The sequence below is a fragment of the Tinamus guttatus genome, unplaced genomic scaffold (genome assembly GCF_059628265.1).
Source record: "Tinamus guttatus ecotype Peru unplaced genomic scaffold, ASM5962826v1 Tinamus_guttatus_pri_ptg000397l, whole genome shotgun sequence".
In the NCBI taxonomy this organism is placed as follows: Eukaryota; Metazoa; Chordata; class Aves; order Tinamiformes; family Tinamidae; genus Tinamus; species Tinamus guttatus.
This window is the reverse complement of record NW_028288931.1, coordinates 3,034,969-3,173,540: the sequence shown is the minus strand read 5'-3', so window position 1 is coordinate 3,173,540 and position 138,572 is coordinate 3,034,969. Positions and strand designations below refer to the sequence as shown.

The 138,572-nt window shown below is 51.8% G+C and overlaps 8 protein-coding genes across 9 annotated transcripts; 2 read left to right on the top strand and 6 right to left on the bottom strand.

The window, feature by feature from the left end:
• Positions 1-29,900: 29,900 nt before the first annotated feature.
• Positions 29,901-31,728, bottom strand: AIRIM (AFG2 interacting ribosome maturation factor). The gene is made up of 4 exons (XM_088531026.1): positions 31,469-31,728; positions 31,207-31,386; positions 30,389-30,507; positions 29,901-30,236 (listed from the first exon to the last, which is right to left on the bottom strand). The coding sequence occupies exons 1-4, from the start codon at positions 31,726-31,728 to the stop codon at positions 30,196-30,198; spliced, it is 600 nt and encodes a 199-aa protein (XP_088387152.1). The 3' UTR covers positions 29,901-30,195.
• A 296-nt stretch (positions 31,729-32,024) lies between these two features.
• On the top strand, positions 32,025-36,039 carry CDCA8 (cell division cycle associated 8). 2 transcript variants are annotated; one of them, XM_088531025.1, is made up of 10 exons: positions 32,025-32,103; positions 32,253-32,381; positions 32,556-32,596; positions 32,969-33,044; positions 33,375-33,514; positions 34,083-34,162; positions 34,486-34,584; positions 35,234-35,360; positions 35,589-35,675; positions 35,963-36,039. In XM_088531025.1, the coding sequence occupies exons 1-10, from the start codon at positions 32,025-32,027 to the stop codon at positions 36,005-36,007; spliced, it is 903 nt and encodes a 300-aa protein (XP_088387151.1). In that variant the 3' UTR covers positions 36,008-36,039. The 2 variants fall into 2 exon arrangements, with proteins under 2 accessions (XP_088387151.1, XP_088387150.1); XM_088531024.1 differs by having other exon boundaries at positions 34,483-34,584.
• A 9,615-nt stretch (positions 36,040-45,654) lies between these two features.
• On the bottom strand, positions 45,655-82,001 carry EPHA10 (EPH receptor A10). The gene is made up of 17 exons (XM_088531164.1): positions 81,911-82,001; positions 81,537-81,601; positions 79,966-80,635; positions 67,836-67,991; positions 66,430-66,771; positions 59,432-59,556; positions 56,220-56,382; positions 54,547-54,655; positions 53,705-53,760; positions 52,028-52,153; positions 50,330-50,515; positions 49,765-49,826; positions 49,432-49,635; positions 47,053-47,202; positions 46,587-46,780; positions 46,302-46,466; positions 45,655-45,769 (listed from the first exon to the last, which is right to left on the bottom strand). The coding sequence occupies exons 1-17, from the start codon at positions 81,999-82,001 to the stop codon at positions 45,655-45,657; spliced, it is 2,979 nt and encodes a 992-aa protein (XP_088387290.1).
• An 8,680-nt stretch (positions 82,002-90,681) lies between these two features.
• MANEAL (mannosidase endo-alpha like) lies at positions 90,682-98,081 on the top strand. The gene is given in 6 exon segments (XM_088530984.1): positions 90,682-90,719; positions 94,751-94,948; positions 96,962-97,357; positions 97,359-97,499; positions 97,501-97,708; positions 98,055-98,081. Coding segments are annotated over 6 exon segments (1,008 nt in total).
• Positions 98,082-99,033: 952 nt separating this feature from the next.
• YRDC (yrdC N6-threonylcarbamoyltransferase domain containing) lies at positions 99,034-101,547 on the bottom strand. The gene is made up of 6 exons (XM_088530983.1): positions 101,454-101,547; positions 101,051-101,246; positions 100,732-100,846; positions 100,294-100,413; positions 99,564-99,706; positions 99,034-99,216 (listed from the first exon to the last, which is right to left on the bottom strand). The coding sequence occupies exons 1-6, from the start codon at positions 101,545-101,547 to the stop codon at positions 99,153-99,155; spliced, it is 732 nt and encodes a 243-aa protein (XP_088387109.1). The 3' UTR covers positions 99,034-99,152.
• Positions 101,548-106,197: 4,650 nt separating this feature from the next.
• Positions 106,198-117,782, bottom strand: MTF1 (metal regulatory transcription factor 1). The gene is made up of 11 exons (XM_088531163.1): positions 117,734-117,782; positions 117,060-117,528; positions 114,287-114,525; positions 113,734-113,865; positions 113,384-113,457; positions 112,463-112,596; positions 111,921-111,998; positions 110,283-110,385; positions 109,194-109,750; positions 108,161-108,227; positions 106,198-107,423 (listed from the first exon to the last, which is right to left on the bottom strand). The coding sequence occupies exons 2-11, from the start codon at positions 117,474-117,476 to the stop codon at positions 107,050-107,052; spliced, it is 2,175 nt and encodes a 724-aa protein (XP_088387289.1). The 5' UTR covers positions 117,477-117,528; positions 117,734-117,782; the 3' UTR covers positions 106,198-107,049.
• A 338-nt stretch (positions 117,783-118,120) lies between these two features.
• Positions 118,121-127,086, bottom strand: INPP5B (inositol polyphosphate-5-phosphatase B). The gene is made up of 16 exons (XM_088531162.1): positions 126,901-127,086; positions 126,072-126,173; positions 125,534-125,648; positions 124,979-125,095; positions 123,758-123,945; positions 123,181-123,292; positions 122,915-123,024; positions 122,398-122,533; positions 121,679-121,789; positions 120,887-121,049; positions 120,492-120,727; positions 119,806-119,916; positions 119,360-119,444; positions 118,808-118,935; positions 118,453-118,564; positions 118,121-118,245 (listed from the first exon to the last, which is right to left on the bottom strand). Exons 1-16 carry the CDS (start codon positions 127,035-127,037, stop codon positions 118,121-118,123), a joined length of 2,088 nt encoding a protein of 695 aa, XP_088387288.1. The 5' UTR covers positions 127,038-127,086.
• A 6,797-nt stretch (positions 127,087-133,883) lies between these two features.
• On the bottom strand, positions 133,884-136,918 carry LOC148593420 (uncharacterized). The gene is made up of 8 exons (XM_088530982.1): positions 136,882-136,918; positions 136,500-136,559; positions 135,916-136,037; positions 135,616-135,714; positions 135,017-135,170; positions 134,659-134,735; positions 134,262-134,357; positions 133,884-134,144 (listed from the first exon to the last, which is right to left on the bottom strand). The coding sequence occupies exons 1-8, from the start codon at positions 136,916-136,918 to the stop codon at positions 133,884-133,886; spliced, it is 906 nt and encodes a 301-aa protein (XP_088387108.1).
• Positions 136,919-138,572: the final 1,654 nt, after the last annotated feature.

The following is a 138,572-nucleotide window of genomic DNA, read 5'->3' as shown; positions in this document are numbered from 1 at the left end:
CTTCCTGCGGGCGCAGGACCCTGGGGTTTCTGCAGGCAGCAGGAGCCATTTCCCAGGAATGGGCTGTCGGGAGCAGCCGTTGGTCCTGGCCAACCCACTGCTGCTTGGGAGCCCTGACACCAAACTCACGAAGGCGGCTGGAGGGCCAGGGCTGCAGAGAACTGGCGCAGCTCGCCACAGCTTCTAGACCGCCAGGCTCACCGAGCTCCTCCGCCTCCAGCTGCCTCCGGAGCGGGAGCATTTCGGCAGAGCGCTCTCCAGCAACATGCGAGCGCCTCGCCGCTCTCTCCCGCTTTTTTCAAGAGCATCCAAATGAGAACAATGTGGCCTTTAAAGCCCATCCCAGCGTCGCAGCCTCTGGGGAAGGGATGCTCCTCAGGAGCCCAGCGACTGCTCCCGAAATGCCAGTGCCCTCCCGGGGGCCGGCGGGCACCCAATTTGGGGTGCACGGTGTGCGGTGCACGGTGTGTGGTGCACGGTGCATGGCCCCCGGTGCCGGAGGAAGCGCGCGGCCCCGCGCAGCGGCTCTTCCAGCTTGCACGTCGGGAGGAAGCGCTTCCAGCCGCAGCGCCTGGCTCAGCGGGGCAGACAAAGGCCGGATTATCCCGGCGCTCCCGCCCGGCACACGCTCATGCGCCCGCGCCGGGGAGCGACCACGGCGGGCCCGAGCAGACGGCCCCGGCACTGCGGACACCGGGGCCGCTCCTCTCCTCACGCCGCCGCGGATGCAGTTAAAGCCTTTCCGAGCTCCCCTCCGGCTTGCAGCGTGCCGGCCGGGACGTGTCGCTCGTGTTGGCTGCCCGGGGCTCCCTGCGCAGCGACACAGCTCGGGGGCCGTAAAACGCCGCCGGCGCATAAAACCCTGCGGAGTTTGTGTTATTTCATTTTGCTGGCGGGACAGGGCGCACGTGTGGGAGCTCCGGAGCGGGAGCATCGGGATGGGCGCGCTGGCACGGGTGGGAAAGCCAGGGCAGGAGCGGGACAGGGCTCGGCGGGCAGCGCACACGGAAGGGCCATGGAGCGCAGGGCCCGGTGTGGGAGCTGCCCACGCGTTCGCGCTCGGCTGCTGGGGCCAGGCCGGCACTTTCTGCTGCTCCTCGGGTCAGCCTCATGGTGATCCAACTAGAGGAATTCTCGTTAAAACGCCCGCATCCTTCAGAGGCAGCTTGTTGTTTTCCTCAGCGCATCCCTTCCCCCTTTGGAGTCTCCGCTGCCTTTCCCTAACGCTTTCCAGCCCTTCCGTCCTTTTCCAACCTCTGCAGGGAAGTCCCGGCTGCGCCGGCTCCCGCATCGCGCCGGCGGCCGCAGCGAAGCCTGCGGGAGGACTGGGGTGGGATGGGGTTTTCCTGCGGAAATCCTGCATCTTTGTGGGCATTTCCCACTCTGGAGCTCCAGCGCCGGGGCAGCTTCGCGTCCCTCGGCATATGGCACGTCGCGCCGCGAGAGTTTAATATTCTTTTCATTACTGATATCTAATACAGACAAGTCTTGAGGGTTACACAAAACATATGCAAACCTAATTTGTTTTTACTGTGCCACATGGTTTTACTCCCCGCATCGTTCAATTAGCTTTTTTCTTTTTTTAACCATGTGATCAGCAAAAAACGTAATGCTATTTTTAAGGCCGGTAAGAAAGTGGAAAACACATTTGTCATGAGGGCAGCGCAGGAGGAGCCCCCCGGGACAGGGCTCCAGCGGCTCCTCCGCCTCATCCCCTTCTCCCACCTCGCGGCAGTGCCGGGCGCTGGTTCCTGAACGTGGCTTGTCCGTGTGTCCCATGGGATGCCTTGGCACTGCAGGGCCTCCAGCAGAGCCACATGGAGCTGGACTGCTGTGCCAAGGACAAGGGGCTGAGGGCAAAGGCATAAAGCTTTATTATTTATGTATTTATTAACCCAGGCTCCGGGGATGCGCCATGCCGCACCGTGCCGCTCTTCCGCGCCCGCAGCATGGGCAGCCTGCGCCGCAGCAGCACCGTGCCGCGGAGCGCGGCCCCTCCGGCTCCCTTCGAACACTTAGGGATAATTTGAGCAATTCCTGTCGTTTAGCCTCATTTCAGGTCGTGATTTCTGCTATTGCTGCTCCAAATCACTTGCAGGCGCGTGGCGGGGCGCGAGGCGGCGCCCGGAGCAGCCAGAAGCCTCTGGGAAGCAAGTGCTGCGGTGGCGGGTGCCCAATCCTCGTGCTGGGAGAGGGACACGCACGGCCCAAACCGGGATCGCGCCCGCCCGTTGCCTTTGCCAGCACGACTGGTTACGCAGGGGCAGCTCTGGGCAGCGCTGCCCAAAGCGGACGGCTCGGATGTGGATGAGGGATGGATCGCATCCCGTCGGAAAGCAGCGGGAGCTGCAGGTGCTTCAGCTCTGGTGGCTCCGCCGGGCTCTTCCCGTCATGGCAACGCGTGCGCCCGGCCAAGAATTTGCCTGCTCGGCTCCGGCGGCTCTGGCGGCTCCAGCTCGGGCATTTCCAGCGGCATCGGCAGCTCCGGCGGCTCCGTCGCGGCGCTCGGCGGCCGTCCCCGACGGGGATTAGGCTGCGCTGCCTGCGGTGCCGCGCGGGGACGGCGGCTTTGAAGCGCGCGGCGCAATTAACTCTTCTCACCCTCCCTGGGGGCAACGCGGCCAAAGCCGAGGACCCCCTGGCAGCAGCAGCGCAGGATTAATTAAGGAGCTGCCATTCCCGGGCTGCTCCGACGAGAAAGTGACAGGGGCCTTGTCCTGCACCCGGCTCCTCCATCCCCATCCCGCACCGGCTCCGTGCAGCCCTCGGCGCAGCCAGGCTGGACCTCGCTGCCGCAGCGCGGCCCGTCCAACCCGGAGGCTTTGGAGGAGAGCTGGAAGCAGAGCGCTGCCACTATCAAAACATCCTGTTTTGACATTTTCTGAATGAATCATTTCGATTTTTTTTTTATTTGAAGTGACCTCACTTCCCTCTTCTGGTGGAGTGAAATCGGAGATATTTGAGGCTATACTGAGAGAGTACAACCAAAACAAAATGATTGGCTTTTGCCTCAATTAAAAATTTAGTTTAGGTCCCCTTTCTCCTAAAAAAATATTTTAAAGTTCTATTTTCCGTAATGGAAAACTTCTTAATATTTTAGATTTCTTCCAGCTCAGAGCAAAGCCAAAAGGTGAAGCCTGGAGCCACTTGTGGATCGGCCGAGGGTGCCAGCAGTGCCGTGGCTGCGGCCAGGGGCTGTGCCAGGACCCGGACCCCTCGGAGGAAAGCCCTGCCGGAGCGCGCGGCGTTGCGTGTGCGAGCCGGGCCCTTCTGCCCCAACCAGGAACAGATGTCGGAGCTGGCCCACGAATTGGAAACATCTGAAACAACTTTCCCAGCCGAAGCACAATAAATACACCTTTCATCGCGCCTGCGAAGGGTTTGGGGCGAAGACGCTGAGGTGTCCGACACGGACACGGTGCGGAGTCGCTGCAGCCTGGGACGAGGCGCAAGTGGCAGCGCCGGCAGCCGGGGTCTGCAGAGGGGGTCACCCCTATGCGCCTCCACAGAGGCTGCCGATGGGGCAGCCGGGGACTGGGTGCATGTGCAGGGTGCAGGGTGAGGGTTCAGTTCACAGGGTGCAGGTTGCAGGGTGCAGGGTGCAGGGTGCAGGGTGAGGGTTCAGTTCACTGGGTGCAGGGCGAGGGGTCAGTTCACAGGGTGCCGGGTGCAGGGTGCAGGGTGAGGGTTCAGGTCACAGGGTGCAGGATGCAGGGTGCAGGGTGCAGGGTGAGGGTTCAGTTCACAGGGTGCAGGTTGCAGGGTGCCGGGTGCAGGGTGCAGGGTGAGGGTTCAGTTCACAGGGTACAGGATGCAGGGCGAGGGTTCCGTTCACAGGGTGCAGGGTGCATGTGCAGGGCGCAGCTGCCCCAGCAGCACTGCAGACCCCAAAATTGGGACACTGAGGACACGAGGGATGTGCAGGTGCAGAAGGCGCCTCCCGGCACTGCTGCAGCTGCCGGGCGCCCTGCGTGGCTGATTTCCCCATCATCTTCAGCCCTAGCACTCCCGACGCCGACTCATGCTCCCGATGCGCTCCCAAGCTCCCGCAGCGCCTCCGGGCACACAGTGCCGGGGCTGCACCGGGCCTCTGCAGTGCGTGAAGGGCTCGACGTGCAGCGCGGGGTTTGCTGCGCTCGAGCATCGCGGTGCATCGCGGCGTGGGTGGAGCGCGGGCCCGGCCCCGCGCGCCGGCATGGGAACTGGCTGCTCTGCAGCAACTTTCTCAGTGAAGAAAAAATATTTTGGAAGCCGCCATCTCCCTCCCCGTGCCAGCGGGTTTAGGGTTTCACAAAGCTGGCGTGGTAATAGATTACAAATGCACCTATCATTTTTGCATTTGTTTTCATTCAGGCTTCGTGAATTCCCAACCAAATCCCCGCTGCGCAGGGCAGGCCCCTGCGCCCCCTCCTCGCCCCTCCTGCCGCTGCGCCGCTCCCGGCCGCAAAGCCGCTCCGCAAGCGAATTGTTCTTCCCTAATGGAAACCACCCCTGCTCCCGGCACGGCGCGCTGCAACGCTGCCCTGCGCCTGGTGTGCAAACCCTCCCAGCGGGCGCCTTGCGCAAAGCGGCCCCGTGCGCCCGCGGCGGCCGACACATGGAGGGAGAGCATCCTCAGCCGGAGCCGAGCGGCTCGGCCCCGGCGCCGAGGGCGGCAGGGCCCCGGCGTCCCCGCCGCGTTGACTGCATTGCGCACGGCGGGGCCCGCGACGGCTGCGCTCACTGGTCCTGGTGCGGCGGCCGTGGGTCCTGCGCGTGACACGCGCGGTCCTGAGCTTTGCACCCCATGGGTATTGCAGCCATGGTCCTGGGCATTGCAGCCATGGGTTTTGGGCATTGCATCCGTGGATTCTGGGCATTGCACCCATGGGTTTTGGGCATTGCACCCATGGGTTATGGGCATTGCAGCCATGGTTCTGGGCACTGCATCCATGGGTTTTGGGCATTGCAGCCGTGGATTTTGGGCATTGCAGCCATGGGTTTTGGGCATTGCATCCATGGATTTTGGGCGTTGCACCCATGGGTTTTGGGCATTGCACCCATGGGTTTTGGGCATTGCAGCCGTGGTTCTGGGCATTGCACCCATGGGTTTTGGGCATTGCATCCATGGGTTTTGGGCATTGCAGCCGTGGTCCTGGGCATTGCAGCCATGGTTCTGGGCACTGCATCCATGGGTTTTGGGCGTTGCATCCATGGGTTTTGGGCATTGCACCCATGGTTTTTGGGCATTGCACCCATGGGTTTTGGGCATTGCATCCATGGATTTTGGGCATTGCACCCATGGGTTTTGGGCGTTGCACCCATGGGTTTTGGGCATTGCACAGGTCCCCAGAATGGCCATCGTGGTTTATTAATACCCCGCAGTGCCAGAACAACCGCAGCTGGAGGAAGGGGGGAACCTTTTGGCTGGCACATGGTTAAACAAAAAGAGGTTTCTTGTGTGTGGGCCAGCTCGGGTATCATGCACTGCCATTTGGATGCTCACACGTCACCTTGCAGCAGCGCAGAGCTGCAGAGGTCCTTGCTCCACCAGGCCCTTCCCGGCAGCAGCCTCTTGGCTCAAATGTCCCCCAGGGCACCAGCCCCTGCACCAGCCCAGCCAGAGGCTTCTGCACTGGGTGCTCGAGACAAAAAGCCACTTGGCAAAAGCCACTTGGGCCAAACGTCCCGGCTGCAATTTTACCTACTCTCACGGCATCGTGTCCACTGCATGCAATAACTATTATCATTTATTACACTTAAATTATGAGCACAGACACTGATGTTGGCTCCACCAACTCCACAGTGACATTAAGCAAATCTGTTTTTTATTATTATTTTTGTGCTTAATGAAGCAGCAGGGACAGCTCCATAATTAAGGTCAAGCTGAGTTTTGCACTCCCAGTGAAACTCGCTTTGCAAACTCTCCCTGAATTTCCACAATTTAACAAAAAGAATGCTTCTGCTGAGATTTTACAAGCAAACCTCTTAGGTAAATAATTTTGCTGGAAATATCCCTGAAGGAGAAGATTTTTGTGCACCAGGATCAAATGAAAGAAAAACCCTCAAGTTCTGAAAAACAGTGGCTAAATGTCTGTTAATCCCCAGCAAGAGCAGCTGGATTTTTAGCAGAGAGCTCAGCTGGGAGCGGTGGGGGAAGCGCCTGCGTGGGCAGCAGCGCAGGAGCAGAGTGATGCTCCGTGGGCGCTCCGTGGCCTGGGCACCAGTGTCTCCATGCCCGCCAAACGAGGATGCTCGAGGAACATCCCAACCAGTCGCTCTAGCACTGATTCCTACATCCATAAACATGCAGGAAGAAAAGCACGTTTCCTCGCCAACCTGAATAAGCAGCATCTTTCTGCTGGAGGCTACAGGATCCCAGGAGAGCAGGTGCCCAGGGCTGCTCCACCCCTGCGATGCTTAGCGGCACCGCCATCAATAAAGCAGGGGCCACACGGGCCCTCTTGGAATTAGAAGTGAATATAGAATAATAGAAGTGAAGTGATAGCTTTTTACCTCTTCCTTATGCTTTATTTGCAACACAGGTCTGCACGGGGACCAAACGGAGCATCCGTTTGCAGTCCGAGGCACAGTCAGGACCCTCCTTCGCCCAGGGGGGACCGGTTGCAGCCTCCTCACATCGACCCTGAGCTCTCCTGAGGGTCCCCTAACTGCAAAGGGGATGGGCTCTGTGTCAGCACCCCATCAGGTGGTCCTTGGTGGGAGATATAAGGTAGGGCATCTCTTAAACTTCTTTAACATGTAGCTAAAAGCTCATTTGCTTCTCCTGAATCTGAGTAAACTTTCTGCTTCTTTCTTTTTTGCCTGCTTGCCAGGGTGTGCTCTGGTTTATCTGATGTGAAAAGCTCTTGGATTGTCATATGGGGATAAAGAGGCTGATTTGTTCCTTGTGCTGCTTGTGCCCCTGTGGCTCTTCTGCCCCTGCCAGAGGGATTTTCCTGTCTCCCTGCTGCTGTGAGCTGCTTCCTTTGTCAGGCTCAAGTCCCCACTTTTCTCTCTGCTCTGGAGTTGGTGCAGTTGTGTCCAACATCTGGAAACAAGTAAAATCAGTTTGTAGAAAACCCTTGGCAAGACAAATATTGCTGCATTACCTGGCACTGTGCAGCCATTCCCAGGCTCTGCAGGCTGCTCCTGGGTTCACTAAACTGCTGCTTTTGTCTGCTGAAGATAAGGGTCTGCTGCATCGCTCTGAAAAGCTCCTTAAGCTTATTAAAGTGTATTCCTGCCAGCTCCTCTAGCAATCCCCTGTCTGCTGCAGGTGTTCTTGCACCTGCTTGGTGTGCTAAAAGACTGAAGTTGCCAAAACAGTGCTCCTTATAATAGCTTCTTCTAAATGCAGGTCTGCTCAGATCAGCCTGATCTTTAGCCGATTAATAGATGCTGTTTGCGAAATGCTGAAAGCTGGTGCTGCCCTGCATGGGCAGGTAACGGCTCAAAACTTCATGTCCCTAAATATCCGGTAGGACTGGCTGGTCCCTGAGCAGGGAAGCCGGGGTGCTGGGTGAACCTGGGTCTAACGCGCTTTCCTGGTGCTCTTCATGCGCCTCGGAGCCCTCAAACCTGGCCATGCAGCTGCACGAGCCTCCTCCAGGTCAAATTCCACATGACTCGGAGTAATTCCACATTACTCGGTGGAAACAGCTTGATTTGCCAGATGAGGAAGGAAAATGTTTTCCATTAGCACATTTAACACCCGCGTTGGTGCGTTCTCGCAGTACTCGAGTGGTAATGAGGCCTCTCTCGCGCCCTCGCAGGGGAGACGGTAATTGGGGCAGGCTCTGTTCTCCCGGCTGGGGTGCTTGAGCTAATTATTAGCTGTGATTAACCCTGGCTCCAGCACGGGCAGGAGCAGCTGGAGGTGCCCGTGGGATCCTGAGAGGCTCCAGCTCCTCGTGCTTCCTTGTGGAGCTGATGGTCGGGCTGGGAGCTGGCGCGTGCGGAGCCCCGAACCGGCTGCTCTGGGGCTCCCGCAGGCGCCGCGTGTCTTTCCCATTCCTTATCTCCACAAGTGAGAAAAGGGGAAAAATAAGGTGAGCAAATGCTGTATTCAATGGACAGTTTTAATTACTGACATCTGCGATAAAAGTTTTATCTTTTCTTTTTTACCGAAGAGGATTTTTTTCTGTCTTAGGATGAGGAAGGGATGTGGGGGCAAATTCTTTGGAAGTCCCTTTGAGTCCCATCCAAGGAGGATAGTGAATAAAATGTGGCACATGTTAAACATGTAAATGAGGTACTGATTTATCTGTTTCTTGCATGAGATCTTCTTTGGCTGCATCAAAATTACTGTATTATTTATAAGCCTTAAACATTTAAAATTAGATGTGTGGTTTTAAAGCAAAACATCAAAACCTTCATGCAAACCACATTGTTTCAATAAGAAATTAGATTTTAAAAAAGCAAATTGAGAATGTCTCTGCAGTGGATCAAACCTGAGCCTCATGTGGTTCACATCCACATGGGACCCATCCTGCAGGACCAGGGTCTCTGTGCAATGACTCGCAACAGTGAACTCCAAATAAACAGGTCTGGTTTCATTCAGGGCTATTTCCTTGTTATTGAAAAGCATCATTTCTCCACCGTTTCTTGGGGGAATGCTGGAGACTGAGCTCATCCGAGGCACCAGGGCGGCCAGTTAAATCCGCGGCCTCAGTGCTGGGCTCCCTGAGCAGGGAAGCTCCGTGGGCAGCGAGGTGCCTCTGATCCATCTCCTTTCTTGAGCAATCCTCAGTTGAAGCAGCTTTTCCTGGCAGAGGTAACTCTACGTCCCTGCACTGTGACTTCCTCCGACGGCTTCCCAGGACCTTGGTCATGACTGTCGTTCCTGCGGGATGGTGGTTATCTGCTCTCAGCTGGGCAGGGGCACAAGGTTTGGCCACCGGTTCAGGTGCTGTTGCCCTGGGAGAGCTCCTGGGCCTGGAGGTGGCCCATGGGGTTTGAGAGAGCTAAATCTGCCCGGGAAGGATGAAGCTCTGAGCTGGGACGTGGAGCTGGGCAACCTCCTACTCTGCAAGCACTGAGGTCCAGAGCAGATGCATGGACACTTGCAGCCCAGTGTAACCCTTGTCAGACCCCACCACTGCCCTCTGCAATGCAAGGTGAGGACAACTGCTCTGCCTTGCTCGCGTGCAAGGTGCTGACTGTTGCTGGCTTTTCCCAAAGCCAGATGGGAGCTACACCTTGATGTTGGAAAGGTCTGAGCTGCTACAGCCGCTGCTCTTGAAGCTGTGGGAATCATGCCTCAGAGCATAGCAGAGTCCTGGATTCAGTCATCCCACAACATCCAGCTTCTGGCTATTCATGCAACTTGTGCGTTCTTCAAACAGGAAAAAATGCTGATGTCTCTCAATTACCCACATGGGCCATTGCCCCAGCATCATCACCCCATAAACATGTCAACAGTCAAATGCAAACCAAATTTCAGTAGAGGAGCGCAACCGTAGTCAGAATCGCATTAGCCAGCGCTCCTGCCTCACAGTATATAATTACACTTGCAATGGAAAGATGGTTGGAAAAGGGAGTGGGTGAGGGACTCCAGGGCTCTGTGTTGAGAGGCAAGACAGGATTCCAGGAGAAAGTGGTCCATGAGCTGTTCTGCGTGTCCTCAGGCCTGGACAGGCCTCATCACCATGGTTAATGCTGTCAAAATTGGGTGCTTCATCCCCATGGGATTGGGAAGGACCAATGTTTCCATCAGCCAGGGCTGGTGCCTTGCCCCGGGCTGCGTGGGTGGCCAGCAGTGTGTGTTGCTTGCTGTGCACCCATAGGAGAATTGAGAGCCAGGCACAGCATCAGCCCTTAGCTGTCCCTTTGTTGCAGTGCAATGAGCAAAGCAGCAAGATCATAAAACAAGCAGCAAGTCCTGCACAGCTCTGGGCTGCTGCATGTGCCTCCTGCTTTGGTGCATGCTCTCATGCTTGCAGGCTGCATGTGTTGCTGCCAGCACACGGTCTCCTGCCACCCTCTTCTACATCCTGATCTCTTTTCTACTCCGCATTGTCCTTCAGTTTGTGAATGAGTTAGTGTCATCCTCTATGGTTCCCCTCCATCCTTCCCAGCACCCACTTTGTACTCAGAAAACCAGAAATCTTCCTGGAGGACAGGAAGCATTTGCTAACATCCCATTTGATGTACATTTTCCTAAGAGCACTGGAGGAGCTGAGGGGAAAAGCGGGAATTGCAGGAATGGCTCATTTGGTTTCCTGTGGTTTCATAATTCTGTTGCTTACCAACTCTGAATTTCACGAAGCTTGTGGTTTCCCAACAGCCTTCGTCTGTGGGGAGGATACATTTCAGTAGCAAACTGAACTGACATGAAATTCCAAACAAAACTAATATGCGAGCAATTGGCATTCCAGGCTGTGTGGAAGAAACACAAATACCCCGCTGGCTGAACTTGGCCCCGGCAAGGGAGTGAAGCAAAACATCCTGGTGTCAACGGGTCACTCCGGGTTGTCAAACCAAGATTGTCCGGACTCCATGCGGATGCAGAACCGAGTGTGGCCCACGGAGCTGTGGGGCAGCATGGCTGCGAGGAGCACGGCACCAGCTTTTCATGTGAAAACTACTCCAGTTGCATGGCTGAAAACCACCACATTTCCACTGACTCTGGGTCCTGGCAAGAGCAGGTTGCTGTGGGTGGCAGGAAGGAAGAGGAGGTGGTTTTGGTGGTGTTTTTATTTACCCAAACAGGCCGGTTTTGCAGTTGGAGGCTCTCACTGAGCTGCTGCCGGGGCTCAGCCCGGGGCAGCCCCGTGGCACCTTGCCAGGGCTCTGAGCTGGCAGGAAAGAGGGAGAAATGCTCTGCACTTATCGACTAATGCAGCGGTTGGGGGTGTCCGGCTTGCCCTGCACCTGGAGCAAGCACTCACGTCCCAGGTTTTCAGAGTATGATGAGCAAGTGCTGCACTCCGGCTCCAGCTGCGGTCCGGGTCCTCCGGGGCTGTGAGACGGCGCGTGGCTCCCTTCCACATGAAAGTGAGAGTTTTGGGCTCCCCAGAGCGTCTCCCTGGGCTCGTTTGCTCCCTTCCAGAAGCTGGAGCTTTAAGGAAAATTCACTGGTTATTGCAAAAGATTTGCATCCTTGTAACATCAAAGCTTGCTGAGTGTCTTGGGCGGAACAAAGCGTGTGGTGAGGGCCAAGTCCTGCTCCTGGGGTGCCGGATCGTGGCCCCGGGTCTGTAACCTGGCCCTAACGAAAGCGCTGCTAAATCCAGTGGTTAAATCTATTCTGTGCAGTTTCCCTCTGCTGTTTGGTTCAAAATATGAAGCCTAAATGTAGGTCTTGGATTGTCCAGATTTCGGATCTTGCCCTTGGGAAAGTTTCGGTCTCGTCTCTTGTTTTCGTTTGGGTTTCTTGCAGATCTGCAAATGTGTTTGTTTTAATAATGCAGCTGCAGGACAGATTAAAAGGAAAAGCAAGTATTGCTGGCATTTAATATCCCTAATCCGGCAGCAAGACAAGCCTGTCGAGTGCTCGTTTAGCAGCCAACATCCTTTTCTGATTAAGCGAAAGGTTTGAAGTGATTATAGTTTATTTACAACAAAAGTGGCCTTAAACGAGAGTTAATTCCTGCGTGTCCTCCTGTGCGGCCGTGTGCCGTTCGCTGGAACGCGCAGAGCTGGGGGAAGGAGGGTTGTTCCGGGCCGAGCCGGGTGCCCCGGGCACCGGTTCCTGGGTGGCTGCCTGGGGTTTTCCTGGCACAAGGTCTCCCGCTTCTTCCCTCGCGTGCGGGAGCCTGGGCTGTGTCTGCAGCCTCGTTTCCCCTCTGAGCGGGAGTCGTTCTTTAAAAACGTAGAGTTGTTTTTTCCAAGCCAGAGGCCTCGGCGAAGCGGAGCCCGCGTGAATCCGGGCGGATCGTGGGGCTGGATATGACTCTGTCCCAGGCAGCTCTAAGGGGATCCCCGGAGGTGCCAGCTCCCGATGCTGGGAGTGTGGGAGAAAGGCACGGAGGTGCTGGGGTGTCCATGACCCCCATCCGATCACTGTAATCGCACAAGCCCCGGGAAGGGCCGTGCTGTGGAGCTGTAATTAAGCGCGATGCGGGGCCCCGCGCGGGGGCTGCATCCCCACTCGGCGTTCCCAGCGGCCGGGGAGCATCCCCGCACGTCGGAGCCGGGCTTTGAAGTGCCGCGGGGAGCCTGTCGTGCTGCGTGCGCTCCCGCCGCCCTTCCCAGTCCCCGGCGCTTTATTAATTTTCTCCCGCAGTTTTTCTTATCCGCCCTTTCTCCCGGGCCGGTTGGTGATGCCGCTTTTGTGCCGCGCGGCGGGGCTCGGCGCAGAGGATTTACACTGCTCTGAAATGCCCACAAAGGAGGGATAAAGGGGAGCGGCAGGAACCTGCGGAGCTGTTGCCTGGAGCTGGGTCCTTCCTTCGGCTCCAGCGCTGCAATGGGGGCTGCTCCATGGTCCGGGCCCCAAGGAAGGGGGAAGGCTCCAGGCTGTTGGCACTGGGTTGTGTGATGCTGAGCCCGGCAAAAGCACTGCGCACTTGTGGGATGGGGCATGGGAACGGCAGCGTTTGGAGCCTCTGGAGCAGGGCAGGGTGTTGCAACAGAGTGAATAAGTGAGGGGTTGCAGCTCTGCAAAGGGGATTCCTCTCTCAGAGGCTCGGGACAAATGGGGATTTCATTGGGAAAGTGGGAGGTCATCCTGCTGCAGGAGGAGCGGCACTCCGGGGCGCCGGGAGCCTGCGGTGCCGCCTGTCAGCGCAGCCGTCCCTCTGCGCGTCCCCCGCGCGCTCGGCCCGTCCCGGGAGAGGTTAGGGCAGCGAAATGGGGCTTCCCAAAGGGGCAGGGTTTGGGTGGCCGCCCTGGGCTGGGGTGAACGGCTCTGGCAGCAAAACAAAAGCAGCTTCCCCCGGGGCCGCGGGAAAGCGGGGCCGGTTGCGACACGAGGCCCTGGCGCCGGCGGGGGGGTCTCTGTGTGAGAGCCGGGGCTGGGGGCGATGCCGCGTGGAGCTCGTCCAGCTCATAAACGTTGAGCAGGGAACGGGCTGGGCGGCAGCGGGGAGATGAGCGGGGTCTCCGCAGGGCTGGAAAAACGGCCTCCTGGATCCCGGCACCGCGCCGGGAGGCTGCGGATGGGGCAGGAGCTGCGGGTGCCCCATGGCAGGGTGCCCTCCTGCGCCGTGCTGGGGTGCGACGGGGCAGCGATGCGGCCCCGGTCATCACTCGTGCTGCCCTTGTGCCGTTTCCCTGTCTGACAACATCTACTCAGTTGACAAGTCAAATTCTGTTCTAATTTATGTGTCTGCGACCACCCTGACGTCAGCCCTTGGGTCAAGGAGCAGGACTTGGCTGGCCCCAGGCCTTTAATCAGTGTCGTAATGGAGACTGCCTCCTAAACCGGGAAAATTGGGCTAGAGAAATCCAAGCCAGCCACCTACTGCTCTTCCTCGGAAATTCATGGGAGCATCTTTGGTCTGACCTTCGTTTCTGACAAAGAACACATGAAAAATACTAGTGGTAAAATACAGTGGATACTTTGCTGGAGAAAAAGCCATAAATCCTTATGAGATGCACACGCAAAGCATTATTGTAGAAGAATGTCAGATACATTGGCCAACCATTAAATTTCACAGGTTCATTTTAAGCACTTCAGGAGATTGCTGGCATTGCCTGAAAGAGAGAGGAAAATCACAACCACATGTTGGGGCTCCGGCTGAGCTGCTGCAATCTGGAAGATAATCCTGACTGCTCTCCAGGACGGAGCGCGAGAGCCATGATCAGGAATTCCACCCACCTGCCTGGAGCGCGGCCCTCTAGTCTTTAATGTCCATGAGATTAAAAATGCCTCTTTGGCGTGAGCAGACTGGGGGTTTATGGGCACCGAGGGCTGGCTCAGCCCTTGCTTGGTTGCCCTGGCCAATGTCCCGTGCTGCTGCTCCGTGGGGCTGCGGCGGGTCCTGCACCCCTTTGGGGAGCATCTCCTGTCTCCATCCCTGCTCTCCATGCCACCATCAGCACCTCCCTATTCCCGGGAGGCCCGGAGGGGACAGTGCTCCCATCCCAAGGACCGCTTGGAGCAGGGAGAAGAGGGGGACGCGACCAAGAGGCAAAATCGGGGGCCAGAGCCAAATCTCCCACCGAAAGGCGGTGCGCGGGAGCGGGGAGCCGGGAACGCCAAGCCGGGGAGCGCGTCCGCCCTGGCTGCGAGCAGGGAGCCTCTCGTGGCCCTGCACATCATATAAATAACTTGCTGAACAAAACCACATGTGACCACGCTCTGCTCTGCGTCCCTCGTGCTCCGCCGACAGCGCGCGGGCTTTTGCAACACTTGTTTACTGGGGAGGCGGTATATAAAGTGAGAATAATTTGCTAGGTCTTATGTTTCCACTTTAATTCTTGGTGCATAAAAAAAAACCTGTGAATTTGCTAATGGGCTTTGAAAGTGTTTTTTTAAAGCTATGGCAGCATGAGTCGGTGAGCTGTTACAGAGGATTACAGCAGGAACAAGGTTTGCTGGAGAAACTAATCCCTTGAGGAAATCTGTAACAGCTGAAACACTAGTTTCTTTCCAAGAAAATAAACACTTTTGTGCATCCAAAATCAAGCCTCACTTCAGGTATGAAGCAAGCTTGCTTGTTCTTTAGTGTTTATGTGCTTCCTGTAGCTGCGGGGCTTAGTTTAGCATGTCTGAAGGCCAAATGCGCCCTTGTGGATGCTCTCTGTGGAAGAAGATTCCTACTGCATCTTTAAAGCACACTTTTGGACAGAGATAAATGGCTGTGAGCTTTGGGAGCGTTGGAGCCAGATGGCAAATTGAGATTTCTTTGTACATTTCTGTATTTCACTTCAGAGTTGATCTTGCGTAAAAAGAACTTTTTTTTTTTTTTTTTTTTTTTTTTTTTTTTTTACCATTTGCTCTGAATTGTAGACGTGGGGAAACCTTCCACAGCAGAAGGATTTGCAATCATTCTATTTTGAGGGGACACAAACCTTCTGCTCACTTTTTCCTGATTACTTAAGTCTCTGAGCTTTGGGTTTTTTCCTTTTTTCCCTCTTCAGGGGTAGTTCAGAGACTTTGACTTTCTGTTTTTTTGTTAAACCATGTCCACATCTGAGCAGCCTGTGCTGTGCTCGCAGGACAGGCAGGGTCAGTGCAAGGTACATGTTCAGTGCAACGTACATGTTCTCAGGTAGTTACTGCTATTTCATACTTGTGGGCTTCAGCTTTTGCAAGTCACTGGACGTGCTCAGAAGTTCTCTGCAAACTTTTGCTAATTCTTCATCCAACAGCCAGGAATATGGGGTGGGAAGGCAATAACTGATCAAAGTTATGTACTTGCAAGTTGATTTTTATGAGGTCTGCTGGGGAAATGCTATTTTCACCTCTACCCCACGTGGCTAATTTGGATCATTACTAAAGTATTCCCAGCAGAGCTTCCCTCTCCTGCTGTTTGGACACTCTTGCTGTTGGATACCCCTCGTTGGAGCCTGGGTCCTTCCCTCAGCATCGCTGTGTGTCCCGGCCCAGTGTTGGGTTGTTGAGACGGCCGTGTCCTGGTGCCATGTGATCCGCTGCCGTCTCCCATGGGAAGCGGGGTGACTTGATCTGCTGCCTGCATCTCAGGACACCAGGAGTTAACGGATCCCTGGGGAGGAGGAGGAGGAGAATTGGTGCTAAGTGTCTGAGATAAATGAGCTTTTAAGTGCTGCCAGCTTCTTCAGGAGGCAGGCAGGACCAACAGCCCCAACAGCCACCATGTCTGCATTTCCAGTGGGAGCCAAGCCTGGCTGTGCAGGGCAGAGGGACTGGGACTCTGCTGGTGCCATGGAGATGGGAACCACGGAACTGTGTGTGTTGGAGAAGAAACAGAGCAGCCAGTCTGGATTTGCGTGCAAACCCAGCTCCCATTCCAGCCCAGGGACCCTAAAACGCTCATGGTCGACTCCTTGAGGCTACCCAGTTAGGAAAAGGCCGTTGGTATCCTGCAAGGCTCCCAGGATGGATGCCCGGGGCAGGAGCTGGATGCCCAACCCAGCCAAGGAGCCAGGACCGGGGCAAGGATGGGGCCAAGCGCGGGAGGTTCTGGCCCTTTCCCTGCATGTCCAGCAGCTCCCACGTGGAGGAATGGGGCTTCTCCGCTGCTCCCGCCCTGGCTCAGGGCAGCTCTTGGTGTCCCAAGCTGCAGCAGACACGTTTCAACCATTTGACATGATCTCGCAAACCGCTCCTCCGAGCACAGGCAGTGCTGTTCCTATGGAGGAGCAGGGCTAAGTGTAACCAGCTGCCTCTGCGAATTCCTATGGTGTAATAAAATAAGTCTTCCCACAGATTCCGCGTCATCTTTGTCTGGGCATCACTGAACTGTGAAGGAAGAAGCTTTTTTTGTGGTTTTTGAAGGAACAAAGAGGCAATCTGCATCTGGAGAGGTGTCCTGGCAGCCTGCTGTGCTGAGCCTGCTGGCCACACGGCCTTGGACCATGGGACAGGGATGGGACCCGTGGTAGCCCCCGCTGGGCACTTGGAGCCAGGCAGCTTTTCCCATGGGAGCTGGAGCAACCACCGGGTGACACCAGAGAGGTGTCGGGTGTGGATCCCCTTTTTTGGGTCCTGCTCCCAGGAAGGGCAGCAAGGAACCTATGGAATGTTGGAGACCACAGCCACAAGCAGGTCTGGAAAGGGACAGATCCTCTGGCACGTTGCAGCCTCTGGTCCTGGTACAGGGGAGCCGCTGCCCGCTGCCCTTGGCCAGGGCACGGAAACCTGATGGGAAAGCGGCAGTACAAGCTCGAACAAACTGGATTCCATCACAGACTGTGTTAGGAAGACAACTGCCTCCTCCTCAGCTCCTCCAGCCTGACGGCTGATGGGTGACTCCAACATCTGTGAAAATACAAGCGCAGTCTTCTTGTCCAGCCATCCTGCTCCTGGTGTGCGGCCTGTGACCCATCCTGCTGCCAAGGCTACACTGGGGCAGGAGGGTTTTGAGGGCCTGGAGTCCAGCCCTTGTGCAGAAAGGAAAGGCCCCAGGTCTGCGGGAAGCCACAAGGGCGTTTGGTGGCTGCAGGCCCGAGCGCATGGGGGATGCCCTATGGGGAATGTGGCCAGAACCGTGTCGGCCTCATCTGCAAATGACTTGACTGTGGGTGAAGCAGATGTAGACAAGAACCTGAGCGTTTTGTGTGGGGTGCTCATGACCTGCCGATCCCTCCCCAGCTCTGTGCCCTATAGCCTGGGACACATCCGCGTGTGTCACTGCCCATGGGAACGGAGATGCTCCGCTCGTGAACCCTCGGAAGCCATTTTTCAGTGGGAACAGACTCCGTTTAGTCCCCAGGCTTACCAGTCTGTTTGGGAAAAGGGATTTCATTCCTTTGCTTCTTTTTGTCAGGATGGATTTACTGATCCCAAACATGTTTCTCACACTTTATTTAGGGCTTAATATGCATCATTTACATTGCTGAGCTGTCACCAGCCTGTCTGAGCTATCTAGACAGACAGGCAGTGCGTTTCCCTTGCCCCAGCGTGCTCCTGGCCAGATGTGGATAAAGCAGCTCAGAAATCCCTTGGTAGATAAAAATGAGCCTTTTTGCGAGCTGCTGCTTACTCCCTGCTGTGCAGGGCCCTGGCACGCGCGGCACAGCCGGGTGCTTTCCACTCTCCTGTTCTGCAACAGCTTCCCGTCCAGCGGGACAACCTGCTTTCCGATGGCTCCCCTGGCTCTTTCGCCTCGGGGCAGCTTTCCCTCCACTCCAGCAGGGAGAAGTCATGCTCCGGCTTCCATAGCAATTCACCTCTGGAGCTGGACTCGAGACTGGAAAGCTCCAGCACACGAGCAGCGTTAGGGAGCAAGCAGCACCGCACTCAGGATGCGTCCGACTGCTTCCCTGCTGCATTCCCAACAGGAAGTCACCTGCAGCATCCCGGCACCGCAGGCCATTCCGCAGGAGGGAATTCAATATCTCCTTAATTGATGCCAAGTGATGGCAGCCCTGGGACCCTGGGCTGGTTTGCCTCTTTCTGCCTTTGCAGAAAATCCCCAGATGCTGATAAGTGCTCACTAGATAATCCACATCTGCAGGCAATTTAAGTATTCTTTCCTGAATTTGTGGAGTTACAGAAATTCCAAGTAATTAGAGAGGGTGCTTACAAAAATAAGATTGGCATCTGACATATAATGAAAATGAGTGGGGATGGGGAACGTCGGGTGCATTAAGTTACCTTACTGTAGCTAAGAAATGAGTAAATCCAGTGGAATCCCAGCTTCACTGGTGCATCCCCTGCCTGCAATGCCATGACTGTATTTACACACACAGGTGTTTGGCACCTGCTTTTCTCTCTGAAAACACTGTAATTTTTCTTCACTGATCATAATTGGTATCTAATTTTAGACATCTGATTTTAAATGGGGTCCTTGTGTGTCAGCTGTTTGCAGCTGGTCTGAGGAGTGGTGAGGTAGAGTCCTTAGCTGGATGGTTGAGCTTGGAGATAGAAATGCATCAACCTCCTGAATTCCTGCAGTCTAACCGGGTCTCTCCCTGCTCCAGGTGGAGGAATGGAAGTCGGGTCGGGAGGGATGCTCCAATGCCTCCCTAAAGGCAGGTTCTTGGGCATTTTGCACAAGAGTGAACACAAACATCCCGACGCCAAGCCGTGCTTACTCAGCAAACCTCTTTTCCCCAGCACATGTTCACCCCTGCAGCATGACGAGCAGTGACAGAGATCCCAGAGGCTCTCTTACCACTTCCCACCCTAAGGAATCCACATTTTCTTCCAGGTCTCCAAGAGTTGAACTGCTGACCTTCTGGAAGCCAGAGGAACAAGCAGTGTTAGCATGATAGATCTCTGATGATAGCACAGAAGGGAGAGTATAGGCAGGATTTACATTCTGTCCCTTACGAAATGTTTGGCTGATCTATTAAAAGCCGGATGGAGCACAAAAATGGAATTTATTCAGATTAAACGATTGCAAATGTCATACTATATTGAGCCAGAAACTTTTCCTACACGCAACAAACTGAATTTATGCTTCTAGAAAGCATGCAATTTTACCTGCTACTTCCTATCAACGACATTATTGTCCCAGGTTTTTGATTTTAAATGTAAGGAACAAAAAGCATGGGCTTGTTGGTGTGCCAAGGTCTATCCAGAAAGACTTCAGAAAGGCAACATATACTTTTTAAATTAATTGAATGAACACAATTTCTTTCCAGGTGAATGGCAAAATTAACTGCAGATGTGACTTTAACAGCAGTTGTTAACATTTAACATTTGCCCTGCAGCTCAAAATCACTAACTCATGAAATGAAAGGAAAAACCATGCAGTTTTAGAAGAGGATGGTGACTAGTGGTGCTGACACTGACGTGCCTCAAGAGAACAGATTGCAATGCGAATGGTTTGTCCTCAGAAACACAGGCTCTTTTTAAGACTTTTTGAACCGAATCCTCACAAGCAGCGGCTCCCAAGTCCCTGGGGACTCCGGTGCAGGTAGAGCAGGGAGCAGCACCCAGGGACTGCAGGCAGTGCCAGCCCCACCATGTCCCTGCTCCGGGAGACACTCAGCTCTTTGGCAGAGAAATCTGTGCTCTGCTTGATGACAGGAGAGAAAGTTAAAATGCTGCCCAAGGCATTTAAAATTAAAAAAAAAAAAAAAAAAAAAAGGTTCACGAGGCAGGTAGGATGAAGTGAGAGTGCTTAAATCATAAAAAGCAAAGATCAAGGAAGCGAAATGGAGGATGTAGCTGCCCCTGGATCCTGGGCAGGCCGAGGGACTGGAGGAGAGGGGGGTTTACGCTGCCGCGTGCAGGTGAGTGCGGTTGGGCTCGTGGTATCCATCCCACTCCAGTGTCCCTCCTGCGGACACCCAGCACCAGGCACACCGGATTTAGCCGAGGCGGGAATCAGGGCAGCCTTTGGCACCTTCCCATCCTGTCCTCCCTGAGACGTCATGTCCCAGAGCCATCCGTGTCCCGCTGTGTGATTCCCAGAGCGGAGCGGGAGCTCAGCACCCCGGTCCTAATCAGTGCTGGAGCCTCTGCTGCGGCTGTGGCCCCTATCCAAAATGTACCTATTTTAAGCATATGGCTGGTCTGACTTAAGATAGCTGCATTAACTTTCTGCCTGCAGTTAAATATATATCAAAGCTGAGCGTTTTTGGCCTGGGTCGTGGCACTCTGCACCTTGCGGGTTTGCATCCGCTGTGGGTGGTGGGCAGGCTGGGGCTCTCTGGACACTCGGGCACCCAGCAGAGCTATCATCACGAAGCTTCTTTACATGCTGCAACCTGTTTAAACCTTAGGCTTGTAAATGCAAAGCTCCATCTCTAGTTACTATGGCTCAGAATCAGCCAGTCCCCTGCTCTACATGAGATATGTTTCGAATGATAGCATTTGTCTTTAATAAATGGTCACTCAATAAACCGCCTCCTATGGGAAACCTGGGGTTTATAAGTCAAACCTGATGTTTCCATTTCATTATAGCGCATTTGCTCTAGGATGAATACCAAGTCATCCTCTGTTTAATATCAGAGGTGTGCAGCGCTTTTGTATTACAATTTATGAAATTCATATAGTTGAATTTAATCTGTTTCAGACCCCGCAGCTGTATCTGTATCAGTATCAGCTTGACCTGGAATAAGGATGTTCGTCTTTTGCTGGAATCAATGGCATCACTAACGTTCAGAATGCATAAGGACCAATGCTCCTTGCACTGCTGCAGAAAGCTGCACTGTAAAATCTGTCTGTAGTGTTTAGATGCATTATCCAAATGTTTGCCTGGGAATACCTTATGAAATACTTTGTTTTTAAGGCCAAATCTGTCTGGTCTTGTCTCTAAAAAAGAATCTGAGATACATGAACAGTTTTCACATGGCTTATACAAGTATCTGAGCATGTCACGCTTGTGCATGCTCTGTAAAACTAACCAAGAAACCAATGAGATAATCTGTCCCATGAGAACTACCTTGCAGATATCTCCTGGGGCTTGAAGAGGGAAGCTGAATTCTACTTCCACTCCTTGCTAACCTTTGTAGAAATGCCTTTTCTGATTCAACCTCACTGCAGACTGAAGATTCCCCAAATAACCCCGGAAAGCTTTTTTAGAAAGTAGATTAAGGGATGCACTTATTTGTGTCGATGTTGGAGGAAGAAGAGAAGGTGTTATATGAAGTTGTATGAAGTCATAAACTAACGAGAAGAAATACTTATTTTAGCTGAAGATGGCTGCTTATTATTTCTTCAGCAGGGGAAAGTTGTGTGCAGGGACTGCTTTAACATGATTACTCACAGGGCTGGATCATTTCACAAGTCCATGATCAGAACCTATAGTGTAGACGTTCATTGCAAATGCCCTTTGGGGATGGGGAAAAAAAGTGACTGACCCATTTGAGTTCCATCTGTTGGAGTTTATAACTGTTCTCCTTATAATTGCCAACAGACAATGTGAATTGCAATTAGCTAATTGCTTGCTAACTTTCCGTTCTAATAATAGTCTTGTTCCAGAGTTATACAAGCTTGGAGGCTGCTGCTGTTCCCTTGCAACTGGCAATAATAAATAATACCATATTTTCTCAGCATTACCCTTTCTTCCAAGTTTCATCCCCATGCAAATTGCTCCAGCATGTACTAATCCCTGACGGGATGGCAGAGGCATCAACAATGTTATTTGTAGCTCATTGCGCTGGGAGTGTTCAGCGCTTGCATGATGATGTGGCACCAGGAAGCTCAGCTCTGTGCTCCCCGGTCCCTTCCATGGGGCAGATGCTGCGGTCGGGGCGATGCCCCTCACCCTGCAGGAGGGCTCAGCTGTGGGACTAGCTGCTCCACACGTGGCAAATCCACCCTCCTGTCAATGCGTGTTTGCTTTGAGCAGCTCTCTTCACTTCCCTTTGCAGCATCAGATGTGGCCCTGGCCCCTACAGTGACATGTTTTATCACCAGTAGCTTCAAGACGTCAGCGCAGACCGAGCCTGGAGCTCTAGAGAAGAGGCACTCGAGCAGCAGAGCGGCACACGGGATGCTCCCGAGCCACGTGCAGGGAGGGATAGGACCGTGGGGCTGCCGGCGGCGCTGGAGCCAGCGCTGGGAGAGGGACATGGGCTCCTTCAAGGAGGGAGAGCTTCCTGCACCCCTCTCCAGGCTGCCTCGTCCCACTTAACAGCTCTGCAGATGCAGCCGAGCGAGGAGCAAAGCAGCGGGCTCATCCAGCGAGGTCAAGGCAAGCCAGTGAAATGAGCAATAGCATTCCCTGGCGCTCGAGAAACTACTGAACGCGGACCTGCCAGCACGCTGACGTCTCCGGAGCATTACAGACTAATCTTATTAAACTCGACCAAAAAGCCTTTTAGAGTTGGGGGAGTCGCGTCCAGCCAAAGCCGCTCTGGATTATTCCCCTAGCGCTCCTGGGCTTTTTCCAAATCACCGACTCCTCCTTGCTGTGAGCGCTGCCGCTGTCCCCGCTCTGGGCAGGGAGCTCCAGGCTGTCGCCTCTCCCCACGCGCTGGGAGCGGAGCCGCGGGGTCCAGGCCGTGCGCGGGGCCGGGACATCCACATCTATTGTATGAGGAAAGACTAAGCGATCTGGGCCTGGTTAGTCTGGAGAGGGGAAGGCTGAGAGGAGATTTGATCAACATGTTCAAGTACCTGAGGGGTGATTGTAGGGAGGATGGGGCCAGGCTCTTCTCTGTGGTGACCGGTGACAGGGCAAGGGGTAACGGGTGTGAGTTGAAACATAGGAAGTTTAATCTTCTTATGAGGAAGAACTTCTTTCCTGTGAGGGTGACAGGGCCCTGGCACAGGCTGCCCAGAGAGGCTGTGGAGGCTCCTTCTCTGGAGATCTCCAACCCGCCTGGATGTCACCCTGTGCCCCTGCTCTGGGTGTCCCTGCTGGAGCAGGGGGCTGGACTGGATGATCCCTAGAGGTCCCTTCCACCCTCAACCGTTCTGGGATTCTGTGTGACTCGTGATCAGCCGCGGGGCCCTTGGACTGCCTTGGCTGTGCCGCAGGTGCCCCTGGCCTCCGCTCCAGGCACGCCAGCCACAGGCTCCGCTGGGCTCCCAAATTACTTCAGATGCTTTTTCCTTTGTGCACAAATGTCTGGACTTTTCCATTCCTTCTCCCCCCTTCCCCATTTCTGACATCTGACTCATGGACATATTAAGCTTAAAAGCACTCCCTGGGCGAGCAACAAGAATGTGTTCCCCCCTCTACAGCGTCATCTGCCTCTTTTCCACTTGCACAACCTGTTCCTGCCCTCTTTGCCAGGGTTTTGGTCAACAGCACCCCTGACTTGTGCTTTAAGATGAGGGGAATTATATGTAGTTGCAATGTCCTGTGTCCGTTGAGAAATGGCCGGAGAAGTGTCTCTTTTTTCAGGATTTCTTGCGTTTCAAGGCCTCTTGAGAGTGAGATGTGTCCCAGAAAAGCAGGTATGATGAAGAAGAAAAGATGATGAAGAAAATCTGCTACAGACACAGGCAGGAGGAAGGGTCTGACCAACTGCTTTTGTGATCAGTTCTAGCTTCAGACTGTGTAAATCAAGGAATCCCTTGCAGCTAAGTCAGTCCCTGATTTTCTATTCCTCTTTTGCCATCAGCCCTGTTTGACTTTTTTTTTTTAGTCATTTCAGAAATGAATGATGGTGTTTGACTTTGCAGACGTCCAGAGCAATAAAAATTGTAGTATTTATTCCAGAATCAGGATTCCTGCTCTACCAAAACAAAATCTCTCTTTCATTTCCAAAACAGGGTGCAGCGTTCTCTGACAGAGAAAGCAAGAAATAAAACTGACCGCTGTTTTCCTCCCTCCTGCAGCCGCAGGTGCGGGAAGCGGAATCCTTTTCTTTTCGGTCAGACTAAGTAGCCGGGCACAGCAAACAGGAGGACTTCAGCCAAGGGAGCAGCTTTGCTTCTTTCTGCTTTGGCTTCTTCTGACGATGTTTTTTTCTTTAGCGCTGCTTGATGGATTTCAGGCCGAGGAGCAGAGGGGAATGAAGCGGGTAACGCCGTGACAAACTTCACGCGGTGCCAAGGGTGGACGTGATGCAGAGCAGCTGGTGGGAAGCGCCTCGCGCGCCGGCCCCCGTGGGCTCTCCGGCCGCGGTCCCTTCCCCAGGCCATGCGATGCCACCATGGTGGCAGCCTTCACCCTGCCACAGCCATCATAGCTGTCCTGGCACCGTGGCAAAAGGACGGGTGGCAGGGCCCGAAATGCCACCTGGCAAGGCCAAGAGAAGGGGATTGCACAGGAAAATCCAGCCGCACAGCGGGTTGCTCTTGGAGTGGGCAGCACTTTGCAGAGATGAAGATTAGCACCGAGACAGGACAGAGCGGGTGCCAAGGCAGCCAGGGAAGAGCAAGGTCCCTATCAGAGAACCCCGAGGTCCCAAGAGCAGCGAGCACCCCAAGGCAGCACCCAAAGGCACCCCGTGCTGCGGGCACCACCTAAATTATTCCCAGCAGTTACTGCCAGGGCAGTCTTCAAAATGGGGCCGTGATGTTTGAGCAGCTTGAAGGCATCTCCTGCTCTCAGGAGGAAGGAGGAAAACTGCGGCCACGCTTCGCACGGAGTCGCTGGCTGACAAGAGGCCATGGACTGCACGCAAATATGCTCTAAGCTGACTGCACCAAATGTTTCTTCTCCACCTAGCACAGTTGTCTGGGGCTCTTTAGGAAGAAAACTGCAACTCGTAGTTTTTAGTAAAGCTCTTTGTGAACAGTTCAAGCCTTGTGGAGGACAGGGAAGAAGCAGCATTTCTAGGAGCGGGAGGGGATCACTTGCTTTCTTATGATTTGAAAAGATTAATAGTCTGCAAAGGCTCTTGAGTTCATTCCGTAGCGTGAGGGCCAGGGGACTGGGACTTGACAGGCCTCCCTCTGCCTTCCTCGGGTGCTTGAGACTGCCTGGCCTGCACGGAGAGGGAGCAGGGAGCCATCCCGGAGCAGGAGGAGGCACCGTGCGGGAAGGGAGGCAGCTGCATCCCCCAACGCTCGCTTTGCTCTGAGTGGAAACGTCCCTACGTGGTGTCTGTGTCAGTCCTGCTTGTAGGAGCAGCCAGGGGACACCGGGCTGGCGGGGACACAGAGCTCCAGGGAAGACGTGGCCCAAAGGCATCTGCCCATTTCAGAACCCCAGACTGCAGGTGGCACAAAATGTGACATGGGAGGTAGGCGGAGAAGCTCCTTTCCCTCGTGGCCTCCCCACCTTCCGAGGAGGATCCAGCCCATCACCTCTTTTCTCTGCACTCTGTAGCCAGGAAACCACAACCCAGTGCTGGATGCAACTGCAATCCCGAGGGCTGTCACAGCTTCATAAAAAGCCATTGAGCATTGTAAACTATGGAAAAGTTTTATGCTATTTATGATGTCTGTTGTGTTCAAGCCAAACTCCAATTTGGGTCCTGAAGGCTGTAATAGAGCTAAAATACTGTGTTTTGAAGCGTATCGGCTTTTCAGAAGGCGGTGATAAGCTTTATTATTCAAATAACATTAGGAAATACAATTTTTGCTCTGCCTGAGAATGAATGGGGAACTTGAACAGAATGGCTAATCATAGAAGTTCCTGGACATCTGGAAAGGATTAGCCGGGAAGGTGCCTGGGACGAGGGGTTCAGGCAAGTTCAAGAGACACCTACTGTAGATTTGTTTCCACAGAAGGAGGGAGGAGGAGTGAAAGGGTTGAGGGGAAAAGCAGGAAGAGAGGATTGAAATAAACCCTACACGGGACTGGCAGATAAGGCAAGTGAGATGAGAGGCGGCTGCATCCTGCTGTGGTGGGGAGCTGCTGAGCAGTTGGCCCTAGAGGATCTGTGGGAATAGAAAGGGCTGGATGTAGCAAAATGGGATAAAGCACGCTGGCAAAAAGCTGGCCAAATAACTTTTGTGCCCTTCTTTGCAAGGCCAGACAATGGGCCCTGTGCTGAGCACTTCTACCTCGTAGAGGAGCAAATCCCTGCTTCTCACCCAGATGTGTTCCCATTCAACTCACATCTATAGGATTAGCAGATTTAGCTCCCCTTGGAGCTCACCGACAACTCAACAGGGCAAATGCTGTGATAAAGTCAAGAGTGCTACAAAAACATTAAAGCACAGGCAGCCATAAGCTGGGCATGAGAGCTACACATTCAATTAATGTAGATGGGAGAATGTTTGTTTTATTTCTGAGTGGATAAGCACTCAAGCAGCCTCGGGGGCCCTGCATAATCACAAAGGAGTTCTGCTTCAGGCCAAGATGAAAGTCTCAGAGAATAAGCATGAAAACCACAGGGGCTTGTGAAACCCATGCTCGGTTTATTAAATGACTCACACAGCTTTTTATCATGTATTTCTGCCTCCAAATACACTTTAAACTGAATTTCAGGTGCCAATTTCTTTAGTCTTTCACTAAATTAGGACTCTTGTAGTAAATTCAGCTCTGAAATCTGTTTGAAACCTATGAGCTTATGCTGGACAAAGCTTTGTTTTTTTCTAAAGTCTGGAGTTCTGAATCTGGCATTGCAAGTCCATATATTTTGGTTCCAGTATGTCACTGGGCAAAGATCTTGGAAAGTGGTATATACAAAGGCATTCAGATACTAAATTTTACTACTGGCTACAGAGTCTGGAAGTTATAATACTAGTTTTTCACTATCAGTAACGGTGGCAAGCTGGCCAGACTCTGGAGAAGACGGCCAGACAGCACAACCATGCCCAATTGCAGAACGGAAGAAAAGGGTGATGCAAATGTGTCAAAAATAAATTTCCCATTTCAGCTCCTTATTTCCAAAGCGGAACTGCATGGAGACACTATCCATTAGAAGCTGACTTTTACCCTACATGAAAAAACAAACTAGCCAGATAGAAGTCAGATGTCTTCTATAAATGTTTGCAGGTATTTAAATTTAGTAACTGATTTTAGTTTGTGTTTTCCCTATAAGTGAAGAATAACCATTTTCAAATTAAACTAGCAGGAGGTAAAGCTGAAAATCAAAGCACAGGCTTTGTGTTTCCTGAAAATTTTACTTTAACAAGGTAGCTCCAGCTGCTAACTTGGTTTTATTGCATTCCTAAGACAGATCGCCATGCAATACTTTAAAAGCTTTGCTCCAAAAATAAAGGCATACAGATTTATTTTTACAGCTAGGTAAATTTTATCAGTTAACCTCAGGGCTGCCCTTGATGCCGCTGCCCCCTCGGGCATCGCATGGGCTGGAATCCACAACCCCTAGTCCAGGGCTCTGTGCTCCCTGACTGCCCTAGGTGAGACACGAGGGGCATCCAGAGATGCCAGCTGGGAAGTGCCACAAAATGACACTGGCACTAACTGCGGGGACCCGATTTGCCAGTGCAGACTCCCAAACCTTCAGGGGAGATGTGCTCTTCTCCTCGGAGAGCTCCTGGCTGAAAACCCTGCGGAGCAATGGGGCGATGAAGCCACGTCCTCGTGGTGGAACCTTGGAACCTGCAGCGATTCTCCGGAGGTGCTGGCTGAAATGAATCTCACACACTCGAGACATGACATTCTTGTTAACAACTGGGATCTTGGCAGCCTTCCGGGGCTGTAACATACAGATCTTGAAACGGAACAAACCCACAGTTGTATCCAATTAAAGCCCTCTGGCGAAGAGGTTCACTCGTGCCCTTCCCAGGGCTGCAAACAAACGCAAACGGTGGCATGTCCCATCAGCCATCAACAGCACGGAGTAATTAATCTCACCAAAAAGTCAACGAGCTCCCTCTTTACCCCAGTTTAGTAGGAGTTCAGAGTCAGGTCATGGCTACTTATAATCCAGAAAGCTCTCTCAGCGTTTTTAAAAGATCAGGCAGGAATCAGAGGGAAAAACTTGAAGCCAGAAGCGGAAAGGCCACCACTGAATTGTTCTGAAGAGCTCCCAAAATCCCAGCCTGTTGCTAGGAACCTCAGAAAGACCAGGAATTAACTTTTTGGAAATTTAATCTTTTGTACATACCTATGTGCAGCGATAAGATAAATGGCAAAGAAGAAGCAGGAGTATATATTTAAAATATATCATTTTAGAGCATCATTTGGGACACCCACACTCTTTTTCTTGTCACAGAAACAACCACTTCAGGCAGAGCTAAAAACGTCACTCAAAGCCGATCTGGAGCCATCAGCTACGCTGAGCTGCAAGAGAGATCCAGACGCGGGCACCGGGGCTCCTCGGCCGGATCGGAGCATCGGCGGCGCTCCGTGCTCATGGAATCTGTTCCCAAAGCTGCCCCACTTGTCCCAGGGCAGCTTTGCTACGGACATGCCCTGAGAAAGGGGGCTCGATGGTGTGAGCATCTCTAAGTGCGATGCTGCGTCCGTGAACACCACGGTCTGAGGTTTTCTGGCTCCATGATGAAACCTTGAGGCCTGATGAAGGATGATACCCCAAATTTATCCTACAACCATTTGTTTTTAGCCACTTTATGCCATACATAATGAATACAAGACCGTGCAGCTGTTCCTTGTTAGTTTGTCCGTCCTCCCCATCCCTCAAACACCAGAATGGTGCTGGCCACTTGTTGCCAAATGACATTTTAAGAAACCAGCAATAAGCACTGTTGAAGGCAGTGGGGGAAAGGCATGTTTGCCATTAGCTGCCCTGCTTCCTCGGTGCAGATCCTGGCTCCTGGTGCCTCTCCTTCTTGCTGTGCTAGATCGTGGCTAGTGCTGCGGGAGATCAGCAGGATACGGATTTCACAACCTACAGGAGGAGGCCAAAATCATCCCTTCCCTCCCTCGGGAGCGAGGCTGTGTGCTAGGGGAATACTAGTTGCAAGGTAAGTGAACAGACCTCAGGAAAAAGGCTGGATTTACACTCTGTCATTAAGAGAGGTTTTGTATTCCCTGTCTTCATTCAGCAACACAAGATTTCGCCAAAGGCCCAAACACAGCAAAGGCACTAAATTCAGAATACATCAAAGCAAGTGCCTTATACTGAGCCGAAAGCGTGACGCAACGCACCGCATCAGCAGCAAACGGAGCCAGCGCCATCAGGCCACAGGTGAGGAAGAGCGCGCTGGAGGGATGGGAAACGCTTTGCCTCTAAACTGTCTGCATTGAGACTGCTGCACAAACATTTGCTAAAGAACTGCATTCTTGGCTGATGTGCCAAACCAGTATCTTCACTCCATCATGTGCTTTATCTTAAACTGCAGCAGTAGGACTTCATTTCTCACTTCCCGTGGAGGCGGGTGGTGGAGGAAGGAGCTCGCCCAGTTGCATCGAACGCTCACACGCGCTCCGCGGGGGAAGCTCAGGACTGGAGCCGCTTGTGGAGGCACCAGAGCCTCTCGGGGATGGCTGGAGGGCAGGATCGACGCCTGGAGCACTGAGGAAGCTACTCACAGCCCTGCAGCAGTGCCACCAACTGCCAAAAACCTGCACCAACCTCTTGCCCTGCAATGGCTGCAGCAGCTGCCTCACTTCCCTCCCGGCTAGGGCCTTTCCTCTGACAAATGCACCAGCGGTGACACTCCGAAGCCACACAAAGGCCAGGGGGGTGACGTTATTTTACTTCATACCAGCACCTGCCCATGCTGTGCCATCCAGAGAGACCTGCCAGATGACAGGGAGCACCAGCAGCGCCAGCCAGGCGCTCCACAGCTTGGGCAGTGCCCTCAGGCAGCCAAATTCACTCCTCACGTTTGAGATTTTTGTGTCATACTCGCAGTCTCTTGCATTTCCCGACTGCACGACCCGCTTTCCTTGGTAATAGGTTAAAAAAATAGACGGCACATGGAAATAATGACCTGAAAGAAATGTTGCACTGCCCCCCTGAGGAAGGTGAAGGCCCTATGTTCATCTTTTTATACAAGGATGTTTGGTAACTGTTAAGACAGCACTTAAAAAACTCTTCTGTGCAGTATCAAAGTGCAGGACACTGTTATATGTATTTATTTGTTTGCAGGAACCCTTCTAAACACAACCAACACTATTTATTTAAAACATAATGAATCTCAACAATTCTTTCAGTATACAAAATATTCAGTTCACAAAAGAGAAAGGCTGGTGTCCATAGCTGAAGGTGATGACTCTCTTCCTGCTGTCTTTGGACACTGAGTTAAGTCCATTTCCATTTCACAATGGAAAAGCCCAAGCATTTCCCAGGCTAAATATCCTTCCAAAAGGAATACAGAGGGCTTGCTCAGCTCATCCTGCTCTTCATGGATGGGTCAGAAAAGTCACATATCAGGCACCTGTAGGAGTCGAAGCACATCAGCGCATCCTGTTCTCCCTCGGAGCCTGGTTAGCAGCACGACGATCACTGATTGTCAAGAAAAAGTGAGATCTTAAGCAGCGTATCTGAAAACAAAACAAAACAAAAAGTGTGTTTTATTGGTCCTTTATATCCACTAAAATGTGGCGTATTTCCAAAAGGCATAAGAAAATACATTATTTGGCAGACTAAGTGAATCGGAGCTGCTTGTTCCGCGCACGGACGCCCCCGCCGCTACCTTGCACGACGTGGGGCTGGTGGCGCTCCAGGACCCGCTCCCAGGCCTGCGGCAGGGCCTCCATGGCGTCCAGGTCGTCGCAGCTGACGCGCTGCAGGAGCAGGTGGCTCTCCAGGTACCTTGGGGACGTTAAGGAAGCGCAGGGGGGAAGGGGACGCCGTGACACTGGGGACACCCTGATCCTCCGGACACTGGGATCCCAGGGGCACGGTGACAGAGGACACTGTGAACCCGGGGATACCCTGATCCTGAGGACACTGTGACACAGGGGACACCGTAACCCTGGGGATACCCTGACAACACCATGACACAAGGGGACTCCGTGACCCTGGGATACCCTGACTCTGGGGATGCCGTGGCACTGGGGACACCCTGATCCTGGGGACACTGTGACCACAGGGACACTATGACAGAGAGGACACCACGAACCTGGAGATCCCCTGATTCCAGGGACACCGTGACACGGGGGGACTCTGTGACCTTGGGGACACCCTGGCCTCAGGGACACTGTGACCCCAGGGACAGCCTGAGGACACTGTGGACACTGTAACCCCAGAGTCACCATGATACAGGGGGACACCATGACACAGGGGGACACTGGGACCATGGGGACACCGTGACCTCAAGGATACCCTGACCCTGGGGACACCGTGACCTCAGGGATACCCTGACCCTGGGGACACTATGACACAGGGGGACACCATGACCCCAGGGATACCCTGACCCCGGGGACACCGTGACACAAAGGGACACCATGACACAGGGAGCCACCGTGACCCCGGCGACACCCTGGCCCGCGGCCCGCGCCGTTCGGATACAGGAGCCGGTAGTGGCGCTCCACGTCCTGCAGCCCCTCGAGCGCGTCGGCCAGCGAGGGGCAGCGCGGCCCGCGCCGCAGCGCCGCCTCCAGCCCCAGCTCGGCCCCGCGCTCCTCGTAGAGCTTCAGCGCGGCGCCCACGGCGGCGGCCACCGCGTCGCGCACGGCGCGAAGCTCCGCCCTGCGCGGGGACGCCACGGGGCGCGCGGGTCGGTGCGGGGCGGCCCAGCGCGGCCCCCCGCGCCCGCCCGCCCCGTCCTCACCGCCGCCCGCCGAGCTGCTCCAGCGCCGCCTCGGCCGCGCCGCGCTGCTTCCGCCACAGGCGCGCGCGCAGCCCGCGCGAGGCGCCCAGCGGCGACGCGGCCCAGGCCAAGCGCCGCGCCGCGCGCGCCTGCTCCGCCAGCCCGCGCAGCGCCGCCAGCAGCGGCGCCCAGGCCGCGAGCGCCGCGCGCGCCGCCGCCTCCTGCCGCGCCACGGCCGCCGCGCAGCCCCGCAGCGCCGCCGCCATCCCGGCCGCCGCCATGCCGGCCGCCCCGCCTCACCGCCGGCGTGCTGCGTCACCGCCCGGCGTCCTGCGTCACCGCCGCGGCGCGCGCGCCCATTGGCCGCGCCGGGGCGGCGGTTGGTTTAAACGAGCCCGGGGGCGGGTGGCGCGCGCTAGGAGGGGGGCGGGAGCGCCAGGCCGGGCAGAACCGGCCGGACCCGGCACCGACTCCCGGCTGGACCCCCGACCGGACACGGCACCGACCGACTGATCCACCCGGCATCCCTCCATCCACCCACTGACCGGACCCAGCACCGGACTCCAGCCCAGCCGCCATGGCCCCCTCGCGCAGGAAGAACGCGGGCGCGCGCGGCAGAAAACTCGCGGCCTTCCTGGAGGACTTCGACCGCGAGGGTGGCCCGGGGCGGCGGGAGCGAGGGCCGGGAGCGGGGGGCGGCGGGAGGGCCGCGGCCGGTGCCACGGGCCGGAGCCCCGGGGTCCCGTTGGCAGGGGAGCCCGGGAGGGCCCGCGGCGGCGCCGTGACCCCGTGTGTGTCCCCGCAGTGCAGAGCCGGATCGAGCGGCTGCGGGCGAACGGGCGGTGCCTGATGCAGGAGGTGGGAGATCTCTACGGCATCGAGATCCTGCGGCTGCCGCTGGCGCTGCGCAGCATGAAGTGGCACGAGTACTTCGGTACGGCGGGGCGGCCCGGGGCCCCTGCCCCTGGCCCGGGGGCTCCGCGGGGCCCCGCTGCTGCTCCACGCTCGTTTTTGCTCTTCCTCACCCCGTGCTGGAGGCTGAACCTGCTCCCCAGCTGCCCTGCGTGTGCGTTAACTTTCCTTAACTGTCCCCATGTTTTCCTTACAGCTAAAGGAGGAAGCAAGGAGGCCTTAGAAGAGGTGGCGACGGTAGGTGTCCTGCATGAACCCTGTGTTACTGCTGTAACACCCTGCACACGAGCAGCTTCCCAGTCACTTTGTTAAGCCCTAAGGGGTATAAACACCCGTGTTTGCTACAGGCTTTGCCTAGTCGTGTTGCTCTTGCAGCAGGGAATAGGTAAAGACATAACCCACACTGTTCCAGTAAGGCTTGTCACCCATGTAGTCTACTGGTCTGTGAGGTTATTGTCACTTGTAGAATACACAAAAGCTCCCCTTGTGAGCATGGCTGATGAGTATGGATGTATTTCTGTTGCAAAATAATTGAGGTTTTACTCTCTAACTTTGGCTCGTTGCAGCTATTGATGATCCTAATGGTGTCATGTCTGTTTTTAATTGTAGGCGGACTTGGAAATAATGGAAATAAATAAAATAACAGCTGAAGTTATGAAGACTCCTTTAAAAATCATCAAGAAAGGTCAGTTCGCTTTTAAGCATTATGGGGAATTCTGTGGTGTGAAAGTTCATAATGGTCTGTGTTCAGGAAATGATAATTCAGCTTTTATTTGCACCCTTTAACAGGTTTAAATATAAGAAAATACTTCCTTTATTCTTGTTATCAAAAGGAATTGTATTCCATTTTTTAAAAGTCTTAAATAGAATAGTGTTCTCTCTACTATTCTATTGGAGTTTGGATTTCAGGAGTGAATTGTGGCCAGAAATGTAGTTACTTGTAGTTATTTACTTTTTATCCCAACTCCTAGCTAACAACCTATTGTTTTTGGCTTGAATAACACTTTCTTTTTAGCTGAAAAATCTAAACAGGATATTGAAGCTATTGAAGAAGAAGCAGAGTCTCCTTTACTTCCTCAAGCAAAGAAAACAAAGCATGATACCCAGTCTCTTGCAGAACTAGAAGCTGAAAATATTAACCCAAGAACTGGGAAGGTAAAAAGCTCCTCCTTGCATTGCCTGTTCTCAGGATGTCAGCAGTTTCATTGAGATGGTGCCTGTGACAATGCAGCTGGCCAAGGCACTTCAAAGGGGCCTCTTGTAGTGCCTCGTGATAAAAGTTTTGGTTTTTGGTTGATATTAGAGGGCAGTCACTTTGCTTGGCGCAAGTGACTTTGCTTGATCCCTGCTTTTCTTCTGTACATCTGCAAGACCTCATGTCCCATCCTTTTCCCCCAGGCCATTCCCTGCAATAGAGATACTCTCAACTTGACCAATACTAATTTCTGCTTCTTTTGCTCCGGGCAAAATGAACGTAGACAGGACTGGGTCAAGTTAAATTTCATGGTGTCCAGTGTCCTCCTAAGGTTCTATAGCAGAGCTGAAAGGGGAGGGAAAAATGTAAGAAAGTTATTAAAATGGGAAAGTTTATAAAAGTTTATATGTCTTTTGGTTCAGGCTTTTTGTGCTCTAAAAAGGAAGCTATTGAGCCATACTTTTGTATGGAAGCTGGGCCTACCTGTTTTGTGACAGTAAAACAACTGATTTGAGTCATCTCTTTCAGGTAAAGGCATCCACTAAAAAAGCGCCGGCGTTCAAGAACAGAAGACCTCCTTCATCGAGAGTGAAGCGCATGAGTAAAAGGTATTAGGAGATTTCCACCCTCTTTCCCTGGCTTCTGGAAAAGGAGAATAAGTCTGTTACTGGTAAAACTCAAGGGGAATGGTAGGCTTGCTAGTGCAGAGGCCATCAAGGAGAAAGTCAGTGAATTAACCATGAATGAAAGAGCAGCTTCCTCTCCTCTGAGGAGCAGCTGTGCCTAGCTTGGGTGTTTACCCTTCCCCAGCAAGAGCCTCTAGTTTTCTTTAGTTGCCCCCTCATGCAAGTCGCAGGTAAGGCAGGGCTTGAACATCTGTTAACGTGTCTCTTCAGAGCTGGATGTCTTTTTTCTTTTTTATCTTTAGCAGATCGAGCAGAAACAACTTTATCACCCCAGCTAATGGGAGAATTGTTGATGTCTGTGCTCGGGGAGGTAATTCCATGGTCACACCCAAGTTTGATTTCAGGTTTGTATTCTATGGTTCTTTTAGTAAGTCTCTTCTCTGTATTAGAAAAGTCTGCTTTATGCATCTGGCATGTTTGTAAAATAGTCCTTGCTGGTTCTTTGAATCTGTGAAATGAAAGATTTGCAGCCTGAGTACTTTATTGGGGTTGTCTGACTTGGTTTTCTTTTGCAACTTCATTTATAGAACATATGTAGTATTAGCTGAAAATCCTGTATTAGAATGGTGTCATGGAAGCAGAGATAAGATTTTTGACTGGCACCCAGAGCCCTGGTGTCCTGTGGAGTTAGGATTGCACATTCCTGACTCTCTTTGCAAATTCTGAGTCTGTGTAAAGGTCTAAATTGCAGTTCTTCTCCTGTCCAATGAACCATTTCTGAATCTGTTCAGGCCTTGCAGATGCTCAGACTTTTCTGCTATTCTGTCATTCTAGCTCTGTTATAGATAGACAAGCTACTCGTGGGACACAATTTTATTTTTCTGTATTTGGGAATATCCGCAGACAATTGTAAGGTAGAGCCCCTCTTCCTGTTGTCCTTGTTTCACAGAGAAAAGGCTTTAAAATTCTTTCCATCAGAATATTATTGAGTTTCTCTGTGACTGAAGTAATCAACTGCAGTAAAGGCAGTTCTGTGACTTTGGAATGTTTCAGGGTTTTCAAGACGCCGGGTTTGCGCACGCCTGCCCTGCACGAGCATGTTTACACCATCTCTGCCAACGGCAGCCCCCTTGCTGACAGCAACGACGTCTTCATTACTGTTCCTGTTGGAGATGGGGAGGTAAATCAGAGAGAGGAACCTGCAAAAGCTGCTCACAACTTTTTGCAGGTTGGAGGGAGGGATATAAGTTTCATTCTGATCGTTGTGCTATCAGAGTTGAAAGGGGATTGATATAGTTTTGAAGTAACTTTTAAAAGTGTAGTCAGAAGTGGGAGCTGTTCAAGCTGCTCTGAGCAGAATGTAGACTGATGCTTTGCTCTAAGTGACTGAGATCTGCTCTCTTTGCAGAGCATTCGTTTAACAGCGAGTGATTTGACCAAGAGGAATCTTCTTCATCTGAATCCAGAGGCCCAAGGAATTATGAAGAAGTTTTCAGTAAGTATTTATATTCAGCTGCAGTGCTGTGTTGTCACTCTAATTCACTGAACAGTTGAACTCCCTGTGTCTTGTATCCTGACCCATGTTGCTGGTCATGAAGAGGGAAGCAGAGTGGGAAACAGTTTTTCCTCACATTTGGTTTGATGCAAACTATGGATAAATTGTACTTGTTGGAAGAGAACTGTTCTCAATATTTTGAGAAAATGAATCAAAATGGAATTCTTTCACTTCTGGAAGAAGTGGCAAGCAGTTGTGGCTACTGATTAATTTCTGTTTCCTTCTAGATTCGTCTTGCCCAAGCATTCAGTGGCACAAAGACAAACAGATGAAACTTGGTGCTGACATCCCTCTCTAAATATGGAACACTGTATTTAGGGATGTGGCCTTGAGTTCCCACTCCTAAGTTGTTTCTTCCTTCTATTAATTTACAGAATAGAAGTTAGGAACTGATTTTTCTACCTAAGTATGTAATGGTATTAGAATAGATTGCTTTTTTTTTTTAATTCAGGAGAAATATTTTATTTGTTCTTTCCTCTGAGACTGAGGCCAAGGTACAGTTATCTTGGGCTTGCAGCCTAGCAAGATGAATGGGTAAGTGTTCTCCTAGCATCTTGCAAAAGACAAGTGGAGGATAAAGTGACTGAAGCTTGTATCTGTCTGGGAAAAGAAAGCAACAGATTAGGTTTGTTGCACTTCTTTCTAGGCACATCCTTTCTATGCTGAAGTGTTTAAAAAGTGATGACTATCTCGGTCATAAGCATAAAATCTCAGTCAGATACATAAAGGCAAGTTACTGATGAATTGGATATAAAGCTGCTTGTAGTTTATGATGCTGCCATGAATAGTAGGGGAAGGGGGGCAGGTACAGTAAATTCTGTTCTTAACTGAAGCTGTTCTATTTGTGATCTTTTATTTCTTTAAAAACAAAATGCACAAGTTCTCTGTAAAACCTCTTACAAGTAGATTAACTTTACAGACCTGTCAGATTAACTAGATTCCTGGGAGTCAGCTTAGAGCCACTGGAATGCCCCTGAAGTAAGGGAATGCTGCTTTTTCAAAACCATTTTCCAAATCATTAGGAAAAGCAGTACTCATGGAATTGAGTATGGGCAGGAAAGAAAAAAGCCAGGCACAGCAGAGCAGCATTTAGCTCTATCTGCTGATCTAGATTGAATTGGACTCATTGCATTTCCTTGACAAAGAATTATCCCATGCATACTGTTTAAACAGGGGCTAAAAAAACATTCAGGCATTAATGTTCTTTCCTTTGTTTACAAGAGAAACTGCAGTCTATATGAGCAGAGATTGTTTAAATTTAGGAGAACTTGGTTTAATATATATCCTCTTAGGAAAGGGTTAATGTTCTTAAAACCTTACATTTGGTTTAAAGCTTGCAGAATGAAGCGGGAAATAAAACTTGTATTTGCTTTTCTAAGATCACTGTCTTGTCTTTTCAAGAGCTTGGAAAAGCAGAGCTCCCTATGAAGCACAAGGTGGCTGCGAGAAGTTCATTTAAACTCTTATAAAAGATTACTCTTAATGCCAAGGGTCTCATTATTAATCTTGGAGTGGTAAAGCTGTGTGAAGATGCTTCACTCTTAAGCTAGGGTATGGATTTTTTTAAAGTATGGCTAACTTTGACTCCTGCTTACTACTTCCCTTTTTTCCTACTTCCATTGTCACACCCAAGTTTAATTCCAGGCTTGTGTTTTATTTCTCTTAGTAAGACCCTCCTATTAAAATTATTTGATCTATCATCTCTTTGCGAAGCAGTCCTGGTGGCTTTTAACCTGTGATGTTAAAGACTTGCTCTCTAAGTTTTATTAATCAATGTTGCCTGACTTGTTTTTTCTTTAAAGCTTTACTGTGCACATTCTATAGAACAAGTATTTGAGATTCCCATGTTAGAAGGGGATTGCAGAGGCAGAGAATGAAAGATGAGGAGCTTCCTCCCCCACTGAGGACCAGCTTTGGGCAAGTCCTGCCCCTTCCTGGGGCAAATAGAGATGGGGAAGCAGCTCATGCTTGATGCATGTCTGTAACTCAGCTGGGGATGTGAGGAGGGTTTCAGAGTCATTCACACATTTATTGCATGTTGCTGGACCTCATGGTATACTGCATATTGCATGGACCTCAGTTCCATGAACAGATTTCAGCAGCAGCTCAGTGAAAGTGGCAGCTTCTGAGCTGCAGGTGGCAATATTGTAATCTGAAACCCAGAGGAAGGTTGCTTTGCTGAGTGCTGTTAACATTTACATTACATTCTTTAGTAATTAAGCTGTAAACAGAAATGTGAAGCTGCTGCTTGGGTGTGTGTTCCTAAGTGTCAACTCCTAAACATACCTTTTCCAGGGGTGAAAAGGAGCTAAACCCCCTGTGTAGCCTGGAGACCCCATTCCTGGTTATTGCTGCAGAACTCGGCTGTGTTTGTGCCCATGTTACCAAAGGTGTTTGTGTCTGTGCTGTTGGGTGCTGAGTTTGCTCTGCGAAGCACAGGGTGACGCAGCTCCAGCTCCTTCCCTGGTGCGTGACCCTGTTGTGCTGTGAACAATAATGCTGCCACAATCCAAGCTTCCTTTTCCCATTACCAGCCTGAGTTAATTGTATCTGCCATGAATAACAGCTACTCTCTAGCTGATGGCTAGACACATTCATCACCTAAGCCTGGTCCTGCATGGCCTGCACCATGCTGCTCTGGAACACTTCTTGTTGCGAGTTCATTTCTTGGCTGCTTATTTTTCATATAAATCACAAACATCACTTCTGGGCCTTTTGCACATTAGATAGCAGCTAGTGTTTTGTTTAACAAAATTACAGCTGCCCTCTTTATTCAGGGCAGGGATTGCTGTGACAGTGAGGAAGCTGGTGGATGTGTGTAAAGTCTGAGCTTCTTTCTGCATTTTATTTGTGCACAATCTCCATGCTTGTCAGGCTGTGGTCTGGCCTGCTCTTTGCATTGAGTGATCTCTTTTCCTGAGATGGATTTAACAATTAACCTGACTTGCATCAGTTAGCAATGGGCCATGTAATTAGGTAAAATGAGGCTGGGTTTCCCTCTGCAGCCTCCCACAAAGTCCCAGCCTGCTGGGAGCCCAGAATTGACCCCCTTGATTTGTTCTGGTGCAGATTCCCTACAGCCAGGAGCCTTCCCAAGGGTGCTTCAACACATCCCATTTTGTCCAGGGAATTCCTTTTGCAGCAGGATCACCTGGAGCTGTTGGGAGACCTGGCTGTAAAGGTGCAGGGTCACAGATAGCCCTGTCACACGGCTGCAGTGAGTGGCTGCCAAGCAGGGCCAGAGCCCTCTGTTAGTCTCAGAAAATTGGTGCCCAGCAGCAGTGCCATGAAAAACGGGATTAGCCGGATTTGCTCATTTTCCTGTAATGTGGAGAGCAAATCCCCCTGCCCCTTATCTTTCCAGGGAAAGATTCACAGTCTGCTGCAGTGTAATTAATCTAATTTCCCTTAATGAGGGAGCCACAGCCACTCAGGCCATCATGACCCCCCGATGCAGCGGCTGCCTCCTGCCGCCTGTGGCTCCGTGGTGGCTTTTCCGGGAATACGGAGGTGAAGGTCCTTGGCCGGTGCTGCGGGGGGTCCTGCCCGTGGCAGGGACTGCGGCTTGGCCGAGGCCGTCGCTGCAGAGCCGGCCTGGGAAGGAGCAGCGCCCGGATTTGCACAGCTCGTGGCACTGAGCTGGGAACCGACCGCAGCTCCCAGGACATCAGTGCGTTGGCCCCTGGCCGTGCCGGGGTGGCCTGGCGGGATGCCCAGCAGCCGGCGTGTCCCCGTCCCCGCGGCCGAGCCCTGCAGCCGGCGGCAGCGCTGGGGGACGAGCCCCTAACGGCGGCGCTGTCGGCAGAAGGGCTGGTGCCCAACAGGGGCACCAGGTCCCACATGGAGATGGCACCTCCTGCAGCCGGACACGGCCAGGAGACCTTAACCCAGCCCAGGAGCTGGGCCCATCTGGCGCAGGCATCTGCTCCCACCGCAGGGAGCTGCTCTGGCCACCGCGCGTGGCGGGAGCCCCACGGAGGGCATTTCCCAGCATCGCGTGGGGAGCTGTTGGGCCCCATTGTGTGGGATTGCAATCGTGTCCCTATGGCCATCCTGGGGGCCCTGGGGTGTCCCTGGTGTGAACCCAGTGTAAGTGAGGAGCTGCTCTGCTCTGCAGCCCAGTGGTGCAGATGTGCACAGATGTGGCCTCCTGCCACCCCTCGGGTTTCCCCAGGGAAGTGACCAACCCCGAAGACCAGCAATAATAACCTGCTTTTAAAGGTGAGACTAACAGACGGATGTGCTAAAGGCTCATTTATGTCTCCACACATAGGTTAAAAACTCGTTGATCCACTTCCCTGTGCTTTGCAAAAAGCAGGAATTTAACAGCAGCTCTAATGCAATACTAAGAGCCAAGCGTTATTTTTTTGAAGCCTTTCCTACATCTTTCAGTGACAACAACCACTCTTTGGTAGAGTTTACGCCGCCCTGAGGGGGCTACTTTGGGAAAAAAGCTTTATTTTTAGAGGGTTGCTTCACCAAACCACGGCTCCTCCTGCCAAGCTGCCCCAGACCCTCCTTCCCTTCCCTTGGTCCAGCCCTAGGAGCACAGGCGGCTCCCCTGGATCCGCACATCTAAAACACAGACCACGGCACAATTAGCGTTTGATTTGCTCGGCTATTTAGGGGTCTTTATTTCACCCTTCAAACATGGGTCAATAAATACAAAATTAACAAAAATGCCAATAGATCTTTATTATCATTTATTATTATTCCAAATCATTGCAATTCCCTGGAGATGTCTGACTATAGTTCAAACATGAAGTGCACACAGTGTCCCTTGTGATCTTATATTACATTTGTTTCAAGCTTATAAAAATATATATTGAATTTCAAGTATGTATTTACAGTATATAACATGTGGTTAATGAATATCAAAAACCAGCTGGAGCTGAACCAACTTGATGCCAGTTTTGGTTTCCGGTGAAAGGGGGACGGTACCGAGCGCGGCTGTGGGAAGAGGAGAAGGGAAAGGGCAAAAACAGCTCTTGGAAGAGCAGAGAACAACCCAAATTCTGTGCCAAGATCTATGGTCTCGTAGCTGTATTTCCTAGCTCTGGCAAAGCTTGCAGATTGCAAAAAATCTCCTGGTTTACCCATCAGAGCAAGGGCGCCGAGCCCGCACCGGCCTCCCGCAGCTAACGGAAGAGGAAGGAGCCCACACGGTGCCGAAGGCCGGCGAGGCAACGGGAACGAAACTGTTTGGAGACACTCGCCTCGGTGGAGCAGCTGCAAAGCAGTGGTGCTAATTAATTTAATTATAAGGCATTGAACACTTCCCCAAACAGGAGATGCCAAAGGGATGCCAGTTAATTTTAAAAACATAATGCCAAACTATAAATTAATCTGTTCACCTAGTTTCTTATCTTCGGTGCTGATGGGGAGCCCAATTAAAGGTCTTTATTGTTCCAACAAGCTGGGCTAGAGAACACGGGTCTATTAGGTACTTTTTTCTAGGAGAAAAAGGTGCATCTCTAGCAGAGCCAGGAAATAAAAATACACCTAATTTCTGCTAAATTAGCACACAATCCCATCCACAAAATTATGCTGTCTACAGGAAACAGCTTTCTGAAATGCTGCATCTAAGTCCATCACCACCAAGTCAGAAAAGTAATTAAACAGTGAGGTATTTTGCGGGGGGAAACAGCTAGAGACTCAGATGAAGCAGCAGCGTGCTCAGTTCTGATTATACTGGAGAATACAGCACAGCAACCTGATTCAGTCATGGAAGCACATAAGAAATTATTGAAATCTGGCCTCATTTTTAATTGAGTACTCTAGCACAGAGTTAACCCTTCATAAGGGAGAGAACCAAACAGACCAGAAGGCAACAGGGCTTTATTAATTTCATATTAACTCTGTTAATTTCGTATTAATTCTTTCATCTATGGTGAAAGGACAACGACAAACGAGGGAGCCGTGTTTGTCGGGCCACGCCAGCTCCCAGATGGAATTCCCACCCTCTGGCCATCACCTACCTCCTACTGCTCCCGTTCCCCATCCTCGTGATCCCTGCATTCGCGACCTCCTCTTCCTCCTCCGCGTTCCCGTCTCATCAGCAAAGTGGCTCGCAAGGAACTAGTCCTTGCCCACAACCCTCCATCACAGCCACTCCTACACACAAAGGTTGAGACATTTCATAATTAAATTAGATTTCTCCTTCAGCTCCCTGGCTTCACCTCCTTCTCCACGAACACTGCTCTGCTGCCTCTGCAGGGGCTGGAGAGAAAAACACATCCGAGCTTTTGTCAATGTTGCCTTCAGCTGTAAGGCTCTAAATGGCCTAAAAAAGCAGGACTAACTGTTGGGAAGAGAAATTCACATTCTAGACTGATTTTTACTGAAAAATTCATAGACCTTGAGCACTTCCATGAAGCAGTATATGCTCTCTTCGTCTGATCTTATTTACCAGGCATCTAATTAACCTGCACAGCCTTTATTGCTGCACAAATACAAGCCCAAGAGGGTCCTGCTCCCAAACACTCATCTTGGAGCTGCTTCCAAGAGCTCTCCTTGGAAAGAGTCACAGCCCCGAGGCCTGATGCACTCCTGTGACGATGTGCGTGGATCCTCTGCACAGCCAAGTCCTGACGTCTCCCAGCAATTCCTTGAGCCACCTCACAGGTGACACGCGCTCAGCCAGACGGATATCCAACTGCTATTTAAAGAATCCAAGTGGTTGGAGCGCTTGACATCTCCCCTGTGACCTGTTCAGTGGTTGATTAACCTCAATTTCTGCAATTTAATTCTTCTTTGCTGCTTCAGTTCTCCCCAACAGGATCTTGAAATGCTACGGGAGCCCTCAGCCACCTTCTTGCACATTACAGATCTCCTGCTAACACCTTCTGCACCCAACAGGCTGACTTATCATTCTCAGATGTGTTTTCCAGCCCCTGAAGACTGTTGCTTTGGCACCGAACCATGAATTTTCCAACACATCCCATGCACCAAAGCAGACACGGTCCTTGTGGCAACCATCTCCTCAGGGTGGCTCCCAGGACAGAGGAGCCTCCTGGAAGCCATCCCAGCAACGGGGACAAAAGGAGGGGAATGTGCAAGGGGTGAGCAGGAATCAAGTTGGTTCAGCTCCCTACCTAGAGAATTATAATATACTTTCTCTATAGATAAAATGTAAACATAAAGAACATACAAATTGCACTTGATCCTTGGGATCTGGCATTTCTACCAAATAAAGGTTTCTGTTCATAATTATTACTCTTCTGGGTATGAAACGGATGCAGATTGGGACAAAGGTGACAATTTCCTTCAGAAAACTAACCCAGCGACATGGGGAAATGCTGCCGAACGTGAACAAGAGCAGGAAGGAGAGAGTTGATTTATCTCAGAGAGAAGCAAATTCCCCAACTCCTGGTTTGCAGCATAAGCAGCAGGTCCAGTTCTCCACAGGGCCAAGATTTCTTATCACTAATCTTGCACACAGCTGTGCTGTGCTTATTCATGCTGCTCTTTGTGTTATTTTTTTCCTGGGAGTTCTAAAACTGGGTTCAGAAACCTGTAAAAAAGAAGGCAGCTTTCTCAAAGTCAGCCTGCATTGCCTGAACAGCAGGGATTTGAGATCTGCTTAAGAGAGTTATGGTATTTTGTCATGATATTGCCGGGAAATGTCAACACAAGGCAGAAAATGTGGAAACAAACACCAGTCAGGACCTTGTTGATACCACTTGTTGGTGAAGTTCAGGCAAAAAGTTCTGATCTCTGATGCAATCAAGTTAACCTATCTGAATACCGTGAAATTGTGTCAAGTCTTTGATTCTCTGAATTTAAACTGGTCACAGCCAAGCCAGAGGAGCTGGGGGACCTGTTTTACCCAGGTGCCTGTCAGCTTGAGGAGGAGAGGAAGAGGGAGAGGGAGAGGGAGAGGAGCACAAATGAGTATCTACCAAATAGAAGTTGGGCCTTGCTGAAAAAGATATTTTAGAGATCCACTAGGCCAGATAGAGACGTTAACACATACACTGGGTCTCATTGCTTAAGTGCTCCACTAGAATAGAAGGCAAATGTCCAGCGTGACAACTGGTAGGTGCCCTGCAAGCAAAGGAGGAGCAAGGGCCCTTCATTTAATTGTGATTTAGATCTTTATCCCCCGGTGCAGTCTAATAGGAATATCTGGCTCAAAATGCAAACAAATTTCTAACTGCACTGAGTACAGCTTCTACAACATTCATTCCCTTTGTAAATCTTTGTCTTTCATCATCAATAATTCACTTGTAGTACTTACAGACAACAATAAAAGGCCTCTGTACAAGGCTGCAAAGACACATTTAATTAACTTCAGTCATAGATCAGGCCTGAACCAACGGGAAAAAAAACAGTGTGCAAGAGATGCAGTATTAAGTTACCATTTGCAACAAAATAAACTGCTGCTGTGCCCTGATTTGCCCAGATTCTGTGTCAGGATTTCAGGGATCCCATGGATGGAATAGTCGGTTCTGCCCCAAACCCGGCATTTGGCCCGGATGCGCCGTCCCAGCACTGAAGCAAGCTCAGATAACCAGAGAACTTGGAGTGCTCCCTGCTGCAAAAATGACACATGCCGCGGGACCCCCTGGCATCACTGCTCCTCACACACAGCCCTTCAGCGGGTTCTTCACCAGTGCTGCAGAACTAACACTCTGCAAAGGCTAAGGATGCTCAAAAAGCCTTTTCCTTCCCGTTTTTGGCAGGCTGCTGGGCAGTGAAGGTCACTCACCTGCGGGTCTCTGCATGGCTATGGGCACAGTGCCGCAGACACACCAAGCAGCCATGCCTTCTTCCTCTCTAACCCCAAACTAATCCCACAGTTTTCAGCCCGTTTCTAGCTGAACTGGGAGGTTCTTTCCTGTCACTGTGTCTGGAATTAGCTCCATTTATAAAACCCATTTTTCCCCTGTAAAATTTTCAGACCTACAGAGGGGCAAACATTTGTTCATTGACTGCTCTGAACACTTCCAAGCAGGATGCTCTAGCTCAGCTAACACCAGGGAGCTTCCCCAGGCTCCAGCTTCCACTTGCCCTCCTTGGCTGTGGGAGCACACGGATGCTCTGCCCGCTCCACGTGGCCTTGAACCCACCTGGTTCTGTAGGACAGGACCTGGGCATCACTGTCTTTAGCCAAAACTACCAGCACAGAAAGCAGTGACAGGTAAGAACATCAGCATGATGGCAGTCCAAGGGGCCCATCTTCCCCTGCCCTGACTATATAGCTCTTAGTCAAAGCTTTTGACTTCTTCTCCTGAAATTGTCTAGTCAAATGACTTTTCATCACCATTTGCTCTGAATTTTGGTGGAGAACATTTGCTTTTGTTCACCAACAGTGGTGTCAAGACTAGCAAGGTAACTCTTGGAGTGGAATGGACATGGTTGGAAAAGAGATCCCTTTCTGCATACCAGATAGGCAAAGTCACCTTGAGGAAGTTGGGTGTAAGGTATGCTCCTGTCGCTAAAAATAAAAGCAATAAAAACTCCTCGTGGGGTCAGTAGAACAAGTCAGTTTGTATGAAGAATACCCATGGGTTACACCAGCAAGATGCTAGATACCAAAATGCTGTCTCTGGATTAAAACAGTGCATGAAGGTCCATCCACCCTGTTAACCTAAGTACCATATGAAAAGGCATCATTATAGTTGGACTCATCTTACAAAACACTGCTAGGGAAAACCACATCCACGCAGACACGCTGCATTCCTGCACACATCCCAGGAGCACTTGGCCTCCCTGGCACAGGGAAAGGGCAGCCCTGCTCTCTTGCCATACAGAATGACTTGGTTGGCAGCAGCCCAGTGTTTCGTACATCCCACCTGCTCAACTGCTCTCAGCAAGATTTCAGGGTTTTGGTCCAGTTGTTTGGGCCAGTACGCAGCTGGCTGGCTCCTCCCCAGGGAGTTAGGTGAGTGCTCTGCACAGGCTGTTTGGGCTTGCTTCACACTTGCACACCTCGGCCGTGCATTTGGATCACCTGGGCCCGGAGCGTCTGGATCCCACTCAGGATGGTCTTCTGATGCTCCATCAGCGTGATCCCCAGGCTCAGGACATCTCTGGAAAACAAGCCCCACATCAACAGTGAAACAGCCCTAATGGTGCAGTGCCCCTAACTCCAATTGCTTCCCAGGAAGGCGCAGGGCAGACTTCAGATTATCAGGGTATTGCAGACCTGCAGGACAAACCTGCACCAGCCAAACCAGTCTGAAGTTTGACAGCAGTGCAGGGGCAGCACATGCCTTCAGTATGCCATGCACGACAGTTCCCCACCCCACTGTAAGACTGAGAGAGCCCTGTACTGCCAGGGAAAAAAAAAAAAAAAAAGACTATCAGTAAACTGCACCTTGGTTTGACATTGTTTTCTGGAAGAGACATGTAACTCTCTTCCTGTCAGAAACTACACGTTTAAATATCAGCTTCAGAAACAGCAACTGAGATGACAGCACATGCCATCCAGTCCACCCCACTGAGCTCTTACAGACATGTTTTGGAAGATCTGTGCTTTTATTTTGTGACAACTGACTGTAATTTAAAAGCAGAGCTTGTTCACACTGCATGGGCTTAGAGTTAGGAAACCTTTTAACTTACTGGATTGTCATCCTGGCCACAGATTCCAGGTAGCAGTAGCCTGCAGCTGTGAAGTTATCCTTGTACCTGCCCATTTCTATAGCTTCCAGCCACTCGCCCACAGAGCTGAAAGATGGGAAGGCTGAGAAAGTACGTTCGGTGAGGGGAATGGATGTGCTGTGGGACCTGCCAACAGAAAGGAGCCAGTGAGGAGAGGCGTGAGGGGGACTTGCACCCACACCTGCAAACTTGCAGGCAAAGACTCAGCCTGTCCCACGGGCAGCGACGCAGAAAGGCAGCAGTGACCTGGTGCACGTGGAGCTGGGGCACTTTGGAGGCTCTGGGCTCTGCAGCATCTTGCTCAGGGCATTGTGGATGTGTGAGAACTTGGGTCTCTCGTTGCGATCCTTCTGCCAGCAGTCCAGCATGAGCTGGTGAAGAGGGGGCTGGCAGTTCATCGGGGCAGGGAGGCGGAACCCGTCTTCTATGGCCTTTATCACCTGCAAGGGCAGAGAGGAGATAAGAGAGGAGATGAGGAAAGGTCTCTGAGCTGTGGGGGCCAGAAAGAGACTCTAACATACACTGTATGCAAAACCTAAAAAAAAAAACCAACCCCAACCACCGTTGTGGCAAAGCTCCCTCTTCCCTACCCTGCACTGGCAAGTAACAGCAGCTCCTCTGGGGACCCCAGGGACTAGGACAGGTCCATGCGAGCCATGTGCACACTACTAGCCATGCCCTAATCTACCACGTGCGCTGCCACAGGACTCACATCCTGGTTGGACATGTCCCAGTAGGGTCTCTCTCCATAGGACATGACTTCCCACATGACGATGCCGAAGCTCCACACATCGCTGGCAGGACTGAAGTGGTGATACTGGATGGCTTCAGGGGCTGACCACAGCACCAGGCTCTTCCCACTCTGCCCGGGCAGAAAAAGGGAAGAAATTATGTTCTCACACACAAAAGAACCGGGCAATAACGGGCACAAGCAGTTCCCACGGCTGCCATCCAATGTGCCCTCCACCTGCATCACAGGGCAGAGGCAGAACAGGCCTATCTACCACATGCAGTTTTAATACTAAGAGAAAACTTTAGCCTCAATTTGTTTTAAAATGGCCATGCAAGAGTATGCTACACAGGAGCACAAGCCTTGAAATATTAATGGGAGAGAGAAAGTCTCAGGGAAGAGCTGATGGCATTTTATTTGTTAATATTTAATGAAAACCATCTCAGAGCTCTGCAAACACAGTCCCTCCATGCTGGCTTGCTCTCCTATAGCTAACACCCCCAGCCAGGCTGCAGAGCCCTTCTGGACACGCAGGTGACAGCCACTGCAGCCAGGTCTGATGAACAGCGGGGAGCCCTGCACCCCAAAGCCCCTTCACTGCAGCCGGAGAAGCCGGGGTAGCCACTGGTCTCAGTGTTCCCCTTAGCTCCAGAAACTCCCCTCTAAAGCTCTGCAGGCAGCGCTGCCATAGTCCACTCCAGACAGGGTTCCCTGCAAATAGCAGGTGCCCATCTGACTGGAAAAAATCACTGCTTTTTTAAAAAATTAATCCTAGTTAATGCAATGCTGTAATAAGTTCGGCTGCTGTAGGAGGGCTATGAGCTATCAAATGAAACATTTTATTACTTTTCAGTAAGAACACTGTACCTTGACTTCTTCACTGTGAAGTGAAATGCATCAAAATGCAAAAGCATCAGGGAGAGCAGCTTCCCATGCAGCAGACCCCATGCAGGGGCTGCACCCTCTCCAGTACCACAGGGCAACTGCACAGGCTTCACACCCGAGCTGGAAATCTGTGTGAGCAGAGGCCACCAGCCCAGATCCACCTTTGTGGAGCCTCAGGCAGCTTCTCCAAGTGTGTGTGAGCACTTAAGAGATGTATTGGCTAGCAGAGTTGCAGAGGCGTGAATACGAATCGAGTAGGACTTAAACTCTTAATTGAAAACCACGAATTTCATTACAAGTGAGAAAATAGACATAACAAACCCGGAGGCTGCCAAAGCTGCCTTCAGCCACCTGCCTTCTCTCTGCCAGTTCACATGCACTGAGGATTGCAGCAAGAGGAGAAAGAGGGGGTTACATGGAAAGTTGAAGAGTTCCATGGCTAAGGGCAGCTGATTTTTAGCCGAGAAAGAAACTGTTAAGATGCAAAGACTGCATTCATACATGAGGAAGAGAAAATGCGAGCCTAGGAGAAATACTGCTTCTGGAGTAGGATTGCTGCATCTGTTATTAACTCCAGCTGTGAAAGTTGGCTGGCTTTGGATTTGATCCCTGTTCAACATCAGAGCAGGCCTGCAAACCTCTCCAATGATGCCAGGCCTCAGTCCAAGTGATCCTCAGCAGGGCCGTGCACCGTAACTGGGGAGGATCCCATTTCGCAAAGATTTTGTAGCCATTCTGTCAGCATTTTGCTTTTTGGAAGCATTGAAAGCAGAGTTTGGAAATGCAGGAGTGTCAAAGCAAAAGGAAGCTCTCTGCCAAGTAATGCCAAGCATAGGTAGAGATGTGCAGGACCCCAGTGCTCACCCTGGTTGTTCTCTCTTATTTATGCCTCTCTCGGGGGCAATAGGAGAGGGCTGCAGTCTAACAGTTACTCCGTGTCAGGTCCAAATCTCTGAGTGTGCTCCTTTGCCTATGGGCTGAGGCTTGAAGTAGACTTCAGATTATCATCTGGATCAAATGTTTCTCTCTTCTTCCTCAATCTGGTGAGGATGGGGAGACCAGGGACAACTGCTACCACTCTGTGGGGGGAGATTTCTTCAGCCTTATACCTTAAGCAAAAGATATCCATGATTTTTACACTAACAACAAAATAATTTGTTTCCAACTTCTGAGTAAAAGGCAGCATTGTTCTCTTCTCAAATTTTATCAGCAGATTTAGAAAAGAAATAATCCATGTCCCAAATTGCAAACAAAAGGAATAGTTTAAAAATCACATTTTTTAAACAGCTCGCTTGGGTATTCCTTAACAGCTGCTTTCACTGCCAGCCCTAGGCACCTGGAGAACATGCACTTTCTCCTCACACTGCATGAAAAGCTGATGGTTCAGTACTGCAATAGATTTAGTGAAAGACTTCAGTCTTCCACACCCCTGCTCTAATGCAACACCCTGGCAGCTACCAGACACCTACAGCTTACCAGAGTGGTGAAGATGGTCTCCATTTTGTCTTCTTGTGGCTGTCTGAAGCCAGTTATTTTGCAAGCCAGATTGCTGTTTATGAGGACTTTGTGGGCTGCAAGACCTTTATGCACGTAACCCATCTCTGCCAGGTACTTCATGCCGGAGGCAATCCCCTGCAACATGCCAATGAGCTGGCTGGCCGTGAACTGTCCCTCGTGTTTCTGCAAAAAAGAAGGGGAAAAGTCTCAAATCAGTGATGCCCAATTCAGGGAAAAAAACAGGGGCACCTCCAGTTGTGCCCGAGTGGGTGACAGGCCCCAGCAGGTGACAGCAGCTCCCCCAGCACTCACCCTGAGAAAGGAATCCAGCACTCCGTTGCCCATGTACTCCATCACGATCATCATGGTGCTCCCTGGACAGACAGGCAAGGGGCATTTCATGATTTCTGCTTATTGCTGCAGGCAGCTCAGTGCTGATACCAGCATAAAAGCAGAGCAACCTTCCAGCCCCCTAGGTGTTAAACCCTCCTTCTGTGGGGATGATTTAAACACCTTGGGTGAAGCTGGAGCAGCACAGGAAATGAGGGCAGGTCTTCCAACACTCACAACCTTGCCCCTGAGAAACACAGACTAAGAAAACTAGAATTTTCTGGCTGAAAACCTTGAAGTAAACACACTACAGCTATAAACCCAACACCTTAGGTTGGATTTTAAAAACACCCAAACTAAACAAAACATTCTGCACTGAGAAATCATCCCGTGAGAGAACCCTGTAACAGTCAGGACTTTTGAGTAGGCAACAGCAGAATAAAACACTCCAATGCAGAGGTGGGCTCTAGCTCATCCTCCGTGGAACCCGTGCAAAGGTTCTTCTGCACTGTGTGTCACCCACATCAGCACAAGCAGCCACCGTTACCTCTGGTGATGACTCCCTCCAGGCGGATGATGTTGGAGTGGTCAAACTGGCCCATGGTGCAGGCCTCGGCCAGGAACCCGTGTTTCTGCTTCTCCGAGCAGCCAGCCCGCAGGGTCTGGATCGCGACCGGCAGCTCCCTCTTACTGGGCAGCTTCAGACATCCCCGGCAGGTTTCTCCAAACTCTCCTGTGCAGCAGAGGGATGAATTAAAAGCAACTATGGCTGCGGCAGCACATCCCTCGCATCCCGTTATTAAACACCTTGCACTCAGAGAACCCCACGGGCAACTATTTTCTTATCATCCCTTTATACGCTGTAACAGGCCACTCTCCGTCATTTTCAAGTCATTAAAATGAGCTATGCTGAGAGCTGACATTATTTATGGCTTCCTCCAAGCTCTCGGTGCATTTCTGCAGCACAAGTGATGTTTTGCTGCGTACATGAGCAAGGCTTTCCAGCTGTTAACCGGAGCTTTTGCCAATCCACAAACTCAGAAGAGCACAGAGGCCTTTGTGGCCGCAGCCACCCATAAACATCTCTCTGTAAAATCTTTTTACCATCTTTCACCCCTTTGCTGAACACACAAACCTGGACACAAATTTAGGATCAGCATGTGACAGTAAAAGTGTGTGATAACGCAATGTAATTTCTTCGTATTCTTCCTAGCTCCATGAGCAATACTCTCCATGCTTTGGCCAAGTGCATATTGGACATTTTTTCCGGTAAAAGAAGATCACCCCACAGCCCCCAAGTTTGTGCTCCCCAGGTCTGACTCATTCTGCCTCCAAGCTCATCACAAACACAAGATCTGCTTTACATGGCAACAAAGCAGAGTTAAGGCCATGAGTGTTTCTGCAGCATTTGAGGCAGAGGATCCCACTCTTTACAGTCACACTTGACTGCAGAAGCTGACAATTTCATATAAATATAAGGCCAGCATTGCCTTTACATGAAAAAAAAAGGAAGATTTGAAAAGCTTTGAAAAAGCTCTATTGATTTGAAAGCCAGGTACCTATTAGATCAGCAGTGAGACAAATGCACTCCTGAAGTCTCTATATTTAAATGTCTTCCCGACTAATTTATTTCACCATTTTTCAAACACCAATTTGCCTCTGAAATATATCTGGGATTACTGTGTTAGCTGCTCTGCTCGGCAGCTAAAAAGATTCCCCTCAACAACGTCCTTTAGGCTGGTAGGCAAATCCCTCCTCCTTGTCTGCCTCCATCTCTTTTTTCCTCAGCTGAATACATCTTTAGGGGAAAAATGACAGAGAATAATCGTGTTTCCCATGTTCTGGCGCCCATTAGCGATTAAAGCCTCAGGACCCAGGGAAGGGATTTTAATTTGCTTTAAGTTTTAGGCAGTGAAGTTGATGAAAATCAATAAATCATTAAGTTCACATATTTATAAATAGTTTTTGTGCTGCTGTCAAACTGCCCAGATGCAGATAAATGCTGACACTTTCTGGTATGCTCCTCACTGCTGGCTGCACTTTGTCCCTCTGAAGGACATTCAGGAACGCTACGGCCAGATTCTACACTAAAATTAACCAACCCTCTTGCCACGTCCTCGCTGGGGCAAACGGGGAATGTCCCAGTGAGCCCACTGCCACCCCGGCATAGCCATGGAAATAATGGCAACATCCTTCAGGAGAGGGCCCTGGAGCCACCCTGGATGGCCATCGATGTGGAACTTGCCTGTGCTGATGATTCTCTCGATTTTAATATTGGAGTTATCCAGTTCTTTGGCAAAGAGGTGCACAGCTTGCATGGGGTCTTCGCAAGTGTCGGGGTTGATGTACGTCCTCCTCGTTGGTATTTTAACTGCAGGAAAGTGGGGAAATACACAAAGAATGCATGAGAAATGTGTGCCAGGACAGTGTGCCAAGGCTCTGCCCAGCCAGGACGGGATGAGTTTCCAACATTTCGGCATCTCGGTGCACTTGACCTCTTGCCATGTGCCCTGCACAGAGCACATCTGCTGTCCTCAATTTCCACAGGCTCTCACCAAGGCCTTGGGGGAAGGCTGCATCCTGCCGTCTCCGTGTGAGCCCAAGGCTTGTTTTGGGGAGGAGATGTCCCTTTCCTGGGGATTTCACGTTGGCTCAGCAGCTAGAAGCCCTTCAACACCACGGCTCTCAGCTGAGCTCGCTGCATCCTGCGTGGATACTGCCTGTTTCACTGCACCCGGATCTGCTCGGGTGGCTGGAGCACAGCTACACTCCAGGGCTGTTTCCTCTACATCTGCCACCCACGTGAATTGTTAGTATCCAACTCATCTCTGGTCCCAAGACCTCTATGAGGGATAAACAAGCAGGACCAAAGACCATGTTCTGGGGCCCTTTGATTAGGGCAGAATACAGTAAAATATCTCCCAGGGGCTGCTACTTAGTGACATGGCCTGGTAGCACGGCCAGCACTGCTCATAGCGAGGCCGACCCGTTCACAGAGGCTATTGCAGAGGTCTGGAGGGAAAATGCCTGCTCACTTGCTGGGGGTTTCCTCAAAAATCTAACTTATGCATCCTGAAACTAAACAAACTAAAGAGCAAAGCTTTGCTGCTCACAAGGCCTCGGCTGAAATGCTATGGTACCTCCTCGGCTCCTTGTGCAAGACAAAGGCATCTGATGGGAGAGCTGAATGCTTGGGGTGAGCAAACCACAGAGCTCTCTGGTGCTGTGGCTGCCCAGTCCCTCCTAGAAGGGGTCACCACACAAGGTTTCTCTTCTACCTTGCACGCCACTGGCAGGAGGCCTGAGAAACAGCTTGCTTGCCCTTCCTCTGAGAAGAACTTTGCAGGAAATACCTTCTGCAGGCTTCTGAGGGCACATCAGCAACACTCAAGGCCTTTTAAAAGCAGATGAAACAGCAATGGCTCATCTGAAAAGCACACAGGCTCTGCTGCTTCTGAAATGCTTCAAGGAACAGAAGAGCACATGGGCATAGGCTAGGAATCAAATAAATTCATCAATTCTGACATTTGAATTTCCTTTGGCAACTGTTGTCTGCAAAATCATTGCTGCTCAATAATCAAAAGTAACCCCAGAAAGCAAAGCTATATTCTCATATACCTGTTTGTGAAAAGCTGACAGAATAATTCATATGCCATGTGGAAGCCTGAAAGCATCTCCATCCCCTTTGGCATGCCAGTGACCTGTGTGCAGGAAGGATGGACACTGGCTTATGGAGCTGTCAAGCCAGCCGTCTCCAGAGAGCCGTGCTGTGCTGAGCTGGGCTTCTCTGGGATAACACGGCATGACAACACTTCAGAAACAAGGATTCCAGGCTGCTTTGCTGGGAGCTGGGTTACTAATATCAATAAATACGGAGATTCCCACACAATTACACAGACCACGGCGGCCAGACTCCACTTACAGTGGAAGTACAGCTCCTCATCTCCATCCTGGCTGGCTTTGCTGTACCCGCACTGTCTGCAACGAGAATTAACATTCGTATTATTATCTGGGCAGCTCTTGTTGCTTCTCTCCAGCTGCAAGGGCTCCAAGAGGCTCGCTGTGCATAACCAGGCCCCGTGAGGACAGCCCTGGGACACTTCAGCCATGTTCCAGTGGTGAACACTACAGCCCTACTGCATTAAGGGCTCTGCGCTACCCCCTAACTGCCCTGGCACAAAACCCAGGGCTCCAACGGGGTCGTGGTGCTCGGGGTGAGTTGTGACAAACTCTGCCAGCCTCGTGCCTAAGCCCTGGTGTTTGGGAGCTGGAGGAATCGACCTGCCAGGCTGGTCCCCTGCTGTTCAGGACCAGGCTGGGGGAGGCCGGCGTCACCAGCAGCTCTCTCCTGCTCTGGACACAGTGTTAAAGAGTTGCTAATCTGCACTTCCACTTCCTAAGTGTTATCCATTATGAACTGTCTTCTTCATTCTGGGTTCCATTTGGTCTTCCCAGTTAAAAATTACAGGTTGTTAAACTGAGGCACCTGTCACATAAACACTTATTTGAACTATTTCATATGTTCTCGCTGCCCTGATGAGAGGAACGGGAAGGATGAGGGAAGGATGAGTTATCCATCCACTCCACAGACCCCCGTGCAGGGCAGCGCTCCAGCCACCGGGGCTCCACGCACCCTTTGCTGGAGCCAACCAGAAAAACACAGATGGTCTTTGAGAGAGGAAATAAAACACATGTGAAATCCCAACTCTCAGCTTAGGAGAACTAACACAGACGTTTTAGGTAAGGCCTGTGACTGCCACTCACCTCCTCCAGACCATGATGCCGATCACCATGGACACCAGCACCGTCAGCCCCGCAACGGCCACGACGACGATGATCAGGACGGGGTTCTGCTCGCTGGAGGCCACCGTCACTGCCGGGAGGGAAGGGGACAGGGTTGGCACCGCGGGCCCCCAGGCAAAGCAGCAGATCTCTGCGTCCCAAAACCTGAGGGACACGCTGCCCGTTTGCTGCTGTCCCCAACAAAGACGCACACGGGGGAGGCGGCTGGTGCTAGGGAGCTGCTCCAAGCTCAAACCATGCAACAGAGACCACAGATACCCTCACCCGAGGCGATTCCCTCACAGGTGCCGAGCGACTCCTCAGCGTCCTTTAGGCGATTCACATTCAGGTTCAGCTCTGCGTGTCGAGCCGGTGCAATCAGATTAAGGCAGGGGACAAAGCGGAGCGCGCAAGCAGAGCAACGCGCGGAGCCCGCTGCACTCCCCGTTCTGCTAGTCAGCCCTAAAGAAACGTTCCCGTTTCGGCGGGGGGAGACATATTAAAATTTATGGCGTACAAATGGTTTTCCTTCATCACGTTAATCCTTTCCTTTCCTGCTTTTGCAAACAGGGGTATTAGAAAGCTACATTCTATATAAAATTTTTATTGGATTCAATTCATTCTGAAAATGTCTTCTGTGTGGTAAATGGATGCAATTTAAAGCCCTGTTAAACACAATCTGTGAGAGTCGTACTGAGCCAGTCATCTCAGGGCTTTCATTTCCAGCCAGGGTGGGTTATTAAACGAAACCCTATGATCTCTCCAAGCCCTCTTTTAGTCAGTGAAATAAGATGCTTCTGGACTATAGTTATGTATGGAAACTGTGAAAAGTAAGAGCCCCAGCAAGTGATACTGATGTTGGCTGATCTTATTGAGCCAAGTATCTAACAAACTAAACGCCTTAGGAATCGGGATGGATAGGGGGCTTTGGGTAGCCATCACGTATCCGGGACAACCATTCCCGCTGAATTTCCAGCTGAATTTCCAGGCTCATCTTTGTCTCCTCTGCTCAGACTGTGCAGCTAGCTGACCCTTTGCTCTGCAGCACTCTTTGAAGGCTGCACAGCCTAGCAAAGAGCAAGGAACGTGTCTCATGCAGTTATGCTGGCAGTGCCTGAGAGTCATTCCCTCCCAACATCTGTCTGAGGGCCTCATGACATGCAGACAGCAAGATCTGTTCCAGCATGAACATCACGCCAATGTAACACAAAACCCCAGTCACTTTGGCTCTGCTAAGCAGTCTCTTAGGCAATTGCAGTAGAAAACCCAGAGACCATGTCCTCTCCTTCAATAGCAGAGTACAAGCAGAGTTGATGAGCCAGCAACACACACTGCTCTCACTAATGCTGTACTGAGAAGAATAAGGGCAGAAATCTCCCGGACAGGCACGTCGGCACTAGCAATCTTGTTAACACAGAAGAGGAAAATGCAATTAAAAGAAAGCGCCTGGAAAATATCTGCTCTTAGATCCCAACAGCAAAATCACTCACGCTCAAAGGGGAAGGACAGTATACAGAATAGATGCTACTCCATGAAACCAACAGTTTTGGGCATGAGCAGTGAGCAAGAAGTGTCCCCACGACTCAGCTGAAAGTATCTGATAGCTGCTTGTGCACGTGGAAGAGCAATATATAACAAGCCTTGTTAACACTTACACTCTCCTAAGGTTTCCACTTCAATACTAGGGCTGTAATTTCCGTAGTCCTGTGAAGACGATGTCCGGATTTGGAAAATATAGAGAGTGCCAGGCTTCAGGTTATTGACCGTCACGGTTGTTGCTGTGGTTTTCACAGTTGAGTAACTCTGATCTCTCTGATCCTGTGAAATAATGAAACACCAGAGATCTAACTGGATTGACAGCTGCGCCGTGGAGCAGGCAGAGTACAGCTGTATCTTCACTTTGCCTCTGGGTCCCATCAGGACACTCTGTCTAAACATAAAGACTCCAATAAAAAGAATACATTTACTAGATGTCTCATTAATAGAAATTACACTGAAAGGTCGCATGGAAGAGCAGATGGAGCAGATGATGCGTTATGAAGACAGGCTGAGGAACGGGTGCTGGGGAGCAGCTGTACCAGCCCGCAAGGCTCCTCTCCGTCCCCTGCGTCTCCGTGTGCTGTCCCCTGCACTGAGGCTTGGCTGCTGGCACATGGGGTGTCCCTGGCACTGCCAGAGGGTCTCACACAGCCCCTGATCCAAGGGCAGCTCCGTGGGCACACGAGCTGAGCACACGCTCCATCCCAGGAGGACGAGGGTGTGCACGGACACAAGCGCACTTGCGCGTGCACCCCCTCGCTGGCATTCTTGCAGGCTCACCCTCCTGTTTCCTGGAAAAAAAAATGCTGGATCACAGCGTGAGCACTATCCCTGCACGATGGGACACCGTCTGCCTATCAGGCATATAAAGATATCAGCAATCTCAGACTTCAGCAGGCTGAAAGCCGCGCGCACGCGGCAGGGGAGCCGCTTCACCCACTGGTGGTGCCTGCCGTGGCTCAGGAGAAGGTGCCGCACTGAACGCCTGCAAACCACCCTGCCTTGGGTTTTTAATAAAGGAAGGAAGCTGTGGGGAGATTTATTAAACTCACTGCACTTCAGTGGCACATCCCCGCTGGAGAGTGTGCAAACAGCCAGGAAACGGGGCAGCATTCCTCCTGGAGCAGAAGCTGCTCCAGCATCGGCAGCGACTCTCTTGAGACTAAATAAATGTATATTAGCACACACTGAGTAATCAAAGTTGGCAGGTGCATTTGCTATCAGCTCTATTCTCTGGCATTTTATTTGCTTGTCCAGCTACCTACAGCGTTCTCTGCTCTTGACTAAGGAGGAGAGAGACAGCCAGAGCCTTTCATTCAGCAGCTGCTCGACATCCTAAGGAAAGGCCGTGCTCTGCCTCTGCAGGCTGCGTTGATGAAAACTCTGTGCTCAGAAAGAACTTGTATTCTGCTTTTCATGTAGTAGAACAGCCGTTCTGAGGCCTCTGCTTCATTCCCTTCGTTTGAAAAGCCAAGCAAACCATAACCTTTCTGTGAGCTCCAGCAAAACTTGCAGTGCTTCTGCACATCTACCATTTGAGTTCATTTTTTCAGCCGTGCCTCAAAAGGCCATACTCGCTCTCAGTCACTGCCAAGCTGCCTGGCCAGCAGCGCTTTCAGAAGATCCCAACTTCCTTGTTCAAACTTGTAGCATCACTAGGAACATCTCTCAGGAGGGGCAAAACATGTGCCCATCACCACGCGCTGAGGCCTCCTTGTCCTGCTCTGGGAAAAGCTCTGGAAGTCTCCGCACAGGGATCTCACGGGAGTCCTGGCCTCCCCAGGGGCTGCTACTCGGGAGCAGGGACCGACCCTGGAGGAGGAGGCCCATTCCGAGCAGTGAAGGTCAATCTCTTGGGCTGCAGGTGAGCAAACACAAGTGAGAAGCAAGGAAACTCATTATCTGGACTAACCAAAAGACTCACAATGACCGTCAAGGATTGTGTATTGTGAATGATAATTTACAAAAGGAGGTAAAAAAATATGACACTTTGAAACCAAAGTATCCTTTCTCCTTAGCAAGAAGATTGGTCTGTCTCTGTCCCCATCCCAAGAGGGGTTATGTGAGGCCAAGCTGCACCGCAGCGGGCAGCTCCCCGGCCGTGCGTCACTTTAGCACCAGCCTCTCCCGGTTCCTCGCGCACGTAGGTGCCGTGCAGTCATTACGGGCGATGATCAGCCTTGACGAGGTCTGCGAGTCCTGCTCTCTGGCATTAACAGCACAACTCCAAAGTAGTTCATTATGCTTCTCCCAGGCTGGGGATGTCACTGTGAAATGTATTTTCTATTTGATATGCTTTTCCCCTTGAATCTCCATGGTGAAAGTACGGCTTTAAAAGCAAAGATTAGGAACTAAGTTGATTTTCATGTCAGCATCAAGAGCCTCATTTCAGTGAATAATTGCTAAGCCATAGTTTAAGTTCCCTATCCAAGCTTTGGGCTGCAGGATAGTTTGTTATTTCACATAGGCAGTGTATCTCATTGCTGCAGCCCATTTGCAAGGGAATTACTGTATTATGCTTCAGCATTTGCCCTCACCCACAGATTCCTCCCTTCAAATCTATCAGATGTTGAAGATCGTATTAATATGAATCAGCTTCAAGGTATCTTGTTTCTAAATACAGAACGTCAACATGTCACCTGCACCGTTTGCCTGACATGTAATCAGTTTCATAACGAGCCTGAGCACACGCAGATAAGGTAATTTGCAGAACTGTGCCATAAACTGCGTTTATTTTGATTTACAGTATCTCCCCTGTTCTCTGCCCACTGGTATTTCTTCTAAAATTCTCAACCCACAGCGTCTGCCAAATAACAGCTATTTTTTTAAATTAAGAGACTGTCATAAAAATGTTTGCTTGCACCCCCTCCAGGGTGGAAGATCACTCACAGATCACTAGCCTGAAGTTCCAGGTTTGGTGGCACTCAGTCTTAAAGCAGCGAGGTCCGTAATGTCCATCACTTTCTGAGAGGGCAGGATAGGAATATGGTGTCACCTCATCACTGATCTAGAAGCACTGCATGGTTTAACAGAGCAGATTGCATAACGCTGTTCAACACAAAAAGATTTTATTGGCCCCCATTTGTAGTGCTCCTGTTACTTACCAGTGCCAATGAAACCTCCACAACTCCTCAGTCCATGTGTGCACACACACATACACATTTTCCACCACTGAACACATAAAAGCAGATGGTTTACTGCTAAGAGAAGTGGAGACGCAGACACCAACATCAGTAACAAATGACAGGTTGGGCTGGCTATCGAGAGGAGAAGCAGGGAACCCCTTTGGGATGTCGGATAAAACTGAAAATAGAGGAAAAGGATCTACCTTTTCATAGTACTTGATTTCGTACTCAGTGCTGTTGGTGGTCAGGAAGCCGGGCTCCTGCCATGACAAGGAAACGCTCTTCTGTTCAACTCTGTCCGTGCGGATGCCAGTGACGGGACTTGGCGCTGGAAAAGCAGAGAGAGGAAAGCAGCAGATGAGCAGGCAGCCCTGGGTTCACCCTGCCTGCACCGGTGACACCCCGGAGCAAACACCGAGGTGTCCCTGGGACATCGTCACGTTTCGCTTGCCGGATTCCCCCTCCCATGCGCGAAACCCGCTGGCTTCGGCCTGGAAATAGTCACAGCCATGGGGACACCTGGGGAGGTGGCTCCAGCGGCCTGTGCCGGCTGCTGACTACTTCTGCAAAGCGTGAAATTCCATCTCTGGATGAGACACCAAGCCTTCTCCAGCCTCCCCCAGCCGCCGGCTCACCCACACACCATCCTGTTTGCCCTCCCAGACACCTGGGAGGATGGGAGAGCTGAGCGGCCTACGCGCGGCTGCGTGCACAGGCTGGGGCCCAGGGAAGCTGCCTGTTTATTTTATTTCTAACTAGCACATGCTCCGCGCTGAATCCTCCTCCCTGGCGCTTGTGCTCCTATTTAGTTCATCTCGCTATGCAAGATGCCCTGCCAACTATTCTCATTTTGACCAGGTTTGGCTCGAAACAAGCTGACTTCTCTGGTATGAAGGCAGGCAGCTGCTGTCCTCAGCCGTCCTCAGGCTCTGGCTGAAGGTGAAGCCTTTGCTGTTTGTCACAGCTCCACTTTGCTCTGCTGCACCAACTCCTGCTTTCCTAGAGTCACCCAGCTCTCCCACGCCTTCTCTTTCTCCGACCACCTTTCCACGCCTTTCAGCATCTCAGCTGCACTGATGCACGTGGACATTTAAACTAGCGCCCGTGACACGTGGGTGCTCAAGTGTGACCTCCCCCACACAGCCTGTCCATGTCTGGATGTCCATATTCCTGGCATGAGGAACGATGCTCCCCACATCACCCTGTTAAGCGAGGGAGGCAAGAACATGTCGGGAGAGCCAATAACTCCCGACTCCTCACACCAGCTGCCTCCAGGAACCCCCATCTCTGGTGGCTGCCCAAGAGCAGCTCCCGTGACAGGAGCTGGAGCTCGAATTCCAGCTCCAAAGCTCTTGCTGTCTCCTTCTCCCTGCCCTGCTTTGCTCCTGTCCCACTGCACGCCCTGTCAGCGACGCTGCTCTGCAACCCAGAGTTACAACTTGGGATGCTCTCGCTGTGACACCAATTTGCTAAGTGGCTCTTTCAAGTGATTTCACCTTTAGTGCTCAGTCTCCTTGCCTAAAAAAAAAAAAAAAAAAAAAGAGAGAGAGAGTGGAAATACTGTGTGGTTTGGAGGAGCACTGCAGGCTCATTCAGCTGGCCGAATCCTGCCTGGCCTCCGGGGAAGGAGGATTTGGCAGGTGAGGGCAAAATCATCTCCACATCCATCCGTTCCCTGGCCCGAGGCTGCAGCAGCTCCTCAGTAGCTGGTGGGCAGCAGGGACAGGAGGAATCAGCCACTTCACCCTTGTCCTGCTTCTCCATCAAATCAGGACATTTGCTTGACCCTGGCGATCCCACAGAGACTCCTGCGGAAAGGAAGAGTTCCTGGAAAGTACACATAAGTACCTGTGAAATTTTGTATTTATTACTTAGCCCATTCATCTCTGCTGAAGAACAAAGTTACCCTGATGTTTTATTCATGATGATTTGCTCCTTGACTCCCAGTCCTTTCAGCTTCTACTGAAAGGGCAGAAGAGGACCCGAAAAGCAGCTCGAGACACATGAAGAGCAAAAGGAAGGCAGGGAGCACAGCGCGTGCCTGTGCATTTGTATGAACTCGCTTCCCCTACACATTGCTTCCTCTTTATTTCAATCTCGCTAAATACTATTTGGCATTTTAAAAAAAAAATATTCTCCAAGTAAATACGCTGGCCCCAGAGTTGACCTTTAAGAGGATATGCAATTGTCTGCATGTGGAGAGGGTGGAACAAGTTCACTCCAGCAGCACCAAGTGAGATAAAAAGGTTATTACTGTTCCAAACAGCCCAAGCAGAACGGGACTAATTCCCCAGGCGGCTGCATCATAAAGCTGCAGCGCAAATGAATGCAGAGGCCTGGATCATTCTCAAAGACCAAAATTAAAAGGCAGAGCTGCAGGGATTTGCACGGGCATTCATCAGGTAAACCTTTTCACCATGCCAGCGCCTCCCGTAGCGCTCATGGCAACTTACCAAACATTTTGTACTTTCCAAACCTGTCCGGGCTTTGGCCAACACTCCTCCACGGCAGCTTTTTGGGTTATTTGGGAGTGCTCTGCTCTGTCCAAAAATGTTCCAAATTCCGGATGCTGATGCCTCGCCCTATGTTTCACTATAAATTCATGATGTCAGGTCCAAGACAAGGTGCTACAAGGTGAGCTTTGTCATTCCTCTAGCACAGCAATTCTGCAAAGCGTTTTCTGCTGTCACTGTCTTCACACAGGTCTGTGCCACAGAGAGCACATGAAACTGCTGGTGTCAGCAGCAACCTTGTGTCAAGAAGGCTCCCGAGTCCTTAAACGTGCCCTAACAGCAGGGAGCCCTGTGCCTGCTTGTGGTAGTTCACAGACCAGTAATTAGCCTGAACAACTTTGCACCTGTTCTGCACAGTTTTTCACCAAATTTTGCAAATCACACTTTATTTCCACTGCCTCAGAGCCACACTTGGCACAGCACAAGCCATAATATGGCATTTGCTGATGGAGAGGAGCAGGGAGAAGGACGTTCATGGACGAGAAACATTTCATCAAGATGGGAAAATGAGGAATATTCTCATCCCTTAGGACACGGTGAGGATGAACACGTGCGCCTTCATCTCGGGAAGGGAAACGCCAAGGCTAATCCCCGCTGCAAGCCTCAGGGTCTCAGTGAGTGCACATAACTGTGTCTTACCAAATGTCAAGAGACACAGCCCGTTAAGCAGCACGCTGGCTTCAGCTTAAATTTTGCTCCTGTAATGTAGAGTTAAGTGCTCTTTGCTGTTTTATGCAACTCCCATCAATAAAATATCACAGCGATGCCCTGTTGTACCTCGGAGTCTAACAACATTCCTTGGTCCAAATCTTTCTCCTTTCTAAGGAAACCGAGACAATCCAAAAGGACTTTGATCAGCACTGAGCAGGACATATTAATAACAGGTATTGTTAAGGACAGACTGATAAAAGCTGGCAAGGGGTCCCCACTGTTAACAAAGTTGTCAGGAAAAATTACACTCACTGAGTAACACACGGTGCAGCAGAACTCACACTAGGTGCCAAAAAGGAAGGCACCAGCCCCAAACATATTTAAAGGGGATTAAAGAAGATCACACAGACCATAAAGCAGTTCACACTGTGAAAAAAACCGTCTCCCATCAATATTTCAAACTCCCCTAACAGTGGCTCTATTCTGAAAAAGCAAATATTAAATTATTCACCGTTCTGCCTGATTTTATAAACTCCGTTCCGTCTTGCTCTTAATTAAGCAGCTCTCTGAGTCAGGCGGGAGCTGCCCCGTGCCAGAGGGGGACGAGCAAGTCCTGGTCCAGCCACGGTGCCCTGTGCTCGTCCCAGGACAACTGCATCTGCTTGTTAACAAGCCCCGATCTCAGGGGTCAGGGGCTGGTGGGGAGAGAGCTGTGTAATTACAGAGCAACCCCTCGTTTTTAAGCTAATCCAGGAGGGAGCCTCTCTCGTTAATACATTCCAGATGCCTCTCCTGCCACCGTTGGCATCTCCACGCGAACCACAAAAAGGGAGAGCATATGGCGAGCGCGGAGCGGGTGCCAGGGAAGCGAGGAAGCTCCAAGGGAGCGTGTGCTCGGCTGGCACAAGGCTCACAAATGCCAGCGCGCCGCTGCCGGCGACGGCAGAGAGCGGGGGGAATGTCAAGGAGCCCGGAAAAGCAGCGCCTTGCACAGAGCAGCCTCCATCCCTCAGCGGGGCATCGAGCGGCGAGGACATCTCCCTGCTCCTCCAAAAACAGGGCACATTCCCACCTCCATCCTGACCAGCCCAGGAGCATCATCCGTTCCTGCGCGGCTGCTCCAGGTCCCGCTCCTGCTGGCCCGAGCTCTGGGACACGGCTGGACCGGGGTCCCCAGCGCCCCTTGGACACACGACGTCCCATTGCAGAGCCCTGGCGCGGCGCAAGCCACATCTGCACAGCCTCAAATACAAGAGGGTGTCTCCATAGAGGCTGCATCACTAATTTGTGACAGATTTAAAAGCTCTTTAAGATAGGAGCCGATCCCTGCCAGGAATATAAATGGCATTGTCCCACGGCGTGCAGTTACACAGCTAATGCGGCTCTGCTCCTGCAGGTAAACGGCTCTGTTCTCTCCTCAAACTCTTTTATTTAGCCCCATGCTGGGGCTAGATTAGAAAAAAACACAGTATTAATTTTGCCTCCTGCAGGCTAAATAGCATCTTTCCTTTTCCCCTACAAGTACAACGAACAACTGCTAATTCCCTCTTGTGAACACTGAAAGGGAAGGGCAGTCTGAAAGCTGTGCTCAGAGCTATTTAGAGGAGCTGGGATCTGACAGTTAAATAAGGTCCTGGTTCTTTAATTTGTTCTCCAATTCTGCATATCTGGAGCCAGAGCTTTCCTGCTGCTGTAAACCCCGTTCCCAAGACCACAATATTGCAGCTGTGAGGGAAGTTACACCACTTCAGTCACCCCGGTGTCACCTTCCTATTATCCCTAGCCCCATCCAGAGCTCCAGTGACAGGAGCAAGGGAATCGCTTCGGCTCCCAGGACCGGGACACGGCTGGAAGGCAGCCCGCTCCAAAGAGCCTTTCTAACCCTTGACCATCCAGCTCGTGCCAAGCAGGACAAGACCATAAATAGCTCAGGGATCCTTTTGGGACAGCCACGTGCTGCTGCACGGGTGACAAACGCCGCTTATTTCCAAAGAACGTTTTCCATCTGCAGATCAGGGGCTGGGGAGCGAGGACTGCAGCACCCCCAGGGATCCCTTGGGGACAGACAGGAGCCTCTTGCCTCCTGGGTGTCACAGGCACGGCGGATTTGAGACACCGCATGCTGAAGAGGGGACGTCTCTTCCCTTTCTGCTGATAGACACAAGCTCATTATCACGGTCATTTTTCACATATCAGATCAAAGCGAGCACGAGGAGGTCACCTTACAGCCCACAGAAGGAGCAGAAGAACAAAAGCTGCAGCCTGGACGTCCCCCCCGGCTCCCTCCACCTTGACAAGGGACAATTCCAGGTTTAAAAAACGCCAGTGTCTCAAGAAACTCCCCAGACTGTGCAGGAATTCAGCTGCTCAGCTAATTGCACAGCCCCATCTGCATCCGGAAGCTTCTCAGCTTGACAAGAGACAGTGATTTTGAGCAGATTACAAGATTAATTATGCCATATTCTTTATGTGTATTTCAGCTCCTTTAGGAGTAGGCAGTATTGAGTAAGGGGCTGGGATTCCCAGGAGGAATCCAGAAGGGAGCAATCTGACTTTATTCACCTGCCTGACTTGGGATAAGGAATAACCTGAGCTCAGGGAAGAGAAGATCTTCCCAGAGCTGAATCTACCATGAGCAGCAAAGATCCTAATTGGGAGTGACACCTCCGCTGAAGAGCAGTCTGTGGCACAGCATCCACAGAACAGATTCATAAAAATTATTACATGAGGAAAGAGCAAGCAGCAACACACACACAAAAACATTTGATCAAGTGGTGGGAAAATTATTTATAACAAGATCAAAATTTAATCTCTTCAGATGAAACTGTTGGCCAGTTCCTGCCAAGAGGTACGTGAGGATCATCTGTCTCCATTAAGTGTGGCTTGGCAAAGGGTTTTCATGCAAATTAATAACAGAACCGCAGAGGAATAGACAAGGACACAACAAGGCACAGCTGATTTTCCTTAGGCATCGCTAACAACGGAGCGGAGGACGACCCCCTCCAGCCAGCCTGTGCACGTGGAGCCAGTGCTGGCTTCCCCCCACGGTAAGAAAATAGAAACACGGAGCCTAAAATAGAAATGGGCACTTACAGCATGAAATTGTGCCACGGAAGAGCACAGCAAAGAGCTGAAATCAAAGTTTCCATTTCCACATGATAACCAATATCTGAATCATTCTATTTTTAGGGGTTTTTCTATGAATAGGCTGAAAATGCTGTTTCTTTGAAGAGAATTTTGTGATGGGTACATTCAACCCATCGGCTGCTCGCTGAGGTTGTATTTCCCAGCTCGAGTCAGCCCGACGCGGTGAGAGGCACCGGGGTCACCCACCGCGGAGCGGGCGCTGCAGAGGAACCCCAGCCATGGCCTTCCAAACACACCAAGCTCCTCTTCTCTCCACACTATCTACGAAAACCACATTGAGAATGTTGCAGATAGAAGGGAAGAGATGGAAACCCCGTTATAAACAACCCTCGTCACCGAGCACCCAGGGATCTAACAGTGGTGCAAAAGGAGACACATTAGGACACTTCCAAGACACCGGTAGAGACCAACGACCGTGGTCACACACATGCTCTAGAAACCACATCCTTCAAGCAACAAAGGCACAGACTCTCAGCTGAACAGACTAACACACCAAAATGTGACACACGAGCACAAAACAAAGTGGGAATCTGTTTTCTTGCTAAAACGGGAGTGAGCTCTGATTTCAACAGTCACTTGTATTAAACAGCAGCTGTCTAGAAAGCTGTGCTCATCTCCGCAGCCTGCTGTCCACATCCAGGCTGCCCACAGAGGGTATTTTTAAGACTCAAGGGAAAAACAGAAGCTGAAGCTTCTTGCTGCGTTCTGGGGAGCGGGGCTGGAATCTCATTTGCGCTGCCCCAGGCCGCTCGTTGCAGCAGTGGCTGCAGGTACCGCGGGGCCACTCCACCTCCTGCCACCCCTTGCCACCATCCCGAGCCCACACGGTCAGCACGGGCCCCGAGAGGGCAGGAGAGGCAGAGGAAGAGGAGAGCCAGCGAAGGCCCTACCTGCGAGGCCCGTGGAGACGTTCACTTCGGCGTACGGCTGCTTCCAGAGCGGGCTGGCGGCCGAGACGCCGTTGAGGGCGGCCACGCGGATGGTGTAGTTCACGTGCGGCACCAGGTTCACCAGGGTGACGGTGCGGCCCACCAGCCCCGTCTGCTGCGGCACGAAGCCCACGCTGCTGCCGCACTGCTCGCAGCGGCCCTGCCGCGGCCCCGCGCAGCGGCTGCACCACAGGCTGTAGGTGACGTCGCTGCGGCCGCCCGAGTCCGCCGGCGCGCTCCACTCCAGCACCAGCGTGGACTGCTTGAGGCTGTAGACCAGGTTCCTCGGAGCGGACGGCGGACCTGGAAGCAGAGGGTGGCATCACTGCACGGGTGCTGGGGACGCGGGGCTGCAGCTGGAGCAGCAGAACAGACACAGGTGATGGAGTGAGAGACCGTGCGCAGCGCAGCAAGGGCGCACGAGGAGACGCGACCACGCTCCGCGACACGCAGTGTGGCCCGGGAGCACAGAACGGAGCATCCGCACTGAAGGAGGGTTTTCATAGAATCATAGAATGCTGAAGGTTGGAAGGGACCTCTCGAGGTCATCTAGTCCAACCCCCTGCACACGCAGGGTCACCTAGAGCACGTGGCACAGGGCTGCGTCCAAGTGGGTTTGAAGATCTCCAGAGAAGGAGACTCCACAACCTCTCTGGGCAGCCTGTTCCAGTGCTCTGGCACCCTCACTGTTAAAAAATTTTTCCTTAAGTTCATGTGGAACTTGTTTTGTACACAAAAACAAGCAACCCGCAGCGAGGTTTGAGAAGTATCCAGCCTGTGCTGGTGGCTGCTCCACACAGCCCTCACTCCTGCCTGCCATGCGCTCAGCTCCGGCTGGGATCTGGCTCCCAAACCGCGTGAGCCGCCGGCTCGGCTCGGCCGCGGCGCTCTCGGGTGGATCAGGAGGGGCTCCCGTTGTCACGCAGGCAGTTCCGTGGGATCTATCACTACAGTAGCTAGGGTCCAATCCAATTAACTAGAGGCCATTTAATTAAAATCTGTGAACTCCTCCACCGACTAAAGGACCGTGCCCTGGTTTTCCTGGGGAGCGCCCGCACGCCTCGCGGCTCGTTGATCTCATCACGTCTCGGCCCTGCAGTCTCCGGCTGGGAGCTCTGCAAGCGCCGCGTCGCCAGCCTCTCCTCACCGTGGTGGGACCCTTGTGCAGGTGGGACCTCCCAGGGACACGCACGCACAGAAGCTGCTCCCATGGGCTAGCACGTCTGGGGAGCGGTAGCCCATGTACCTGTGCCTGGGCTCTGATAGCCTCCCAGGCACCCCCCTCTGCTCTGCAGGACATGCAGGACAGCAGCAGTGTCTGCAGCCCCATTTTCTTCCCCAAAAGCGGGTATTTCAGCAAGACGTACGTGTGCAGGAGGCAGATGGTGGGTCTGATGGGGACCTGGAGTAGTTCTTCTGGCACAAACAGAATGTGGAGGCTTCTTCATGCGTGAAGCTGTGCTCAGGGCAAGGAGAGCAGCCTGGGAGACGGAGGGAAAGCTTGTAAAATCCAGGAAGGCAAGCTGAAAAGAGAGAGAGGGAGTTACAGAAAGAACATCACAAGCAAACCACAGACGACTTCACCTCCCTGTTTCCTGGGATATTCTTTGCCTGCCACTGGCTGGCAGGTATCACCCAAGCTACCTCCTCCGAGCATCTCTGTGATCCTGAGATGGCCCTCTGGTTTGACCCCCAAAAGGGACATTCTGAAGGTTTTGATGTTGCAGCTTTGCCCCAGGCTGCAGGCCCTACAACCTGCCAGGGCGCTGGAGAGAGCGGTTAGACCTCAGCTCCCACCTGCAGCAACACAAGAGGTGGCTGGAGGCAGTGGAAGGACATGGAGGAGGAAGTGGCTGCAGTGGATGCAAGAAATGGAAAACGTGGTTCCGTGTTTAGAGTCAGGCTGGCAGAATAGAAATAACATGGAAGCAACAAGACTCAGTAGCAACCCAAAAAGGAGAGGAATTTTGGAAGTGGAGAGGTCGGAGACCTCATCAATCACCAGAGGTTCCTGTACAGCCCCCAGCCACAAGGCTGCGTCACCGGTGGCTGTAGCTTTACATTGCAGATGACAGAGCAGAGGCACTGAGATAGTGAACTGAAGTCACCAAACAACAGGAGTACAAATTTGCTCTTATAGGACACACGCTGGCTTCCTTTATCCTTTGAAAAGTGCCTTTGATATTCAAACAAACAAGTAATTCACACGCTGGTCAAGGGTTTGCTTGATCTCTACCAGGAGCAGCACAGAGCCTCACAGCAGTCCCACCAGCAGGACACCCAGGCGCTAGTTCTGCAGAAAAGCCACATCAATTTACAAAAGCAAAAAAAAAAAAAAGCTTTAAAACTCCAAAAAGCAGTTTGCAATAGCTTCAGCTTGACCTTAAAAGACTTGAAAAGGAAGCAGCCTGCAAATCAACGCGTGTCTCTCACTGCTAGATGCTCCCTGAGAGCCGCACGCGCCTCCCGTCCTGCCTCCGCCGCGTCCCGAACCCGGCGGGGCCAGGAGAAGCGCTGCCTTCATCCCAGAGGGATTTCCAGCCCTACGGAAGCACTCGTGTTTTGCTTGGCTTCATCTCCTTGATGTTGTGCTGCTTCCAGCTCCCCCTTCATCAGCTCCCTGATTATTTAAGCTTAATCACTTCTAAATTTCCTAGATGAAGAGATCCGCTAAGGCAGCCCCCTCCCGTATCAGTTTTAAGGAGTTGGCTGCCGAGCCTGTTCCTTTTGCAGATTATTCCGGTGCATTCCAGGTCATGAATTTTTAGCGTGACGTAAAACTGGCAGCTCCAGCTGTGATCTCAGGACAAAGCACCAGACGCAGTCTCGCCGCTGGGGAGGACTCTTGCATGGGATGCTGAAAATGCCAAACATGCAGAGACGTTATTTTACCCACCACAACACCTCCAGAGATTCACGGTGCCCTGTGAGTACGAATTTTGGATGAATAATTGAGCGTTTTGTTTGCATTCTAGTTCTGCAGCTAGACGGGACGCCACGTCGCGGGGCTCGCGCTGCCGGGAGATCCTGGAGGACGGATCCCCCTTAGGAAACGCAGCACCGGGCCGGTCCCCCGGTCCCCCGGGACGGCCCGAGGTCCCCAGGCCTCGGTGCTGCAGCCTCCCGCCCGCCGCAGCTTCTGCTGGAGCCTCTCCATCCGCACGGAGGAACCGGCCTCGTGACGGCGTCGCAATCTGAACGCTGGCGCCAGCTCCCTGCTTAGACCCTCTGTGAGGCAGAACAGAAAAATCAATCCTGTTTACAAACCGCACAGGGCCAGAGCAATAAAACCAGAAAATATCCGTCCGCCAGACCCTGGACTCAACGGCCAGCCTGAGGGCTCCGTAAGTTTGACACCTCGATGTAGGAAATGGAGCGTTTCCAACTAGAAGCATCTTTCAGGCTGCTCCCTCCTGTTTGCTAATAACTAGAAGTTTACAGAATGTCTGTCAGGACACGACGTTGATAACGGTATGAAACCCTCTATTTGTGTTTACCGGGAGCCCAGGCCCCGCGATGCCCACGCGAGGGGCTCGGGCCGGAGCTCGGCCCGTTCCTTCCTGCGCCTCCGTGCGGGAACAGCTGATGGATCATGTGCGGAGCTCGTAGTTTTTCTTCTCACATAAACTCCCACTCTCTTCCATCTCATCCTACAAGTGTTTTTCTTGGTCTGCAGCTGGTTTAGGGATCCCTATTATTCTCCAGTGCCAATTTTTCTAGAGGGAATGACAGCTCTGAAGATCAGTCCATCAATTTATAGAAGGAAATTCTCTTTTTTTTGACACTATTCTCCATTCTATTCCTCATCCTCTGGTACTACTACAACTTACTAGCGTAATGAAATCCGACGATACGTGATCCCAGAGCCAAAGGCACGTTGGATCACATTAATTGCCTCTCTAGCTGGGTCGTACGTGTTCACACAAGCGACTGCAACAAGTGAAACCAGCAGCACCACAAGCAGCACCGATGTGGGCTGCAGCATGGCAGATAACCCGGCACAACGGCCTCGGGGGCACTTTTTCCTCTTACATTCACATTTGCTGCAGCGCTCTGGGCAAGGGAGGATAATTCCACCAAGAAGAGAACAGCTTCATGGCCAACCTTCTCCATGGGGAGAGTAGGAGCAGCTAAGGAAGCTGAGCTGGAACATGCGTGGTAGGTGAGTGGGACTGTCATGGGATATCTTTAATTTTCCCTCCCCACCGACATCTCCATCTCACAGCACCACGACGCCCACCAGCTGGATTCTTCCACCAGCAGCTCCTCGGCAAAACACTTCTGGCCTCCGAGTCCCAGCTCCAAGGGATGGGCAAAAGCTGCTCCTTTGTAAGGATATTTTCTAAGCTGCAGTTTGCTGAGCACACAAGTTTTGCCTAAAAAAATGGCAAGTGAGATGCCTGGCTGAAATCCTCATTTATTGGCAAGAAAGCGCCAGAATTTGAGCAGCTTCATCTTGTTAATCGATGAACAGCGATTAAAAGTGACTTCCTCTGAGTTACACGGGACACCCTGACTGCAGGATACAGGCTCTGAGCATCAGAGGGACCAAAGCGGGCGCTGCCGGCGTCTGCCCCAGCAGGACAAGCCTTGGCCCTGCCACCCTCCTTGCACAGACCTCCCTGCACCTGTAAATCCTGTCGATAGGTCAGGCCTGCTCTGCTGAAGCAATAAAACCTTCCACCCTTCCCCAAGCCCCTGTGAGAACCCGGATTCCTCGGCATATTGTAGCGGGATCGGCTGCAAAATGTTTTGTAAATTAGGCAGCGGGTTTTTAATCAGACAAATGTGAGCAGAAGCAAGGCAATGCTCACTGACACTGCCCCAGACAAATCAATAGAGTCCGGTGAAACCAAAAATCCATTCCCAGCAGCTTATGAGTCTTCTAATTAAAAAGCGTTCATCATTTCACAGAGGAAGGGGCTGAGACCTGAGTAAATACTGAAGCTTAGCATAAAAAATGAAGAGAATGAGCCGAGATGGAAGATTAAATACTAGGTGGAAATTGCTTCACATCATGGGTTTAGGAATAAAGCCACTTAACCCAGACAACTTTGTATTAATGTGAATACAAAAATCAGACAAAATGCAGCAAAAATACTCATTCCCGTGGAGGGAAGTCACTCTCTGGACTCTGACCCTTTCTGTGCTGCCCCTTGGCCAGGAGCAGAGCTGCTCCTCGCTATCCCTGGCCCTGCCTGTGCAGCTCCAGGTCCAGGTGACACTGAACAACCAGCACCTGGACCCTCCTGGGGACATTATCCGTCTCTGGAGAGCGGTTTTCTCTGCACGGATAAGCACAACACTTAACCAGGGGGCCCTGGGAGCCCACGGCTGCGCGGGGGGAAAAGAGATGGCCAAGGGGAAACACTGCTGAACTCCATAAAATCACTAAGGGCATGGAGAAGAAGGAGCCGTGACGTACCGTTTCACAAAACACAAGGATGAGGGTGTAGCTAATGCAGTTATCAAGAGGCTGGCTTGAAGCAACAACAACAAAATCACTTTTTCGTTTAGCATATAATTAAATTAAGCCCCCGTTACAGACTTCAGAGCCTCTCCGGCCTCAGACGTGGCCCATCACTGCAGCAGGCATCACTCCCCAGTGCTCCACAGCTGTTTGCTCTTCTGAACATCAACATCAGTGCTAGCAGCATGGAAGAAGAGCTGTCAAAAAGTGCATGCAGACGAGGACAAGCTGCCCAAAAAGTGACAGGGCACCTTGTAAAAAACATATTGATAGAATAAAGTTTCAAGGTATCTATCCTGAGCTGGTGAAGAGCCTTGTCAACAAATGTCCTTGGGTAATAGAGGCTCTCCTGTCTTCCCCTTACATGCTGGGTTTGCAATCTCGCCTTGTCTTATTGCAAAAACTGTAATCAATATTTTGCAGGCAGTGAATGATACTGCCACAGAGCCCCACTGTGAGGAAGAGAAAGAAATCTTGTCCAATGTGTGTGCCTGTACAAGAGGGACAAAGTCGTGTAACAGAGATCAATACGAGCGCTGGATCTCCAGCTCCCCTTATCTCCGTACCTTAACTGCCAAAATGGATATTTCAGGCTGTGCCACTGTGGAGAGAATTCAAAAGTAGTTCTCCTTTCAATAAGTTTTTTTTTTCTTTTAATAACTGGTTTTCAATAATACTTTTCAACAGTCTATAGTCCAAGATGTTCCCAGTCTTTCCGAAACCTTCAGGATAACTCTACTCTCATTTTTGCCCTTGTGAAATAATTTGAAGAGCACTGAAATGAAAACCTATGTCCAGGGGCTAGATCTTTGTGCATCTCCAACAATGACCTCCTAAGAGTGGAAATTAAACTGAATGATTTAGCCTAGAAGAAAATTAAATACCCAGGCATATTTAGTAAGATAGTCTTCAAATATCTAGAGGAACACATTGCTCAGATTCAGGGCAAGAGCACTCCGGGAAGGAAACCCATTTCTATTTATGCAGGAATTTTCCTCAAGGACAGACGGAAGCAGATGCATCCACTGAGCCAAATGCAATTTGCTATTTGCTGTTGTCTTCTTCAGTTCACTAATGCATTTCCCACATCATCCCTATGGAGAGGACAGAGTGACTTGTATCTCCGGGACCCTCTGCTCCCGCTCCGTGCGTTATTCCATGCAAAGTTCCCTTGGCCACGGGCAAGACGTTTATCCCTTCTCCTGTGCTTCAGCAGAATAACCACTATGGCCATCTAGAAGCCAGGTATTTGTAACCTGAAGCCTGACAGGAATTGAGCAAACGAGTTGTGATGCTTGTAATTTTCGGAGTAGTTTGTTCTAAAATTAAGTGTCAGAGGGTAATTTGTGTCTGGGTCTGCCACAATTTCCGTAGCCATAATTATTTCAGACACACTGTAATACAGAAATATAATATGCAATCCAGAATTATAAATATCCCCAAGCTTGATCATTACATCCCCAAGCTTGATCATTACTCTCAAAAAGGGAGAAACATATTTTATATCGGCATTTTGTATGCGCGGTTGACAGAGAGATGGAGCGACCCTAAGACATTATGGGTTCCATGGAGGCTGCTAAGGGGAGGGGAGAGGGGACATTCAAGATCCCTTCAATACGTGGCCTGTGCACCTAAAAAAGCCACAACACGGATCAGAGAGGAGGCTGAAGCAGAAGTTTCCTTGACAGTAATTCCTTCGGCAGCAGGGAAAGATTCACCGAGGGGAATGGAAAAAGGAAAATCCCTCCTTATCCCTTCCCTGGAAGCACGGTCCGCATTTCCCACCCTGTCACCTCTGTGTCCCAGCCCCGGGCACCAGCTCCGTCCCCGGGAGGCCACACAGAGTGGCACAGGCTGCTGGCAGCCGCGTGCAGCTCCAAGGCAAAACCTCGTGTTCTGGGCAACTCGCAGGGATCCAAGAGACACAATAAATTTATTATGTGCAATACTCCAGCATCAGTCAGAGAACAAAAACTCCAGCGTATCCAGCTTTGTAAGCTGGTGTAAGAGATGAAACAAGTCAAAAGCTCTAAGCACCACATACATGGGTCTCTCTTTTTGTATTTAAATGGAAGAGCAGAACTGAAAATCAGGAGGTATCTTTGCACTAAAAGACAAAACATTTTTAGTCTAAATTAATTTTCAAATGACATCGTCATGTTCCATCTGCAGACACCAGGGCAGCAGGATGCCCAAAGAAGAGACATAAATGCTGCCTCCTGGCACACCAAACGAGGGGGCAAATCCCCTCCTTCCTGGAGGTCCCAATGGACGAGAGGAGCAGCAGGTCGGGCAGCAGCACCGTCTCCTTCCCGCATTCATCTTGGGATGCTCAGCAGCAAAAAGGCAAGCAGAAAACGGGAGGCACAAGGGGCACAAATGAAAAGACTGCATTTGTAAGAGACAAACTGCCCCTATTTTAGCACCTCCTATTGGAAATTAAAAATCAAGGACTTGGATCTAAATCTTTCACAGAAGAAGTTCATTTTTAGTTTGCTCAAAACGCTGACCAAGTTTACATCTAACAAAAGCCTGACAGCAATGAAGAAACTGCTCTTATTTCAAAGCATTTAAAGCTGTGTTTTTCTCAGCAAAACTATTGCTCACAATAGGTGGGATGATCTTTTGGAAGGCTTTGCTTATCCATTTGTTCACCTACTACTCAAGAAGCCAAACACAGGAAAGATAATATTGACTTTCCTGAGGTATCTGTAGCAAGGCACAATCTACCAAGAGAGAAATGTTCTCCCTGTTCATTGAGGCTAGGACAAGAAGCTAAGCTTAAATTACTGCAAAGGAGATTTATACCAGGCATTAGGAGAACCTTCCAAACAAGAAGGAAAGAAAGTGCTGGAGGAGACTGCACGAGAAGGCAGTAAAATCTCCAAGAAGGGGATAAACAAGAGCCCATCAGGAGTGATTTTTTGCACGGGGGTAGAGGCAGCATCGCCAGGCCCTGCCGCGCTCTGGTCCCTGAAAACGGGTTGATGAAGCTGCAGCACCAAGGGCCACGTCAGGACCCAGGCTGTGCTGTCACGGACCTTGGCTCACCATTAACAGCAGCAATTACAAGCTGTCACAAAGCGTAATGACTCCACGCACGCCGCCGGATCCACGCCACAGTCACAGCCATTAATAACACTCCCTGTCCTAACCGGCGCGGCGCCGGCAATCCCGTTTCCTCCATTTTTCAGCAGGCTACTGATGAATCCAATAATAGATCCAGGCAGCTCTTTATCGCCCGCTGCACAGCTCTGTGCATCCCATCTGCTATCACCACCCCTAGCAAGGAGGGGTTTTATGACCAGCCACCCGGGACCTCGTGGCTGGAGCAGCCTGAGACGTGCCCTGCTTGGGGACGCAGCCCAGGGCTGGCCCAGCAGCTCCCCGAGCAGGGTAAACGCTGGAAGGAACCGCAGCTCTTCTGCTGGAACGCTTGTTCAGAGCATTTCGGGGACCCTCAGAGGGGACCCCTCTGCCCACATCTCCCTGCAGAGATTCAGCACCCCCTGCAGTCAGATGGGCTTGGAAAGCTCAGACAGACACAGAACCTTCAGCCCAAAGGGCCAAGTGCCCCGATTCAAATATCGTCGACCTCCTTCCCCGTTCTGTTAATGCTAGGATGGAAATGGGCCCCACATCGGAGTGCATTTGTGCACGTCATTAATAAGGGCTGATGCTCTTTGCCGTGGCAGCGCTCTTGTGTTCAGCTTGGCCCTTGTGGCAGGGTCCTTTTTCCCCCGCTGTTGTCACCCACAACATTTGTTGGAGCATTTTATTCCCACAGACCGCGATGGGACTCGGCAATCCCGCTTCCTATTCCATGGGCTAGAGGGAAGAATCCTAGAGGAGGAGGGAGGATGCTCAGGACGGAGGCAGCACAGGGGCCAGCGCCGGCTCTCCCTGCTCCGCTCGCCCTCAGCGGGAAGGAGCCACATGGACCCCAGAGCCAGCACCAAGACAGGGCAGCACCACCCGCTGCACCATCAACCTGCTCCACCAACACCAAACCCGCCTGGAGGTCTAAAACTCCCGACAAAGCACTTGGAAATGTATTTCCTTCCTAAAACAGGTTTCAGCAACGCCCCTGCGCAGGGGCTTTGCTCTATCCCCGGGTCTGGGATGGCTCCCGCCGCCTCTGCCAGAGCTGCAGGGAAATAAATCGAAGGGGAAACTCAGCTACGGCACAAATTTACACTTCTGTCAAACAAAAGCGGCTGACAGCTATTTTTGGAAATGGTCTCCATCATATTAATTCAACGTCTGGTTGAAGTTGTCTCATTTGCAACAGATCTGCCTGGTAAATATTAACCTTGGGTTCCGTTGAAATTCTCCTTGCAGATATTGCAAGGGATTGGATGGAGAAGCTGAAGCAAAAAGACAACTTCACAGCAAACGTCAGGCAGATCCTTCACATTAGGGTTTCATTTACACAGAAGCCGTTGCAATACACTGCAGAGTGAACGGCATGAAGGGGCCACAGCTCCTGTCTCAAAAAAATAAGGGTAAAAGGACATCAATGCTGAGAAACCGACTGAAAATGAAATAGGGACAGACAGATGCTCATCCACAGCGCAACGGGCCCTCCACTTCCCACTCTGCATCTGTTGAAATAGGTTTTAAAAATCACAGTAAGCACAAGCCAGCATCTGGCTATAGATATACATGAGATGACAAAAGCAGGATAAACATATTTGCAGTGACAGAACCTCTCCTCTTGTCTGAGGGATGTTAAACAGATGCTAAAGCTGCTCAGTTCCACCCCGGAGATGGCTGCGTTTCAGCTGCTGAAGTGATTCATCAGAAACGTGCAGACCCACAACCACCTGTCAGGTCCTCACGATGGCTTTGGAGAAATAACACCGTATAGGAGGATGGACAGGAGAAAGGCTTGGCTTTATTGGAGCCACAATTAGCAAAGCTGTAAATCCTATTAGCCTTTCTTACACGTCTCCTAATTTCAGTGTAAGGACACGAATGTTCTCACAGTAGCAGGATGAGCTCAATGCTTAAATCACTACTGCAAGGAAGCGATTTTGTGATTTAATTCCAACCTGGATTCACAAGCCTAGGGAGAAATAATGCTTTTATCTGTGCTCTGGAGGCCCTGCAGAAGCTGCGGGTTCCTCAGGACGGTGCCAATGGGCACCTGCACCAAGGGCCTCCACGGGCAGCGCGGGGACCTCACCCCACAGCTCCCTGAGGCCACCCCTGCCCCAGGCCACCGTGGGCTGCTCCTCACCGGCCCCACAGCATCGTCCCCGTGCCGAGGGGCAGGCAGCCCCACACGCGGCTTGGCCCCGCGGAGCCGCCTCGGCACGCGGCGACGCCATGGCGGACACCGGCCCGGCCCGCGGGCGAGAAGGCCGCGAGGAGACGCTCAGAGCGGGCAGGAGCTCTGGGGCAGAGCTGAGGCGCCCCGCGAGCCGCTCGCTCCCGGCCTCGGTGCCTCTCACCGAAAGCCGCCCTTGAACACGAGCCGCAGCGCCAAGAGGAGCCCCCGGCTGCCAGCAGGAAGGGTCACCCACAGAGGGCAGGGAGCCATTGAGGCCCTGCACGTGAGGCAGCACCGCAGTGACATGTGGAGACGAACACGGCTCCGCGGCAACCCAGCCTCCACGATCTTGGCCACCTTGGGACCCGTGAAGGCTGGGGGAGGCCGGCTCTGTGGCAACCCGGCCTCCACGGTCTTGGCCACCTTGGGACCCGTGAAGGCTGGGGGAGGCCGGCTCTGTGGCAACCTGGCCTCCACCATCTTGGCCACCTTGGGACCCGTGAAGGCTGGGGGAGGCCGGCTCTGTGGCAACCTGGCCTCCACGGTCTTGGCCACCTTGGGACCCGTGAAGGCTGGGGGAGGCCGGCTCTGTGGCAACCTGGCCTCCACCATCTTGGCCATGTTGGGACCCATGGAAGGCCAGGGGGAGGCCGGCTCCACAGCAGCCCTTCACCCACACAGGTGCCCTCCACCAGACCACAGCACCCACGCCGGGGGCTCTGTGCCAGCCTCAAACAGCCACCCACTCTATTTGCCTCTAAATCCACCGCTTTTGTCCTTGTCGGAAGCTTCCTGCACCCGTGCACATTCTCACCAGAAACCTTGTAAAGTTATTCACTTACTGCTATGTGATGTGAACCTTTAATTTTTTTTTCAACTCTTAAAAACTATTTGCTGATATTTGACCAGACATCAGACACAGCTCCACAGAGAGCAACTAATGACCTGCTTTCTGTTAAGAGGGAGGAAAAAAAAATCTTAATTATGTCCATTAAATTACTTCAAATATTTCTCCTTAGAGATTATGAATTATTTAAACTCAACACAGAGAAACCTGAAACATTAGCAAAAGCCTTCTGGGACTCACTATGTAAATCCCCACTCCAAACAGATGGGGAAAGCATGGCGAGCTGCCACACAAGCACTGAAGCAATGAACAACACCAAGATTCCAATTCGATACTTTTAATAAGGTCTTTTTCAGAGGGCACTAAGTGAATAACCACTACACACTGCTGCTACAGGTTTTCCAGATTTCTGGAGGAAGGTGGTGCAGGTAGCACAATTTAAGCAAGCAAAGCTTAAGTAGCTCCTTAAAGCCAGATCTGCTTCCCCAGCAAAGCTCGCTGCCGTGGTGTGCAAATGCATCTGAAAGCAACGGAGCTGTTTGGGCTCATTCAGCTGAATTCCTCTCAGCAGGTTTGCTAACGAGCCAACGCCGCGGCACCCCGCGTGTCCCAGCGCGTGTCCCTGTGCTTCCAGGACAGGGCACCGAGGCCGCCCAAAGCCACGGCAGTCTCAGCGGCCTCCATCTCCACATCGCAAACACCCAGCAAACACAGAACAGACTGGTTTTACACATTCCCCTAGGTCCTCTTTAGCCAGGATTTAAGGATGCTTCCCCTCCTACACCAACAAAATATTTACAGCAGTAGAGTTAAAGCGACTGCAGCCAGACTAGCCTATTCGCAAAAGCCCAAGATACTGCGTTGCTCAGAGGTAGCAAAAAGGGTTTTCAGGCATGACTTATTCCACAAAGGAAAAAAAGGAAAGAAAATAAATATTACCCTCAAACACACTGTAGCTGGTGACCTGAAGTCTCCTCATCCTAGAGCATCTTTCCTACTGGGGCAGGAACACAGACACTTCCCCTGCACACACCGCTAAGACAGTAATGCAACACCTGCCACTGTATTTCCCCATGTCTAAATAATTAACTAATTATATCTTTCCAAGAAAAAAAAAAAAAAAAAAGTCACTTGGTGCTCACCAAGTAGGAAAGAGCGGCCGTTCCTTGGGTGCAGAGACACCGAGCCCAGGAGGTTCCTCCCGCGCTGCGCAGGGAGCAGGCTGCTGCTCTGACATCCAACTGCGTGCAGTGGTGGTGAAGACCCCACCAAACTGGAAGGAGAGCGCCCAAAACCCGAGCGGGAGAGGGTGCCCGGGGAGCTGGCATCAACCCAGCGGGTACTGCCCTCTTCAAGGGCTTTTACAAGCAGTGGCTGTAAGGAAGACGCCGGCCCCGGCTCCCACCCACTCTGCTGTCACACTTGGCTCCTGCCTTTGCTTGACAGCAAGACTGAAACGGTCACAGAATTCATTTGAGTGACACCAGGTAAGGCAAAGGTTATATCCCTTTTTACAGCTGTCATTAAGGGTAACCTTGCAAGATGTAGACTCACTGAATTATTAAGTTGTGTTTAACGCTTGACAACGGGGATATTAATGTTCCAGAGTAACTTTATAGTTATGCTTAAAGCTGTGAGAAATGCCTGATGACAGCAGAGCTTTGGCACGTCTCCTAGTCAACACTGCGCTACCGCTAATGCAACCCATTTACCCAATTGCCACCCTTCAAATTAAGCTTTGGCTGTTAGCTGAGAAAATTGCAACCAACAGATCCATACAGCTGACGAAAGGCAATTCCACTTGTCCAAACCAGCAGCAGGGAGGCAGAAGCATCTAGCAGCAGCATAAACTAGAACAGATAATGAAGATAACGATTGCCACAGCAGATTAACGGCTGTTTTTACCTTCGCATGCCCCGTCCTTCTCCTCGAAGCCAGGACTGCACGTGCATTTCCCTATGGGGACCAGCCACTCTCCCTCCGCGCTGCAGTGCATCCGAGGAGGATTATCCAGGTCCACTTCGGAGTGGTTGACACAAGTGCCCTTAACTTCCACCAAAGTCACAAAGGCCGTTTCTGCCACGGTGTCCGGAAAGACCGCCAGGTTCCGCACCGTGGCGAGGCACATCTTGTAATAGACCCGCACGGAAACCAGGGCCACGCAGGCGCCCACATCCTGGAAGCCCAGGTGGAAGCCTTTCTTGCTCAGGTGTCCAATCTCCCTCAGCTCCGTGTTCAGCTTCATCTTGCGCTCGCCCAGGTCCCCCTGCGTGAAGCTCTCGTCAGCAGCGATGGTGTCTATTTTTGTGTGCTTACTTTCAAGGACGCTGGGGCCCAGGTCAGAGTCAGACTCGATGTAGTAGAGATTGAAAGTCTCCTTGCAGGTGCCCATCACGCCAGGGATGCTATTGCAGTCCCTCAGGGTGAATTTCAGCTCAATGAAGATGCGCTGGCCGTCCCGCCTGGCGATCCAGCCCGTCTGCAGCCAGTTGTTCTGGTTTGACTCCATGACATTGCAGACTTGGTACGTACGTATGGGCTTGTAATTCTCATCGACGCCACTGATTTCTTCCCACTGTGAAAGGAACACAAAGGACTGTAACATGTCAAGAGCTGCCATTACCAAGAACCAACCTTCTGAGCAGGAACCCATAGTGCTGAGAGAGCTATAAATACCACCACTAAAAGCCTCTCCACCCACAGGCCATTACATCATAGACACTAGAAGTCCTTAATCCACCCAAACCGCAAATCGTAATAACACAGCTGTGCTGCAGCATCATCTAGCAGCTGAGCTCTCTGCAGAGGTAAATTCGGCAAGAGACAACAAGAAGGAACTGATATATCCAACCTTCTAAAACAGGGTCTAACACTAAACCAGAGACATCACCTGCTGAAGAGCCAGTCTGCCATACCCACACGTGCCATGGATCTTCTTTCCTCTTCCAAGCTCCTGACAATCCCATCCTAATCACAAGGCTCTTCAGAGACCCCAAGAAATCCCCAAAGAGATGAAACTGGTTTACAAACTGCAACGCAAAGCCTTAACTTGCTGCCATTTATCAGCCTGTTGTGAGTAAAAGTCATTCTGAGCAGGTGTTCCATGTTTGTCGCATTGCTAGGATCAATACCTCCCCTCCGCGCGGCTCCCCGGGGCGCCTGGCTCTGACGAACACGCGTGCCCGTGCCGGGCTGCCAGGCCACATCCAAACCAAGGAGCCGCTCCGCAGCTCCCCGGCCTCCTCTGCCATTCCCGGGAAAGCTGCAACTTTTGAACGCTGCAGAATGGAGACAGGTAGATGCTCTTTGGAGTCACGACTCTCCCGACACCGCAGCGCCGGAGGCTCCGGGGTCCCAGGGACCGGGCAGGGACGTTCCTGTGTGCAGCCCTGGGCACCGCAGGGTCCCGGGGACGGCGGCGGCAGGGCCCGGGGCTGCAGCGCGGGGGAGGCCGCCGCTCCCGCCTCGGCTCTTACCCCGTTCGAGGGATGCGAGGTCCAGCCCAGCTCCGCCTGCGACTCCTTCGAATCCAGCAAGACGACTGCGGGGAGCAACACACGGGACAGCGGGTGAGCGCGGCCGGCCGCGCCGCGGGGCGCCCCCGAGCCGCGGGGAGCGGGGCAGAGCCCGCGCTCCAGCCGCCACCCGCCGCCGGCTCCCGCCTTGCCGGAGGGAAGCGGCGCCCGGAGCCCCGCGCCCGCCCGCCGCGCGCCGGGGCGTTTCCCGAGGGCGCAGCGAGCTCTGCGCCCGTCCCGAGATGGAGCCCCCCAGACACGGAACCGGCCCCGCGGTGCCACCGGAGCTGCGGACACCCCGCCCACCCTCCCGGCCCCGCGCTCCCCGGGCTCACCCTGCTCGGCGGCGGCGCGGGGCCGCAGCGCGCCCAGGAGCAGCAGCGCCAGGGGGAACCCGCCGCCGCCGCCGCCGCGCGCTGTCGCCATGGCGCCGCCGCCGACTCCGCGCGCCCCGCGCCGCCGCCGCGCTCATCCCGCCGCGCGCCGCCCCCCGCGCGCCGCGGCCAACCAGCGCCCGGGGCGCGGCCCCGAGCGGCCACTCAGCGGCGGCGGCGGGCGGCGGAGGGGCGGGGCCGCGCGCCGCGACGGCCAATCGGCAGCGGGCCTGGCGGGGCGGGGCGGCGGCTCCGGAGCCGCTCTGCTCGGGGGCGTGGCCAAGGAGGGGGCCAGCCAGTCAGAGCGCGGGGGCGGGGCGCGCCGGCTGGGGGACCCCTCGGGGGGGCGGGACGTTCACTCTGGAGCCTACTGACGGCAGCTGCGCCACCATCTGCACAGGGAGTGCTGTGCCAGGGCCAGAGCGCTGCGGTGGGCCTGGGCCAGAGCACTCCATACCAGGGCTGGAGTGCTCTGCTGGGACCACCGCCACCTCCCTCTGGGGCTCCCGCCACTGGGGCCCCGAGTCACCACCACTGTGGCGCTGCCTCCGTCCTGCCACAGGCCAGGAAGCAGCGCGGGGATTATTTACGACCCTCCTTTCAGGAAAACAGCATTATCACTGCTGATTTGTCAAGCCACACAGGAGGAAAAGTGATGTCTAGCTGTCATTAAAGACGCGGAACTGCACAACAATTTCACGCTGCGTTAACTTCTGTGTTTGCTTTTGCATATGAATTTTTCGCAGGAGAAGAGGAAAACCTGGCACTTGACCTTTAAGGCAGCTGTCTGTGTGATCAGCCAAGCGGGGGCAGAGCCGCGTGTGCCTGAGGGCGCCTTCACGGGGTGCATGAGTCCATGGGAGCGACCTGGTGTCCCGACGGAGCCGACGGAGCCGGCGCCGGGGCGCTCCGCACTCGCCTGGGTGACGTTAATCAAGAGGAAACCGTTTGGTGCTAATGGGAAGTAATTCAGAGCTCCCGAGGAATCCGGGTGTAATTCAGTGCTAATTAACGTCCAGTTACTTAGAGTAAACAGATTGACTTTGGGATTGAGCGCTGTCAGCTCCGATGCCCCCTGCCCAGCAGCGCCGCCAGCACCAAAGCCCAAACTCCGCAGGTGCCGCCGCGGCGGAGCCCCGTGCGGGTCCCCGGGCCACCCCTGCAAGCAGCAGCCACCAAGAAACGGGGCCAAAGACCCAGCGTGGGGGCAGCCCCCCGAGCCAGGGCTGGCCTCGGCGCCTGCTCTGCAGGCCGGGCCTCTGCTCTGGCGGCCTCCCCCGCGCTCAGCCTCCACGGGGGCCTCGGCGCGCGCGGCTCCGGGTGGGAATGGCGGTGCAGCGCCGGCACGGTGCTGCGAACGGCCAGCAGCCCAATTGAGTGACCGATTACGCGTGATTTCAGCAAAGGAGCTGCCCCCGCTTTGCTCTGCTCTCCCCGGCCTCCCGGCTGGTTTCGTTGCAATCACGGCGATTTGCAGCTGTTCTCTTTGAAGCGCTGTCATTAGGAGCCTCATTTTCACCGGCACTGGACATAATTTCGCAGCAGGCTCTTTGTGCCTTACCAGGGAACCGGCGGCGCCTGGGCCATCGTCCCAACTGCTCCTGGGACCACGGGGCTGGGGCAGCTCCGCACCCAGAGCCCGGCGGGATGGGGAGGCTTCGCTGGCTCTGCCGTGTGCTCTGCCAGGGCCTCCCTGCTCCATCTCAGCCACTTGGAGATCCAGCTCAGCCACCGCTCTGGATCCAGACCCCAGAGCTCTCAATGGGCGCAGTGGAGCTGCTCGCGATCCCACACAGACTAATTTACCCCCAAACCTTCCTAACGAGCCCGGCGGCGCAGGAACGGGGGGGAGCACCGCGTTATCCGCGCTGGACAGCCGGGAGCGACAGCGTGTTCAATCCCAGCCTGCGCGATGGCAACACCAGTGCAGGGTGAGACCCAACACGGCCCCAGTTAGCCGTAGAGCAGGGGGGACTGATCCCTCGGGAGCACAGATCCCGCGGAAGGATGGCTCCGGTGCGGGGACGGCGCCGGCACCGCAGAGCCAGGGAGCAGCGGCACCGCTCCGAGAGCGGCGGCTCGGATGGAGCCTGCCGGGTGCCGCGCGGGCTAACGGGAGAGGCGACGGGCTCGTCCTCCCCCTTTGCCCTCCTATTTCCCTTCCTTCCAAGCACTTCGCTCGCACCCTGGTTTTCCCAGGCTGCACATGCCGCGCACGGACACGGCCCTGCTCCCCAGGGCCCCCAGTGCTCCTGCTCCGGGCTGCAGATGGTCCCTCTGGCCCAGATGGGACCAGCAGCTGCTCCGGGCTGGAATCTGAGTGTTCTGCTTCATCCTTGAGACATCTTATTAGGAACGGCAGCACCAGAGACGCTGACCTTTCGCGTGAGGGCCTCTTTGAATCCGCCTTCTGCCCCGGGGTACAAAAGAAACCAAGAGAAATCAATTTTCTTTCCTCCAAGACCCCCTAGTTCTCAAGAACTTTTAAAGGTCAGAGAAACCATAACTGGGACATCTCTTTCAGCTGAAAGAAAAGTCCTTCATCATTTTAGATTTTGATTAATCAGGCTGCTTTGCTCCCGCTCCGGTGCCGGCTCCCTGCGCTGCCGCCGTCGCTTCCGCACGAGGCCGCGCGCTCCTCCCTGCCCTGCCAGGGACCCGCGAAATGCAGGTGAAATGTTCATTTAAGAGCGTCCGAGCCGCGGTAATAAAGCCGACGTTGTGGCAATACAGATCAATACGTCCGAGAGGATCCTCTGCTGAAACACTCTGCGATTGTTCAAACCGAGGCTTAATTGTGACAGGAATTGATTTCTCCTTTCTAATATCCCTGACTTTTAATTAAAAGGTAGTTAAGCAGACAATAAGTTTCCAGGGCCGTTTAGCATCGAGAAGCGTGCACACAAACTGCAGAAACGGCCCTTTGCTAATGAAACAAGACCCCAGACAGCGTCAGAGGCTGCTGCACGCCGGGCTGGGGCCTGTGTGCCAGGAAAGGCGGGAAGCGGCGCCAGCCCCGCGCCTCCCGCCCGGCTCCGCACAGCCCGGGAGCCCATGGATTTACGCTGGGATTTGCCCTGGGATGGCGGGATCCAGCTGTGCTCAAGGAGCGGCAGCCCCAGCGCCCGTCCCGTGGTCACTGCCCCCTTGGCCGGTCCCGGGATGCACCTGCAGCAGGGAAGAACCAGGGAGATGGAGAAGCTTTTCCGACCTTCCCGTATGTTTGTTCCCAGGAAGGTTCTTGCTGGCAAGGGCATCGCGGGACGTGTTAGAAGCCAGCTGTGGACCCGGCCAGACGCATCTCAATCATCTCCTATTAAAATAAAACCGGCCAAAGCAACTTAATCTGGCTGGAGGAAGGCCATCAACATCAGAGACTCCATTAAAAGGAGAAATGGGCCTTTTATCTGCTCATCAAGAATTGTAAAGGAGAAAACCTTTGAAGAGACCCATAAATGTCCTGGCATGTCACCTGGAAACACCATCTGGGTGGTCTGGGGCTGGTCCGGGACCATCCAGGTGCTGCTGGATGGGATGATTCCAGCCTCCGTGTGAGCGGGTGTCCCACGGGAGCAGGGAGCTCCGGGCACCGCCGGGCCCGGCAGGCACCGGGACGCGGCCGGGCTGGCGCGGAGCTCGCGGAGGAGCAGCCGGCGCTTCCAGAGCAGCAGCTCCCACCCGCAAAGGCTCCAGCGTTGCTTGTCGCTGGCCTGTGATCACAGGCAGCTGCTCACGCTCTTTGGAATAAAAGGCTTTCTTCCTTTTCCCCTTCCAAACAAGCATCAGCAGAGACGCGTGCTGAGCGGCTCTGTCAGTTGTCATTACAGGGACTGAAAGAGAAGAGTAATTACAGCCTGATCCGGAATGCGCGGAGCCGATACCCTCCTCTGTGGCGACCGATCCGCCTGCCGGAGCCCCGCGCCAGCGGCTCGGCAGCACCGTTCCGGAGAGCCGGTCCCGGAACCCCGGAGAGCTGGTTCCAGAGCTCCAGAGAGCCGGTCCCGGAGCCCCGGAGAGCCGGCACCAGGGTGCTTTGGCCTCCCCTTCTCCCCCGGGATGTTAGATCCAAGCGCAGAGACGCTCCAGGAAGAAGAGCCGGGCCCGGGCCGGTTCTGGGAAGCCACTGCTCCTCGTTGTTCCTCCCCAGTGCTGCTCATTCATCCCAGTTACAAACACGGGCGTACGAGCGTCGTAAATGCAGCCCATTAATTTATACGATCGGGCTCATCACACACCAACTAAAATAAAGAGAGCAAAAAGCCATTTCCTGCATTTTTGAAGCCCACGAGGGAAGGGGCCGGCACCGCAGCACCCAGCCTGTCCTTCCCAACACCTCCCTCCTCGGAGGAGGGACCCGGGCATGGAGCCTCCCCAAGGAAGGGTAACGCTCCCGGCAGGGCTCTCGCTCTCCAGAGCCGCTGGAAGAGCCCAGACAAGTTCCAGAAGAATTTGCTGTGCTATAATACATCCTCAGGCTGCTAAGCTTTTAATTCATCTGGCTTTGTTACCTTGGATATTCTGTTCACTAAATCAGCGCAGCCCCCAGCATGATAAAAGCCTTTGTTAATACTGTCAGGTTATTGCCTAAAACAACAGCACATGATCTGTCACTTTTTAGTTTGATTTTGCTGCCTCTTGGGACAGGATTAGAGGGAAACATATCTACTAATTCTTCCAATATCCTTCAGCAAGCCCAAGTTTGGACGAGAGAGGACATCACTTGCCAGTGCCAGTAATTGCAAAGCAGCAGCTCCACTTGCAGATGGTCAGAGGCCCTCGATGGCAGCCCAGGCTTTGACATAATTATCCGAGGAGCGGAGCAGCTGCCAAGCAGCACAGCCCTGGAACGGGCAGGGAGAGCGCTGCTTAATCCCAATCCCACCCCTGCGCGGCGCGAAGCACAACCCCAACGCTGGGGACGGAGCCGACGCGCAACCAGCGGCTCCGCTTTCTCCAGCAGGAATCACGTTTTGCTGCTGGAGGCCCCAGGCAGCAGCAGCTCCTGCTGCAGAGGCAGAGCGGGAGGCCCCGTCCCGCCTGGGGACGACGCGTCCCGCCCTCGGTCCCCTCCTCTCCGCCGCGCCGAGGGCAGGAGGCGCCTCTAGGAGCCCAGCGGGACGAGGCTTCCGAGGGTCATAGAATCATAGAATAGAATCACAGAATGCTCAAGGTTGGAAGGGACCTCTAGAGATCATCTAGTCCAACCCCCTGCACACGCAGGGTCACCTAGAGCACGTGGCACAGGGCTGCGTCCAAGCGGGTTTGAAGATCTCCAGAGAAGGAGACTCCACAACCTCTCTGGGCAGCCTGTTCCAGTGCTCCGGCACCCTCACCCTGTCAAGAAGTGTTTCCTTAAGTTCCTGTGGAACTTCTGGTGCTTCAGTTTGTGGCCGTTACCTCTAGTTCTGTCGGTGGCCACGACTGAAAAGAGACCAGCACCATCCTCCTCACTGCCTCCCTTGAGGTACTTCTAGACACTGCTCAGGTCCCCTCTCAACCTTCTCTTCTCCAGCTGAACAGGCCCAGCTCCCTCAGTCTCTCCTCATAGGGCAGATGTTCCAGGCCCCTGATCATCCTCGTAGCCCTGCACTGGACTCTCTCCAGCAGCTCCACATCCCTCTTGTCCTGTGGGGCCCAGAACTGGACACAATACTCCAGATGTGGCCTCACCAGGGCTGAGTAGAGGGGCAGGATCCCCTCCCTCGACCTGCTAGAGATGCTCTTCTTAACGCACCCCAGGATCCCATTGGCCTTCCTGGCCATGAGGGCAACTGCTGCCTCATGGTCAACTTGTCGTCCACCACAACGCCCAGGTCCCTCTCTGCAGAGCTGCTCTCCAGAAGGTCGCGAGCGCCTGCCCTGGAGCACCGCGCACGAGGGCCTCGGGCCTGTCTGCACAACCCTGCAAACCGCTGCCCCTGGAAAACCCCTCCCAGGGCGTTTTCCTTCCAGCAAACACCGGAGGGAATTGCTAGGGACCCGGCCCGGGGCACCCGCTCACCCAGCGGCCGCAACGGAGGTTCCCCGGGCAGGGGCGGCAGGAACGGAGCTGCCGGCTGCCGCGGCGGCTTCAGGGAGCTGCAAAGTAATTAAGAATTGACCCAGATCGTCCTAAGCGAGCCCTGAATGCACATTACATCCTGCTTAACTCAATAATTCCTGTATGTATTATTCCTTTCCGCATTCTGTCTTTGTTAAGCTAAAAGGTCTGTAATTAGCTACGTGGCTTAAGTGTAAAATTTCAATTAATTTATATTATGAAATATAATTGCTTATTAGAGATAATGTCGCACATTCCGTAACACTCCAATCTCTCTGCAATAATTTAACCAAAATACAATAGTTTATGTCACAGCAGGTGAGCAGAGGTTTTATTACACAGAATCCCAGAATGGTTGAGGTTGGAAGGGACCTCTGGAGACCACCCAGTCCAACCCCCTGCTCCAGCAGGGACACAAGAGCACGGGGCACAGGGTGGTATCCAGGCGGGTTCGCATTTAACTGATGATTTAAGCTTTGAGTCCATTTAATTTAGATGTTCAAAGAGTTTTATCGCCGAACTTAATATTTTATTTACGAAGGGATGTCAACACAGCGTATCCATTTAGCAGCTGTTGCTCCTTACAGTGAGACACTGCTTAGGATGGGACAATCTGTCTCGCTGCATAACGTCAATTCTGTGGCACTTGCACAAACGCAAAAATCACTACAACATTAGAAAAATACAACAGTCGCACTAGACACTTGGAGAAATACCTTGTAAACGGCACGATAAATTATTGACTTAATGGCACTTGATACTAAGTTAAAATGATAAACGAAAGTTTTTATCTGCAGAAAGCTGTTTCCATGGTGTTGAAGCAGCAGATGGTCTTTCCTGAAGATAAAGGACCTCAAAGCTTTGCCAGGGCAGAACGCTGCAGATTTAATGCACGTATTGCAGGAACTGAGGAGCGGAGCAGTAGATGGTGGCAGCGGACAGCGGCTGGGGCAGCCCTGCCCACCACAGAATCCCACAATCCCAGAATGGATGAGGTTGGAAGGGACCTCTAGGGATCACCCAGTCCAACCCCCTGCTCCAGCAGGGACACCCAGAGCAGGGGCACAGGGCGGCATCCGGGGGGTTGGAGATCTCCAGAGAAGGAGCCTCCACAGCCTCTCTGGGCAGCCTGTGCCAGGGCTCTGGCACCCTCACAGGAGAGAAGTTCTTCCTCACATGGAGATGGAACTGCCTGGGTTTTAGTTTGTACCCATTGCCCCTTGTCCTGTCACTGGTCACATCGAGAAGAGTTTGGCCCCATCTTCTCTACATTCTCATCAGCTCTTTATCAGCGATTCCTGGGCACTGCTGCAGCAGGGAAATACCAACACTCCAAGTGTTCCCCTCATTCACACCAACAGTCTGTTCCGGGCCCTCTTTTATGAGTCATTAATTCCTAATATGCAGAAAGCTGCATGATGGACTTTGGATATGAATAGTTTACTGTATCAGAAACAATTCATGATCTAAATTACCAGCTATAAATCAATTTTTGAATGTTGACATAACTTTAATAATGATAAATGAAGAATTTATGGATGCTGCTAAAGTTTGCATCAAGATTTTGATTTATGCACGTGCTGAGCCCAGGTGGAACATCCAAGACCTTCTGCCAGCCTGGACACCTGGATGCCCCCGGGCTCTGGCCACCGCCAGCCCCACACGTCCCCATGGGCTGCAGCGCTTTCGCTGTCCCCTCTCGCTGCAGACAACTGGGATGGCAGGAGGTTTCTCTCCGCATGGAGAAAAACAACCTCCCGCTGCCCAAAACGCCCCTTTCCCAGCTCATGCCTCTGCCCAGCTCTCCAGTTCTCCCGATTTCCTTCCACAGCCGGATCCACGTTTGGCCATGGCTGGAGCAGGAGCTCAGCGAGCCGGAGCACGGAGCTGTGTCCCGAGCCAAGGCCCTGGCAGCTCCCCATCAGCCGCAGGAACATTAATTGCTAAGCAAGTAATTAGTGCTACAAAATACAACCAACACAATTAAACCGAGCTTTTTTTTTTTTTTTTTTTCCTCTTTCTGTCCAGGGCCCTGGCATTGAACAGTTTTATAATTAGACGACAAAACTGACAGGCAGCTCCAATGAAGCAGCCCGTCCTCACGCTTCGCAGAGGCTCCCCAAGTGCTCTGCGCCGATAATTACTAATCAAGTAATTTCTTTCAGGAGTTGCACAGGTAATTCGCCCTTTATGGCACGGGGCCCGGCCTGGCAAACAGCTGCAGACTCCGAAGGATCTTGGTGACTTCAGGTCCCTGCTCCTGCCTGCCCGAAGCTTCGCTCGGCCTCTCCAGCGCAGCCCACCCAGGGCTGGGATCTCTCAGCCTGGTTCCCATCCCCGCGGATGGGAAATCCAAGTGGCCTTCACTTGGGTGAACCAGCCAAACTCCTCTTGATTCTCGACCTGCAGCAACGTTTCTGAGCAGGAGCTCTCCCAATTGCCCCTTTGCTGAATTTACAGGAGGCTAAAAGTCTTTTGACACGCGAGATCGTCTTTATTTCACCATGCTTGTCCTAAAGGAGACCTGAATAAAATTACAGGTTTCCTAAACAGGAATCAAAAGCAGCGGCACAGGCAAATAACAACCTCTCCAGGACTCAGGCCCCGCAGTGCTACCCCGGCTCGCACGGAAGCCCAGCCGCAGCGTTAAACGTTTGTGTCAAACACCCGCTGCCACCAAACGCCACCCGTGATGGCCCACGTGTCACAGCAGACCCGCGTGGCCGCCAGGCCGGGCTTAGGGACCTGCCACCTCCGGCCGTGACGTGGAGCGGCCGCGTCGAGCCCGGTGTTCGCACCACTGCCCGTGCCCGGATCTGCGGCACTGTAACGATGTCATCCATCTGGATTCCCGAAGATTACTTGGAACAAAGGCCCAGGAGTCTGTAATTTGTCATTATAACACAGCCCTGAAGAGCAACCGAATAAACCGCTAGTATTGAACAAACAAACAAGCACAAACCCAATAACGGCTCCTATCGAGCCGAGACCCTAAGCTGATGGATGACCTGCAGCAGCACAGGAGAATTATTTGTGAACAGCTATCGATTTCCAAAATCAAAATGTAAATTTTGCCTCACAACTGAAATATCAGGGGACGCTGTTGCTTTCAGAAAGGCTTCTCCCTCCTGGCAGAGTTTTGGGGGAAGGTGCCGCTCGCTCCGGCCAAGCCCACGTTAGCAGGGCCTCAAGGACGAGTTGCTCCAAGCTCCTCCGAAGCTGCTCCGGGTTCGGCCCCGTGGCCGCCCGCGTGCTGCCCTTCATCACTGCCCAGCCCCTGACAAACCTATTACAGCTCTAAGATTGGAATCGCTGCCATCCCGGGGAGAGGCCCAGGAAGCGGCCCCGAGACACAGCAATGCTCCGCACACGGCAGCAATGGATTCCTGAAGGTCACCTCTGGTTTATCCCTGCTCCAGCAGCACCGGCGTGGGGCTCCTGCTCCAGCCCAGCCTCCTGCGGCGACGCTGCTGCGGGTGGCACCGGCTCCGAAGGTCCCCGTCCCCACGTGTGAGCGACGCCTTTGCCACCCAATGGTGACGATTTGATCCCACGGCTGCAGAGACACCAGCCGAGGGGCAGGACGAGCCGCAGGCACCTCCGGAACCCAGTGACCCCCCTGCTGTCACCCACTGTGTCCCTGTCCTGCCACTTGCCCCGAGAGCCGGGGTGGCCACAGGCCAGTGCTCATGGAAAGGCCCTGCCAGGCCCCACTGCCAGCCGCGGCCTCCAGCTCCTGCGAGACGGAGCAATAATTACCTGCAGCTTTCGGAAGTGGGTAAATAAGTAGCTGGAGAGCTGAGCGGTGTGAATTATTAATGGTCAGTTCAACTGCTCAGGCACCTCGGTCATTACTGCCAAGAATATTTGATGCAAATAAAACCCTTTGCCTAGTGCTGCCGAGAGAAGGAATCCAACGTGTCCGTCAAACCAGCCGCCTTCGGGTGCGGAGAAATTATCCGAAAAATGAGCTCAGAAGCAGGCGAATCCCCAGCGCGTCCACCGCACCAGCCGGGTCGTTACCCCAGAACGGGGCAATTGCACCTGCAAAGAGGGAGCTGTGGGGGAACCCGTGGGACCGGCAGCAGCGACGGATGCAGGAAATCTGCCAAACCCGGTGTTGGGAGCGCGGGGAGCTCGGGCCCCGCTGGCCCTCGGCTCCCCGGCGTCCTGCACAACGCGGCAGCACCGGCCGCGTTCCTGCAGATCCCCCTCATTGCATCGCGGGCTGCTAGATTTAATTCCCTGCTCTTCGGTATCACATCAGGGTCTAACCGGGAAAGTAATTTGTGTCTCCTAGAGCAGGCAGTCGTAACGTTTCCCATTAAAATGTAAATTTGGCTAAGTTTTCTGGCATCTCTTCTCCTTCCTTAAGGTAAAAAGGATATGAACTTGTATTATTTTTGCCATCACTGCTATCTTCCTCTCAGTTTTGTGCTAAGTAAAAAAGCTGCCAGATATGCACCTCTGCAAATTAAATGTGAATGGAGCCTGACAGCACAACAGGGATCCGGATTACCAGGAGACGCACTAGACTAATTGGAATCGCGTTGAAAAGGTTGCTCAGAGCGGCGCTGGCCAGGACAGGCACAGGGCTGGGTGTCCCATGTGATCGATTTGAGCTTTACCGATTCCTGCAATCTTCCCGCTGGAAACGAGACCATTCCCGAGGCTCTCCATGACCCCCTGTACCTGCACTGAGCTGCTCCCCTCCAAGTCCTGGCAGGAAAAATGCATCTTGCAACAGGTCGAGGATTTGGGCCAAACTCCTCAGAATAATTAAACCAACCGTCCAGCACCCGCTGTGGTTCTTTAAAGATGATCTTTAACAACCAAAACCCAAAATCCTCACAGATTCAGCACTTCAGGCTCCTCTTTCCTGCAGGAAGCTTGTTGGGCCTGAGGGGTATTAAAGGACACAACTTCAGACCAGGGGAGAAATGAAACCAGCCCTTGCTGGGGCTGTGGGGCCCGGGGCCGCTGGCACCGCTCAGCACCGTCACGCAGCAGGCGAACGGCTGCAGAATTAATAGGGGAGCCCAGTGAATTAATTAATATCTTCCAGCTGCATTTCCAGTGGGGATAATTTCAGGTGCAATGGTTTGAAAGACAGCGCTGCAAAGAGGAGTCTCGTATCTCCGGACTAATTTGCGGTTCGCTAAATTTGTTTCCCACTGGGAGCCCCCTCATCAGCCCAGCCCCATGGCACGAGGAGGACAGAGCCCTGCCAGCCCTCCGACAGCCTCCATGCAAAGAGGGCTCCGAGCCCTGGCACAAACGCCCTCCCCACGAGCCCCTCGGAGCAGCCCTGGAAAGGCGGCGCTTCCCGCGGGATGATGCTCCCGGAGAAGCGCCGGGAGCCGGCACGGGAGCCCCATCCGCTCGCAGCAGCAAGCGAATCACCAGGCTGAGCCGGCATTAATTATGCAGAGAATCATTTGATGGTGAAATGAAAAAAAAAAAAAAAAAAAGAGGATCTAATTTAATCAAAATATAATTAAATGAATAGTTAATTGAGCAGTTCCGCAGTGAAACCCCCGCGACCTCTGGTGCTATCTGCCCTGCAAGCGGCGGCTGCGCCTCGCTCGAGCACCCGTCTCCGACGCAGCCAAAGCCCCCGCACAGGGCACCCCCCTCCACATCCCTGGTGGGAAGGAGCCTGCAAAGGCAGCGGGGAGGGAAGGGGAACAGGACTTTTTGCAGCGTGGAGAAGGTTAAAACTGCTTTCCTATGCAAAGGACGTGCTGTCCACCTGAGCAGGCTGTTATTCCATCAAAGGAGATGAGCAATTGCTCTGCTCGAGTCATAAAACTCAGCTGTCTGGTGCTCCCGGCTGGCAGGGAATTTACGTGTGGCAGCTCTCCCTTTGCCCGGGTCGCCCGTCCGCCCGCTGCTCCGAGCGCTCCGTGCTCGGAGCTCTGCACTGCTCACGCCTCCTGGGAAGGGCCCCAGGCCGCGACGCGGTTCCTGCAGGGGAAAATCCCTTCTTTTGGGTTCTCCTACCTGAGCAGCAACCGCAGGCGCTGGCTTTGCCGCGCACGCTGCTTGCACAGTTTAGCACAAGGACAGGCTGCACTTGGCTGCGCTTTTGTTCGCCGCCTGTAAGAAAGGTCAAGGAAAAAGGGATTGCAATCAGTAAAAGGCAGCAGCGCTGGCAAGGAGCGGGCATTTGCAAGCTGCCAACTAGCATGAAGGCAGCACAATGTAAGCGGATATGCACGGGCTGCAGGCGAGGAGGAGCAGCTTTGGGCCCCTGCAATCTCCAGAGCCCATTCGGAGGGTGTTAAAGGGCTCTCGAGGCAGAAGTCCTGGCTCAGAGAGGCAGAGCGGGAGCAGGGAGGCAACAAACGCTGCCAACAGACCGGGGTGCTCGCACGGACACCCCTTCCCTATGCTGCTTCCCAGCCCTTTCCTGTTCTAAGCAGATTCTTCTGCAGCAAACATCGTGCCGCAGCTCAGCATCCCCCTTTACCTACAAAAACAGCCTAACTGGACAGGATTGATTCTCTTGGCTCTAACCACGGCCAGTGAAAAACCCTCATGCTGAGCCACAAGCACCTGGCGAGGCGGACTGTGCCCCATCTGGAACCGCTTCCCCACGCAGTGAACTACCTCCTAGTCAAGGCACTGCAAGAGAATAAATCAGGAGGAGGTGAACATAAACATTGTTTGAAAGATCTAATCAGCTACAAATTGTAATGTTACGTTTCCAGCTTAATTAGCCCCAGCCCGGTGGTCTTTGCCCTCGCTCTGCTCCCCAGTACAGAGCACTCGGCAGCTCAGGACGATGCAGGGAACTGCTCTGGACAGTGGCTCCCGGCCGAGGCCGCTCCGGGCGAGCAGAGCTCCAGCAGCCTCCTGCAGTGCCGGGACAAGGAGGGAGCTCCTGCCCTGCTGGAATGTCCCTGCGACAGAAACAGAGAATCCTCATGGTTTGAAAAGACCTTCCAGATTATCAGGTAAGCCCTGCAACACCATGACCTGCTAAGCCATGTCCCTAAGCGCCGCATCTACACGTTTATTGAGCACTGCCAGGGATGGTGACTCCCCCACTTCCCTGGGCAGCCTGTTCCAATGCTTCACTACTCCTTCCATGTGGAAATTCTTCCTAACGTTTAACCTGAACCTCGCCTGGTGGAACTTGAGGCCATTTCCTCTTGTCCCACGGTAGTTGTTACGCAGAAGAGATCGACTCCCTCCTCACCAGCACCTCCTCTCGGGTAGCTGTAGGGAGCGATAAGGTCTCTTCTCCAGACTGAACAACCCCGGCTCCCTCAGCCGCTGCTCACGAGGTCTGTGCTCCAGCCCTTCCCCAGCTCCGCTGCCCCAACCATCCGTTCTCTGCTCTGCCTCCATCAGTGTCTGGAGTGGCCAGGAGCCCTCGGGATGCGCTGGCCCTGCAGAGTGTCCCCCGACAGACCCCTGAGACCGGCCCGGCCCTTCTCTCTGGGCACCGGCACCTCTGGCTGAGGCGTCACCTGTGGTCACAGCAGCAGCCCTGGCTGTTAACACGTGCCCACAACTGATGCACCGAGTCCCAGTTACATCTACAGATGGCCAGAAATGTATTTAAAATATTAAAAATGCTATTTAAAAAAAGCCTGCATTCCCCCAAATAATTAAATACACTCCCTAAAGCACCTAGTAGTAACAACAGCCATTCCCAGGCAGCTTTATTTTACGCCCTGCTTCCCCCAGCACTCCAAAACATAACCAAAAAGCCACAATAAAGGCTTCTCCAGCCACATTTGCTGTAACAAATGCTCAGTACACTCACTGCTGCCGTGGAGCAGCTGCAGAAGATAAAAAAGGTCGTGAAAAGCGACAGGCCTCTAACCACCAACGGCAGCGGTAAGAATGAGGTTGGTGCGCACAGGGAAGCGCTCAATAAACATCACTAGATAAGATCACAGGTGAGAAGCCAGGGTTACCCAGAGCTCCCCGACTGCCAGAACTGATTACTTGGCCACAAGCCCCTGGCTCTATTTTTTTCCCAATAGTTTCAAAGGGGATGCAGAAGGCTGGGCACTCAGCAGCTTCACCTCTCAGCCTGCCCAAGCCCAGGCCTGTCGATGCTCGTTCAAACCACTGTGATGAGAGCTTGAACCGGCTCTGCTAACGAGGCTCTGAAGATGCATTTTTGCTTGGAGGTCAAGTGCTAATCAATATGCAACCCATGTCTTTCCTGCTCTGAGGACTCACGCCAACGTGATTTCAACGAGGGCTGCAACCAGAAGAGTCACCCTGAGGCCGTGCTGTTCCTGCGAGGAAGCGCTTGCCGCAAGAGTTTATAGTTCCACCTACCAGCTCTAAGCAGGCGTCTCTGCATCCAGCACAACCCGCTGGCCCCATCGGCATGTGCTGACTGCCGAGGAGCGTCTCCTCACCCCGCGTTTCACCTGACAGCTTGCAGCATCCCAAACACGGCGCTGCCGGCCCGCGCTCCCAACCCCGAGCGCCGCCCGCGCTCCCGTTCCCGGCAGCGGTTGTCGCTCAGCGCGGCGGCGGGTCCCTCGTGGTGCTGCAGGAGCTCCCCTGTGAGAGGAAGCTGCTGAGTGCTCCCCGGTGAGGAGCTGCTATTCCTCTCACCCTGTCCCCTCCACCTCGTGTTCGCTCTGTGCTGGCGCATCCCAGAAGTGCTGACGGTGCCCAAATGCCAACACCACCATGGTCACAGTAACGGCACCGCATACATCACTGCAATGGCCCGCGGACACCCGCGAGCCAGAGGAAAGACGTGATTTACAGCAGCCGCCTGTGCTGCAAAGGAGCAACGTCACCCGCCACTTCACCCTGTGACACACAGCTCACCCGCTTCGTGATGGTGCCGGGGGCTAAAGGCTCCAAGGAAGAGCTCTGAGCAAGGAGTCCCTGGGAGGCAAAGCAGGTTGCACCTCATGCATGGCTTACAGTGAAAATCCCTGCTGGGGGCTCATTACCCCATCACCGACACGGCTCTGTGCTCTCTCCAGCTACGGATCCCACGCAGCTTTCTATAAGTACAAGACCAGCACTAGCAGGAGCCTCCCACTGTTTTACATCTACAACTCCTACTCGACACTAGCTGAATCGTGGGCCAATTTGCTCATGCCATCGAGCTCCCACTCTCTGCGCAACACCGCGTACGACGCTGTGGTCATCACGCTGCTGGCGGAGGAGGGACACCAGCACGACATCCTCTCGGCAGGCTATGAAGGCAGGTACGCCTACTTCACCTCCAACGGCTTCTCCTTTGCCTCATCCCACCAGAACTGCAAAGCAATCAAAACTTTCTGCGGCTCCAACAACCTGATGTTCATCCCCAGCGTCGGCCCAGGCTACATGGACATGAGCATCCGCCCCTGGAGCAACCACAATACTTGGAACAGTCAAGTACTGTGAAACAGCTCTGCAGGCTGCTCTCATGGTCAGGCCAGAGATTGTTTCAAACACTTCTTTCAATGAGTGGCATGAAGGCACCCAGATCGAGATGCCCAAGAAGACCCCAACGCAGCTTTATCCTGACTACCTTCCCCAACGTGTACTTGGAGCTGACTCACAGGTGGGCAGAGCACTTGAGCAAAGAGAAGGAGCAGGGGCTGGTGTCACTGCAGCGTTTCCCTTACGGAGCAGCTGCCGCGGAGGGGAGCGTCGAGGGACAAAGCAGCCGTGGAGGAGCAGCCACAGGAGCGAAGGCCGCGCTCGGCAAACGGCATCTCTGCACGTGCTCCGAGGAATGCGCGAGCTCCAGCTGGGAAATCCCGCGAGGAAGCGTTATGAGGAGCAGAGGAGCCCTCTCTAGCAGGGGTCCAGCCCTGCTCTCCCACAGAGCGGGCACAGACAGCCCTTTCCCAGCTCTCCTGGGATCTCCACGGGGCTGCTGGCTCACGGAGACCCGCTCCGTTCTTCTTACAGTGCTCTACGGTGTCCTACAACTTACCTGGGCTCCCCTGTGTATTTCACCCGGTGCCCTTGGGCCACTACGTGCAGTGATCACACATCCCCTCGCTCCACTGCTGGCTCAAAGCATTTCCCTATCAGGTAACGAAAAAAGTAATAATGGGCCCTCGAAATTGTCTCCTGTAGGTCAAACTTAGCCACACAATTATGTAGCCCTTGCTTTATGTCACGCCAAGGAGTTCTGCTCTGGGTGTTGTTCCTGCCACCCGCTGTATCCAAATAATTAAAGATAACTGGAGTTGGAATGCAGACCATTTAATCTACTGTGCATGCTGGAAGCTGAGGAAATGTAATGACCCACTCCAGAAGCTCATACTGGATTCTTTAGCATTCTGTGTTTTGAAAATTAACATCTGAAGTTGTTTTATCTTCTTAGTAACCAGGAAATACACTTGCAATAAAATTACATTGAAAATATCATTAATCTGTACTTCGAAAGAAGGTCAGCACCCAGGAACTTTCCATTTTTGTGGTGTTAAACATGCATGGGCCCTTCCAAATGAGGCATTAAAATTAATACTTGTCTGTATCAATAAAATGAGAAGTGGCAGCAATGCATGCAAGAATGCTCTATTCACATATGTCTGTGGTGTTTCATATGTGATAGAAAACATCCAAAAAAAAGTATTTAGAGCAAAATCCTGCAAGCTGCTTACCAGTTTTAAAACCATCAACAGCACCACAAGCTTGACTTTTCCTTGAATAATAAATACCAGAGGAAACAATCGACCCCATTCCTCATCCTTCAGCCTCACACTGTTCCCAAAGCAAGATCAAGAGAGGAAAGTCCACATCAGAAACTGAAGATTAAATTAAAAGCTTGGCTTCATTCTTCCATCAGAAAGAAGTTAGGTTTTCCAACAGATCTAAGCAGCTCATATCTAGATTGGGAACTGAATGCCTTATTTGTTAAGGCATGTACAGTTTCACCTTAATAGCAGGTTTGATTGTATTCACAACAGGGAATAATAATTTGGAAATAGTACAACACCACAAAGAGGTCAGCAAAAATACAGGGTTGGTTCCTCAGCCTACAGCAGGTAGGACACTGAGAGGTACCGGTAACTGTTGCTCTCGTCATCCCGTGACCACCACTGTGCCAGCAGCCCGACACAATCCATGAACCTCATTAAACAAGGTAATTAGCGCTCCCCTCCTGAGCGCACGGGCGGGCACACAGTGCCCAGCACTACCAGCTCCGCGGAGCTTCCTCGGGCCGAAGGCTCAAGACGATTCTGGTACCAGGCCATACTTCTGCCTCAGGATTTCCACTGTAGATGCCAGTGCACTGCGGGGAAAAAAAAACATATTTAGCTGCATTTGCTGGGAAACAACACTCAGCTAAGGCTGCAAATTGCATTTTGAATTTGGGAGAACAGGAACTACAAGAATTAGGGTGTTTCATATCGCTACTGCTAGTTGGGGTCTCCTGGGCTCAGCTTTTGGACTATTTCTTTTCAGGGTTTCTGAGTATACTAGTAATTAAACTAAAAAGCATCAACATGAAGATTACGGGCAAATCACGGGCAATCATCATGGGCAAATCAGCAAAACAAGACCCACCCTAACCTTAAAGCTTGGATTTTATTTACAATAAAGAAAAAGCTACAGTTCTATTTAGAAAAGAGCACTCACCAGCCAGGGCGAATGATGCCAAATCTCCCTGACACCGATAAATCGACCACAGTTGACCCCAGGCGACATTCTGGGCTCTGAGTGTCCCCTATGGGGCCTCCATCAATGACTAAGGACAACTGAGGCCAAAGGTCTTGGAATTCCTGGAAAAGACAGAGGTAATTAACAATCCAGAAGACAGTTTGTAGTACATTTACTAGATAATATCGGGCATTCTAGCACCAAGGGAGGCAGTCTCAGCTTTTGCCATCCCAAACCCATCCCCAGTTTGGCATCTGAGAACAGATTTATCTTACAGGCAAAAGAAAGTTCCAAAGGGATCCCAGGCTCTGGGGTTCTTAGCTGCCTCAATGTTTATTAAAGCAGCTGACAGAGCGCACACAAGAAAGCTAAAGCTCTTATCAAGATACAGGGGACGAGAACAAGGTGTCCCTTTGGTACTATGCCCAAATAAATACCACCACCATCAAACCAAAATTAATTCTCAGCTGGGTGTGAAGCTTTTAAATATTTCTTTCAAGCTCTGCCCTTGGTTTTTAAAACAAGGATGACAGCAAGACAGATACTGCACACCACAGATCTGCAGGCTCGTTTAACTACAGGCCAGAAACTTCCACACGAGAACAGCAGCGCCAAAGAAATCCTCCCTCTATTAATAAAAGCTGTGTGGCAATGGGAAAATCTGAGAGTTGATGGCACTAATCTTTGCAGGGTGGAAAAGCAGCCTTACCGAGACGGTCAGGCTGCTCGCCTGGGAGCTGAGGTTGGCGCTCGTCAGAGCCAGGGGCCCCGAACAAGCCCGCGCCAGCTCCCGAATGAAGGGGTGGTTTGGAACTCGAACACCAACCAGCTACGAGGAAGAAAAGAGCAGGTTTGCACGGCGTGACTAGAGACTGCGTCTTAATCTTGCATTGCTGAAGGCCCTCTTGGCTTCAAGGTGATGCTAAAGCACTAAGCAATCACACACTCATGCTCTCAGGAATTAGCATCTAAGGTGCTCAGATGGGTCACAAGGAGCACAGCAGCACAGGACCCAGCTTCCAGGAAGCATTAATCACAGCTACACACACAAAACACACGTAAGAATAGCAGCAACTGCAGCAGGAGTGCAAAAACCAACGTGCCGCAAGGCGAATGCACCCAGGCACCTTCCCCGAGAAAGACCTACCGAGGTGAAGGGATTCAGGTCTCTGTTGAGCTCGTCTGAACGCTGCAGCACCACGGTCACGGGCCCCGGGAGCAGGTCCCGCAGCAGCTCGTCCGGCACGTTCACGTGGCAGTACCTGAGGGCAGAGCACGGGGCGGCTCCTGCACAAACCCCGTGGCGGCCACGGAGCCCCTCGCCAAGGGGGAAGTGGATCTGCCCCAGCACGGAGCGAACCCCAAACAGCCCTTTGGAAGTTGGGTGCTCTGGGGCTCGGGGCTGTTCCCTGTGGCCTCGCACACGTGCTCAGCGTCTCGCGGGGGCTCCGCAGGGCCGGGCTCACCTGTACACGAGCTCCACGTCGCCCAGGCACACGGCGAGCGGCTTCCTGCCGTTGCGGCCCTTCAAGCTGTAGATGCTGCGCACGGCGCGCGGGTCCTGGGCCAGGCAGGCCACGCCGTACACCGTGTCCGTGGGCACGGCCACCAGCCCGCCCGCGCGCAGGGCGCCCGCCGCGGCCGCCACCGCCTCCCGCCAACCTGTGGTGGAGCGGAGCTCAGCGCGGGGCGGGACCCGCAGCCGCCCCGGGCCCGTCCCTCCCCGGGGCGCGCGGGCCGCCTCTCCCGTGGGGCCCTACCCAGCTCCACCGCCGCCCCGGGGCCTCCCGCCGGGGCCTGCAGCCCCCCGCCACCGCCCGGCCCGGCCCGGGCCTCTCTCCCCCGCCGCCCGCAGCGCCCCGCTCTCACGGCGCGGGTCGGGGTCCGGTTGGGCCGCGCCGCCCGGCAGCCGCAGGCGGGAGCCGCAGGGCCAGCCCGGGCCGGCCAGGGCCTCCGCCGCCATCGCCAGCGCCCGCCGCGCGCACGGCATGGAGCACCCACTTCCGCTTCCGCCGGGAGGGCGCTTCCGGCGGCGGGGCGAGCACGTGCGGGGCGTGGCCGAATGGGGCGTGGCCTGGCACGCGGAGGGGCGTGACCAGACTCAAGGGCGGGGCCTGCGGCCGCGGCGTGGGTGGGAGGGGGCGTGACCAGCCCCGCGAGGGGGCGTGGCCGGGGGCGTGGCCAGTACCGGCGGCGCCCATGGAGGCGGAGGGGGCGCGCGGCGCGGCGCGGCGGGACGGGAAGCGCCTGGTGCGTGGGGCACCGGGGGGGGACCGGGGCGGCGGGGGGGTCACCGGGGCGGGGGCGGCGGTGGCGGCCGAGCCCCGCGCGCGCCCGCAGCGCCTCTGTCCTCCGCAGGCGGAGCAGCTGCGGCGCCTCCTGCGCCGCCTGGACGCGCGGCAGCGGCACCTGCGCGCCGGCATCGCCTGCTGCGAGCGGCTGCGCGCGGAGCTGGTCGCGCTGCGCCCCGGGCCCGAACCGGGCACGGAGCCGCCGCCCGGAGCCAGCACGGAGCCGTCGCCGCCCTCCCCCGGAGCCCGGCCTCACCCCGCGGCTGCCAGCGAGGGACACGCGACCCCGGCCCGAGCAGAGCTGCGGTCCCCGCACCGTCGGGACCACCCCACACCCTGAGCGAGAGCCCGCGGAAGGAGCAGCAGAGCACGGTGTTTAAATAAGCATTTAATTAGGATTCCATTAGTATTAATATTGCTTTCAATTCAAAAAAAAAAAAGTTAATTTCCACTTCTTTGCAGAGAATTCAAAGTACAATATTAACTTCATACAAAATGAGCAATTAAGCAAACACCATTATTTCACATTTTACATTCTTCAAAAAAATACAAATTCATATTTACTCTTGGTTTGGGTTTTGGAGATGCTCTTCCTTTGGAAGTACTGTACCTGTACCTAACATCTTCACATTGCTCAATGTAAGCACATTTGTTCCCATGTTTCATAGTTAAATAAACTCCTTTAATCCCACACACACATTCTTGGAAAACCGGATTGTTTTTTTCTCTGTCATCTCCAAGACCGGGCCCCGCTCTGCGCGTGCGGCGAGTGACCGACGAGCTACGTTGTCCCCTGGCCTCCGAGCGGCGCGAGGGTGACACGGGGCCCCGGACCAACAGCTTCGGCTTCGGGCACGAGAGGAAGGACACAAAAGCCACACGGCAGAAATACCAGCTATGGTAACCATGGTTCTGCAAAACATACCCTCGATTTTGCTGAAAAAGATTGTATGAAAAAAATTTCTTGTAAGAAAAAGTAGAAACTGCGTTTGAGAAAGTGTACACTGCATAACGAACCAAATTTTGGCCAGCTTGCACACCACGAAACGCATGGTGTGGGATTTTTAAACTAGTTCCAGCAACACACGCACTCGGACTATGTACACTATGACATAAATATCCAGTTTCATTTGCATTTCTCAGTGCAGACACAGCATCCAACTTCTAGGACGGATGGGGGCTATGAAGACAAGACGCAAAAAAGTTAAAAGTTCAGCCCTGTCCAGGAGGATCCACTACAGGTAACATTTCTAAAAAACTTGACGTTGTTTCCAAAATATATTCAGGAGGAAAAAGGATATCAATTAAAAACTATGCAATCTGAAAGTTGCAGGGTTTACTAAGGACATGCTTTTTTTTTTTTTTTTTTTTGCCTTACAGTCCCCATCGGCTCTCGACAGTTGTGCCCAGCTCTAAGTGCATAGGACTGTCCACCCGCAGCTCCCGGAGCCCTGCGAGGTGGCACCGGAGCCCTGCGAGGTGGCACCGTGCCCAGCGGGGTGGCAGCGCCGGCTGCGCCCTCGTATCCCCCGTCGGAGAAGGGCTCGGGGCCCCCGTCGCCGCCTCCGCTCCGGCTCCGCGGCCCCGGTTGCGGTCGCACAGTTCTGTAAACAGTCCAACACCGGCGCCGCGGTTGCACAAACAACGCGTGGGGCGGCCGCGCGCGCCGGGCCCCGCGGTAAGGCAGATAACGACAGGGAAACGCTCCCGTGGAGACAACTCCGCAAGGTGCCAGGCGCCTGTTGGGAACAGCTCGGGGAGGGACGCGGAGCAGGGGAACGTCGTCGTCGCGGGAGCCGTTTCCATCGGAGGTGCCAAGCAGCTCGCCAGAAAGCGGGAGAGAAAAGGCCGGCGAAAGCACAGTGCTCTCAGTGGAGTATTTGCATAGATTGGACATTTGCTAACGATGCATAATTTCTCGTGGGTACAGACAGGGTAGGACAATGTCACTGAGCTAGTCACTCTATATATATTCAGTTAGACAGACACAGACAGACTGAGCACATGGGACAACGCTCTTTAGCTACAAGTATTGCACCAAGTTAAGTGCTCATCTTTGCACACCCCTGTTAACTTTTACTCAGAGCAAAAATAAACTTTGTGAAAGTATATACAAAAGAAATTGCAGCAATCGGGTTAAAGATAAAATAACCTAAAGTGCATTTTAGATACCAGTATGAGGTTCTGCAAACTAGCCTTTCTGGACACAGGCAGCATTACACGAAGTGCCCAATTCATACTTTGTTCTATATAATCCAGTACCAGCATTTGACAGTGCTGATTTTCCATCTCTCTACCACGGACAAGCAAGAAAAGCAACTTCTGCAGCCCATGGCTGCGTGGGTCATGGCTCAGCCACTAAAGTTACTGATGTTGGTAATCAGACACACTCTACACATTTATTGTCAATATATTAAACGTTGCGATGCAGAGGATGGATGAAAACTCCCTGGCACTGAACAACCTCAGAGCTTTCGTGACCGCCCGTCCCTGCCTGCTGCTCACAGACCTCCTCCCATTGCAGCACGTTAATGGCCCTGGCAGCGCCAGTTCTGCTCACACAGCACCAGGGACGATGCCAACGGCCACCGAGAGACACAAGAGCCCACGCAGCACTGAACGCTCCCCACAGCAGACCCCTGACTACATTAAAAGGACAAAGCAGCTCACGGAAGCGACGGGCGCAGGCCCTGGGCACGCACCGGCACAGCCCTTGTGCCTCCTTACAGGCTCTTCTCGCTTTCACCCGAGTCACAGCCGGCCCACGCACGGGGACAGGGCTCCCTGCAAACCCAGCGCCGAAGCCAGGAGGGACGCGGGATACTCGGCCTTTCCTAGCACACACCAGGGGAAAAGAGCAGCCCCAGAGCAAACAGCAGCGGGTTCCCGGCCTGCACGCGCTCGCACGACATCTCCCTGCTGCCAGGGCCTCCTGCCAAGCGAGTTCCCGATTCCAAAGCTTTTGGTAATTCCTCCTGCTCACCTCTCTCATAAAGAGGCTTCTGGAGACGTCCTCAGCCCCATCACAAGCACGTTCCACGTGGCCTAATTCCCTGAGGAGCAAAAGGCTCCCCGGGAGGACGGGGACGCTCGGAAGCGGCCGCCTCGGGTGCCGCGTTCCGGTGCCGTCCCCGCGGCCCCGCTCACTCCCGGGCCCCTCGCAGCCGCTGGGAGCAAGGCCATGAGCAGAGGACTCTGCACAGACACCCCCGGCCGCACACGCTCCGCTTCCCTGCGCGCAAAGCAGCCCTCATGGCCACACGAAACAAACGCAGCACAAACCAATCCTGAGGAAAACGAGCACAAAAGCCCATTGCCCTGTCTCTTAGGAATTACAAGAGCAAAACATAAAATGCTTTGTTAATCCCCAATATATGGATGCAAGCTCCACAGGTCGCTCTGCCACAGCGGTGACACAACACCCACCAGGTGGCCTTTACGCAGCCTCTCCTCCCTCACACTCACCCTAACGGGACACACTTCTACCCTTCCACATTTAACAACAGGAAAAAAGTTGTCAGGTGAAAAAAAAGGTCCCTTCTGCCCATTTCCACCCGTTTTTGCGACAGTTACTCGCCAGGGAATAGAAGGGGAGCTGGTTTAAGCCACTGCCTCAGCCCGGCTGGGGACAGCGGTGCGGGTAGCACGTCACGAGTTTAAAGCCTACCAGTCCTCAGGTGCACGCGCAGGACTCCTACCCCGTGGAGCAGAGAGCAGCTCTGATCCCACACGAACAGAGAGCAGGGCGACCGCCGTCCTCTAGGAGTTTGTCTTCCCAAAACGAGTGGGCAGAGACTCGCTAATGACAACACTGTAAACTGAATAAAGACTATTTAATATTCTTTTCTTTAACACAAAAAGACTGACAGCCAAAGCCAGACAGATGGATAAAACACTATAAAATTACATCTTTTAAAATAATGCAGCATAAATAAACCATTTAGAATGAGACTGCATTTATTGCAACATTACAGGCTTTTTGGTGGAAGGGGGGGGGTGTTTTATTTACCCTGAGTAGGTTAGAATATAGACTTTCAGTTTGATATGAAAAACTACTATTTTGTGTAACATCTTTTAGTCAAGAAATAGCCCCATGCACAAAAAGCTGGCATTGCAGTAGGTTGGAGGCAGATTCAGGCAGAAATTAAAAAGCTTAACAGAAAAGAGGAAGCATTCCCAGACAGCTAAAAGATAAACTCAAGGTGTGTTGAATCATTCTCAAAGGGTTCCTAGAACTCTTGACAAAAGACGAGAGTTAACCAGCAAAGGCACCATGCTCCTGATTAAACAGTCGGGATTTTTTTTTTTTTTAATAATAATAAAAAAAAAAAGAGAATAACTTCTTTCTGAACAGCCAAATGAGGCTAAAGAGCAGCAGGCACCGAGCTGACTCTGTCTGGAGCTCGCTGCGTGCTTCAGAGGCAAAGAAAACAGACTCTGCAGTCTGCATAAGCAGGGGCTCCGACTGTGTTTCTCTACTGTGAAGCAGTGTCTGCCACCACTCTTTGAAAGTCCTAATGAAAGGAATAGATCTACGAGGAGCACAAGGATTTTGTGCTGTGCCAAAGGAAACTCCCCAAAAGCTTCTGTTGGCTTTAGCAATAGTGTTAGTACCCCCAGGCACCAGCTCGCAGTGACAGGAGGACCGCACTCCAGGAAAACTGAAGACAGAACATTTTTGAGTGTAAGACCATCTTCTGCTACAGCAAACTCCTTTCCTGGGCTCCCCTTATAGTGCAGGGTTAATATCACACATAAGAGACATAAGAAAATTATAGACCTAAAGAGCTGTAACAAAGACCCACACACTGCCAGTACCTTAATCCGAAACATAAGTGATGTGCAACTGGAGACAAACTAACCCCCCTTTTTCTCTTTAAAATCTGTTTGCACACGAGTAACCTTAACTTCTGTGTTCACATATGACAAGCAAAAGTGACAGACAGTGCAGCCAAAATAGTTCATATATAACTTAGCTTTTTTTTGCCTTTTTTTTTTTTAAAGATAGATTCTCAGAGATGGGTGTACCTGGGATGTGACTAAGATGACATCAGAGAAGCAGAAATAAGCCACAAAACTTCCCAATTGGAAGGAAAAAAAAAAGGATCCTTCAGTTTCTGCTTCTAAGGAGGAGGATTTTACCCCCCAGGTGCAAAGGACAATCTGGAACATCTTCATTTAGAGAAGCTGCTATTCAAACCAATTTCTTCCTCACCCTGCAGTAGTGCTTCAATAGGAATTATATTAGGGGGCGTTTCAGGGCTTTGGAGGGACAGGAAGTCTGATACATCCATGGCACTTAACGTTTCAGTCTGTGAGTCTGAAGGGTTAACTGTGTGACTGCTCTGCCCACACGAAGGAGAACGGGAAGAGGAAGGAAAGGGCTGAGGCTGCAGCTGGGGAGCTGTTTGCTCAGGTGAGGAACATTCCTTCTTACTGGTGGCTTTGTCCCTGGCAGAGTCGCGGCAGGCACACTGGCACTGGCAGGCCTCCTCCTGCTTGATGATGATGACAGGAACGCTGAGACCAATTTGCTGAACAGGAGTTCCTAGGGGCGAAGCAAAGACAAGACACACATAAGAACTCCCTAATTTCACATCAGGGAAAGACAAATCATATCTATTATAGTAGATTGTATGTGTCTTGCAGCAGAGAGTATACACTATTTTACACATATACATTTTTCATTTGTATTTTCCTGTTCACGTTCTCTAGTCTGCTTTCCTAACTCATCACTCTTACTGTGCTGCCTTTTTTCCTTTTAAGTCTTACACTCAGATGTCTTCTTTTGGCTATGATTAATTCTTATTTCCTATATGCTCTTCTGTGTAGGAAGCATGTTACAGAACAGAATTCCTACAGCTGCACATTTATATGACTCTCACCAACACCGCTTACCAAAAACTGTTATTAAAATCGCTGGTTAAATACAACAGTTTACTAGCAGTTTTATTCTTTTAAATCAAGATGCAAAAGACAAATTATATCCTTTACCTCTGCCTTCTAATCTTATATATACATTCCTCTAAGGTAGCAATTTATAAAATACTAAATTTTATAAATACTGGATCTAATTTGTGAACTTGATTATCTTACAAAGAGAGAAACTACTATAGGATAGAACCCAGGAATACAAAAATAAATAAATAAATAAAACAAAAAACCCCCACACATTTCTTCAACATTTCCTCTAACAATTACATCACCACAAATCCTGCTCAAGCAAACAGCACTGCAAACAAAAAGAGGAAGAGAGGGAAACAGTTCAGTATCAAACATGCTTACCTGTGTTGCCAGTTACTGGTAACGCAGTGGTAAAAAAAACCTTTTCTAGTACTTTTGGAACTTGTGGCTTTAAAAAAGAAGGAAAAAAAAAAAGAAAAAAAATCCATGTGAGTCAATTCAAACCAAATCTCTGCTCAAACTCTAAACAACTGCAAGCAAAAGATACACATGCACACATTCCAAAGAGAGCAGATGGGAAAACTAAGAGAAAACTGCAGCGTTTGTTTTGATTCTGGACTATCTTATGTTCTGGCTATCCCTAAACTAAGGCTACTCTTTCAGTACTCCTAAAGATGGTGAGTGACCCCCCTCTCCTGTACGCTTGTTAAAACAGCTCGTGTCCGAAAACTGTATGAGTTAATTATAAATAAATAAATAAATAAAAATAAACTGCTGTTCTTGCTTATACTGTTTGTATCTCCAGTCATTCCCTCTTGGCCATTTACAAGTGAGAAAAACTAAGGGAAGCAACAGTGAAGCGTTTTATCTCCCAGCACTAAGTCTACTGTATTCCCTGTCACTGGAGAAGCAGCCACATCCTGCTTTCTCAGGCAACTCTCCATTATCTTCATCAGGCTACTTAGATTTAAAAGGCAACAAGGTTAAATTAGGAAGAGACAGAGATTACAGAACGTCTAAACACTGAAAAGTTTACAGATATTTCTGTGCTTCTACTTGTAAAAATGGTAGATTTAAAAATATATGTATTTTGTCAGGCCATATGGTGGAGTGTCTGAATAAAGCAAAGTGGCATCTGCTACAAAAAGCTTGTCACTGGGTGAAAGAAGAAAACAAGATTTTGCTGCACTCGGGATTTCTTTATCTATCTATTTCTCTATGTATTTTAGAGACTGTATTTTGACTTGTTTAAACATATTTCCGTGCTAAGCATTATACAATTCTGAAGCAGATACACCCTGGTTTGCATCTTACAACTCCAGGTGAGATGCTTCTTTTCAAGAGCAAAGTCTTTAGATTCCAGGAGGAGCAGGGATGGTCTCAGCTGCTTCCCAGCAGGGCTAGATATACTAACCATTTGTTCTTGGCTTTGTGGAGAACCAGTGGCACCATTTAAAATCCATTGCAAGTTTTGCTCTCCCATGACAATGCTGGACTGCAGAATAGCGGTGCTCTGAGAGGGAGTAATTGTTATAGTTGGATTACTGGTCAGCAGAGAGTTCGCCCCAACAGGCACAGTCTGAACTACAGCTGGCAGGGGCTCGGTGGCACTTAATGCTGTTGGGGCAGGTGCCCCTGCAACCACTGAAAGCCCCTGTACAACAGGCTGCGGCGGTGTCCGAGTGTGCTGCAGAAAGTCAGGGTGACCGGCTGCAAACTGTGTGCTGTGAGGAACAGGCACTTTGGGAGATTGTAAAACAGTTGCAGAATTCCCAAACGCAGCTTGTTGCGAGCTGGTTCCTACGGAGGAGGGAGCAGCAGGGGCTGCTGAGGCTTGTAGTGCTGAGGGCGACGGCTCAGAGATGCCAAGCTGCAGTACGAGTGGAAGAGACAGGGATGCTGGATCTCCTGCGGGAGGCGGAACAGCAGGGACTGCGTCTGCATCACCATTGTAGCCTTCAATGAAGGCAGCTGACAAAGCAAGGAAAATAATATAAATACGACACTTCTAAGGTCTCAGTGAAAGCCTAGCTAGTTAGCAGATCCCTGCCATGTAAAGCATTATCACTTCTGCATCTTCAGACTAGTGCTAAAAACACAGTAACATCTAAAAGGAGGTCCAAACTCTGGAAACTGGTAACACTGAATACTGCACGTGAGCTAACCAGCCCCCTTAAGTCTAACAAACCTTTCTATGGCTTCACGTAGCTCACACGATTCATCTAGTTATGAGAATAGAGGAAGTTAAAAAACAACAGCTACATGGAAAGACCAAGAGCATCGGTGTCAGCACTAGTAAGACAGCGTGCTGTAAATACACCGTCACTTCTGGGGTTCCAGTGGTGTACTGTGAATGAAACACATCCCAACACTCAGTAAAGCTCTGTTTGCTGCACAGGCTAAGGCACAGCAGCAATCTTCATTCTGAGATGCTGAATTAGGCAAATGCACAGAGAGGGGATAAAGGGGGGATTGCCTAAACGTTTCCTGTTACAATTTGTACCTGTCTGCTGCGAGTCTTCCTGCTTTGTAGCGTGACCTGGCCTCTGAAAGACAGACTCAAAGATGCTTGCTGGTGAGATTGTGCTAAGGTCTTGTCCATGTTTCTGGGAAAGAGAGAAGAAAGAGGGAGACATCACATAACACTGTCACAGGTCTCCATAAGCTTTGCACAGATCCCAGTCAGGTAGCACACCAATATCAGAAAGATCTGTTCAATTAATCAGCTACTTTCTGGAAAGGCAATATATTTTATGTATCACCATAAAACGTAAAAGATTACTCTTGTACTCTTGTTTTTTTTACTGCCCATTAACCAACAAAATGAGGCAAATCTTACAAAAACAAATAAGGTTTTTAAGAGTAAAAAAGCCTCCTGCAGCTGTGCTTTGTTTAACCCTTATTTCTCACAATATTCTGTCAGAAACAAAAACCTATCTTAATTAAGTCTCGATCATTTACAAAACTATTTCTGGAGCAGTAACCAAGTAGCTCTGCTTAGATTACATCCTTCATTCTGCACTATGGTCATCCACACCGCTGTAGGACAGAATTTGTCAAAAATCTCTGTATGTTGCCTCCCCGCTGAAGCACTAAATGGAGCCACAGCATAATTTTCCTCCATATAAAATTGAAGTTCGCAATAAGCAAGAATATTTTTATGGTAAAAATCAGGTGCAGAAGCTTTATTAATAGTTTTAAAACACTGCATATTTTGGAAAAAAATGACCCCCCCCATTTCACACTGTTATCCTGCTTTAAGACTTTGGAGTGATTTTCAACAAAAAGCCAAAGCTCTCCACTAAAAATGCCAACAAAGTGCAATTACTTCCTCAAGAAGCACTTCAAGTACTTACAAGTTTATTTGTAGCTTGCAGAAAGGAGCAATCTATTTAAATAACACCTGGAGGCTAATCTCGAATAGACTAATTAGACGACTGTGTCGCATATCAATTTATTCTGTACAAAATGACACAGGGACAAGCTTGCCAAGCTCAGGATGAACATGCACAAGCTTCCCAGCAAAGTACAAGAAACAGCTGGTTACCCACTCGCTGCACCTGATCAGCTAGTCCTGATCTGACAGCTCAGGGCCCATCACAGCTGCATCTCCTCGAGATTTTACATAAAGACAGGTATATGCATATATAGAATAACATTTGCCCGTATTCACTCAAAACCAAGTCATTCTGACCTCAAATATTAGAATGACAGAACTATTTAGAGTAAAACTGTCCCCTATCAAGACTATCAAGACTATCAACTGTCCCCTATCAACTATCAAGAGTCCAAGCCACAAGTATTGCTTGAACATTCCAAAAAAAACAGCAACAATATGCCACACTGGCAGGCCATGAAATTCAAGCATCAAGTACTCAGCTGGGTGTGTAAGGAACAAATATTTGTCAAGAGATAGTCCTGCAGCCTGCTGCACAGACAAGGGAAAAATAGTGTTCAGTGCATCTACAACACTCCAATCCTACATCTTCTTTTCCAGCAAATGAAAGCTTGAAGGAGAGAATGCTGGAAAAGAGAAGGAAAAAGCAACAACTAGTCATGCAGATCTAATTTTCTGTGTTCTCGTGGACAGGATAAGCACATGATTAGAAAAAAATACAGCTCAAATAACAGGTAAACTCACTGGATTAGAGTTCTCCCGCAATTCCGAATCTGTGGATATGAGGCTTAGGTCACTCAGACAAAGCGAGTGGCTTGTATCCTGCAAGAAAAAAAGAAAAGGAAATGAAGTTTATATATATAAATACATACAAAAATGTTTATAAAGAAGTATTACTGGCCATACAACATAAACTAAGCTATACTATCTAAACAAATTTTTAAAACCTATATTTTTCAATTTGAAAATCACAAGAACAATATTATTAAACAAAGGATATTTAGTAGTTATCACAGTTTCTTAACGCTTTTCTCATTTATCCAAAAAAGTAACCTAGAACTTTCAAATACTACCCGAGCAAGTGAGCCCAGACATTAAAATTAATGTGATTAAAATAAACCAATTTAGATAAACATTTTAAGCAAGACTAAATAATTGAGTTTCATGCTAGAAGTTGAGTTTTAGAAGAATTGACACAATTCCAAACCAAATTATTTCTGAACTGTACTAGAGTAGGGTTTTATCTTTATTATGACATAAAAGCATTAGGAAGAAGAGCTACTAACCTCAGATACATTGTTATTGGGAAGTGCATTATAGGCATGTCCTTTCTCATGACCTTTCATGTGGCTCTTGAGACTATACTGCGTACTGAAAGTCTTCTCACAGCCATTACTGGGACAGAAGAAGGGTTTCTCCCCTACACACAGCACAAAATATGAAGAACAGACTTAGGAGCTTACAGGGTATACATATTTTAACACACCCAGGACAACAGTGACATTCTAGGCAAATAAAGATTGCTTTTTTCCCAAATGCAACTCTGATTACTACAAAAAAATTAAAACTTCAATACAGTTAAGTACATTCTAACTCTTCTTGCCCTAGAGAACATAGTTTAATAAAGCGAAAGAAAAAAAATGGCATTTGCCTTTTATACAGATGCAGATCGTGATACAAATTGCTACTTACAGGCAAGCTAGTAGCAGTAACATCTAATTGAAAGAATATTTCCTTAGCTGACAGGAGAACAGAGCATTTAAGTTTTATGTATCAACATTTAAGTCTTACATATTGTTACTGATACATTTGTGAAATATGCTGAAATTCAAGATCTGGAAGGGACTTTTAACTGTGGAGTCTCAGCTGAAACATGAGCTGTGTTTTTGATCATGCACTCATTTTTGTACATTATCAGGTTGTTTGATACAGCGCCTGGGAGGGAGGAATGGGGCAGGATTTATTCCTAAGAACATCCATGAAAGTTTAACAGCTGATACACTGTCTTGCTACCTTTTCTATTTGAGTAGTCTTACTTAACAGTCCAGAATGTATTGCATCACTTAAAGATAAAAAGAAACAGTGCTAAAAGCTCTAAGATATCCTTCCTAGGTTGCTTTTTTATGTAAGTATGTATTAGGGTTCTGAAAGTTAGTATAAACTGAATAGGCTTGATTAAAGGAAAGAAATAACCCCTTGGGACTTACCAGTATGTGTCCTAACATGTGTTTTAAGGTGGTGGCTTGCAGCAAAAGCCTTTCCGCAGCCGTCATGCTCACACCTGAATGAAGCATCAGGGAAGGGTCAGCATCAAACTTCTCTGGTGCATTAATTACAACCCTACAATGTGCTTTCCAGGAGACACAGGACTAAAACATAGGCCCAAGGTAATCAAGTACCACCCAACAGCAAAAAGCATGCTCAAATGCTAGCCTCCATCATTCCTTTTCCACCAGTGAGGATTGCTTTTCACTAAGCACAGTAATTATTGCCTTTTAGTGCAGTGTTCCAATACAGAATGTCTCACAGAAGTAAAAACTGCCATCCAACAACTCACCGAAATGGCTTTTCTCCTGTGTGTGTCCGAATGTGCTTCCTCAAGTCACTGTGCGTTGTGAAGTATTTACTGCAGCCCTCTGATTCACAGTTAAATGTTTTCCCCGTGTGAAGCCTCTGATGTGCTTTCAACCTAAAAACCATTGCACAAAAACCCCTCTGACTACTTGTCCCCAAAGAGAGTCCCCAGCTGGGACAAGCAAGCCATTCATTCCAACGTGCAGGGCAGGAACAAAGGTTTAACATGTTCTGAGTACAAGGTAATTTGCTTCTGAAACTAAATGGTATCACTTCCAAAGTCCCCACGTGAACAAATCTAAAAATTCCTTGTGCTGATCCAACATCTTCAATACTATCGTAATATAGATGGCTAACTATGTCGTTACAGGTTCTGCCACTCTCGCTCGTAGAGTTTTTCCATATATTCTGAGGTTTATATTCCTATCTGTGCCCAGAGAAAGTATAACACTTGTACCCAGATGCAAACCAGAAGCAGATGTAGCCTGAAGAACAACAGCCACATCACACAAAGGAGATACCAAGAAAATTCCTACCTGTACAGTGTATTGAATGCCTTTTCGCAGCCCTGCACGTCACATTCAAAGGGCTTTTCCTTAGTGTGCACACGAACGTGGATTTTGAGACTATAGGAGGTAAGAAAGGCTTTGCCACAACCTTCTTGATTGCAAACAAAAGTGTATTCCCCACGATGTGTCTTTTGGTGAGTGCGCAGGTTTCCAGCAGTGCTATATGTGCGTGGACAGCCCTCAAAGGTGCACTGGTATCTCTTAACCTAGGAGAAAAATCCAGTGTACTGAAGGTTTTATAAGCATTTTTAGATAGGGATGAATACCAGTTACATATCAAAGACAACACGTCAGGCTCTGATGCCACAGGCATTAAAAAAAAGAAATAATAACAATCAATTACCAGACTACTCGGTGTTTCTGCTGCACTATGTAAGGAAGAGGGCACCTTTGGGAAAGCAGACAGCTACCTGGCTTACCTTATGAAAGGATGGGAATCTAATAGAAGAAGAGAGAAAAAGGAAAACAACTCAAAATACATGCACCTAACTGGCTATCTGACAGAACCGAGTTGAAAAAGACCTTAAAAGGCTACGTATCACAACCACTTTCCCCATCTTTAGCACTTGCACTTCACTCTGACACTTGCAGCAGTGCTAATATATATGAACAAGAACGTGTTATTTCCCAATTTGACCCTCCAAAGCAATGACCCGAGTGCTGAATTCCTACTGGCACCCTGAAGTGCACTGCAGTTTTCAACCTCTCCTACAGTCTAACCACCAATCCACTTACAATTTAGTTTTATTTCAAAAACAGGTGTTATGTGCTTTTGTCTTCCCTTCTCTGTTCACTTTACGCAGTGTGTTAAGTGCAATGTATTGAGCAAGGTGTGTTAACTTAAAAGATAAGTAGTAAATATTTCTCAGCCAGCTCTCTAGATCACTGGAAAACTTTGATATTGAATTAGATTTGATAACTTTCCACCTTCTGCAACGGGCAGAAAGAGATCATGTAAGAAGCTTCCAGCATGCAAATCGTAATGCTTAATTAAATCTTATTCTCTCCTGCGAGGCATAAGGAAGAAGCCATCTGATATGCTTGAATAAATTTATCTCCAACATTAATTATCAGACAGACAGCTTGCATTTAACTGCTGCAGCTGGGAAACCTTAACATCTAAAGATGATTACAGAGCCCAGGAGAGTGCTGCACGGTTGACAGTGTGTACTAGTGACTACTCAAGAAAATAATGGGTCATGTCAGCAACCTTCCTACTTTTCCAACATACAAATGACCTGTTCCACAGCACACAGGGCTGCTGCTTAGCAAAGGCTATAGACTATCTTATGAAGACACACGTGCAATTGTTGGTTGGTATCAGGACGACTGGGTGAACCTGTACATGACTAAGAGACATTTACGGTTTCTGGACACCCTTAAGAAGAAACTCCCCCACCTCATGAGTCAATACACACTCTTCTCTTTTTGCTTTACACACCCATCAGAAAAAAAAAATCACTAATTTTAACTGCACGGGGACTGAGAATGGAATAACAGGGGGTTGCTTGATCTGCTGTTAGATTAAGACTAAAATCACTTCATTGGAAGTGATGCAAGTGTCAGAGTAATTAGAAGCTGTATGAATGTGATAAACAGAAGTTATCAACACCAGAAAACACATCAACCTAGGCATGGCTAGTTTAGAACCTAGTACTTTCAGAGTCCTTCCAAAACATAAGTAATGCAATTAATGCCTTGTATAATACTGCATAAATAAAAGTAGTAATGAGTCTTTAATAAAAACCACTGAGACCTAAAAGTGAACTTTAAAGCACACCTGTTTCTTGCCCAAGAATTGCCTCGCATTCATGTACTACCATAGCAAAAATACAGACAGTTTAAGATATGTGGAACACACTTTTTTTTTATGTTAACATTTGTTGGAACAGTTGAAGATCTTGCCAGTGGTGCAAGAACCAAATGAAGCCACAAGCTCCTGGGTTTTGCTTTTCAAATAGTCAATTTAGCAGCCTGCAATGCCACCAGTTGGGTCACAAGTGACTATCATTTCCATATGATTATGCCTACCAGAACCTGCATGAGGTACTAGACACGAGACACCCAGAGAGATATTTCACCACGTGCTTTGACTCGGAACACAAGTAACCGGTGGCAGCTTTCATCTTGGCCAGCACTAGATTCAATTCCTGTCTCCTCATATACAATTTTTCTCCATTTGCACAACAAGCTCATTGTGAAATACTAAACCCATTTCTTCCTGTATCATATTTATAACACTCTGTATTTCACCTTTTCGATATACACTACTTAGCCAGTCTCTCTTAAGTAGATAAAAGACTATGTTATTAGTATGAGAACATGTATGAACACATGTACTTGGACTCATGACTTGACAGGTACCATGAAGCTCACAGAAGAGAGCACATCCTTCCTAAGCCTTCCTCCTCCTCCTCCCCAAGGCTTGCTATAAAGCATATAACTTACCACAGAGCTCCTAGTCAAGAAACACTCGTGATCAAAAAGTAACAGGGGTGATTTCCTGCACCAAAATCAGGTATTAAAGTGAGTGTCTAGTTCTCTCTTTAGGCTAGGTAAAGTTACCAACAAAAATATCCAAGCAATACACAGATTTCATGGAGTAATGCAGGAAAATTAACAACGCACTAGCCTTTAAAGACAGAAAGCACTTAACAAGAATAATGATTGAAAGCACTTAAGGTGATTGGGCCAAAGACTCCATATAACGCATAAAATTTAGAATTAAATTTATACTTACTTCTTTAAGCTTGGTTTCTGGGCATTCAGACTGTAAAGTGAGTGTAGCGCCTTCAATATTTCTTGGCATAGGAGTTGAACCAGGATTTATAGTTAGATGAATCTGATCCGGAGAAATGATGTGTTGCACGTAACCCTGGGACATTCCTTCATGGTCTGCTATCAAATGAAACCCTTCCTCGTGGCCCTCGGGCAGGAAGGGCAGGTGCTCCCCGCACTGCCCCTCCTCCTCGTCGTCCTCCAGCGGGCCGTGGTCCTGCTCGATGAGCACCGTGGTCCTGTCGTAGACCGTGCCCGCGGCGGGCGGCAGCACCCCGTTGCTGTCGCCGAAGCGCAGCAGGCCGCCGCCGCCGCGGCCCAGCTCATCGTCCTCCGCCTCGTAGTAGGCGGCGCTGCCCTCGGGGCTGGTCTCGCCCATGGTGTCGCCGCCGCTCAGTGCGCCGCCGCGGCGCCGCGCGCGCTCAGCCCATCTGCAACACAGGAACGGGGGCGGGGGGGGGGGGGGGGGATCAGCGGCGGGGCCGGGAGCGGGCCCGGCCGCGGGGCGAGGCGGGGCGGAGGGAGGCGCCCCCCGCCCTTCCTCTGCGCAAGGCCCCCGGGCGTCCCCGGCGGGGAGCCGCCGCCTCCGCGCCCGCCGAGCGCGCCCCGGCCCCAGCCCTGCCCGGCCGCGCTCACCGAGCTCCCGGCAGCGGCGGCACCTCCTTCCCCGCCCCGGCGGCACCATGATTACCAGCACACTCACTTCCGCTTCCGCCCGCGCGCGGCCCGGCGGGACGGCCCCGCCGCGCCCGGTGCGGGAAGGCAGCACCGCGCATGCGCCCTGGCGGCCGGGGCGGGGCCTCCCGCCCGAGGAGGGCGGAGCCGTCCGAGGACACCCCCTCCCCCCCACCCCCCCCCATCTTGTGGAGAGCGACGGGCGACAGCACCGGCCCAAGCTGCCTTTAATAGCAACATGTTGTATAAAACACTGCGAAATCCCCCAAAAAACCGCGCTAACATCCTGTACAAAAGTATTTTTACAGCAATGCGACAGCTAAAGAGCAGAGCGGCCCAGGGTGAAGGTCACGGCCAGTCCTCCTCGTCCGAGAGGAACTGCTGGATAAACTGCTGAGCTTTCTTTTTGGCCGTTATGTCAGGCTTGGGATGGCCAGGAGGAGGCCGCAGTAATAAGCCGCCAAACACACTAGCTGCAGGAAAAACACAAACAATAAGAGACCGTCAGGAGCGGAGTATGGAGAGCAATTCCATCTTCTTTTCTTTTTTTCTTTTTTTAAGGGTTTTTTTGCTCACTAAGTTCTTCAAATAGTAAAGGACCCAGTTGCAATCACACTGAAGAAACATGTTAATGCAAACTTTTAGAGTCCAGTGAACAGAAGGGTTTTGGCTTGCCTTACCGAGAATATTCACATCCAAATGGTTTTTCCGTGAGTTTTTGAGTAGTTCTCGAAGAAATGCCATCAGATACTCAAAGACATTTTTATGGCACTTGGGCAATTTGGAGATAATCTTAGGAAAGAAAAAAAAATGCATTGAAGAAGCACTAATGGTTTAGCAGCTTTAACTACTAACAACATTGCATTTAGCTGAAAATACTAATGTCTCTTAATGACCTAGAAGTTATAGGTCCTTTCTAGTATCAAATGCTTAAGTTACTGAGAGCAAAAACCTATTTTTTGTTTGGAACAAGTCAGCCTGCTGCACCTCCTTTGGGGATTGCAGAAAGGATCCTGCACAGGAAGCCTGTGTTACCTGGCTGCTCAGCGAGAGGCTGTTGGAGCACTCCAAGCAGCTGGCATAGAACTTGTAGCAAATGATGGGCTCTGGCAGGCTCTCTAGGAAGAGCAGCAAGGCTTCTGCCACAGAATGGTTGTTGCCAACTGATCCAGAGTTAAGGAAGAGGCAAGCACAGCATGGTCCATTTTGGTAGCTTTTCTCTTGAAAGATTCCACTTCGCTTAGGTCTGCAAGAAAGCCTCCTTTAAATTGTTAAATTTAACAGTTACATTAAATTAAATGGCTTGACTCCACATAGTAAATACTGCTTTTGTTTGCAGTTGGGCACTCGTGTAACTCATCAGCAATCATTCATGAATGCAGCAAGGACTTCAGAAGCACTGGTACTCCTTGCAACTAGTATTAAATGACCGCACAACTCAGTTATCATGAGATGAGAGATGGTGATTTAAAAATCAAAACAAAAAAAAATTCATGGCAGTGCAAAGATGATTGCTGAAACCTTTTTCAGCTTAGATATTTGGTAGAGCACAGTGAGCCTTACTGGACATCAATCTAAAAAGGATACAGAGGGTATCGTGCATTCCCTTGTCCAAACAGTCTCGGATTTGCTCAAATTCAGATCTGAGGCCTGGTTGCTGAAACAGGTCCTCCTGCAAAGAAGAAAATAATGAATCAAACTCAATAAAAAATGCAAGATATAATGGCAGTGCTTCTTTTACCCAAATAACATATACATTATCCTGAAAAATCTCTCCAGATTAGTAGTTGCCAGCACAAATTTCACCATAAGCAGTGCCCAACTGGGGCCCTACAGTAGAAAACAAAACCAAAGAACAGCTGCTCATGCAGCTCTAAATCACCAGCAAGAACAGTGCAAGCCTGGACCTCTAGCTGCCTTTAGCATGGCCACACACCCACAGGTAGCAAAGATTACCCTTCCGACTAGCTTCTTCAAAACCAAACTAAATACTAAAAAAATTCTGTTGTGGTTCAGGTGCAAGCACTACCAACCTGCTGGGAAGCATTACGGTATAAGTGATCCACCATCATCCACAGTTCTTTTGGAATGTCCAGAGGCTTTTCAGCTTGAATGTCGTCCATCATGTGTAGTGGCATCAAGGTCTAAAGAGAGGGAGGGGTGAGGAAAAAGGAGCTGGCCAACTTCTTATTCAGTTCTGCTTCACAAAACTGACAGGAAGAATCAAGACTGGTGAGGAGACTGCAGCTTCACTCACCGGTCTACAAACAAGACTGGAATGACAGGCATGCTCATATCACAGGCCCAAGCAGAAAGAACAAGCTGTTCTCATAAACATGCAGCACACACCATCAAATCAAGCTAAATGTTACATCATGCCTCACGAACACACATCTCCATTCAGTAGTGTGAAGCCAATGGCTTCATGGCCAAAATCTACGTTCCGAAGTCGCACACCTTTATTTTATTTCTTTAATATTTTTGATGTGCAGGCAGAGCAAACAATATCTTACTTTCAGTGCTCTATATGATATGGGTTGATTCATCCATGTGAAGCATTAAAGCAAGGTCTGAAGAAGGTGCACTGAAGATTGCATCAGCATTCTCAGATTACAGAGCAGGGAGGAGGAAGAAGGCTCTTTAAGTAATAAGCAGGACTTAATCATCAGGTTTTAAGGGTTCTTGTGGATTCAGAAGGTAAGTTCTATCTTTAACTCACGAGTTCCCGAATAGACTCTGCTGACATGTCCTGGATAGGTTCCCTCATGTAACACAGTGTATGAATGGGAGACCCAAAGCAACTAGGCAAGTAGTTTCCAGTTACAGATATAAAATAATCCTTCCCCCTGTCAAGATGCAAGACCAAGATATCTTCAAGTTTATCTTCGCCAGAGTTTAAGTGTGTAGCTGTTGATTTATTAACAAACAACTCCAACTCAATTGTGACCTCAGAATCTGCAGGAAGATGGTAAAAAATAAAACAAATGTGCTCAATAAAATAAAATAAAAAAAACAAGACAGCAAGCAGGAACAACATTCCCAAAATAGCAGTGGGAGCTAAACTCACTAAGGTGACAAAAATTACTCAATAACAGTGAACACTGAGAAACTCACCTGAGAGTAGAAAGCCCTTACTGGGATTGGCAATCAGCCATTCCTTGCAGTAGGTCTCTTCATCTGGTTTGCTGATGAATTCAAACTGGCAAGGCACTTGGCCATTGCGAATTGTGAACTTCTCTATCTGCAGCTGCATATACTTAACATCTGTAAAATGAAACTGGAAACAAATGTCAAAGTCAACGCTGCCAGCCGGTCACACTTGGCCAAGCACCACCAGCAATTTCTCATATCCCAGAGTTTAATCACTAAGCAGCAAAATATTCAGATTAACCCTACTCCTCCCATATCCCAGTTCTTCCAGGATTAAATGGGATTACATTTGGTTACTCTGCATACCCAGAGAGGCTTGGAGAGCAAATACTCCCCTCACATAACTTGGGGAAAAGAGAGCTCTAGCCACAAAGGGTCCCAGCTGCTTCTCTTTTCTAGTTCCCAGCACAAAAGGTAAATGCTAGTTTTGTGACCTACAAATCCCTCACTGTTTTACATTTTATGTTTCTAAGCACAAGTAAAAGTAGGAAGCAGACAGCTCTTTTACTGTCTCACTCCCCATTTCAACGAATAACAAGTTTGTAAACTTCACTCTGGTACCTTGAATGAAATTTGCCTCTGTCTAAATAGAAACAAAGACAGAGATTGTAAACAGAAACTTGTGGAAAGGCAATACACTGAACTTTGGAACCTGACTCTGCGTCTATCTGATGCACTTCCACAGCTACAGTGCGTTTCTGGGGTTCGAGCTTGCTTCATTTCTCCAAGGATTTGCGTCACATTATCACACCCTACCTCTCTCCGGGAAAGGGTCACCGAGGGGATGTTGGCATTCTCCATCTTATCCAGGGAGCGCACTATTTCCTCAAATGCTTTTCGATATTGCTCCTCATTCACAACCTTTATCTGCAAAGGACATGAACCGCATCAAATGGCATTTCCTGCACCTCTGCAGGAAAGCTAGAAAGGAGACCGAAACATATGAAGTAATTTGATTTTAATAATACACTAGCGGACACAACAAATGTACTGAATAAAGCCAGCAATACTTCAAGATCTCCTCTGGATCCAGCAGTAAAGGACTCTGCCATAACTAGCAAGAGCCACCCAGTCAACACTAGATCGGCTTCGTAAAGTCTGACAACGCAGCACTGCACTGCCCATGAGGTAGCACTCCTGCACTGCAAGTTTCTGAGAAACTGGTCAGGGGAAGAAAAAAAAAAAAAGAGCAAAGGAGAGCAAAGGAAAAAAGAAGAAAAAATACCTACAGAGACTCATTAATTATTCTGCTTAAGTGAAGTATCACTTATCACAACCCTAGCTTACTCTGAACAATGATCCTATCTCAAGATATTACCTAGCCCACCTTACAAGCTATTGTTCTCTATGTGTGCCATAGAAGCAAGGGAGGGGAAGGGAGACAATTGCCAGGAGCAGCTACCCCCTGCTCCCTTCTGTCCTCCCCCAGAGGACAAGGTCAGCACTATTATTCCCTTCAGTCCAGCTGTACCTACCCCAATATCAAACACAGAGCTAACTGGCTTGTGATCACTGATCTTCAAAGCCATATGGCTGCGATAGCTCAGCTGAGTGATGTTCTGGCCTTTCCAGAGGATCCGATCGCACCATGCGGGAATACGACACTTCTCACTGAAACCAGAGAGGGAAAATGACAGCTCCCCAGCACAGTTGGGGTGGATTAACAACACGAGGCAGACACTGCTCTGCTAGGGTCCTACCATATCTCCTCACATGACCTGGGGCTAGTTTTTTATTAAAGCTGGTGGTGAAATTTTAGTAAGTTCTCAAAGAAACTCGGTTTGAACGTCTGCTATTAGGTCTCTCTAAAATACTCCTGACTTTTTACCTTTTCTGAAGAACTGAAGATAGATTTTGGAACTGAGAGAGAACAGCCATAATCTCAAGAGTGTTCTTACTAGCCAATAGATCTGCGACTCCAGCTTTGTTTTTACTGCCTCAACAATAACAATATTAGGCTTGATGGTGCCATGTATGAGGTGATCACTGTACCTTGTGTCCCAGTCATCACAACCAGTATCATATTTGTATGTTGGCTGGAAAGAAAGCTCTCCTTCTGTAAAGCCTTCAAAGACTGCATTGGCATTCATCTGCCTCTTCAGCTATGAAGGAAGGAAGTCAGATTTACTTTTAAATAAGCTCAAGCACAAGTCCTGCAGGAGCTAGAAGGGGAATGGTCAACACTGAGAAGGTCAAGAAGTTCCTGGACTGTTTCTAGCAACCCCACCACCAAGCATGTAGGTGAAACACCTCAGTACCTGGTCATATTGGGAAAGCACTAGAAATGCCTTCTCATCTACAAGCTGCTTCACTTTTGCAACATCCAGTTCTTCCAGACGATAGTTGAGGTCACCCAACCATATGATCACGCTGAAAGAGAACACACAGAGGCCTAAAGATGTCCCAGACCTAAGCTGGCTCTGAGCCAGAAAGAGAGCTAAGCAGCAGTGCCTTAAGTCATCTAATGCAAGCGTGAGTTCTTCTAATGGGGGCTATATTTACCTTTATACATCTGAGACTACAAGAATGAGCACTTGGAAGAAAAACCACATTTTTCTCTTTTGCATCTTTTCTTTTTAATTCCCAGTCTGCATGTTTGTCACTGGCTTTTAACCAGTGCTTTATTATTACCCCATGCTTATTAAAAAAAAAAAAAGAAACAAAACAGAAAATAAAAAGAATGAGGCATGGGGAAACAGAAGAAGGCAAATAATCAGAATTCCGTAGTCCTCAAGGCTAATGTTTAAATTGCTAGACAACTCTTCACAACTCCCTGCTGAGAGTACCTTATATCTGCTATATTCTTTCCTGCCACAGGCACAAACAGAAACATACTCATGTTTGCTGATAGTGAGAGATGGTAAATTTGGATCCGTCTGGCAGAACTGCATCCGAGAGCAGATGTCTTTGAAGTCCTGGTTCCTCCGCTCATATCCCTCTGTATGAGCTGCAAGGTGAGAATTCACAATGCATATACTAGTGTTATGGAACTTGAATCTTATGGCAACACCACCTTTGTTACCCTGAAAGATAAAGACAAAGACATGGGTCAAAAGCTTTCCTGTGCACAGCAGATGAAGCCCTAAATGAGTTAACAGTAGTAGACAGGCCAGAAGATTCATGCAGACCATTTAATCCCAGAGGAAGGACAAGGCTGAAAGCCCCAATTCATAAGCTTCATATATTTAGGTCAGTAACTCATGTCAGGGTTGCACACAGTGACAGAAGCAAGCAAACAAGCACACGGAACCCCATTTGTAGTTCAGGATTTAGCTAATAAAAAAGGAAATTAAAATCACGAAGAAAGCAGGTCAGTTGTTTCAATAAGACCTGAAGCTCCTCTAGTGACAAACTGGATCTTTCAGCATAGACCATAAGCAATTTAAAAGACAGGATGAAGCTTGGGACTTAGCTGCCAAAAATGCTTTCACCAAGCTGGGCTGCAATGCTTGCAGAAATTACATTCACAGAATCACAAAAGGGCTGAGGTTGGAAGGGACCTCTAGGGATCACCCAGTCCAACCCCCTGCTCCAGCAGGGACACCCAGAGCAGGGGCACAGGGTGACATCCAGGTGGGTTTGAAGATCTCCAGAGGAGACTCCACAGCCTCTCTGGGCAGCCTGTGCCAGGGATCTGTCACCCTCACAGTAAATTCAGAGGGAACAGATTTCATTCCAACCACACAGAACGGTCATATGGGGCCAAGTCCTCCCCAAGAAAACTCTAAACCTGAATAGATATGGTTTTTATCCATGTTTCCTTGCATCGTTTGCCTTGGGCAAAGCCACGGCCAGCACTGAACTCTCGCATGAGAGCTGGGGCCCGCACAGTCCAGCACGTGCAATATAAAAAAAAAAAAAGTCTCCAGGAAAGATTCTCTTAAGATCTTTGAGGCTTTGACAGCACATGGCAATTCCTTCTAGGAACACCCTGAGCTGTCACAGGGACAGAACTATTTTCCTAGAGGCATTCTTTCTTGGAAGGACAATTGTGGCAATTGAGGAGTGCAGTCCTAAAGGAACTCACCACTTCTCATGCACAGTTATCATTCTTACCATTCTCCCCATGATTCCGGTTCCCACAGTCTCAGTTTCCACCTCGGAGATGTTCAAGGCAAGGTCTGCTTTCACATACAACAGAAGCATTATTCCCACCAGTCGCACAAGTTTCACCTGAAAAAATGGCCCTCCTGCATTAAATACTATAATGGGAGAAATTTGATGTGAAAAAGCTTATCACCCCCTAATCTGCATGGCTCATCAAAATACAGGTAAAAAAAAACATTTCTACCCTGATTCAGTGTACCTGCGTGACGTACAGTACATAGCCCCGCTGCACAATAAGGAATCGAGGATCAAAATCCCTATCAAGGAAGCTGATCCTCAAAGCAACGTCTACAACAAACAGCCCATAGAAGGGCCTTCCCTCAAAAAAGACAAAAGACAAACTAGACTTAAGTAGCGTGAGTCAAAACACAAGCAGTATTTCTACCAAGATCCCCTCACAAAGCACTGCACCAGGCAGTGAAACAGGCAAAAAGCAAACTGAAATGAAGCCCAAGTGGAAACTGATTCCAGACTGAAATAAACCTTCCCAAAAGCCACATTTACCTTGGCATATTTGACATCTGGGTGAAGACTATCAGTTACAGCTTTAAACCATTCTTCTTCCTTCGGTGTGTCATTGAAAAAGAAGGCTTCTTTACTCAGATCAAGCTCCTGGAAACTGTTAAGAGGAAGGAACCCATGGATGCATGCACTTGTGTGTTTGATTTTTTTTGGTTTTGAACATTCCAATCCTTTCTTCCGGGGAAGAATGAAAATCACTTTACACTTTTCACACTGAATTTATAACCAAGAACACGAATTCAGTTATGTCAGGTGTGTCAAAAATAAAGCGAAATTACTGTTATTATTAAAATGAATGCAATTTAAAATTTTGAAAAGAGACCCAGAGCATCCAAACACTACCAGATTAAGAGCCCTTTTAGACTATGCAAATGCACACTCTTAAGCTGTGCAAAGGAGTAAAGCAATACAAACATTCTTTAGTTGTGACGTCTTGGCCAAAAAGCTACATGCTAGAGATTCAGAAGCAAGCAAACCACAGCCAAATTTTGAAAGGATGAACCAGAAAGTATTTACTCACCCCACACAGTAAATATCTGGAGGCTCAGCATCACATCTCAGCCAAGGCCAGAGACTCTCCTTGGGTGACTGACCATTCACATTATATGTCCCAACAAAAAATCTGGGAGAAGAAGGAGAGAAGGAAAAGAAGGAGAGAAGGAGAAAAAATATTTTGCTAAAATCCAAGATCTGCAAGCTCCAGAGTTGACAGAAGCACCATTGTTATCAGCCAACACTTAATGCTACAGATAACTTTTGGAATAACTTGTTCCTGGGGCAGAGAGAGAAGGGAAGACCAGGACAACCTAACAAAGTTTAAATAAAATTATTTTATTACAATGGCAATTTTACATGAGGTGGCACATGCTGTAAAAAACACTTAAGAATAGAGCTCATTGAAATAGCAATTTTAAATAACAAATTCACAGAACAACTTGCATAAGAGGATTTTAAGCACAGTAAGGTTTTTGTGCTAATTATTTATTTCACCCAAGCTCTTATGAGCTTATTGGAACTTCTACAAGGATCTATGAACAGAAGCAGAGACGGTCAGAGATCACAGAATTGATTAATTTCCAGGCACAATCTGAAATAAGCACTTTGAAAAGGCCATTTGCTGAAAAGGAACCCTGGGGCAATCCTTGATAGAACCATGAATGAAATTCTTCTCTGCTAGTGCATAAAAAATAAAGGTGTTCTGGAAAACATCAACCACATTTAAAAAAAGAAAACTATTTTCTTCTTTGCAGAGTTACCAAATGAAATAATGTACAAGATTAATTTTGGAAGTTTTTGTCTACTTACTCCTCCCCTAGAAAAAACAAATTTTGCTCAGTAATCATCATTACCTGAAGTTCTGGATATTCGTGTAGGAATCTTCCCTTTGTAAAAGCTGAGATTTAACAATAGTATCTCTTAGCCCAAACTTTGGTTCTGATAACATAGATGCCTTATTTGAAACCATCACACTGGAGGATCGCACCATTTCACTTGTTACTTCAGGTTTCACTTTGCTTTGCCTGTAAATGAAAACAGAAATACATGAAGAATTCCAGAATACTCAGTTAACAGCTCATTGCTGCTGCTGAGGGATTTGCTTCACATTTATCCATTTCATTAAAGATAATCAATGTACAAGATGAACAAGCAAGACCGAAAGGAAGAGTTTAGAACAGTTCAGAGCTTCTCCAAATAAAATAATTTACACTGGTTTAACTGAAATTGCAAACTGCTTTTATGAAACTGATACAGGCTGCTGATTCACAGCAGGCCTTATCCACCCGGATGTGGTACAAGCTGTACACGTTTCCTGCTAACTGAAGCAAGGAGATGCAAATCTCTTCATCCACTGCCCCTACTCAGACCTGACCTCAGCAAAAGAATGAAAAAACGATGTTTGTTTAAAAAGGTTTGAGTGAAAACTCCTAGCTTTGTCTAGAAAGGAGGCAGAGAAGAACAGATGCTCATAGAGGTGGCTATATTTAGTCCCCTGTGGCTCTGGCTGACTTGTTGTGAACTCATTTTGCAACAATTATAATTCTACAGCTGGAGTTCCCAGAAATAAGCAACCGTTTATTTATGTCGTGCAACAGCCTACGTAAAAGTGCCAGAGAAAGCACGCAGAGAGGTTTGGAAGGATAGGCAGCAGGGTCCACAACGTCCTGGGAACTGGAAAACGTAACCATAACATTTTAAGAGTGCCTCCGTGAGACAGTTCCCCAATAAAGTGAACTAGCAGGACTGCATCTCTGAGTGGCAGTGTTGAAATTCCCACTGGAGATCTAAGAGCTCATGCTGAACTTTTTGCTCTCCCAACTGCAGCCTCCGGATGCCCCCTTATGTCTAAGTGCAGCCAACAGCATAACCAGCAGATGGAACTCGCTTATGCAGCAGCAAGATTCTTTGACCACGGATGTCTGCACAGACGCATACACCAGAACCAGAGACACCAACTTCCCCACTCTTAATTTTCAGCTAAAAAACAGGAAGTCCAAAAAAAGTTCTCTGCAATTTCTTTTTTTCTTCCTTTAAACACTGAAGCATCAACAATTTGTTTGCCTTGGCTCTTTCCATCCACGCACAATCACACCAAGTACCCAGAAGCTTGGTGCTACATGTGTGTTCACTGCCAATACACAGACGACCTGGGAGGACCTCAGCTAACTTATAAAAATAATGAGAGATACAGCATACCTAGAAGGAGTTTTATCAGTGCTGTCATGGCTCCAGTTCTGACTAACCGCAATGTTTTTTCCATTCTGCTTGATGCCTTCAGACGCAGCTGCTTCTGGAAAAAGAAAATAAAGCCTCCTATGAAACATCAAGTGTTCTTTAATACATCAAAACATGATGCAGAGGGAAAAAAAAACTGTAAGCGGGCTATAATTAAGATTCATATGAAGAAACAAAGCGAGCTACATTCTGTCTTTCAGTTGACTGATAATAAAGCTTATTTTGGAAGAACTGGTCTGTGATGCTGCAGTCTCCCTTCCAGGGGAACAATTTACACTAATATGCCATAAGGTCATGGGGAGCAGCAGAACGAAAGCATTTACGAAAGCAAAGAAAGGGAAAAAAATATATAGCTATCACCCCCTTCCCCGTTTAGAGGAGTTCTGCCCGTTTCTGGAGACACAAGCACCACATAAGTCACTCCCAGAACAGAGTCACCGCAGGAGCCAGCTGCACTCAGGAGAGCAACCAGTGTCTCAATGTAAACTGCACATTCCTAGAAAATTACAGGGGAGCTACTTACGCACCCATGACAAAACACATCATGTTTCGCCATCACAACATACCCAGTCTTTCAGCCACATTGTTTCAGCTACAACTGGCAAAATAACAGCTGAAAGTGTGGGGATTCTGTGTGAGGATTTACATGTTTAAGATGCATAAACAGCAATCTCAAGATGATGCTACCTTGCACATAAATCTAATGATAGAAACTGTATATAAGGTTCATTATAAGGTTCATTCAGCTGAGCTTCCCCTTTAGTGACAACACAGAAAATTTCAGGATTTTGCTGTCACAGTCCACGCTCCAAAACAAGCACAAACCAGAACTTAAAGGACTTGACCTAAGCCCTCAGAGTGCAAACTGATGTGGAGAGGCCATGGGGCCCTCTGAGACTCAAGACTGGTTAAGAGGATTTATCAGAGGTTGATTTCAGAGGAGCACGTGATTCGAATCTCATTACAGATCACACAAAGTCATGTAGAGATGAAGAGACCTTGATAAACAAAACCTGACTTCAGCTGCGCACATGTCCACTGGCAGAAATGTCTTCAGAGGGAGTATCACCCCTTTCAGCCCTCCCACAGAGTTCATCCAGACAGACATGTTTCCTGGATGTGTATTTTACTGTTCCTATGCAGAAGTTTCGGCAATTTTATGGAGAATTTGGTACTGAAACCAAAATATCACCAAGAAGGAGAGAGTGATCTAAGAAGAGCCCTAACTATATGTGGATGATTAGCTCAACTGAGAGTAGTTGCTGAGTCCAGGAGCATTCAAGTTAGCATGGCTAAAAAAATGGCTTTTAATAAGACTTTCTCATTAAAAGTACATAGTACATACATTATAAATGCTGTTTTACAGCAGAGTAACCTATCACCCGGCTTAGTGCTCTAAAAGGAGAATTAAATGAGCTTTGTCATTAGTTATATCAGTTTAACCCATCACAGGAAGCCCCTGCAGAACAAGCTCCCCATACTGTTGGGAAAGAAGAGAAAATAAATAAAGACTCTTTGCGTAATGAAAGTCTGAGCAACCATGAGGGGACGACACCACATTTGGCTGGAGGGAGTAACTTGGTTCTTGTTACTGTCCCAAAATGGAGCAAAACCGAAGCTGTGATGGCACTCACGTACACACAGGGAGGATTTTAGATAAGGGTTTTAAACAAAGGCGTGAATATAAACCATACAAGTTAAAACACATTTAAATCCCTTTACAGGTGCTCTCTTTCATTAACGTATAGACATAAAAAAATGAGCTGTTGTCAAGCAGGAGCATTTGCACGTCATTTACATGCCCTTTGACTTCCTCGGGAAAGCTGCTAACTGGGTGCGCACAGCCGGGCAAGGACAAGACAGGGCACGGCGACTCCTAAGCTGCAATAGATCAGCTTGGGGTAAGAAAGACCCCAACAAGGGATGCCGGGGAGCATATTGTGCTGCTAATGGAAGAGAAAAGAGACCCCTAAACGCCTCAGGAAGCCTGGAAACGGCACCTCTGCGGCGGCTGCGGGCTGAGGGCAGCCTCCCCGCCACGGACGCCCCCGGGCCCCACGGACGCCCCACGTCCCACGGATGCCCCACGTCCCACGGACGCCCCCGGGCCCTGCCTCAGCCCCCACCCCCGATAGCGGACACGGGGAATTAGGGGCGCCCGGCCAAAAGCGGGTGAAGCCGGAGCGACCGCGCTCCAGCTCGCACTGCATCCCGCCCGGCTTCCCGAGAACTGCCCCAAGCCTTTCCTTCCCTTCCCTTCCCTTCCCTCCCCTTCCCTTCCCTCCCCTTCCCTTCCCTTCTCTCCCCTTCCCAGGGGGCCGGGAACGACGGACCCCAGGAGTGGCAGGAGGAGGCAGGCGCGGAGCCCCAGCAGGAAGGAGAGCAAAAGTGACTCGGCGCAGGGATGGGGTCGGGGATGGCGCCCGCCGCCCCCGGGCCGCCCCGGCAGCGGGGCCCCGCGCAGCCCCGGCCCGGCCGCGCTCACCTGCGCGGGGCCGCCGCGCCGCGCTCATCGCCTCAGCGCCGTGCGCGCAACGGCCGCGGCCCCGCCCGGGCCCCGCCCCCGAGTCAGGGCCCCGCCCCCCGAGCCAGGGCTCCGCCCCCGCGGCGGCCTACCTGCGGCGCATGCGCGCAGGCGGCGCAGGAAGGCGCGCGTGCGGGAGCCGAAGGGCAGTTGCACGAGGAGCCGCTGCCCCGCCCAGCGCAGCTGCAGCGCCACGTCTGCGCCTGCGCGGGAGGGGGCGGTGAGCGCGGAAAAGGGGGTGAGCGCGGGCGCCCCCCCTCCCCGCCGGCTCCCGCCTCACCGGGGACGCGGCGCTCGCTCTCGGGTGTCACTGCAAGGGAAGCGACGCGGGTCAGCGGGGAGCGGGGAAGGGGCTGGGGCGTCTCCCCCCGCCGCCCGCCCCTACCTTCCTGCGCGGAGAAGTCGCCCGCGATGGGGATGAGCCGCTCCAGCCAGACGTCCTCGGCCGCGATGGCCATGCGCCGGTGGCCGTACACGTGGAGCCTGCGGGCGCGAGCGGGCACGGGCAGCCCCCGCGCCGCGACGGCGGCGCCACTGCCACCACCTGCACCAGCCCCACTGCCACCAGCAGCGCCACTGCCACCAGCAGCGCTACTGCCACGACCACCAGCAACAGCCCCGCTGTCACCACCCCACTGCCACCCCCAACCCCACTGCCACCACTGCCACCACCAGCGCCACTGCCACGACCACCAGCAACAGCCCTGCTGCCACCACCCCAGTGCCACCAGCTGCACCAGCCCCGCTGCCACCACTGCCACCCCTAACCCCACTGCCACCACTGCCACCAGCTGCACCAGCCCCGCTGCCATCACCTGCACCAGAACCACTGCCACCATTACCCCTACTGCCACCTGCACCACAGCCACCACCATATGCACAAAACCCATCTCCAGCACCACCAAGGGCCCTGAGACCACCACTGCCGCCACCGCCACCCAGCGCTGGCAGCAGCGAGTCCCCAGCACCGCCGCCACCTCCACAAGCGCCGCCACCTACGCGTGCCGGCCGTCGCGGCCGCGCACCAGGCCCAGGAGCCGGCTGTCCAGCTGCGCCCCGGCGGGCAGCGTGCCCTGCACCGTGTGCGGACGCCTGTCAAGGAGCACCCGGGGCACAGAGATGCGGTGCCATCACCCCCGGCAGGCCTCACCCGCCGCGTCCCCCCGCATACAAAGGATATGATGAGGCAGGTCTCCCCGGCCGCCAGTGCCCCCTCGATGGCCACCGACTGGTCCATGGCCGGCCCTGCGGCTCCAGAGCCGCCCGTGCTGCCGCCGGGAGCGCCGTGGGAGGGAGCGCAGGCTGGAGGGGACACGTGGCGGAGCTTCCGCGCTGGCCACGGGAAGGGCAGCGCGGGGGACACCGCAGAGAGGCCTCCTGTGGGCAGCGCACGGGGACGGGACAGTGCGCGGGGACAGGGGCAGCGCGTGGGGATGAGGACTGCGTGCAGGGACAGTGCGTGGGGACAGCGCAACGTGCAGGGATGTGGCAGCGCGCGGGGATGGGGCAGGGGACGGGACAGGACAGCACGCAGGGACGGGGCAGGGGACAGGGACGGGGCAGGGGACAGGGACGGGGCAGCGCACAGGGATGCGCCGCACGCAGAGGCCCCGTGGCGGCCGAGGGCCTCGCAGCCCGCGCTGCTCCCTCCCCTCCCGGCCTGCGCCGCGGCGGCCCCGGCTGCCGGGATGGAAGGGGCCGCGCGCAGCCTCCCTGCCGCCCCCCGGCCCCGCTCCCTCCCCAGCGACCCCCGCGGCCTCCCCCGCGGCCGCCCTGCCGGGCCCTGCGCCGCCTCCGCCGCCCGGCTCCGTCCCACTTCCTCCCCACCCGGCCCCGCCGCCGGCCTCAGAGCCGCCGGCCAGGCCGCGTCCGGGCCCGGGGCCAGCGCGTGGGAGCAGCCGGCGGCGCGGGGGGAAGGTCCCTTCATGAGGAGGAGCAGCGCAGCGGCCCCCGGCCGCGTTCTGCCAAACTGCCAGAGGAGCCGGCCGCATCGCCAAACCTCGGAGCTACCGTTTTATTGTGCAATCTGATTACAGCAAGGTCTGCCAGGGAACAGAACCCATCCCAGCTTTTACGCGCTAAAGATATGAGAGTTTGGCCTAAATTGGTTCTTTCAGTGCTTGCAGGAGCGGCAGCCAAGACCTAGGGATCGCACAGAGACAGTTAACGCAAAAAGAGCTGCCCACATTGGAAGCGGGAGGCCAGGCGGGACAGCAAAGCAGAGATGGAAGGGGACATTGGGGAGGTTTCTCAGAGGAGAGGTGCCCGTGGGGCAGCGAGGCGGCAGGGATGGCCCTGGCTGCTTGTCCTGCATCTGGAGCGGCTCCAGCCCAGCAGCAGCAGCTGCCAGGGAGGGATGAGGCGGGAGCTGCTGCTCGGGGTTGCTAAGAACAGGGTTTTCCTGCTGGCACCGCCATGCGAGCGGGGCACCTGCCCGCGCTTCCCCCTGCCTTCCACCACGTCCCTCCTCCGGTGTCCCTGGTGCCGGCCTGGGGTGCTGACAGAGATGTCACGGAGTTCTGGGACGCCTGGGATTTGTCCGCTCCTCCTGTAGCCCAGAGGAGGCTCAGGCTGAGCAAAAGGGGACAGGGACGGCCACATCCCCGCGGGATCATCGTCCTGCAGGGCAGCTGCTGGGGGCCCCTGCTCTCAGGAGCTCGGGCACAGAGCAGAGCACCGGGTCCCCGCGCTGCTGGGGAGCCCCACGTCCGTGCTGAGCCGGGGGGGCTCCATGGTCAGGACCTGCCCTTCACGGAGCAGCTCAACAGCAGGAGCAGCCCGAGGGCATGAGAGCAGAAGGCGAGGAAAACCCTATCCCAGGAGGGAGGCTGCAGGGCAGTTTGCTGGCTCTGCCTGTCCCCGTGCTGCGAGGACAACACACGTGGAGGCTGGAGTCAGCCAGCAAACTGCAGGAGCTTTCTGGAGGCCTGGGGCCACCCCATGGGACTGACCCTGCACAGAGGAAGACAGACTTGGGACATCAATTTGACAAGGGGCACGTGATAGCAACCTTGGCTGAAGGCAGAGCTACAGGACCCCTAACAGTGCTGCTGAGCTCCGGGGAGGGAGTGCTGCTCACTGCCAGAGGGAGGCAGAGCCCCTGGAACTCAGGAGAAAGGCCATTCCGCACGCCAGGAGCTCCAGGAGCGGGGCCAGCGGGGCCCGCTGGGCACCGTTGGTGTGGACCTTGCCGTCCAGTTTGAGACAGCTGGCCTTGGGGGTGGCCGAGCAGCACTCCTGGTAACAGGGCGCCTTCGTTCCGCTCGCACAGACCGGCTTGGCCGTCTTGCAGGCTCTGCTGCAGCCTGCCACGTAGCCCAGACCCGTCTTCTTCATCTGGAAGGAGGAGAGGCGTTAGCCCGCCAGGTCACTGCTCCGCTCCGGCGTTCACGGAGGGGACGGGCACAGGTGCCAGCCCGGGGACCGCGCTGCCCTGCGAACCCAAGGCGGTACCTCGCAGAAGTCATGCCCAACAGTACAGCCAGCAACGGCCTTCTTGCCTTTGAAACATCCCTCCCCGTGGCAGGAGAACGATGCACACAGTTTCCCCTACAAGGGAGGACCAGAGAAGATAATTGTATGTTCACCAGTCCAGAGAACTGGCCATCTTAGATGCACTAATCAAAGACTAACAGCTCTCCATCTCCAATTCTGCAGGAAACACTACTGTAACAGCGCCAGAACGGAGAAGTTTCAGGCCTCCTTTTCCTTTGTCTGAACAAAGGCTTCAATTCCTCACCAACCAACCCCTGTCCCCTCTCTACAGCTCCACACAGTCAGGTTAGTCCATTGAACCAACACTGTGGACCCTTCCCGCCCGCATGGGACCCCGTGCGCAGCCGATACCTACGTTTCGGGCAGGAGCTCGGGGGGTGCTGGTGGTGGTGGTGGTCGTCGTGGCCGGTGTGGTGCTGGGCTGCAGGTCCCCTGCAGCAGACACGGGATTAGGTTTTGCACGACCCGTTGGTGCAGTGGAGCCGGGTCTGCAGCCACGCGGGCACCCGGGCGGCCAGCACCCATCAGCAAGGCTGGGCCACCAGCCGAGGCGCGAGGTGACCCTCCACGGGGCTGAGCCAGCCCGTCCCTCCAGTGTGCTCCAAAGCAGCAAAATCCCCAGGGATGGGGAAGCCCGGGGTGCAGCTGCTCTGCAGGGAGGTGTCGGCCCCTTTCCTGGGGGTGCAGCCCCGCGGGACCCCGCGAGGAGTTACCGTAGGAGGTGGCGTTGAGCTGGAGGCAGAGCGGGGAGTCGCAGCAGTCCAGAGCGCACTGCTGCGTGCTCACGCTGCCGTTGGCCCTGCACATCTCCGCGCTGCAGTTGCTGCTGCACTGGGCTGTGTAGTTCGTGCTGGAGAAACGGTAGAGCTGCAATAGCGGAGCCAAAGGAAAAAAACGTTAGAAAAAGCATGAAGAGATGCCATGAAGAAGGAGCAAAAGTAACTCACAGATGGTGATGGAGAGAAGGCAAACAGGAGATTGTAACAGACCTACTAAAATGCTAGGTTTTGTGCTCTGAAGAAGGGGAAACAGACTTGCACTCTCATGACTTAGGTAGCTTAATCTCCATATGAGGAAGAACTTCTTTCCTGTGAGGGTGACAGGGCCCTGGCACAGGCTGCCCAGAGAGGCTGTGGAGGCTCCTTCTCTGGAGATCTCCAACCCCCCTGGATGTCACCCTGTGCCCCTGCTCTGGGTGTCCCTGCTGGAGCAGGGAGTTGGACTGGATGATCCCTAGAGGTCCCTTCCAACCTCAACCATTCTGGGATTCTGTGACTTCCCCCTGCTGCCCCCGGCTAGGCAAGCCCCGTACCTCGCAGTAGGAGCCAGCGGGGCAGGCGAGCGTCGCGTTGGCGTAAGCTCCGTCCTCGTAGCACCTCTCCCCGGCGCACTCGAAGCTCTGGCAGGTGAGCTGCAGGGAGAGCAGGCGGGAGGTGCCGCGCACAGCACGGCTCCCGCGGCGGCACCGCGGCTCCTCGCCTGCCCGCGGCGCCCCGGCAGCCTCCGCGCCAGGGAGCTGCTCCCGTGGGACCGCGAGCGCCACAGGAGACCCGCACGCTCAAGACCTTTTCTGCAGGGTTGTAACGGCCTGAGCAACAGCCCCCTTCCTCACCGGGGTTTCTTCTATGCCGTTCTCCCAGGAGTCAGGGCCTGAGGAGGAGTTGGAGGCCGCCGAGGAGTTGGAGGCTGCCGAGGAGTTGGAGGTCGCCGAGGAGTTGTAAGCACCATCAGACTCTGGAAGATCCAAAGTACCCCCACCATGAAAGCAACACTCAGCAAGTCCTGCGTACCCCTCCAAGCCATTGCGCAGTCCAAGGGGATTTACAGGAAGCATCAGCCATATTGAGGCTGGAATATGGAAGGCATTAAGCAACGGGATGTCCCAGTGAGGCCCTCACAAGACCCTTGGCAGCTGGAGAACGGAGAATCCAAAAGCAGGGCAGAGGCAGCAGTGCAGGTGGTCCCTGCAATAGTGCTACAGACAGACTGTACTACAGCTTCTCCTTTTCCCTTCCAGCCAAGCTGCATCGTGAGGAACAGGCGCTTCTGGGGTCTAAACCATGCAGAAAGGTTCCCCACTGCAGCTCATGGCACAGAGCACAGGCGGAGGGACAGGGACAGAGTCCCAGTTGCCCCCGATGGCTTTGCCCCGACGCCCACAGGAGCCCCAGGTGTCCCTTGGGGTGCCGAGCTCACCTGCGGCGGCGCGCGGGGCCTGGGTGCAGAGGTGCAGAGCCAAGGTGCAGAGCAGCAGCCCTGCAAGAGAGGAGAGCTCCGAGGCCACCACAGCCTTGCTCCGAGCCCGAGCAGCCGCCGCAGCGGCCAGGTCGGCTCAAGGCGCGAGGGCAGCCCCTGCCCCGCCAGGGCGAGCCGGGCGCTCGTCCCTCTTGGGAGGCAACGGACAATCCCACCGACAAACTCACGGCAGGGAGTCCTGCAGCCCCCCTCGGCCAGCACGGACCCCCCCGGGCGGTCCAACAACACCCCCTGCTCCAGGGAGGCCTTCGGCTCTGCGCGAGGGGTCCTGGCCCTGCCTGGGAGGCCCCGGCTTTCCCTCCTGGAGCAGAACCGCCATTACCTTGGATGGGGAGGACGAGGCGCCCGCAGCCTGCCATCTCCAGCCGCCCGCGACGTGCCCTGGTGGGACCTGGCAGAGAAGCAGAGTCAGAGGGGCCAGGCCATCTCCTTCTCCAAGTCTGGGAGCTGAAGAGGGCACTTCCTCCACAGCAGCTCCTGGCACCACCACATCCTGCCCACAGAGCCCATCCACCATGTGGGGAGAGGCTCCAGCCTCCCGCGAGAAGTTCCCTCGCGGGCCCCATCAGCTGCACGAGCGCCCATCTCCTGCGAGGAGCTGCAGGCCACAGGCTGCAGCTGGGCCCTGAGAGCAGAGCCGGGCATGGGGCACATCCAAGGGACCGGGCACATCGGCTTCTCCGTCACAGCCGCCTCTCCCGCGGCGCGCAGAGCACCGCTGCCGAGCGGGGAGCACCGTTCCTCCACGGGGGCCATCAGCTCCCCTGCAGAGCAGGGCTCCAAGCGCCCGGCTCGGCTGGATCCTCCTCGCTGCTCTCGGCGTCCTGGCGCCCCGTCACAGCTGGGCACGCAGGGGAGGCTCCCGGCCGCGCGGCTCCGAGCCCCAGTGCTGCACCAGGAGCCGCGTCGCTCCTTCCCGACGCTCTCCAAGCTGCCAGGGCTGCCCAGCAACCTGCTGCTGGGGCCCGGGGCCTCCTTGCGGGCACGAGCTCCCCCGGGAAGCCCCGTGCTCGAGGTTGGTGTGGCAACCCTCCCCCGGGCCCTCCTGGGTGACGCACAGGGCTGCAAACAGGCGCTGGGAGCTCCCGTGCCCGCTGCCATTGCAGAGCAAGAGGAGCCCCGCGGGCTGCACTGCCCAGCATGGGGGAGACCCTTCCCCACCCTTGGGTGGCACCTCGGAGCTTGGGGCAGCAGCAGAGATGCTGCCCAGCAGCTCTTCTTACTGTGGATTAATGGAAAATGCCCATTTCTACACATGCTTCTGCTCCAGGCCCTCAGGACTTGGCAAGGAGCAACGCTCAGAGCTATTAGTCCTGGCACACAGCTCCCGCAGAACAGAAACATTTACATTTGAAGTCGCCTTCCCTAGTGAGAGGTGGAGTTGCTCTGGATCATAAGGAGCCGTACCGCTGCCAGCGCTCGGATATTCCTGATTAACTCACAATTAACAGCCACATCCTCAGGCTGGAGCAAGTTCAACAGACAGAGGGTTTCTGCTCCAGAAACGCACGTATTCCTCCCTGCTGTCCAGGCCCAAAGCACCTCAGCACACAGGCCCTGGCCCCCGTGGTTTGGGAAGCTCCAGCCTGTCATTTCCCGCAGCACCCAGCTCTCTCCATGTCCGTGTTCGTTCACAACGAACACATCTCCGCCTGTTGAGCTAGGGAAACAGCGAAGACCTGGCACCAAGGAGGCCCCAGCTTCTCCCGCAGTTCCTGCCCTGTGCAAGGAGGGAGCTGAAGCCCTCGGTTACCTCTGCGGTTTCAGCGCAGACGGAGCAGCGCTCGGCTGGGGCTCGGCCAGCCCCAGCTCCTAGAAGCAGCATCACCACCCCGCAAAGCAGGGGCAAGGAAACAGCCCACGGCTCGGACTCACCGTGTGCCTGCTTGGAGCCCCGGCGCCGCAGCGAGAGCCTCCGGCCGCTGCGAGGGCTGCTGTCCCTGCGCCTGCTGTCCCTGCGCCTGCTGTCCCTGCGCCGCGGCGCCGGCTCCTGCCTTGGTGCCGCGGACCAGC

Excerpts from the sequence above, each read along its gene's own strand:
- INPP5B (XM_088531162.1), bottom strand. The coding sequence starts at position 127,037 with ATGGTGCGATCCTCCAGTGTGATGGTTTCAAATAAGGCATCTATGTTA. Across the intron at positions 125,649-126,071 it reads CCAGATATTTACTGTGTGGG|TTTCCAGGAGCTTGATCTGA; the intron begins GTGAGTAAATAC and ends TCCTCTTAACAG. Across the intron at positions 123,946-124,978 it reads CCGGAATCATGGGGAGAATG|GGTAACAAAGGTGGTGTTGC; the intron begins GTAAGAATGATA and ends TTTATCTTTCAG.
- AIRIM (XM_088531026.1), bottom strand. The coding sequence starts at position 31,728 with ATGGCGGCGGCCGGGATGGCGGCGGCGCTGCGGGGCTGCGCGGCGGCC. Across the intron at positions 31,387-31,468 it reads GAGCAGCTCGGCGGGCGGCG|GGCGGAGCTTCGCGCCGTGC; the intron begins GTGAGGACGGGG and ends GTCCCCGCGCAG. Across the intron at positions 30,508-31,206 it reads GAGCGCCACTACCGGCTCCT|GTACCTGGAGAGCCACCTGC; the intron begins GTATCCGAACGG and ends AACGTCCCCAAG.
- MTF1 (XM_088531163.1), bottom strand. The coding sequence starts at position 117,476 with ATGGGCGAGACCAGCCCCGAGGGCAGCGCCGCCTACTACGAGGCGGAG. Across the intron at positions 113,458-113,733 it reads ACAGGAGAAAAGCCATTTCG|GTGTGAGCATGACGGCTGCG; the intron begins GTGAGTTGTTGG and ends TGCTTCATTCAG. Across the intron at positions 110,386-111,920 it reads TGCGGGAGAACTCTAATCCA|AAACATGGACAAGACCTTAG; the intron begins GTGAGTTTACCT and ends TCTCTTTCCCAG.
- EPHA10 (XM_088531164.1), bottom strand. The coding sequence starts at position 82,001 with ATGGCGACAGCGCGCGGCGGCGGCGGCGGCGGGTTCCCCCTGGCGCTG. Across the intron at positions 67,992-79,965 it reads GAAGGACGGGGCATGCGAAG|CTTGCCTTCCTGGATTTTAC; the intron begins GTAAAAACAGCC and ends CTCTCTTTTCAG. Across the intron at positions 53,761-54,546 it reads GGCATCATGGTCTGGAGGAG|ACAGTGCGGGTACAGCAAAG; the intron begins GTGAGTGGCAGT and ends TTCTCGTTGCAG.
- YRDC (XM_088530983.1), bottom strand. The coding sequence starts at position 101,547 with ATGGCGGCGGAGGCCCTGGCCGGCCCGGGCTGGCCCTGCGGCTCCCGC. Across the intron at positions 101,247-101,453 it reads ACCGGACCCCGACCCGCGCC|GTTGGCGGGAGGCGGTGGCG; the intron begins GTGAGAGCGGGG and ends GCTCCACCACAG. Across the intron at positions 100,847-101,050 it reads GACGTGGAGCTCGTGTACAG|GTACTGCCACGTGAACGTGC; the intron begins GTGAGCCCGGCC and ends CTCTGCCCTCAG.
- CDCA8 (XM_088531024.1), top strand. The coding sequence starts at position 32,025 with ATGGCCCCCTCGCGCAGGAAGAACGCGGGCGCGCGCGGCAGAAAACTC. Across the intron at positions 32,382-32,555 it reads GAAGTGGCACGAGTACTTCG|CTAAAGGAGGAAGCAAGGAG; the intron begins GTACGGCGGGGC and ends TTTTCCTTACAG. Across the intron at positions 34,585-35,233 it reads ACACCCAAGTTTGATTTCAG|GGTTTTCAAGACGCCGGGTT; the intron begins GTTTGTATTCTA and ends GGAATGTTTCAG.
- LOC148593420 (XM_088530982.1), bottom strand. The coding sequence starts at position 136,918 with ATGGCAGGCTGCGGGCGCCTCGTCCTCCCCATCCAAG. Across the intron at positions 136,038-136,499 it reads GGCCCCGCGCGCCGCCGCAG|AGTCTGATGGTGCTTACAAC; the intron begins GTGAGCTCGGCA and ends TGGATCTTCCAG. Across the intron at positions 135,171-135,615 it reads CCGCTGGCTCCTACTGCGAG|CTCTACCGTTTCTCCAGCAC; the intron begins GTACGGGGCTTG and ends CCGCTATTGCAG.